Here is a 144179-nt window from a genome sequence, read left to right as displayed (position 1 = left end):
ACAAAGTACGGGTCATGACACCTCCAAAGGAGATTTTGGATGAACGCAGTTATGGGTACTGTTTACCACCACAAGCGTAGATTTTGTGATTATGGCTTGGTTTTTGAGGTGCCCATTAGAGCCGAGACGATATTTCGACCGGACAGGGAAATGTCTACCTAGTCCGCTAAACCTGCCTATATTATTAGGCTTTTTTTAAATTTTTTTTTTTTTTTGCCTAATATATAGTCAGCTCGCGGTACCTCTTAAAAATGTGAAATCGTAGGCCAGATTTGGCCTACGCTACGTCAGCAGCATATTTCTAATATATCGTCCATGCAATGCCGGGAAAACGTACACATACCTTTATATTGGGATCTTATGTACTCCTTTGCCCCCATGTTACATCCCATTTATGAAATTAAACAACTGTGTACAATGAAATACTTCCGAGACCCTTCTATTTCACACATTTGTAATGGCCGCCGTATACACATTTAGTAGAGCAAACGGCAGCCAATCAACTTCACTTCCGGTTTTATTTTTAAATATCCACGTGTAGTTGAAAGATAAACAAAATTCTACCGTGTATATGCTATACATGTATATGCAACGTGAATATCGCGAAAGTTATGCGGTACCAGCAATAGTCGTGTTCAAATTTGAATATTTGACAACATGTCGTGTATGTCGACCATGATTTTACTTTAAAAACTCTAACTGGCTAGCATTTTGTTTATCTTTCAACTACACGTGGTTTTTTAAAAATAAAACCGGAAGCGAAGTTGGATTGGTCTGCCGTATTGCCTCTACTAATGTCTGTATACTTACGTCCGGCCATTACAAAATGTGTGAAATAGAGGGGGCTCGGAAGTATCTTTTTGATTCACACAGTTTTAATTTCATATAATGGGATGTAACATTGGGGGCAAAGGCAGTACACATTCAAGATCCCAATCATATAAGGTATGGTGAACGTTTATATTTATTTCCGGCAATTGCCTGGACCGATATTTGAAGAAATATGCCGCTGACGTTTATGCGTTGGCCCAAATCTGGCCTACGATTTATCTCATTTTAATAGGAGGTCAACCGCGAGATGACTATATATTATGGCAAAAACAAAACAAAAATAAAAGCCTAAATAATATAGGCAGGGTTTAGCGGGGACTAATGTCTACCCTAGCATAAATAATCGTAAAATTTCCCGAATCATCAAGCCATAACTTCGTCAATATTTGGCCAATTTTGTTCATCAAGCACTCCATGGAAAGATAAATTCTTATTCTTTAAGGTAAGATATCCGTCAATGTTGTATAGAACCCATTTATTAAAATAATCACGGTTTTAAAAAATTAGGTCCGTTTTTCTCGACCGCCGAGTTCATACCCTTGATACTATAACATATATATGTGTATACTGTTGGTTAAAATTTTTCGTGCCAGGTCCCTGTGCATCCGGTCACATTATACGGACAACGGGCGAACCAGTCGTCCCATTCCCTGTTTGCTGAGCGCTAAGTGACTTTGTGTGTCTCGGCCAGGGGACAGAACCCAGAGCATTTCTCGCAGGGGCGAACGCTCAATTCAAGGCCAAATGTGAGGTGGTGCCAAGCGGAAGGGCAATTAGGAAACATACAGTCAGTTAGGAAGAAAAGAAACAGATAAGATCACTTAATTTAGTCGCCTTTTTCGGTCATGCATTAGAACTGCAGGTAACAATTCTAACGTCCCTACCTGCAGGGCAGAGGGACATTAAACAATATTTTTAACAGATACCATATATTTAGAACAATGAAATTTGTAAGAGGTCTATGTTTCTAGACAGGGATGGTGAACGGTTTGTAACTAGGCATATGCAATGAAGCCTTTTTTCGTGATAGAATATTTTTCCCCCCCCCCCCTCCCCCCCCACCCCCCAGTGACTCAGTTAGTTTAAAAGACGGTAATTGAAGTGCAATTATTACCACACTGTGGTATGGAAACGGATCGTTGTATAGTATAATCGATTAGTTGCTTTTTGTATCCTCACTTTGTATCGACGTGGGATTGAATATAAAACAGGCATGGTGAACCAGATCGCTAAAAACAGGCTAATCGTTACAAACCGGCTACGCTAATTACGTTCGCGGAAACGCTTCTTTTACATAGCAAAAGGTCGTCTGGGGGAGCGTATGTGATAAATATTTGCTCCGTGTTCGACTCACGGCCAATAATCCAAATATATGTCTAATTAACACAAAAATAATATACAATAATTTATTTTGCCTTTGGTGAATGCACAATTGTACTTCATTCATATAGGATATAGTGCCACGGGATTTTGTCGGGATGCAATTAATTATTTTTCATAATTTTAACTTGAAGTAAAATTAGAAGCTCAAACTCAATGGTGGTAATGGTGTAAAGTAAGTAACTTTTGTAACTGAAGAAAAATACTAAATTGTCTGCTCCTGTCTCACATTTCATATGTTGGTTCTCCTAGGGCCTTAGTTGTGCATATTGCGATTAGGGACCAATCGATCAACAAGATGGCTGCCAAGAAGCCAACTTGGATTTTGATATGTAGTATGTTTGAAAAAAAAATTGAAAAGCAGAGAAAAGATCCCTCTTTCCATTGTCAGATTCTCGGATCTTTGATATTGCTTCATTCCTAGCCTCGGGGAATTTTCTAAAATTGTCATTTGATTTTATATTTCTATATTTGTTCGATTATTTCTTTGTCTTCTTTGTTGCTGCTATTCATCCTTGGTGATCCTTGGACTGGATGTGTTTTATATCTAGAACTACTTGGCTCACTGGTATACATTCCTATATTAATGTTGTTAGTATTCCGCCAGGTAATCCAAGGATTCTTACACACTTGTAGTTTCCAGCACGAATTCCCAATGAATTTCACTCAAACTTGCTGATATTACTTTCACACAGTCTCCATTTATAAGTGATTATACTTCCTTGACCTTTGATAAAGGAGCTGTGTGAAACAGCTGTAGATTGAAAGCAATTACTGAATGGCCGACTCTTTCCAAATGGATTGCTGAGCTTGATATCATCCATCATTTCTTTATACCTGGTTATTATTAAGTCCAGAAGTGAGGATTGTTGGTTACGTCTATGTATAGAATATTCTGTTACATACTAGTGTTAGGTATGAATCTTGTAGAGTTTCCAGGAAATTGTAACTGTCACTACTCATTATTTGTCCTTTCGTAGTCATATTTTCCCCCAGGATCATCAAGATTTTCACAAGGCTGACCGCACTGGAGATGACGTCACTTAACTTATAGTTATTTTCTTGAGTGTTTGATGGAATTCCGTATATGCATTTCATGATCAGTGTAACTATTTTTGAACTTCATCGGGGTATGAAAGAAATTTTGTTTGCAAACTGTGTGAATCCTCATAGATGATTCTCACAAAAGTTTGCAAACAAATTTTTTTCATAATCCGATGAAGTTCAAAAATAATAACATTAATGCTTATAATTAATTTTTCATACTACTTGATAATATAAAATAAGCTTAAACTTACGATTCCATTGATTTTCCAATGGATTATATTTTTTCTAAACCAATACTCAACGTGGACGTCTCTATTGTGACGTCATGATAACGTCATTCTCGGATTTTTTCTTCATAGTATATGGAGAAAAAGAATCTGCCAATCAGAAATTCGTATTTAGTATAAAACAAATAAAAAATAACAAATTAATTTTATTAGGGTACACCAGATCCTCTCCTCATAACCGTTGTTAGGGAATTCCTCTATACATATCCCACGAAGAATCTTTTTACGTAAATAAAAAACGCCCCTTCCTTCTGTTAAGTCGATAGGATGAACCCATCAACGCTATGATTCTCATTGTCGTCTAACAACTGTTGAGATGCCAGGGTCTCATCCTGAGAGCTGATGCCAGAGTCCTCAATTTGAGAGCTGATTTCCATCATTATGTGGGAGATTTGGAGTAGTGGTATCTAGATAGAGATGAGTTTACTTGTATTGTCCTTTTAGGTTTCTCCTTATGATGTTCTGGATTTCTGTGTTTTCTCTGTTGACTTCAGAAGCCTTTGGGCGCGACAGTAATTGATTGACGCTTTGTCCCTTTTCTTGTGTCTGATTTAGCCTCATTAGAATAATTTTGTCTGGTAGACGCTTCACTCTGTTATTTACTAACTACGGTTCAACTTAGTTTTTTTTTTAAATTTGTTCTTCCTCTGGTGTCATTATTTCCCCTCCTCTTATCATCACGTCCTCTCCTTGCTTTTATCTAGTCTGTAGCCCATCCCATTGATTCTTTGCTTCCTAGTGTAGTCCCTTCTATTATGAATTTCTAGAGGTAAATATCCTCTACTTATTTGTCCTATCTTTCTTTAATATCTACTTCTCCAACCTGTAGATGTTGGTATATTTATAGGAACTTTGTCACATCTTCATCCTTACTAGTCCGCGAATAATCGCTCTCTGACTCGGGTAAACTGAAGAAAATTAAGATCAGCTCCCATCTTCTTCTATCGTCCGTTTCTCGTCATGTTTTCAATTACAATATCTTTTCGAACATTTGATAATACGTCGTGTTTCATTTCTTCAACTGCTTCCGTGACCTTGACTGGGATTGTTTGATCAACTGCTTCCGTGACCTTGACTGGGATTGTCTGATCAACTGCTTCCATGACCTTGACTGGGATTGTCTGATCAACTGCTTCCGTTACCTTGACTGGGATTGTCTAATCAACTGCTCCCGTGACCTTGACTGGGATTGACTGAACAACTGCTTCCGTGACCTTGACTCGGATTTTCTGATCAACTGAATCCGTGACCTTGACTGGGATTGTCTGATTAACTGATTCCGTGACTTTGACTGGGATTGTCTGGTCAACTGCTTCCGTGACCTTGACTGGGATTGTGACTGATTAACTGATTCCGTGACATTGACTGGATTTTCTGATCAACTGAATCTGTGACCTTGACTGGGATTGTTTGATCAACCTTTACCATTCTGTCCACAAGTTTTTCCAATCTTTGTTGAATTGATTCTCAGTTAATGCCTTATCCATTGAGTTTAATTTTGGAAAATTGCACTCATATGTGTTATATGTCTATTTGAAGTTGTCCATAGGCCCATTCTTGGCCAGTTGGTGGAGGTCTATAGGCATATTTGCACAGGTAAGGCAAAACCAGCATTCACAGACTTCACATTGTATTCCTTTCGCATCATCTCCAAAGCCAGAGGTACATATAGGACAGCAGCATTTCCTAAGTCCCTTACTAGTGACCTAGATTGTTTGGTTAATGAACCTCGCCTTTCTCCTCGCTTGCGACGGCATACTCATTATTCCTATTTCCTTAAAGGTGTCATATACCTTTTGTGCTCTGTTTTGTTACTCGGTTAGTTCCACTAGTAACATATTTCAGTTCCAAGCTATCTACAGAAAAAGACCAAATTGGATGGTCGGGTGGTGTAGTGGTTAATCCCACTCGCCTTTCATCTAGTCGTCAGGGATTCGATCCCCACGCTCGGACGTGATAAAATGTTCCAGTGGTCACCTACCCGATCACGTGGTGTTTCTATCCGGCACTACCACTCATTCCGTGAATCCCTGCACCACTCTAAGACCCCGCCTCGCGCGCTTTCATTCGGGCCATCGAAAGATGATTTGTATAAGTTGCACTAGCTTGTTTCGGAAGCGAGTGTAAACTAAATACAAGTATTATAATATTAAAATTGGGTTAATATTTATTTAATAGGAAATTCTTGCCTAATAACAGTCCTTATATACTTTTCCATTTGGCGCTTGATGAATAGTAAAAACTTGTACATTACACATTAGTATGACTGTTATGTGGATTCCGTCCCTGTACACCTCTGTTGCTAGTTCCTCTTGTACAGCTCTTCCTTTTGATTTACGTGTTTGGTGACATCAATGTGAAAACTTGGTGATTTGAAATCTTCTCCTTATTGTTCTCAGGAGTTAATTTCCTTTGTTTGTTTCCACAGAATACTGTACTCTTTATCTCCAAATCTCCGTATCTCCAAAACTTTGTGTTGATTCCATCCTTAGTGTAGTATGCTGGTATGTACATTAAACATAGGTTTAGACGGGAATAGTTTACAGTCACACTTAGAATTTCCATACATGCGTAACATGGTATCCTTTGTACGGTGGCTGATTTGTGCCATTTCGTCTTTTCGTCTTTTCGCCCCGAAAAGACGAGAATTAAGAAACCTTAATTTTCGTCTTTTCGTCTTTTCGCCCCGAAAAGACGAAATTTAACAAATTTAAATTTCGTCTTTTCGCGGCGAAAAGACGAAAAGACGAAAAGTCAAACACGAAAAGACGAAAGTGATACAAGCTAATTAGCGACTTTGATTCTCGTCTTATCGCCTTCAAAATTCTCGTCGTCTTTTCGTCTTTTCGTCTTTTCGCCCCGAAAAGACGAAATTTAACAAACCTCAATTTTCGTCTTTTCGTCTTTTCGTCTTTTCGCCCCGAAAAGACGAAATTTAACAAACCTTAAATTTCGTCTTTTCGTCTTTTCGCCCCGAAAAGACGAAAATTTAACAAACCTTATTTTTTTCGTCTTTTTAGTCTTTTCGCCTTCCGGTCCGTGTGGAAGTCATTTTGAAATCTTTTTATCTTAAATATTGACTTAATTGTTCAATATGGAAGCATCAAAGAAGTTTATGATAACAATCGATTTATTAATTGATAGTATTACAAGTATCTTCATCTATAACTAAGATTAGAAGTTTTAAAACAGAAGTCTGTCAAAATGTATGTTTATCAGCAGTTACGTAGATTTCTCACACGTGGCATATGCCACGTGCCACTAACAAGATCATCATTCCGCAAATCCTTTTGCATGATTGATACATTTTTTAAAATTCATTAATATCTTATTTTTTGTGTTGTAATCGCCTCTTTAGCAATTACGTTTATCTTAAACATTTTCCGTGGTATATTTAGGATCATAATGAACATAAGATGCTAAACAAGCACTTAGATGAGTTGCCTCCCCTACACAACTTTGTAAAAAAAAAGTAGTCCGGCTCTCGGGTAATATTTGAAAGCGTTTGAACCACGGGAATTAACTTAGTTAACAAAATAATTTATGAAAGACAACTCGTGAAAGACTTTGAGTTTAAAGGAAGGACTATGTACCCAAGAAATTGCTCAAATACAGTTAATTAGAACAGTCAATCAGTAGGTACAATGTACTGTGTATTATTTTGAAAAGACATTTTGACTACATACATAACGACATGGTCTTCATCATAATTGTGCATTAGAAATTACATTATAATCTTCGTCGTAATATGATAGATGACAAAGTATACATCTGTAATTTGTATTTTTTCGGGGCGAAAAGGCGAAAAGACGAAAAGACGAAAATTTAAGGTTGGTTAATTTTCGTCTTTTCGGGGCGAAAAGACGAAAAGACGAAAATTAAGGTTTGTTAATTTTCGTCTTTTCGGGCGAAAAGACGAAAAGACGAAATTAAGGTTTGTTAAGGCTTTTCGAAAAAGACGAAAATTAAAGGCGCTAATTAGCGTGCTTCACTTTCGTCTTTTCGTGTTTGACGCTTTTCGTGCTTTTCGTCTTTTCGCCGCGAAAAGACGAAATTTAAATTTGTTAATTTTCGTCTTTTCGGGGCGAAAAGACGAAAAAAACGAAAATTAAGATATTTAATTTTCGTCTTTTCGGGGCGAAAAGACGAAAATACGAAATGGCATAAATCAGCCACCGTACCTTTGGTATTTTTTTAAAATTTTGCCCGATGAACTATCCTTGTAAGTCCATAAGAAAATGACGAGGGTTTTTGTTTATTTCTTTTTTATTCTTTTTCTGATTTTTTTTTTTTTTTTTATAATGTTTTTCACATTTTTTTCAATTGAGGCTCCAGCTACGCATTCAAAATCATGATTCGGTTTACATTTAGTAATCTCTTTGTAAACGTTTGTGTAGCAATAATCACATGTTATCACTAATGACTATAGGCTTCCAAGCTCAGCATAGAGAGAGTGAGACGACTGGTTCGCCCGTTGTCAGTATAATGTGACCGGGTGGGGTGTTACTTGGTGTCTTTGGCGGCATGCTTCAGTGATAAAGCACTATAAAAGGGCAAGAGTTTCATTATGCAAGAAGACACAAAACGAATATACCGCAGTCTCCCAAAACAGGTATTTTTCTATTTTCCTTATTGACATTTATGTCGATAGTTTATAATAAAATATACAGATCCATACAAGTATAGCCTTTTTACCCTTACACAGTTTTATATGATATAAGCAAGCCCATTAAAAGTTGCAAAAGTTTGAAGACACGACTTAATACGTGAACTGAGATCTACTCAGTCACCAAACGAAATGTGATGTCAGATTTCTTCATGCTCCCACATTTTGAAAACATCGATTGAAGGATGGATGTAGATTTTCTTTACCATTTATACTTATCCAATCGATAATGTTCTTCACAAAGTTAGATTGAAATTGCGACTAGATCTCGTACTCGGACCATGATCGATCATTATTATATTCTCGTAAGTTGAGCAGCATGAAAAACTATCATTAAAACATTATAAATCCATATCTATATCACTGAAGTATGCCGCCAAAGACATCAAGCAATACGTCCCACCTGCTCAGCAAGCTAACCATACCAGTCATCCCACTCTCTTAATGCTGAGCGCTAAGCAAGAGCGGAAACTACCACTTGTATAGACTTTGGTGTGTCTCGGCCAGAGGACAGAACCCAGAGTCTTCATCACAGGGAAAGTGCTCAACCGAAGGCCACAATTGAGGTGGTGTCGAGGAAGACTTAGGAAGAAGAAAGTAAGTTAGGAAGAAAGAAAAGATAATATCCTAAATTTAGTCGCCGTTTACGATCATAATTGTAATAGTGTAAAATAGGTAACTTTTTTTACTGAATAAAATACTAATCCACCTGCTCCTGGTTTTAATTGATTGAATTACCATTTGTCGGCGGTGTAGCAACTAAATCACTTTCAAAACCATAAACATAACGAATCAAGTCAAATAGGCAATCGTCGATCAAATTTTCATGGATTCCTCAACACAACCCACAACTAGCGCCACAAATAATAAAAATGAAATACATGCAATAACACGTGCATATACAGCATGAGTGTTCGGAAAGGTTTGCTGATCGATGATAAGGATGAATAAAAAACCAAACCATACAAAGAGATTGACAAGTCACTTTATCAAATTCTGCCCTCTCTCTCCCCCACTAGTTATAGATCAGATGGTTTTTAGCTATTGAAGTGTTTGAAGGTCGTTTGGAAGATACCATACCTAATGATACAATCATTTGTCTTTCTGTAATGCACGAGCTTTCACGCTCCATTTAGCTCCATATAAGGTACTGGTGTTCTAATTGATTGGAGACAGCCGAGATTGATGGCTCATCTTGAGGGCCAATTTATTTTATATCTAAATTTAGACCCTTGTGCATGAATAGGTATAGTCACACTAATGATCTGTTAACATATTGATCACCACAATGGAATTTGCCACAGTGTCCATCTCGATCTGTAAAATAACCACCCGTTTATTACGATCACTGCTGCTTGTGTACTAAATGGCCGTTTTTTTTTTCAGATTAAACTCTGCGTTATATCTACTGAATCTTCGCTCCGAAAGGACACACAATGAAACTTACCCTCTATGATTCCATTGTGTTCTGTAATAACTTAGAAAATATAGATTTATTTTAGAGTGATGGGGTCAGGTTAATGTTTTATTGAACAGACCTTATACTATTGTATTGGTGTCTGAAGGCCTGTCCAGTATACATTTACTACATTACACTGCGGTATCAAATACCATGATGGTCAGGTTGCCTTTGTAATGAAACACCCTTTTAAACAGAGCTATTTACTATACAGGATTTTTGGATAATCTAGGATATTTATCTGAGCTAAACTACAATCATGATAATGTGTTGGATGTGAGTGGTCTCTCTACACCTCGGTTTAGTATGCCAGGTGATACTAGGATACCATAATTGAGTGATCTATTGAACCCCTGTAAATTTTTTTATGAACTTTAGCTTTTCTATGCTTTTTAATTCAGAAGATTTTTCAAAAGTGCCTTCAAGGGGTAAGGATTTATTAAAGAAAAGTCATATCTCAATATAACAGTACAGCGTTCTTACGTGCCTGGTCGGTACTGCTATAATTACAAACCTCCTAGATGTGTAACAGACAACTGTGTCAATGAGTTGTATAATAAATTAACAAACCTCCTTTGAAGCTGTTATGATTAATATTCAATAAACTTTTATGGTTGTATAAATTATTGATCTCGTCAGAATACCTGTCAGGTGTTTTAAAAGTACTAACTAACTAAAGTCAGAAATGTCATTTGGATCTGTATGTTAAGAGATACTTCCCTTCATTTGAATTCTAGAGTTTTTGTTGAAAGTATACATCAGCTAATGCCTGATTTTAATGCCATATATTGTTTACCGATATATATTTATATGTACCATGGTACAAAATTGTTTCTGGTTTCTTGTCATATTTATATATCATATTTTGCCTGATGCATAGTTTTACGCAAATTTATCTTTGGCTTTCCAATGCAATTATTAGAGTCTATAACTGTAATGCTATGTTTGTTTTCAATTGATTAGTAATTTTACCATCATATACCATTTTAGTGCACATATATATAAAGAATTCATCAAGCCAACTTAATAACCACTTACGGTGTACTTAGAAATCGGGTATAAAACAAAACCAGCTTACTTAATAATAATTTTTTGTCAAGCTTTTGCAAACTACACGTTTACTTTTAGACCATATTTGCAGGTTTACAATTTGTGTAAAACAAGTTTGTGATTTAAGTTCGAGATTAACGACCACCGTATTTGATCAAATAGTACCTAGTAGCTTATGTCACATTCATAATTTGAAGGTTTTTTTGGTTTTTTTTGCCCAATTAGAATAAAATGCATTTCTTAAAAGCGATACTGGTTGCTACTTGGTTCAAATACTGTATTATATGACTTGTTGAATATATCCATTACAAACATTCCTTCACTGTTAATATCTAGTGTAAATGTGATTTTTATTGTTAATGTTTTCATGTTGTATATCATTGTTAGTATACTTTAAAGAGATTTATTTGTATCATTTTAGAATGTCACTCAATCCACTGGTCCCTGTATGTACATTAAGTAAATATCAATTAAGTCAAAAGTTTTTTTTTCTAAGTTGAAGTTTTGTGTAATGTTTAAATGATACGTCAGGAACACAAATACTAGCATTTCAATACCCGTAGACGCAAGGCTTTAGACCAAAAAAATAATATGTCTGTTAAGGGTTACCCGACCTACCCAAATTTTTTTATCCCCCGACCCTATTATTTTTTTCTCCGCTTTTCTTCGAAAAAAAAAGAAAAGTCAGGATTTCAATCTTAGACTCATTTTAGAGTGAAAGACCACTTGAAAAAAAAAATCCTTCCGACCTACAAACCCTATTTTTTTTTTGGCAATGTAACCCTAAACAGACTTTTTTTCTTGCCTTATATATACATTGTATTCTGTCTGTGCACATGGAGAATTATCTACAATTGCGGTTAGGTGTTGATTGTGACATCATGGCCGTTTTCGATTATACGTTTAACAGGTTTGACCTAGTTGTTGGTTTATGAATTTAAGAAGAACCTGGTGATTTTATATTGTTTTCAGATTGTGTCTTGAAAAAACCCTCACAGGTCTGTCCTCACAGGCCTGTATCAAAAACTGCAGGTCCGTCAGGGTTTATACACGAAATAATGACTTTAACCAACGGTAAATATAAACGAAAGCCACTCATGTTTTTGCAATTCTAACATCAGTGTTTCACTTATAAAATAAATGATGTCACAATCAATACCTTAACACAAGGGAAATAACTCTGTTACATGCAAAGACGGAAAATATTATACCCAACAGTTTCTAAGATAAATCTGTCTCTAGAAAGTGACAAAGTTAATTAAAAAGCTGTTGATTTGTGTATGAAAACTTTTTCCTCAAATAATGTTTAGCGTGAATAGTGAAGTAAATGCATATGAATTTTTTTTTCACTTCCTTTGTAAAATCTAGAGCCATTCTTATTTACATTCAAATTACATGTTTTCATTTCAGTATGCACTAAGTATGGGTGGATTCCTTTGACAGCATTGAGTCACAATTCAGTTTATAGTCATTTTCAGTGAGAAAAAGCTTATGTACATAAAATCTATCGTCATTTTCAGTGATTAATAAATAACAAAGTTCAGAAAATTTGAGGTTTTCTCACTATGAGCAATGCGAGACTCTTGAACAGCCTAAAGATGTAGAAACAAAGCTTGTTAATGTTGAAATTTTCGTTTACATATTAAATAGATACGCTAAAGCTTTATTCATTATGGGCAACTTGTGCTTAACTAATCGTGTTGATTTTTGCCAGGGGAGACAACCCTTGGACCAGTCTTAATCAAAATCGTTCTATGAACAATGATATGTTGCAACTGTAACTGCCATATGATATTGTGTTTTGTCTTTAAACTGAATATGTTCCTGTTATTTCAGAAATTGTATATCTTTTGTATGATTCTTGATAAAGATATTAATAAAAAAAATCCACATACACAGTTTCATGGTAGTCAGTGAATTTGATTTTTAGCTCACCTGGCCCGAAGGGCCGGTGTGCTTATGTCATGGCGCAGCGTCCGTCGTCCGTCAACATTTCCTTTAAATCGCTACTTGTCATAGAGTTTCTGCATGGATTGTAACCAAATTTGGCCACAAACATCCTTGGGGGAAGGGGAACAGAACTTGTATAAATTTTGGCTCTGACCCCCCCAGGGGCAGGGAGGGGCGGGGCCCAATAGGGAAAATAAAGGTAAATCCTATAAAACGCTACTTGTCCTAGAGTTCTGCATGGATTGTAACCAAATTTAACCACAAACATCCTTAGCAGTAGGGGAACAGAACTTGTATAAATTTATGCTCTGACCCCCCAGGGGCAGGAGGGCGGGGCCCAATAAGGGAAATAGAGGTAAATCCTATAAAAACGCTACTTGTCCTTGAGTTCTGCATGGATTGTAACCAAATTTTTGCCACAAACATCCTTGGGGGAAGGGGAACATAACTTGAATAAATTTTGGCTCTGACCCCCCAGGGGCAGGAGGGGCGGGGCACAATAGGAGAAATAGAGGTAAATCCTATAAATCGCTACTTGTCCTAGAGTTCTGCATGGATTGTAACCAAATTTGGCCACAAACATCCTTGGGGGAAGGGGAACAGAACTTGTATAAATTTTGGCTCTGACCCCATGGAGGCAAGAGGGGTGGGGCCCAATAGGGGAAATAGAGGTAAATCCTATAAATCGCTACTTGTCCTAGAGTTCTGCATGGATTGTAACCAAATTTGGCCACAAACATCCTTGGCAAAAGGGGAACAGAACTTGTATAAATTTTGGCTCTGATCCCCCGGGGGCAAGAGGGGCGGGGCCCAATAGGGGAATAGAGGTAAATCCTATAAAATAGCTACTTGTCCTAGAGTTCTGCATGGATTGTAACCAAATTTGACCAGAAACATCCTTGGGGGAAGGGGAACAGAACTTGTATGAATTTTGGCTCTGATCCCCCGAGGGCAAGAGGGGTGGGGCCAATAGGGGGAAATAGAGGTAAATCCTTTAAATCGCTACTTGTCCTAGAGTTCTGCATGGATTGTAACCAAATTTAGCCATAACAGAACATAAATTTGTCTGGGCCTCTTGTTACAGTTTCTACACAAAATAGTCCATAATGATGGATCAACATGTTACCATTTTACCACTAGCCTACCACCTGCTTGATCAGGACATTTTCACAAGGGCCCAATGGGCACATTAGAGGCCTCTTTGCCTCTTGGTTATTAAAAAAGAAGTCGCTTAAAGATTTTAGCCTTTTTGACCCCTGTGACCTTGAATCAAGGTCAAGGTCATTTTTTTGAACAAACTTGGTAGCCCTTGATCCCATCATACCATAGGCCCAATATCATGTCCCTAGGACTGTTTGGGTATTAAGAAGAAGTCTTTTAAAGATTTTAGTCTATTTGACCCCTGTGACCTTGAATGGAAGTCAAGGTCATTCATTTGAACAAACTTGGTAGCCCTTTATCCCAGCATGCCACATGCTCAATATCAGGTTCCTAGCCCTCTTGGTTATTAAGGAGAAGTCGTTTAAAGATTTTAGCCTATTTGACCCCTGTGACCTGGAATGAAAGTCAAGGTCATTCATTTGAACAAACTTTGTAGCACTTCATCCCAACATGTCACATGCCCATGTTGTTTAAAGATTTTTACCTATTTGACCCCTGTGACCTTGAATGAAGGTCAAGCTCATTTATCTGAACAAACTTGGTAGTCGTTTATTCCAGCATGCCACATGCCGAATATCAGGTCTCTAGCCCTCTTGGTTATTAAGGAGAAGTCGTTTTAAATATTTTTAGCCTATTTGACTCCTGTGACCTGGAATGAAAGTCAAGGTCATTAATTTGAACAAACTTTGTAGCCCTTCATCCAAACATGTCACATGCCCAATATCGGGTCTCTAGCCTCTTGGTTATTAAAGAAGTCGTTTTTAAAGATTTTTACCTATTTGACTCCTGTGACCTTGAATGAAGGTCAAGTTCATTTATCTGAACAAACTTGGTAGTCGTTTATTCCAGCATGCCACATGCCCAATATCAGGTCTCTAGCCCTCTTGGTTATTAAGGAGAAGTCATTTAAAGTTTTTAGCCTATTTGACCCCTGTGACCTTGAATCAAGGTCAAGGTCATTCATTTGAACAAACTTTGTAGCGCTTCATCCCAGCATGCCACAGGCCCAATATCAGGTACCTAGGCCTCTTGCTTATTAAGAAGAAGTTGTTTAAAGATTTTAGGCTATCTGACCCTTTGACCTTTGAATGAAGGTCAAGGTCATTCATTCGAGCAAACTTGGTAGCCCTTGATCCAGCATGCCATAGGCCCAATATCAGGTCCCCTAGACTGTTTGGTTACTCAGAAGAAGTTGTTTAAAGATTTTAGCCTATTTGACCCCTGTGACCTTGAATGAAGGTTTAGGTCATTCATTTGAACAAACTTGGTAGCCCTCTATCCTAGAATGCCACATTATCAATATCAGGTCTCTAGCCATCTTGGTTATTAAGAGAAGTCGTTTAAAGATTTTAGCCTATTTGACCCCTGTGACCTTGAATGAAGGTCAAGCTCATTTATCTGAACAAACTTGGTAGCCCTTAATCTCAGCATGTCACAGGCCCAATATCAGGTCCCTAGGCCTCTTGGTTATTAAGAAGAAGTCTTTTAAAGATTTTTACCTTTTTGACCCCTGTGACCTTGAATGAAGGTCAAGGTCAGTTATTTGAACAAACTTGGTAGCCCTCTATCCCAGTATGTCACAGGCCTAATATCAGATTCCTAGGCCTCTTGGTTATTAAAATGAAGTCGTTAGATTTTAGCCTATATGACCCCTTTGACCTTGAATGAAAGTCAAAGTCATTCATTTGGACATGCTTGGTAGTCATTCATCCCAGCTTGTTACATGCCAAATATCGGGTCTCTAGGCCTCTTGGTTATGAAGCAGAAGTCTTAACAAGATATTTCAGCCTATTTGACCCCTGTGACCTTGAATGAAGGTCAAGGTCATTCATTTGAACAAACTTGGTAGCCCTTCATCCCAGCATGCTATAAGTCAAAGTTCAGGACTCTAGGTATCCAAGTTTTGGAGAAGAAGTTGTTTAAACGGAAAAGTTGACGCCGGACAGACCGACGGCCAGATGGCCGGACGACGGACAGACGACAGACGCTGCACCATAGCATAAGCTCACTTACCCTTCGGGCAGGTGAGCTAACCACAACGCTTGGTGATGTCAGTGATATATCATAGTTAATTATTTATGAATTATATACTCGGTATACACATGTTTGTTGCAAGAATAGTACTACAGTGCTAATGTTGTATTTTACTCCAATATGCGATGTTTACCTCCTAAACTAGAACACTGACACGTCAGAAAGGGCCCCGCTATGTGTCTGACGTGCTTAAGTGGAAAAGTAGTATTTTGACAACGAATTCTTCCGTGTTAGCTATATGTTGCTAATAAATAATTAATGTCAACATTAATTGGGAAACCGATGATGGTACATTATTATAATTCTTTGGAAAAAGTCTTCCAAGTATTTAACTTGAATCCTGATTCCAAGCTAACATTACATTAAGAGCATACAATTAACTCAAACAAATTTGACCTTGACCTTTGACTTAGTAACCTTGGCCCATGACCTTACCTTTGGACAGTCAACTCCTTGTTTAATTCTGAACAACTTTGCATCATAATGTTATAACAAAATGTTTATCAGTTAAGAGCAACAACATTGTGATTTTTTTAAATGTTAAAATCCAAGATGGCCGATTTTTTAATTTAATTTCAGCCTGAAAAAATTACCAAGCAGATCTAGGATGGATGGGGAATCATCATGTAAAATATGGGGAAAATACTCCACTCCCTTCCATCATTAATGTGCAAAAGAAAAAAAACGGACAGACGGACGGACGGACACAGACGGACAACCTGATTACTATAGGGCACCCGCATCTCGATGCGGGGCCCTAATTAAGATGCCTATTAATGCTTGACAACTGGCCTACCAACGCTTGATCAGGACTTGACACTCTTGTTGAGTACTTGCCTGGTTAGTTGTTTAGTGGTTTTACCCTGATACTCTGGCTTTTCAAACATATCTAACATGGTATATCCTTAAATGACGATGGCTATTAATTGCATGTAACACAAAACAAGAGGCCAAGAGGGCCTGTATCGCTCACCTGGTTTGTAATGCCAAGTAATATTCTGAATATAAGTTCATTGTTTCTTTTCTGAAGGAATTTGGATATTTACTTCCCTATTGGGCCCCACTCTTTCTGCTCCAGGGGGTCAAAGCCAAAATTTATACCAATTCTGTTAACCCCAAGGATGTTTTTGGCCAAATTTGGTTACAATCCATGCAGAACTCTAGGAGAAGTAGCGATTTTATAGGATTTACCTCTATTACCCCCGCCCCTCCTGCCCCCAGGGGGTTAGAGCCAAAATTTATACATGTTCTGTTCCCCTTCCCCCAAGGATGTTTGTGGCCAAATTTGGTTACAATCCATGCAGAACTCTAGGACAAGTAGCAATTTATAGGATTTACCTCTATCACCCCTATTGGGCCCCGCCCCGGGGGGTCAGAGCCAAAATTTATACATGTTCTGTTCCCCTTCCCCCAAGGATGTTTCTGCCCAAATGTGGGTACAATCCATGCAGAACTCTAGGACAAGAAGCGATTTTATATGTTTTACCTCTATTACCCCTATTGGGCCCCGCCCCTCCTGCCCCGGGGGGGTCAGAGCCAAAATTTATACAAGTTTCTGTTCCCCTTCCCCGAAGTAGCGATTTAAAGAAATGTTGACAGGACAGGAACGGACGACGGTGACGATGGACGACGGACGCCGCGCCATGACATAAGCTCACCGGCCCTTCGGCGCCAGGTGATCTAATAAATCAAACCAGGGCTACGAGTAAGTATTCACCCCACTGATAACGGGTTTGGTGAAGGATATTTTTAAAGCAGGAAAAAAGTTCAACATAATGCTTTTACAAATAATTAGAGTAACCTTATTCCGTCTTTGCTCTAGAACAAAGTAGCAAATTTTAGGATTAACCTCTATATCCCCTTATTGTAGGCCCTGCCCTTCCTGCCCCACGTGGGGGTCTGAGCCAAAACTTATACGAATTCTGTTAACCCCAAGGATGTTTATTGGCCAAATTTGATGACAATCCATGCAGAACTCTAGAACAGAGTAGAAATTTATAGGATTTGACTTCTATTTCCACTTATTGGGCACCGCGCTTTCCAGGCCCCCGGTGGGTCTTGAGCCAAACATTTAATACAAGTTTCTGTTCCCCCTTCCCACGATGGATGGTTTCTGGCTAAATTTGGCGTTACAAAACCATGCAGAACTCTAGGAGATAGTAGCGATTTACTAAGGCCTTTTAACTCTTATTACCCGCCCGCCCCAACCTGCCCCACAGGGGGTTAGAAGCCAAAGTTTTATACATGTTTCAGTTCCCCTTCACCCAAGCGAAGTGTTTTGCGTGGGCCAAAATTAGGTTACCATCCATGCTCAGGACCTCTAGGAACAAGTAGCCAATTTTTAGGATTTACCTCTATTTCCCATTATTGAGGATCCTCGCCATTCCTGTGCCCCGGGGGGGAGAGGGGTGGAGGGGTCTGAGACAAAAATTTAAACAAGTTTCACTGTTTCCCCCTTCCCAACATGGATGGTATTCTGGCCAAATTTGGTTACAATCCATGCAGAACTCTAGGAGAAGTAGCGATTTATAGGATTTACCTCTATTACCCCTATTGGGCCCCTCCTGCCCCCAGGGGGTTAGAGCCAAAATTTATACATGTTCTGTTCCCCTTCCCCCAAGGATGTTTGTGGCCAAATTTGGTTACAATCCATGCAGAACTCTAGGACAAGTAGCAATTTATAGGATTTACCTCTATCACCCCTATTGGGCCCCTCCCCACGGGGGGTCAGAGCCAAATTTTATACATGTTCTGTTCCCCTTCCCCCAAGGATGTTTCTGCCCAAATGTGGGTACAATCCATGCAGAACTCTAGGACAAGTAGCGATTTATATGTTTTACCTCTATTACCCCTATTGGGCCCCGCCCCTCCTGCCCCCGGGGGGGTCAGAGCCAAAATTTATACAAGTTCTGTTCCCCTTCCCCGAAGTAGCGATTTAAAGGAAATGTTGACGGACAGACGGACGATGGACGACGGACGCCGCGCCATGACATAAGCTCACCGGCCCTTCGGGCCAGGTGATCTAATAAATCAAACCAGGGCTACGAGTAAGTATTCACCCACTGATAATGGGGTTTGTGAAGGATAATTTTAAAGCAAGAAAAAGTTCAACATAATGCTTTTACAAATAATTAGAGTAACCTTATTCCGTCTTTGCATATTACAGAGTTAGCTCCCTTGCAGGTAGGTATAATTGTTACGTAATGATTTTGTGAATTCACGTCGTTTTCTCCCTAAAAGTATGACGTTACTCTCGCAAACACATGACGTCACAATCGATACCTACCCGCAAGGGCAGATAACTCTGTAATATGCAAGTACAGAATATGTATAATTAGGTGAAATTAACATCAAAACGTATAAAGATACATATCTATTACCACGAGTACAGCACAATTTATTAAATCTTTTCAGTAATTACATGACAAGAGACTTCCAGAAGCTGTGGGTTTTAATGATGTGAATTCTGATAATCAATTGTTAATTGGTCACCAGGAAATCGAAGTCATTCATCAAAGGAAGCTGAGTGGCATTGTCATATCAGTCATGTTATATCACATTTGATTGGCTTAACAGTTTTGTGTCCTCAAGTTTCATTTGTCTCTATCTGCTGCATTCTGAGCACTACTGGTACAGATGTACAGGGAATAAGTCCAAGTTCAGTTTATCACCAAGGAAACAAATTCCTGGGGCATTACATCATACACAAGGTTAAGCAAGGTCAAGGACGTGTGTTTCTCTCCACTGGGTTAGGTATTTTGTCTTGTTGCCGATGGATACCAGATCTTCAGGGTCACCTAGGGAACAAAGGTCTCACAGTAAATATAGTGTTTAATGAAGTTAAAACAAGCAAATTCGTGGAATTTATATCCCCGCTTTCCTTAATCAAAGGCCCATAACTCCACCAAATAGGGTCCAATGAAAATGCTGATTAAAGTTGGCCAAGGCCTTGAGTAATTTAATCATGTTACCAAGTTTTCGAGAAAATCCGTTATAATAACTGCGAGTCATTGAATGGAAGCAGACGAAAAAAGTATTTTTCGCTTATCAAAGGGCCATAACTCAGCCAAATAGAGTCCCAATCAAACTTGGCCAAGGTCCTGAGACATTTAACCATGTCACTAAGTTTCAAGAAAAATGGTAATATTTGTGTGAGAAACTGAAACAGCAAAAAATGGCATTTTTCGTTTTATTCAAATAGGGTCCTCTCACTTTCAGAGTCAATTTTCTTGTAACACTAATTTGTTTTTATCCAGAACAATGTGCTTCCAGAGAATATTTATCTGCATAACTTAAGTATGAAAACATAAAATTGTCAGCAAACTTTGGTTCTCTTAAATGGATAAGGAAAACCTGTTTTTCCATTAAAGCTTGTTGTTTCTGAATATTACAATTATACTTATATTTTAACAAACCTTAACACTTCAACAGTTAAATTATAAGGATGAACAACATGGTGTCTTACCTAGTTCATTAAATACAAATGAGTCGGTCTGTCCTCGCTCACAGAACTTGTACGTCTCACAGCAGACGAGGACGGGGATGTTATAGGACTTAGCGATGAGAGCAATGAGGGAGGAGCCAACTCGGGACATGACACAGCCATTGGCCAGTAATGCATGGGGCGCCTAGAAACACTTTGGTCGCCTAGTAACAGAGAATTACATAAATAATAAGGTATTAACAATTTGTCACTGCATTCATGAGACATGTTGGTAATATTTTCATGATAGACAAGATATTCCGTCTTTTCCATTTTACAGAGTAAGCTCCCTTACGGGTAGATATCGATTGTTACGTCATTATTTTGGGAGCGCAATTCACGTCGTTTTCTCTGAAACGTATGACGTTGCACTCATAAACACATGACGTCACAATCAATACCTACCCGCAAGTGCAGATAACTCTGTAATATGCAAATTCAGAATACAGGCAAGTGATGACACATAAGCTTCATTTAATTAAAGGAGAATAAACTCTAGTATTGTAATCCAACATAGTTTTACAACTGCCTAACTTCGCTTTTTCTTGCATTTTGTCTTACAACTTTTTCACAGCATAATTTTGTGATTTACAGTCATATGATTTTACTGCACATTTTATCAAAACATTTTCACAGTAATAATATTCACGATTTCCAATCGATCATGAAATAGACAAAATTAATCGCAATCAACAATGTGATCGCAAATAATTTGAGTTTACAGTATGCAATAGTTTGTGACAAAAAATATTTGGCCATGAGAAACGAGAGACTTTTCCAATGTGGTTAGTCTTATAATTTACCTCTTGCATCACATAAGAAGCTGCATTCATTAGAACATAAGAACACTTAATTCCTCCCCTCACAAGCTTTCTCAACATCTCACGTCCTACAATAGAAAAAGAACAATACATATGATTTTACATCCATTTACAAATTTGGGCTAAAACCATATCAGAACTTTACCTGATCTGATACAAACATTGCATATTAAATAGATGACTAGTAATAACGCAGTGTACCTTTAGGGTGACTAGTAACCATACACCTATACATATTACAGAGACCAGATTATTAAATCAAATGTGGTTATATCATCAATAATATCACTTGACAATATCATGTTTTAAATATCCATATATTTGATTATCCCTGTATGCCCCATCTCTAATGGCGAGGATAAGAGGCTTCAAAATTCAAGTTTCTTAACTATCCATCAAACACTGCATCTACATTTTACACAGAGCTTAATAAATGTTGGTGATTAAGCAGACATTAATTAATGTTGGTGATTAAGCAGACTGCTTAATTAATGTTGGTGATTAAGAAGACAATTTGAGAAATTTAAGCATTAGATGATTACATCCTGTTTTGATATTAAAGACATTTAACCATTGTCAAATGAAATATGGAGTTAAGCATGATGCACGTATAGATTTAAAAACAGAATTGGACAGGGTGTTTTCAGGATGCTTGGTAACGTGATACTCCCCACTTCCCCCAGGAGCCATAAGAATAAGTTTACCGCGGTATTATTGACTGATCCTTACCTTCCATCTTTGGCTGACCGTCCACAACAATGACCCTGAACTTTATCTTCCTGTTGTGGGCATCACACAAAACTTTCTTCACTAGTGACGAACTAGAAACAAAAACGTGCATATACTGTAAACGTACTGATTTTAACTGTATTTCTAATTTAGCAATAGATTTGTTTTAGCGGTCGATTTATTTTAGCATTTTCTTTGGAACAACGCTAAATTTTGTAAAATAGTATTTTCTGTATTGGGACCGCCAAACCGTGTCGATAAATCAAAATTTTTTTTGCTTTTGCACTTCAATTTGACTGCAAAAAATTTACCAGATATTTATAACATCTTTACAAAGTGAAAACAAGTTTTGAGACCAAATGGAATTCCTACATATATAGTTTATTGATAAATTGACCTTTGTTAAATTTATGGATTAATTTAATTCAACTTCAATCTAATCAACTGTGAAATTAATCATAATTGATGCTCATTTAGTTGATGATTTACTTCCTACATGCTTTAGCAAAATTGAATTATAATTTACATTTAGAATTATAAGAAAGGACACACAGTAAAAATAAGGAGATCTATCCATCAAATAACTTCCATCAAAAAGTCCTTCCACCTTTATTTTTTTGTATAACTTTGATTTATCCTATTTCCGAGGATCTTGGCGCCCATCAAAGAATGATCTACATCTGAGAATGGAAAGAGGGATCTTTTCTCTGCTTTTCAAACTTTGGTTACATACTACAAATGAAATTTGAGATAAATCCCTTCAGTGCTTTCTGAGAAATAGTAGTAACAAACTTGAAATATCAAAATCCAATTGACTGCTTCTGTACTTTCTGAGAAATAGAGGTAACAAGAATTGTGAATGGATGGACGGAAGAACAGACAACAGACCATGGACGAAAGGTGATTTGAATAGATCACCATCGAATGATGGTGGGCTAAAAACTAAATGTTTCTTTACAAGAAGTATTTTAAATACATTAACTCACCTCCCAAATACGACTATAATGTCACCATCAGCGATTTTCTTCTCATCCTTAACATATTTAGATATACCGTCACCGGCTAGTAAGATCTTCTCTCTCACAAAAACTGTCTATACATTCTACTAATGCTTGTTTGGCCTGGATAACAAGAAAAAAATCACATCATCAGCAAATAATAAAGCTTACAAAATGCAGAATGATTCAAGTCTTTATTCTTTTTATCATCAACTAACAAAAATGGCTGATATCATATTATAATACTAACACTCTACCTCTGCCTCACAAACTGACATCCACATGGGGCCATGTTTTGTCCATAACTAATAGGGTCATCATTATCAAGCATATTTCACCATCAAAATCTGACCCCTTTCTATTATCTGTTTCACTTGAGGAGCGTTTCATGTGAAAATCACATGAATATATTTAATAGTAACTTTCTTTAAAGATGCTCCACCGCTGACAAATGATATTTTTTTCACTATCAAAAACAGCAGCAGACGATTTAGTTTTTTTCTTCAGTTACAAAAGTTACTTACTTTACACCATTAATATCGTTGAAAAGTTTGAGCTTCTAATTGTACTTCAAGTTAAAAATATTAAAAATTATAAATTGCATCCAGAAAAAAATTCTGTGGCACTATAACCTGTATGAAATGATTTACTTAATGCGCCTGCACCAAAGGCAAAATAACTTATTTTATATCATTTTAGGTATTTAATGGCGTTCCCCCATACTTACGACACAAACATTTTATTTACCTCTATTTCTGAGCTCTCCGGCGGTATGTGTGATATGTTGTATTTTAGGTATTTAATGGCGTTACCCATACTAACAGACATCAGTCGACACTGATTCAGGAAACTAGAAGACAAATAATAACATAAATCAATCATTTTTTATCTATGAAAGGCAAAAAAAAATTTCAAATCATAATCAAATGACATGGCAACATGGTTGAACAAACCAGTTATTTCTGTGTTGTTGGTTTTTTTTCTTGATATGAAATAATTTTAGCATTTTCTTGCCTTACTTCTTTTACATAGCAATTCAATTAAAGCAACTTAATGTTTTACTTTACCTGTGTTTAAAACGTTTTCATGGTAATATACTTTAGTAATTACTTATCACATGCAAAATACTAATTATAACTAGGCTGGTTTACAATACTGAACCTTAATTGTACAGTTCTCTTACCTGATGTAGGGTTTGATCCTGGCTTCAAGATCTCTGGACAGCTCTTTCTGGGGAGGTGTTGTATAATCTGTTATTACCTGAGAAAATGTCAGGGAAATCACAATTAGATCAAACAACATTACCTCCAGAAAATAGAATAATTGTACTATTTAACCTTGATAACTCGCTGATGATGCTATTGAGTATCTGAGTATTCAAAATAAGCTTACATGTATTTTTTTTTAAACTCAATCTATAGCTATATCGAGAATATTTATAATGATTTCTTAGAAACTTTGGAAAAGCAGCTGTTGAAACTTGATGCATGTAAATATGCCTTCATTTTAAACTGGTCGCCATGGAAGTTGCCAAAGGAAGGTTTATGACCCGTTCTCGTTAGAGTTCGGAAAGACGTCACATAGTTACAGATATTAAAGTGGTGTTCTTGGCAACGACATTACAACGTCGGCTACTTGCTATTCGCTGAAAAAGCTTATAGTAAATACCAACAAAATATTTCAAATTTAAGAGTGTCTTTAAGTTATATGAAGTAACTTAAAAATTTTGCTCTACCTCTTTAAAGGCGGCCAGCATGGCGAGACATCGTGCATTAGATCCGGTGATGATCCCCTCAGCATACTGTACACCCAGCTTGACTACAGCCGGATGGATACTACTGTTGGCTGAAAATCTACACAAAGAAAGTTGTGATGTTAGACAGTAAACCTCCTGTGATGGGAGATAATGATAAGGGCAGTAGCCCATGGGTATCTAATATCCCTATCAAAATGGCCTTTGTTTGTCTGAGGACGGGTATCTAAAATCCCTATCAAAATGGCCTTTGTTTGTCTGAGGACGGGTATATAAAATCACTTTCAAAATGGCCTTTGTTTGTCTGAGGACGGGTATCTAAAATCACTTTCAAAATGGCCTTTGTGTCTGCTGAGGACGGGTATCTAAAATCCCTATCAAAATGGCCTTTGTTTGTCTGAGGACAATGTGGATATTGTTTCAAAGCTTGTATGTCCATCCTCAATCTCTGAGGGTTACTATCACTATTGTTATATCCACCCCTGCTATGTGATGGGATATAATGACAAGGGCAGTAACTCCTGGATATATGTCTCGCTGGCTGTATTAATTGATCATTACAAAGTTAACATATTCATGTTTTAGGAGAAATCATTCAAACTTCTTTTTTAATTGACTAAAATAGAATTTTGATGAAATGAAGATTCTTCAGTTTCATTACTGAGTACCTCAGTTATGAAGAGTTTTTTAATTGACTAAAATAGAATTTTGATGAAATGAAGATTCTTCAGTTTCATTACTGAGTACCTCAGTTATGAAGAGTTATCTCCACTTAAGAACAATTATAGTTTATCATACATAATGTAGTCAAAAAAAGGTATTTACTTTATTTTGTTAATCAACAAATTATAAAACAATCAAGATCAAATAACTCTGACTACATATTTATAGAAGTTGGTAACATCTATGAAAGAAAATATGGTACTGTTTACTCATCTCTGCCACTAATGAGCTTATTGCCAGTGAATTCCGATAAATTATTTTTCCATAATACAATTAATTTATGCAAAATTCATCAGGAATATCATTACATAAAAGGAGTACAAAATTCTGACAGTTGATATCATAACCTTAAAATACAGTATATTCTTATATTTTTACTGGCACAAAATGAAAATTAAAGTTTTTCTTGAAGATAAAACTACTATAATAATCCTTACTTGAGGGAGTTGGTTAACGAGGACTGGCGTTCGTACTGGTGTAGGTGTGATTGAAGATAAAACTACTATAATAATGCTTACTTGAGGGAGTTGGTTAACAAGGACTGGCGTTCTTACTGGTGTAGGTGATTGAAGATAAAACTACTATAATAATCCTTACTTGAGGGAGTTGGTTAACGAGGACTGGCGTTCGTACTGGTGTAGGTGATTGAAGATAAAACTACTATAATAATGCTTACTTGAGGGAGTTGGTTAACAAGGACTGGCGTTCGTACTGGTGTAGGTGATTGAAGATAAAACTACTTTAATAATGCTTACTTGAGGGAGTTGGTTAACGAGGACTGGCGTTCGTACTGGTGTAGGTGATTGAAGATAAAACTACTATAATAATCCTTACTTGAGGGAGTTGGTTAACGAGGACTGGCGTTCGTACTGGTGTAGGTGATTGAAGATAAAACTACTATAATAATGCTTATTTGAGGGAGTTGGTTAACGAGGACTGGCGTTCGTACTGGTGTAGGTGATTGAAGATAAAACTACTATAATAATGCTTACTTGAGGGAGTTGGTTAATGAGGACTGGCGTTCATACTGGTGTAGGTGATTGAAGATAAAACTACTATAATAATGCTTACTTGAGGGAGTTGGTTAATGAGGACTGGCGTTCATACTGGTGTAGGTGATTGAAGATAAAACTACTATAATAATGCTTACTTGAGGGAGTTGGTTAACGAGGACTGGCGTTCGTACTGGTGTAGGTGATTGAAGAGGCGAACTTTCCTCTGCGTGGAAGTTCTCTGTGGGATTTTCTGTTTCTCTAATTTCTTGGCCACTTTTTTCTGAATGTCCGCGTCATCAGCCTTGAGGTGGTCTGGTACTCGTTTTGGTTCCTTTTTGGTGACACCAGATGGCGCTGCAATAGTGAAATGGATACCGATATTATAAGAAAATAATTTTTCAAAAACCTATTAACATATATATTTTTTCTTAACATATTCAAAGCACAGCAAGAAATAGATATTACAAGACTCTTTGATTTGATTTTTTTTTTTTAAGTTTGAAGTTGGTTGGCTTGTACGACAATGTGATAATAAATTATAATAGAAAATAAATATTCATAAGAGTGTCCTCAGTGTGGCTTTTTTCTGACTCTCCTCATCCCCATCATCACTACTCCAGGATTTCAACTTTACTATCACTGTTGTTATATATCCACCCCTGGACTATGTCACAGTAAAAACTGAAGGCTTGTTGTACTAAAGCAGATACAGGTAGTTTGGTCGACTGTTTGGCTTTAAAGATGAGTGTTAATCAATGTAATCTCCAAAGGAAATCTCTCCTAAACTCACTTAGTTTTACTATGACATATAACAGCAGTGATAGTAACCCCTAGAGTAATAAGGATGATCCTCAATCAGTCACTGTTCTAACCACTTAACAAACCCACACCTTGTTCCTAATGATGAGATAGGTATGATAAGACAGGTCTGTTTATGTGTAATGTATATATATATAGATGTGACCTATCTTTTACATATATCTCATCATTAGGAACCTGTTCTCAAACCTTGCCAACAACATCCTGTCCTCACCTGGTCCAGACTGTCCGCCGTCCTTGTTACCTGCAGCTGCTTTAGCTGCCTGTTTGGCTGCCCTCTGTGCTTCCTAACAATGATAAAATTAAGATATTATCAAAACATATTAGTCAAACTGGGATTTTTTTTTTTTAAAGTTCATGAAATGTGCGACCTGTGCAGATCATACAAGTATTTACTTCAGTTTTAAGTTTTTCTTGAGCAAATAGCTTTATATTGATCAATTAAACATTGTTTAAATATATTCAACACATTACTAAATTTTATTACCCAGGTATGATATAACTAACATAGTTTTGAGTATTTCTTAAAGGTTCTGTATCACATTTTGAAGCTATCTAACAATGTGTCATCATCAGATCATAACAATGTTTGCTTAAAGTTGCCAAGACTAAAATAAGCCTAATGAGAGCTTCATAAAGTGCACAGGGATGTACAGTGGGATATAGGGTGTTTTGAACTAACAATTTATTTGCCTAATTACATGGGCTCTAATCATAATGAAACTTATTTCAAAATTAATGATATTACTTTTTTTCTTGAAATTTCTTCTCGTCTATGTAGTTTACCTGTATAGCTCGCCTTTCTGCTTTTAATTCTGCTTTCGACTTCTGTGGCTTTCCATCCCCTGTCTGACCTTGTTCCTTATTTTTCTGGATCTCTTTACCTTTCTCCGCACCAGCTTGTGCTTGACCTTGAACTTTCTCTTTTTGGCCTTGACTTTTGTCAGTTTTATCTTGACTTTTGTCACTGTCACGGGGTGACCCAGGCTTCTTTTCCTTCTTTTTATCCTTCTTTTTTGAACTTCCTTGCTGCGTCACTTGACCTTTGTCTGGAGTTTGACCTTGACCTTTGTCATCTTTAGAAGCAGGATTTAAATCCTTTGTGACTTTTTCTGATTCTGCCATCTACTGAAAATGACATAGAATATATAATTTTACTCTGTCCACGTCATTCCTAAGGCTGTATAACTATACACTGAGGACACGATACGACACATACAGGGGGGACAATTCAATATCAATCAAAATGTTAGGTATCACTACATCACGACTCTGTCAGAAAGAAATTCCAATCAAGAATAATATTTGATTTTAATCAACACATTAATAGAAACCACTCCACAAAGTCAACACAGCCTTGAAGATCGAGCACACTTAAATAAGATCAAAAACTATTTACTAACTGTAAAGTGGGGTTTATATAAATGGCAGGTCAATAAACTGTTCTTTAATTTCATTACCATAACACTCCTTACTTTGGGGTGTTTTTTTAAAGTATACCGCTATTTCTTCATAAAGTCATGGAGTAGTGAAACATCAAACATTTGTAACAGGACGAGAGTAGTACTGTGCCGTTGCTCTACCAACTGAGCTAAAAGACTGAGATCCCTCTAGCCATATGTACAATTAAAATCTGCTACACTTCTTTGACAATATTAATGCATTTGTAAATTCTTCCGAGTTGTTACAGTTCCAAACAGATCTGAATGGACTATTATGCTAAGCGAGATGGAAACATATGTCAAAATAAATAAAAAAAGAGCTAATGCCATTCAGTATCTGTTCTCAGAAAAATGTTACAAATTAAGTTGAAAATATTATCTTAATCAGAAGGTATTTTTTTGGTTCATCAGATATTGCAAGAAAACACGAAATTCAAGAAAAGTCCACAAGATATGATAAACCAGGTAGATCCAATATTTTCCATCTTAGCTAACAAGCAGTGTGTCTATTGATACTGGTCTAAAAGCATACTGTAGGTACAGTACTACATATACTTGAGATTTCATACATGTAGACCACAGGGCCATGTATAGTTTCTATATGAAAAAATATCCAGAAATACATATACAATTTTATATGTATTTCTGGCTATTTTTTCATATAGAAACTATACATGGCCCTGTGTGTAGACGGACTACACCGCACAGAGTGCTGATTGCTGATTGAACTAACCCTTATCTGCTTTGTAGTGCAGGTATCATTACCAAATCGAGAACTTGATGAAGATGAGCAGATTGATAAATATATATATTATAAAAGAAAATTCATAGAATCATTATTACAAAACAGCTGTCGGTCTGTAGTTCTATATCTTCAGTCTCGATTTCGAAAACGTCTGTCATCGACTATGCGGTAAGAACATAATTCAAATCATGTCGTTATTCAACAAATATCACGAACTTACTTATTTGCGTATATATATCTACAGCTCAACTGATGAAATATGGTTGAAACTCAGCGTATAAATTCACATGCAACACTAATTTATCAACTTCCGGGAATTCCCCAATGCGTTTCCGGTATTGGGGATATTTTTCTAAAAATAGATTGGTCTAACCATTGTCACTGGTTCGCCCCAAATCGCACGATGATCCAAATAACTCGGCGACACAAAATTTTATTCTGAAATGATAAAAAAAAAATAAAAAAAAAACACCCATCAATAGTTAAAAAAATAAGTAAATTAAAAGTATTCTGAAAAAAATACATACATTTATTCTAAGCACTGTTCGCACTGTTCGCACTGTTTTTCCAGTCTTGATGATAGCTTCAAGCTAATATGACTGTCCTTAATAAATGTTCATTATTCACTTTCTGGTTTGCGCATGCAAAGAGAGAGTTGTTAAAAACAATAAAATGATAAAAAAAGTCTATCCTTTGTAGTCCGTTCATTTCCTTCCTATTACGTTTATATTTATATGGCATACAAATCCATTCCTTAGAAAACCTCATATTCAGGTCAGATCTTTTCTTTTGTAAGAATTAGCAAGATAACCCTACTAAATCCTCACATCACTATATAATGATATAGTCGTAATTCGTAAATCAAGATTAGCGAGGTAACCCCACTAAATCTCTAGAAGTTCTTTTGTTCTTGTTATAGACTATGTTGATCCAGTTGTAGTTGACTAATAACAATTAGGATGGAATTTCAGCTCCATGTTCTTCCAGTGGTCATTCAAACTGCTTTTGAAACTATTTAAGACTTTTGATTCCACCACTTTGTTAGGTAATGTATTCCAATCATGCACCACTCTATTGGAAAAACAATTTTTTCTACAATTCAAATGGCATCTTTTTTTCCTAAGCTTGTAACTGTTTCCTCTGGTTCCTGTTCGATCTTCCACATAAAACATATCATTTTTATCGACTCTGTCAATGTCCTTTATAATTCGATATGTTTGTACCATATCATTCCTCTTTCGCCGATATTGTAATGTTGGTATTCCTAAACTTCTGAGCCGTTCACTGTAGGTCAAATTTTTCATGGTCTTGACAAGTTTTGTTGCCCTGCGTTGCACGTTTTCAATCCGAATAATATCCTTTTTATATAATGGGTTCCAAACACAGCTCGAATATTCCACATGAGGCCTAATGAGTGATTTGTACAGGATTGTGAACATGTCCTTATCTAAATAATCAAAACTTCTTCTGATGATACCAATCAATCTATTAGCTTTGGATATACTCTCAGATATATGCTTGTTAAATTTAAGGTCCTTATCAAAAATAACTCCTAGGTCTTTTTCTTCCTTTGTTTGTTTGATTTCAGTTATTTGTTCATCTACATTAGTCATATTGTAACTTTGTTGCGTATTGTTGTTGCCAAAATGGATAGATTTACATTTTTCCGTGTTAAAGTTGATTTGCCAAGTTTCTGACCACAATGTTAGTCTATCTAAATCCGTTTGAATATCTCTTTGCCCATCCAGGTTAGCTGGTCCAATTAGCTTGGCATCATCTGCAAATAATTTAACTATCGAATTAACTTGTTCAGGTAAGTCATTGATGAAGATAAGGAATAGAACAGGTCCTAAAACACTCCCTTGAGGAATACCACTTTTTACTTCCTTCCAGCCTGAATAATTTCCATGCACAGTTACTCTTTGTTTTCTTCCTATTAGAAAATGACTAATCCATTTGAGTACTTTTCCTTTTATTCCGTAGCTTTCTAATTTCGACAGCAATCTTTGATGAGGTACTGTATCAAATGCTTTTCTAAAATCGAGGTAAACTATATCCACAGGGTTTCCTTCATCTAATAATTTTGTGACTATTTCTACAACCTCTAGTAACTGCGTCGTAGTTGATTTTCCTTTCCTAAATCCAAATTGATGAGCTGACAGCAAGTCTTGTCCTTCCAGATGTTTTAGAATGTGATCTTTTATGAGTTTTTCCATAATTTTCCCCACAATGGATGTTAAGCTCACTGGTCTATAGTTTTCCACTTTTTTCTTGTTTCCCTTTTTATGAAGGGCTGTAATGTTGGCAATTTTCCATTCTTCAGGGAGTTTTCCTTCGTTTAATGATTTCCTAAATATGATGTGAAGTGGAGTTGTTAAGGATTTTCTCAGTTCATACAGTACTTTTGGATGTAAGTTGTCGGCCCCCGGAGATTTTGATGGATTGATCTGGTCTAGTTTCTTAAGCACCATGTTTTCTTCAATGTGGATATCTGTGAGTTCTGAATTAAAATTCCTTTGATCTACTGTAGGATATGTAGTCATATCCTCACTTGTGAACACACTTGAGAAAAAGTTGTTTAGTAGTTCAGCCTTAAATTTTGGGTCGGATATAAGTTCCTCTTGATCATTTATTAAATCCCCGATTCCAGTATTTACTTTGGTTTTTGATCGAACGTATTTCCAAAAACCTTTACTGTCCTTTTTTATATCACTTGTCACTTTTTTTTCATAATCATGTTTGGCCTCCCGGATTTTAGATGTTGCCTCATTTCTAGCTGTAACGAATTTTCCATAATTTTCACTGGTTTTTACGTTTCTATATTTACTCCAGCACTTCTTTTTCTTTTTTATAGCAAACATAACTTCTTTGGTGATCCAGCCCTCGAATTTATTGTGATTGATGTTTGGTACTACTTGGCTCACTGGTATATGCTCATCCATTAATTGTGTTAAAATTTCTGCCAAGTATTTCCAGGACTCTTGCACACTTTTAGATTCTAGGACTGTTTCCCAATGAATATCATCCAATCTTGCTGCTATTTTGATGTAGTCTCCTTTGTAGTATTTATACTTTTTGGTTTTGGATATCGGAGTAGTCTGGTATAGATGCAAATTTAGAGTTATTATCGAATGGTCACTTTTACCAATAGGTGGACTAATTTTGATGTCATCGATTATTTCTTCATTATTTGTTATTACCAGGTCAAGAAGTGAGGATATTTGGTTGTGCCTATGTCTGGTATCTTCTGTTACACACTGAGTTAGATATGAGTCCTGTAGGGTTTCCAAAAATTTAAAACTCTCGCTCCCTATTGCTCCTCTTGTGATCATATTATCCCAGTCTATTTCTTTATAGTTGAAGTCTCCCATGATCAACAAATGTGTACCCAGGCTTGTTGCATTAGAGATGACATTGTTAAGCTTCCTGTTATTTTCCAATGTACTTGATGGGCTTCTATAGACACATCCCAAAATGAGCGTTTCATTGATTTTTAAATTTATAGAGCACCATATACTCTCCTCAAAACCATTATTAGGGAAATCTTCCAAACGTGTTCCATAGAGACACTTCTTTATATAGATGATGACACCTCTTCCTTTTATGGTGGAGTTTATAAATGTGTCGTAATTCTCCATGTTAAATTCACACTCTTGTATTCCCTTGTTATTTTTTGGTAATACCTCAGTTAGTACTATGATGTCTGGATTTTCTTCCTTAATGACCACTTCTAACTCCTTTCTTTTATTTAAAAGACTGTCTACATTACTATATATAACTCTTAAAGGTCGTTCTTCTGTGTTTTCATCTGTGACGTAGTTTAAAACCGGAATAAAACTGTTCCCCTAATCAACACTATTTTCGTTTGATTCTGTTGATTGTATACCATCCCAGGTATGGTTGGCACTCTCATTTGGTAGTTGTGGTGATGAGAGGGTCTCTTCATTGCTACTATCTAGGTCTAAGTTTTGAGAGATGAATCCAAAAATTCTTTCATTTTGGGCATCGTTTGGAGTACTGGTATAAGATTCCTCATGATGAGTTTTCTCCTCAAACTTCTTGGAATGTTGCCCCTTTTCTGTTGATCTTATTAACCTCTGAACTACTGGGACTTGTTTCTTGTGATCCCCAGCTGGTGGACCTATTTTGGATATATTCACATTTGTTGATGTTCCGGTTACCCCACTCTTTGGTCTTGCACCTTCCACCTGTCTGGAGGAATCATTCGATTGCTCTCTCTGTTTCGTTTGGTTCGGTTGAGGGTTGATTTTACTTTTTCTAACTCTGGTGTCCTTAACTATTTCCCCTCCTCTTATCATAACTTCTTCACCAAGATCTTTCCTCCTCTGTAATTCTTCACGTAAGCCTTGAAATTTATTTCTTTGCTCATTTGTATAGTCTCTTCCTATTATGACTTTTTCGAGACTTTTATCGTCTATTTCTCTTATATTCCGGCAGTTTTCTAAGAGCTTCTTCCTATCTGCTCTTTTCTCCAAGGTCACTTTTGCAGGCCTATGCTTCCCATCTGCTGCCTTTCTCCCTAATCTGATGATTTCCTTGATTTCTATTCCTCCAACTTGCAAATGTCGACAGATTTTCATGATTTTGGCTGAATCCTCATCTTTTCTAATTTGAGAATTATCGCTCTCCGACTCCGGCAAATTGAATATCATGAGGTTCATCTCCCTTCTTCTTCTATCCTCCATTTCTTGTATTCTTTTTTCAATCACCTCATCTATATCTTTTCTCATGTTAGTGACAATATCATCTTTCATTTCTTCAACTGCTTCGGTCACCTTGCCAGGAATTCCCTGTTCAACATTTTCCATCCTGTCTTCAAGTTTATCCAACCTCAGTTTTGTTGTTTCTTTAATCTCTTTCAATGCCTTGTCCATTGAACTGAATTTGGGGAAATTACACTTGCATGTATTGCATGTCCATTTGAAGTTATCAAGAAATCCATTTTTGGCTAACTTATAGAGCTCGGTAGGTATCTTTGCACACGCCAAACAGAACCAGCATTCACACACCTCACATTGTATTCCTTCAGTGTCGTCACCAATCTCTGTCGTACATATGGGACAACAGCATTTATCACTGCTACTTTTCCTTGGTCTCTTGCTAGTGGCTTTACTTGTGCCTTGGGATAGCGATCCCCGCCTACCCCCACGCTTTCCTCCTCTATTACTCATATCTCACGATCGGTATATATAATGTAGTCTAGTACAGGTTGTTGTGGATCCTGTTCTACTACTGAAGTCTATAATCTTGACACAATTGGTGTTTTCCCTATAGTGTGTGAACAGCAAGATAACCCCACTAGTTTCACACTTCAGTCCAGCTATCTATAGGTATAAACCAACTTGTGTTGTTATTTTAATAGCAGTCTCCATACACACGCTCCATTAGGCGCTGGATCCATACCTTCTTTAATGTTGTTATCGGGTGAATTCCATCCCTGTACAACTCTATCGCTAGCTCCTGTTGTGCTGTTTTTCCTTTGGATTTCCTTGTTTTTACAACATCAATATGGAAACAGGGTGATTTAAATTTCTCCTCTTTATTATGTTCATAGATAAAAGAATTTATCTCCTTGATTTGTTTCCAAAGAATTTTATCTTCTTTGTGAAATGTTCCATCAGTATCCTCAAAACCTTTATATTGGTTCCATGCCTCAATAGAATATGCTGGTATGTACATTAAGCATAGGTTTAGGCGAGAATAGTTTGAGAACAGGCCTAATATTTTCATAACCTGGTTGGTATAGTGCTCCTTACCTTCCGTCACATCTTGAAACCGCAGACTTATTTTACCTGATGTGCTGTCCTTAGTTGTAAGGTCACATGTGCCTGTCCATAAGTAAATCACTGTTTTCTGATTCCTTCTTATGTTCCTTTTCCTTATTTTCTTTTCAATAATACTTATACATTTTTCTGTCGATGCTCCTGCTAAACAATCAAACTCAATACTTGGTTTGTCCTCTTTAATTTCTTTGTAGATGTTTTGGAGTACTAATCCTTTGCTGTCTCCAATAACTAAAGGCCTCCATATTCTGTCTTTGTTTGGAAAACTGAGTGGAGTTTTTTGCAGATATTTTTCTAGCTTCCGTATAGGCTTAGACATCGATGTTTATTTTAGCTCAGAGTATCATAGGGCTTAATTGTCATCAACTCCAAAAACCAAGGTCACAGATGAATACGGAGTATCAATGCATAACGTAGAATAACGTAGATTCTGTTATTGTTTTTCTTTCAAATCACCCGCGGTCCGCCATCTTGTTTTGAAGGTACCGATGTCATACCTCACTTTTACCTCATACTGCCGATTTTGGGGGATATTTCGAGAAAAACGACATCACTCCATCTTCTATGTTCCATCCAATGACTTTTTACCCGAATCCTAGACCATAATGGGTCTTACTTGATGATAAATACACAAATTTACACCATAAAATTACAACTGCAGAAAAACACGTCTATACTCTCGCGCATGCGCAAACCTTGTTGTTACTGTACATAGTTAACAATATTTAAATTCATCTCAGTCTCTGTTAGTTTTGTTCATTTTAAAACAAGTACATTATCACTTTGTTTGATTGATTATTTTAATGTCCTATTAACAGCCAGCTAGGGTCATGCAAGGACGGCCTCCCATGCATGCAGTGTGCAGCGTGTGTGAAGTGCGAGGCGCGCGCCTTGGGGGACTGCGGTGTGTTCGTGTTGAGTGGAACCGTTGCCCTTTTTATAGTGCTTTGCATGCCGCCGAAGACACCAAGCGACACACCCCATCCGGTCACATTATACTGACAACGGGCGAACCAGTCGTCCCATTCCCTGTTTGCTGAGCGCTAAGTGACTGTGTGTCTCGGCCAGGGGACAGAACCCAGAGCCTTTCTCGCAGGGGCGAACGCTCAACTCAAGGCCAAATGTGAGGTGGTGCCAAGGGAGGCATTAAGAAACATAAAGTCAGTTAGGAAGAAGAGAAAAGATAAGATCCTAAATTCAGTCACCTTTTACGGTCATGCAATAGGGGCAGCAGGTACAATTCTAACGTCCTACCTGCAGGGCAGAGGACATTAACAATATTTTAACAGATACATATATTAGAAATATGTATAGAGGTCTATGTTTCTGACAGAGGTGGGAACGGTGTTACAGGCATTGCAATGAAGCATTTTTTCGTGATAGACATTTTTCAGTGACTCGTAGTTAAAAGACGGTATTGAGTGCATTATTACACACAGTGTATGAACGGAAGTTTATAGTATAATCGTTAGTTGCTTTTTGTATCCTCACTTGTATCGAAGCGGGATGAATATAAAACAGGCATGGTGTACAGATCGCTAAAACAGGCTTATCGTACAAACCGGGCTACGCTAATTACGTTCGCGGAAACGCTTCTTTTACATAGCAAAAGGTCGTCTGGGGGAGCGTATGTGATAAATATTTGCTCCGTGTTCGACTCACGGCCAATAATCCAAATATATGTCTAATTAACACAAAAATAATATACAATAATTTATTTTGCCTTTGGTGAATGCACAATTGTACTTCATTCATATAGGATATAGTGCCACGGGATTTTGTCGGGATGCAATTAATTATTTTTCATAATTTTAACTTGAAGTAAAATTAGAAGCTCAAACTCAATGGTGGTAATGGTGTAAAGTAAGTAACTTTTGTAACTGAAGAAAAATACTAAATTGTCTGCTCCTGTCTCACATTTCATATGTTGGTTCTCCTAGGGCCTTAGTTGTGCATATTGCGATTAGGGACCAATCGATCAACAAGATGGCTGCCAAGAAGCCAACTTGGATTTTGATATGTAGTATGTTTGAAAAAAATTGAAAAGCAGAGAAAAGATCCCTCTTTCCATTGTCAGATTCTCGGATCTTTGATATTGCTTCATTCCTAGCCTCGGGGAATTTTCTAAAATTGTCATTTGATTTTATATTTCTATATTTGTTCGATTATTTCTTTGTCTTCTTTGTTGCTGCTATTACATCCTTGGTGATCCTTGGACTGGGTGTGTTTTATATCTAGAACTACTTGGCTCACTGGTATACATTCCTCTATTAATGTTGTTAGTATTCCGCCAGGTAATCCAAGGATTCTTACACACTTGTAGTTTCCAGCACGAATTCCCAATGAATTTCACTCAAACTTGCTGATATACTTTCACACAGTCTCCTTTATAAGTGATTATACTTCTTGACCTTTGATAAAGGAGCTGTGTGAAACAGCTGTAGATTGAAAGCAATTACTGAATGGCCACTCTTTCCAAATGGATTGCTGAGCTTGATATCATCCATCATTTCTTTATACCTGGTTATTATTAAGTCCAGAAGTGAGGATTGTTGGTTACGTCTATGTCTGGAATATTCTGTTAATACTGTGTTAGGTATGAATCTTGTAGAGTTTCCAGGGAATTGTAACTGTCACTCATTATTTGTCCTTTCGTAGTCATATTTTCCCCCAGGATCATCAAGTTTTTCACAAGGCTGACCTCACTGGAGGTGACGTCACTTAACTTACAGTTATTTTCTTGAGTGCTTGATGGAATTCTGTATATGCATTCCATGATCAGTGTTTCGTTTTTATTTAAGCATTGATGTAACTATTTTTGAACTTCATCTGGGTATGAAAGAAATTTTGTTTGCAAACTGTGTGAATCCTCATAAATGATTCTCACAAAAGTTTGCAAACAATTTTTTTTTCATAATCCGATGAAGTTCAAAAATAATAACATTAATGCTTATAATTAATTTTTCATACTACTTGATAATATAAGATAAGCTTAAACTTACGATTCCATTGATTTTCCAATGGATTATATTTTTCTAAACCAATACTCAACGTGGACGTCTCTATTGTGACGTCATGATAACGTCATTCTCGGATTTTTTCTTCATAGTATATGGAGAAAAAGAATCTGCCAATCAGAAATTCGTATTTAGTATAAAACAAATAAAAAATAACAATTAAATTTTATTAGTCACCAGATCCTCTCCTCATAACCGTTGTTAGGGAATTCCTCTATACATATCCCACGAAGAATCTTTTTACGTAAATAAAAACGCCCCTTCCTTCTGTTAAGTTGATAGGATGAACCCATCATCGCTATGATTCTCATTGTCGTCTAATAACTGTTGAGATGCTAGGGTCTCATCCTGAGAGCTGATGTCAGAGTCCTCAATTTGAGAGCAGAATTCTATCATTAGAGATTTGGATTAGTGGTATCTAGATAGAGATGAGTTTACCTGTATTGTCCTTTTAGGTTTCTCGTTATGATGTTTTGGATTTCTGTGTTTTCTCTGTTGACTTGAGAAGCTTTGGGCGACAGGAATTGATTGACTCTTTGTCTCTTTTCTTGTGTCTGATTTAGCCTCATTAGAATAATTTTGTCTGGTAGACGCTTCACTCTGTTATTTACTACGGTTCAACTTAGTTTTTTTTTTAAATATTTGTTCTTCCTCTGGTGTCATTATTTCCCCTCCTCTTACCATCACGTCTTCTCCTTGCTTTTATCTAGTCTGTAGCCCATCCCATTGATTCTTTGCTTCCTAGTGTAGTCCCTTCTATTATGAATTTATAGAGGTAAATATCCTCTACTTATTTGTCCTATCTTACTTTAATATCCACTTCTCCAACCTGTACATGTTGGTATATTTATAGGAACTTTGTCACATCTTCATCCTTACTAGTCCGCGAATAATCGCTCTCTGACTCGGGTAAACTGAAGAAAATTAAGTTCAGCTCCCATCTTCTTCTATCGTCCGTTTCTCGTCATGTTTTCAATTACAATATCTTTTCGAACATTTGATAATACGTCGTGTTTCATTTCTTCAACTGCTTCCGTGACCTTGACTGGGATTGTTTGATCAACTGCTTCCGTGACCTTGACTGGGATTGTCTGATCAACTGCTTCCATGACCTTGACTGGGATTGTCTGATCAACTGCTTCCGTTACCTTGACTGGGATTGTCTAATCAACTGCTCCCGTGACCTTGACTGGGATTGACTGAACAACTGCTTCCGTGACCTTGACTCGGATTTTCTGATCAACTGAATCCGTGACCTTGACTGGGATTGTCTGATTAACTGATTCCGTGACTTTGACTGGGATTGTCTGGTCAACTGCTTCCGTGACCTTGACTGGGATTGTCTGATTAACTGATTCCGTGACATTGACTGGATTTTCTGATCAACTGAATCCGTGACCTTGACTGGGATTGTTTGATCAACCTTTACCATTCTGTCCACAAGTTTTTCCAATCTTTGTTGAATTGATTCTCAGTTAATGCCTTATCCATTGAGTTTAATTTTGGAAAATTGCACTCATATGTGTTATATGTCTATTTGAAGTTGTCCATAGGCCCATTCTTGGCCAGTTGGTGGAGGTCTATAGGCATATTTGCACAGGTAAGGCAAAACCAGCATTCACAGACTTCACATTGTATTCCTTTCGCATCATCTCCAAAGCCAGAGGTACATATAGGACAGCAGCATTTCCTAAGTCCCTTACTAGTGACCTAGATTGTTTGGTTAATGAACCTCGCCTTTCTCCTCGCTGCGACGGCTACTCATTATTCCTATTTCCTTAAAGGTGTCATATACCTTTTGTGCTCTTTTTGTTACTCGGTTAGTTCCACTAGTAACATATTTCAGTCCAGCTATCTACAGAAAATGACCAAATTGGATGGTCGGGTAGTGTAGTGGTTAATCCACTCGCCTTTCATCTAGTCGTCGGGATTCGATCCCCGGCACGGACGTGAAAATGTCAGGGGTCACCTACCCGATCACGTGGGTTTCTCCGGGCACTCCGGTTCCCTGCCACTCTAAGACCCCTCGCGCGCTTTCATTCGGGCCATCGAAAGTGATTTGTATAAGTTGCATAGCTTGTTTCGGAAGCGATGTAAAATAAATAAAGTTTATATTTAAATTGGGTTATATTTATTTAATAGGAAATTCTTGCCTAATAACAGTCCTTATATACTTTTCCATTTGGCGCTTGATGAATAGTAAAAACTTGTACATTACACATTAGTATGACTGTTATGTGGATTCCGTCCCTGTACACCTCTGTTGCTAGTTCCTCTTGTACAGCTCTTCCTTTTGATTTACGTGTTTGGTGACATCAATGTGAAAACTTGGTGATTTGAAATCTTCTCCTTATTGTTCTCAGGAGTTAATTTCCTTTGTTTGTTTCCACAGAATACTGTACTCTTTATCTCCAAATCTCCGTATCTCCAAAACCTTTGTGTTGATTCCATCCTTAGTGTAGTATGCTGGTATGTACATTAAACATAGGTTTAGACGGGAATAGTTTACAGTCACACTTAGAATTTCCATACATGCGTAACATGGTATCATTTGTACGGTGGCTGATTTGTGCCATTTCGTCTTTTCGTCTTTTCGCCCCGAAAAGACGAGAATTAAGAAACCTTAATTTTCGTCTTTTCGTCTTTTCGCCCCGAAAAGACGAAATTTAACAAATTTAAATTTCGTCTTTTCGCGGCGAAAAGACGAAAAGACGAAAAGTCAAACACGAAAAGACGAAAGTGATACAAGCTAATTAGCGACTTTGATTCTCGTCTTATCGCCTTCAAAATTCTCGTCTTTTCGTCTTTTCGTCTTTTCGCCCCGAAAAGACGAAATTTAACAAACCTCAATTTTCGTCTTTTCGTCTTTTCGTCTTTTCGCCCCGAAAAGACGAAATTTAACAAACCTTAAATTTCGTCTTTTCGTCTTTTCGCCCCGAAAAGACGAAAATTAACAAACCTTAATTTTCGTCTTTTCGCCTTCCGGTCCGGTGTGGAAGTCATTTTGAAATCTTTTTATCTTAATATTGACTTAATTGTTCAATATGGAAGCATCAAAGAAGTTTATGATAACAATCGATTTATTAAATTGATAGTATTACAAGTATCTTCATCAATAACTAAGATTAGAAGTTTTAAAACAGAAGTCAACATGTATGTTTACAGCAGTTACGTAGATTTCTCATACGTGGCATATGCCACGTGCCACTAACAGATTCATCATTCCGCAAATCCTTTAGCATGATTGATACATTTTTTAAAATTCATTGATATCTTATTTTTTGTGTTGTAATCGCCCTCTTTAGCAATTACGCTTATCATAACATTGCCGTGTATATTTAGGATCATAATGAACTTAAGATGCTAAACAAGCACTTAGAGGAGTTGCCTCCCCTACACAACTTTAAAAAAAAAGTTGTCGGCGGGTAATATTTGAAAGCGTTTGAACCACGGATAAACTTGTTAACAAAATAATTTATGAAAGACAACTCGTGAAGACTTTGAGTTTAAAGGAAGGACTTGTACCAAGAAATTGCTCAAATACAGTTAATTAGAACAGTCAATCAGTAGGTACAATGTACTGTGTATTATTTGAAAAGACATTTTGACTACATACATATGACATGGTCTTCATCATAATTGTACATTAGAAATTACATTATAATCTTCGTCGTATATGATAGATGACAAAGTATATCTGTAATTTGTATTTTTTCGGGGCGAAAAGGCGAAAAGACGAAAAGACGAAAATTAAGGTTGGTTAATTTTCGTCTTTTCGGGGCGAAAAGACGAAAAGACGAAAATTAAGGTTTGTTAATTTTCGTCTTTTCGGGCGAAAAGACGAAAAGACGAAAATTAAGGTTTGTTAGTTTTCGTCTTTTCGGGGCGAAAAGACGAAAAGACGAGATTTTTGAAGGCGAAAAGACGAAAATTAAAGGCGCTAATTAGCGTGCTTCACTTTCGCCGCGAAAAGACGAAATTTAAATTTGTTAATTTTCGTCTTTTCGGGGCGAAAAGACGAAAAAACGAAAATTAAGATATTTAATTTTCGTCTTTTCGGGGCGAAAAGACGAAAATACGAAATGGCATAAATCAGCCACCGTACCTTTGGTATTTTTTTAAAATTTTGCCCGATGAACTATCCTTGTAAGTCCATAAGAAAATGACAGGGTTTTTGTTTATTTCTTTTTTATTCTTTTTCTGATTTTTTTTTTTTTTTTTTATAATGTTTTTCACATTTTTTTCAATTGAGGCTCCAGCTACGCATTCAAAATCATGATTCGGTTTACATTTAGTAATCTCTTTGTAAACGTTGTGTAGCAATAATCACATGTTATCACTAATGACTATAGGCTTCCAAGCTCAGCATAGAGAGAGTGAGACGACTGGTTCGCCCGTTGTCAGTATAATGTGACCGGGTGGGGTGTTACTTGGTGTCTTTGGCGGCATGCTTCAGTGATAAAGCACTATAAAAGGGCAAGAGTTTCATTATGCAAGAAGACACAAAACGAATATACCGCAGTCTCCCAAAACAGGTATTTTTCTATTTTCCTTATTGACATTTATGTCGATAGTTTATAATAAAATATACAGATCCATACAAGTATAGCCTTTTTACCCTTACACAGTTTTATATGATATAAGCAAGCCCATTAAAAGTTGCAAAAGTTTGAAGACACGACTTAATACGTGAACTGAGATCTACTCAGTCACCAAACGAAATGTGATGTCAGATTTCTTCATGCTCCCACATTTTGAAAACATCGATTGAAGGATGGATGTAGATTGTCTTTACCATTTATACTTATCCAATCGATAATGTTCTTCACAAAGTTAGATTGAAATTGCGACTAGATCTCGTACTCGGACCATGATCGATCATTATTATATTTCGTAAGTTGAGCAGCATGAAAACTATCATTAAAACATTATAAATCCATATCTATATCACTGAAGTATGCCGCCAAAGACATCAAGCAATACGTCCCACCTGCTCAGCAAGCTAACCATACCAGTCATCCCACTCTCTTAATGCTGAGCGCTAAGCAAGAGCGGAAACTACCACTTGTATAGACTTTGGTGTGTCTCGGCCAGAGGACAGAACCCAGAGTCTTCATCACAGGGGAAAGTGCTCAACCGAAGGCCACAATTGAGGTGGTGTCGAGGAAGACTTAGGAAGAAGAAAGTAAGTTAGGAAGAAAGAAAAGATAATATCCTAAATTTAGTCGCCGTTTACGATCATAATTGTAATAGTGTAAAATAGGTAACTTTTTTACTGAATAAAATACTAATCCACCTGCTCCTGGTTTTAATTGATTGAATTACCATTTGTCGGCGGTGTAGCAACTAAATCACTTTCAACCATAAACATAACGAATCAAGTCAAATAGGCAATCGTCGATCAAATTTTCATGGATTCCTCAACACAACCCACAACTAGCGCCACAAATAATAAAAATGAAATACATGCAATAACACGTGCATATACAGCATGAGTGTTCGGAAAGGTTTGCTGATCGATGATAAGGATGAATAAAAACCAAACCATACAAAGAGATTGACAAGTCACTTTATCAAATTCTGCCCTCTCCTCCCCCACTAGTTATAGAGCAGATGGTTTTTAGCTATTGAAGTGTTGAAGGTCGTTTGGAAGATACCATACCTAATGATACAATCATTTGTCTTTCTGTAATGCACGAGCTTTCACGCTCCATTTAGCTCCATATAAGGTACTGGTGTTCTAATTGATTGGAGACAGCCGAGATTGATGGCTCATCTTGAGGGCCAATTTATTTTATATCTAAATTTAGACCCTTGTGCATGAATAGGTATAGTCACACAATGATCTGTTAACATATTGATCACCACACTGGAATCTGCCACAGTGTCCATCTCGATCTGTAAAATAACCACCCGTTTATTACGATCACTTGCTGCTTGTGTACTAAATGGCCGAAACCAACACAAAATGACCTGTGGAAGACCACTTGACCGCTGCAATAAAATCTGCCATGTTAACCATCTGTAACTCCTGCCGTTTATTTTATAGGGATATCTCACTCAATCATCATTCCGAAGACACCAAAGAAACATACCCCTTCTTGTCACATTATACTGAAAATGGACAAAAAATGTTGCATTGTTAACATAAAATAACATAGAAAAATAAATGTACTTAATGAACATATAAAAGAAACGCACACGCTGCAGCAATATATGAATTAATAGAGAATATAAACAAAGCATGTGCTAGATCAATACGCTGTAATAGTCTATGTCGTGTTTCTGCTCTATTATTGGTTGGACAAGAAGTTACATTGACCAATGACATCACTTTTGTCACGTGCTTGTCCGATTTATTAAGAAAAAACACGAAAAGTTTTTTTGGAGGTATTTTATTGAACGGAAAAGAACAATCTGATTAAATCTTTATCTCCACGCCGATAGGGTAAACCTACTCCCTGTAACATCAAGGATCTCGATGGTGTGATGGTGTTCAGATTACGGAGAACGTTTTCTTTGTAATGATTTTTGCGGAATTTTTTATAAAACGAATGATTCAAAATAGCTTTCCTGATTAAAATGTTTCATGATATATCCGTCGGCGTGTTTGATAAAAAATAACCATTTCGTTAGATATTAATGATGTTAAAGAATATACTTATGAAGACAATGGCATATAACAGGACATTAAAAGTTTAAACAAAGACCCAGATTACCTCTAAAACGTGACACTTTATGATATCTCTTCCTATAAAATGCGATGATTAAAAGCACAAAAGACGCTTTCCATTTTTAATTTAGAATTGTATTACAATAACACTTATATAAATATATGATATACATTGTACTCTTACTCACGGACAAATTAACATATGTTTTATTTCGTCCTATTTACAGCCAGAGTCATTGAGGACGTTCCATGTTTAGGAAGCGGAGAAAAACAGCCAGAGAACCAAGAGAAGAATCACCGACCTTCGGTCAGTACCTGGTATCTGATCCACAGATAAAATTTAGAATGTAAGATTAGATGGAAATGAGGTGAAATAGAGATAGTGTTGACGATAATTTAGTTACTATGCAAAGTTGATCAATCATGAGGTTGACGAACAATATGAAAATATAATCTATTGAAATGATGGCAATTTATCATGCAAATCTTTGACTTTGACACACAATGAAATAAGTATATCAAATTTCAAAAATATCCGAAGAAAGTTGTGAAAAAATAAATTTGAAAAATAATCAAACACTATTATTGATACATGTTTATTGCTTTATAGTATCCTATTATAACTTACAATTTTTCTTGTAGCGAAAATTTCAATTGGTTTAAATAATTTAATTCATTAACTTTATCAACCAATAAAGGGGGGAAATGGCGTCGCCGTTTGTAACGTCGGTTGTGATTGGCTGAGATAATGGACAAACCAGAAACACCTAACTCAAGTTAATGTGAGGGAGTTTACAGATGTTGTCGATTAATGAGGACATCTAGGGTAATATCAATCATTGTATCCATTACTAGACTGTGTCATCATTATGAAATCAAACTAGAGGCATTGATGAGTGGAAATAAGAAAATCATAGGCCTCGTAGCTGCGATGACGTATCTCTGAACGAGGGACGGAATATTTCTGAAAAATTGTTGCCGGAAACAGAGTTGAGGCAGAATATGTTAATTCGTGCTAAGTAATACAGAGACAGCTTGCGATTAGTATAGAAAGCGACGCTCAACTACATATGTAGCCATAAACTTTACAGTTGTGTGATTCTTACAGGATGCTAGAGCTCCAAACATGGCAAGGCCGGGGCGCGGTCACCTGTTGCGTTACTACGATATATACAGTACCGACACTCGTCGACACAGTCACAAAAGCTAGCGGATTGACTCTGCGGCTGAAACGATCGTCACATTTCCTTTAATTTAGGAACATTGATGAAACTGAGGCCTGGACTTGCATTATGTCCTCGATCAAAGGGAACGTTAACTCTGTGGGAGCGCTTGGTTTTATCTCATCATTCTTTACTTTGAGTCTCATTGAAAACTTATATAACGTTAGGACTATTCGATTATTTATTTGCCCTTCTTTTGGTAGATATTACAGCTAAGATTATAGATTTGAATTATCCGAAACAACTGTTTGAAAAGTAGTCGTGATAATTTTCGCACTTCACAAAAGTGCAAACATTGAAGTTTAATTTGATTGAAGTTTTGCTGTTCAAAGTAAAACGATAAGTCTTCCTACGTTTTAAATAACAATAACATCGCTGTGAAACAGACACTTAACACCCCCTTGATTGCACCCGTTTGGTGCAAGAGATCAAGAGACTATAGTCGTAATGTTGGTAACGACGTAGTTACAAAACCCTCTAGAGATGTGCTCTATTGTAAATAGCTTTCCTCAAGGATCTCAAACATCTAGGTGACACTGATGTTCTGACCTCGACTAGACTTGCCCATATAATCTTACTTTTTATTTCCAGCTAAAGACGCCCATATCTCACATTGTAACAGTAATTACCAGCTTAAGTAAACAGCAATTATACAAAGGATCCTTCTTTCCCTGTGTAAAAGCTACCGGCGTATTGTAGACAAAAAGTGCTATTGTCCAGTGGCGTTGCGCTCGTGCTTGCTTGCATGCTTGAGCATGCAAAATGATATTCTGACTAATATTTTTGTACAATATGAAAAAAACACATCATTTTCATTCACGTAACGCTGCAGAATATTAATGACGTATTAATACGTGCGTCGTCCGTCGTATGGCGATAAACAATTTACTTTTTCGACTTCTTCTCCAAAACTATTGAACCAAATTTGTTGAAATTTTGCAGAAACCTTCCATAGCCAAAAGTCAACTAAAATTGTTAATTATATGCTCCCAGCCCCCCAGGGGCCTGAGGGGTGGGGCCAAAAGAGGTCAAATAGGCGTAAACTTCAAAAATCTTCTTCTGAAATTCCAGAAATGGTAGAATCAAATACTCTTCATATATTAAAAGGTCTTGAGGTCCTTTACAAAAATTGTTAATTGTATGACCCTGGGGTTTCACGTTCCCCCCTAGGGAGGGGATCAAGTTTACTATAGTTTATACAGGGAAAAGACATTTTTGAGCATTATTTGGTCATTTGTAATAGGAAATAAGTAAAATATTGTCAGAATTATCAGTATGAGAAGGCCATTGAATCCTATTAACAATTTTTCCTCGACTGACCCCCCAGGGGCCTGAGAGGTTGGTCCAAAAGGGGTCATATAGACTAAAACTTCAAAAATCTTCTTCTGAAATTCCAGAAATGGCAGAATCAAATACTCTTCATAGATTGAAAGGTCTTGAGGTCCTTTACAAAAATTGTGAATTATAAGACCCTGGGGTCTCACGTTCCCCCCTGGGGAGGGGGTCAAGTTTACTATAGTTTATATAGGGAAAACATATTTTTGAGCATTATTTGGTCATGTGTAATAGGAAATGAGTCAAACTTTGTTAGAATTATTAGCCTGTGATAGCATTTTAACATCATTTCCATATTGGTCCTGGCCAACCTCCAGAGGTAGATGGGCGGGGCCAAAATGGGTCAAAATGACTAAAATCAGAAAAAAAAATCTTCTGAATTCACAGATTTGATGGAACCAGATACTCTCCATAGATTGAAAAGTCAGTTATAAAATCACTGACTGGTTTCAAGGGCCTAGTGGGCCAATAGATAGTGTTTTTGTGTCTTTGTTTCATTCTGTATCCGAACTCAGGTGACCGCTAAGGCCCATGGGCCTCTTGTTTTTTAATGGGGTGTTCGAGGACAAGCCCTTCTTACGCAAATTCCGCCATTTTGACAGTGGTCTTTGACTCGCTGTCTTGACAAACACGTAAACTTAATTTTGATTTTGTTGAAAACATTCGCCATATGGTTGTCCTCAGTTAAAATAACACAAAATTCAACCATTGCTTACTATTTTAATTTTTAAGCCAAAATCTGTGTTATTTGTTCGAGCACTGGCCCCGATTTCCCGAATCAAATTTAAATCAGGTCAGGGGAGTCTAGTATAGGCCTAGTACGATTATATAGTGTAGACAATATAAAATCACCACTGTTCTAATTTTGTGTAGTATTTTTGCGTGGTTATCACCTAAATATTGTGACCTCAATTTAACCATTCGTATATACGTTAATAGTTACGATAGAGGTAAAATAGCAGCTACATTGTAATAATTTCCCGTCAGCTTCTGGGGGGGCTTCGCCCCCCATACCCCATACCGGGGCTTCGCCCCTTGACCCTGAGCAGGGGGCGACAGCCCCCTGCACCCCCAAGCATGCAGGTCTTTCCAAACCTAGCTACGCCGCTGATTGTCAAAGAATTCATTTACTTTATTTAGTGATTTTAATATCAACATCCGATAATATTCAAATAACTTTAAATACATTTATTTTTGCGTTATTCGCGGGGGCTGTCGATGACAAATTCAAATTCCCGCGATTAAAGATATCAATAATTTAACGCATTTAGAGAACCTTCCACAAAATTGTATATCAGCGATTATATTTCTCAAATACGTCGACGGACATATAATCACGATATGACAGTTGCTATTAAAACTGGTCTTTGGCAACCATTTGCTTTTTGAAATAACTAAAGGTAATTACCCGCCTAAATTATCACATACTGTGAAGTCGAAAATATTCCCAATCGATTGCGCAAACGATATAAAAGATCAAAAGCGACTTATAAAACATGATGTAGTTGTTTATTGGTTAGATTAACGTCCTATTAAAACAGCCAATGTCAATTTAGGACGGCCTTCCGTATATGCGGTTTGTTGCTTGCGTGTTTTGGAGACTGCATTACGTAAGTGTTGTGTTTTTTTTCTTCTAAACAGTGAAACTCTTGGTCTATATAATGCTCTCAGCAGAGACACACACCCAATCCGGTCACATTATACTGACAATCGACAAAACCAGTTTTTACACTTCTGTCATGCTGGGCGTTAAGCCGAATAAGAAACTACCACTTGCATAGACTATCCCATAGGCTTTCTTACAGGGGTGAGCGATCAACATATGACCAAAAGCTGAGATGGTTTCAATGGAGACGTTAGCAAGAAGAACTAACCAATCAACCTATGTTCCTTGGACGAGACAGAATATCGTCTACGTAAATGGTCGTTTCTACTCCTGCTAAGCGCTCAACAGAAATGACTATTTGTTTACGGTTGCTAGCATATACAATTGACCGGATAGAGTATGCTGCCTGGTGTATGTAACAGTATGCTTCAAAGAGATAGCACAACACCAAAGGGCATTATCTCTACAATCACAAGGAGACACAGCACTAACATACCACAGTCTCACAAAACGCACAATCACAAGGAAACACAATACTAACATACCACAGTCTCACAAAAAACACTATTACAAGGAAACACAATACTAACATACCACAGTCTAACAAAACTCACCTTCCCAAGGAGACACAACATTTACATACCACAGTACACAAAACACACAATTTCAAGGAGACACAAAAATAGCACCCCACAGTCTCACAAAATACACAATCACAATGAAACACAACACTAACATACCACAGTCTCACAAAACACACTATCACAAGGAGACACATTAATATCATACCAATGTCTCACAAACACACTATCACATGGAGACACACCACTTACATACCTCAGTCTCACAAAACACACAATCACAAGGAAACATAACACTAACATACTACAGTCTCACAAAACACACTATCACAAGGAGACACATTAATAGCATACCAATGTCTCACATACACACTATCACATTGAGACACACCACTTACATACCTCAGTCTCACAAAGCACACAATCACAAGGAAACACAACACTAACATACCACAGTCTCACAAAACACACTATCACAAGGAGACACATTAATAGCATACCAATGTCTCACAAACACACTATCACATGGGGACATACCACTTACATACAAGAGCCTCACAAAATACACAATCACAAGGATACACAACACCAACATACCACAGCCTCCCAAAACATACTATTATAAAACACACTATCAAAAGGTAACACAACACCAACATACCACAGTCTCACAAAACACACAATCATAAGGAAACACAACACTAACCTACCACAGTCTCACAAAACACACAATCACAAGGAGACACAACACCACTATACCACAGTCTCACAAAACACACAATCATAAGGAGACACAACACCAACATACCACAGTCTCACAAAACACACAATCACAAGGAAACACAACACTAACATACCACAGTCTAAAAAAACACGCTATCACAAGGAAACACAATACTAACCTACCACAGCCTCACAAAACACACAATCATAAGGAAACACAACACCAACATACCACAGTCTCACAAAACACACAATCACAAGGAAACACAACACTAACATACCACAGTCTAAAAAAACACGCTATCACAAGGAAACACAATACTAACATACCACAGTCTCACAAAACACACTATCACAAGGAAACACAACACTAACACACCACAGTCTCACAAAACACACAATCACAAGGAAACACAACACTAACACACCACAGTCTCGCAAAACCCACAATCACATGGAAACACAACACTAACATACCACAGTCTCAAAAACACGCCATCACAAGGAAACACAATACTAACATACAAGGAAACACAATACTAACATACCACAGTCTCACCAAACACACAATCTCAAGGAAACACAATACTAACATACCACAGTCTCACCAAACACACAATCACAAGGAGACACAACACTAACCTACCACAGTCTCACAAAACACCCAATCACAAGGAGACACAATACTAACATACCACAGTCTCACCAAACACACAATCTCAAGGAAACACAATACTAACATACCACAGTCTCACCAAACACACAATCTCAAGGAAACACAATACTAACATACCACAGTCTCACAAAACACACTATCACAAGGAAACACAACACTAACACACCACAGTCTCACAAAACACACAATCACAAGGAAACACAACACTAACACACCACAGTCTCGCAAAACCCACAATCACATGGAAACACAACACTAACATACCACAGTCTCAAAAACACGCCATCACAAGGAAACACAATACTAACATACAAGGAAACACAATACTAACATACCACAGTCTCACCAAACACACAATCTCAAGGAAACACAATACTAACATACCACAGTCTCACCAAACACACAATCACAAGGAGACACAACACTAACCTACCACAGTCTCACAAAACACCCAATCACAAGGAGACACAATACTAACATACCACAGTCTCACCAAACACACAATCTCAAGGAAACACAATACTAACATACCACAGTCTCACCAAACACACAATCACAAGGAGACACAACACTACCATACCACCAACACGACTTTGAATACTATTTGATCTATTGTAAAAATATCTCTTTGGATATATATGGCATCCCTTGAAAGTATTTATAATATTTTATATATGATAAACCATACATATAATTTGTTTGGTTTAGACACGAATATGTTATCAGAAATATCTTACATAATACTACGCAGCCAAGCGATTGCTCATACGGATGTCGAGTTTTCTCATAAATATAGAGATACAATTCCATATACAGATCGATACTCATTTGTATTATTCAATCCGGTTGATTCACGAGCTGACATAATACCTAGTTTTTGAGTTTAATATTTTGATAACAGTAAAGTTTTCATTAAACTGCGTTTGTTTCCGGTTATAAACAAGATGGGCGCCTACTGGCAGTCGTGTTTACCGCCCATAAACACCGAATATGGCCTAGAGATGATTGTTTTTACATGTTGTTTTTTCCTTTTCACTTTTCAAAACATCATATCAAGGTTGATAATCGTATTAAAATGATAAAATATGTTTTCTTTTCAACAAGTCATTCAGTCTTTGTTTTTATATTAAATCTGACTTTCTGACTGGATAGTTATCTTGGTTTCATATCATTATGAAAACAAACGATTTGGGAAAAATCCATTAAAAAGAAAACCCAATGGTACAGTTTATTTTTTTTTATTAAAGAAGACAAATTCTTTTTATTTCGATGAATGGTTATGAAACAAGATGTTTGCAAACGTTTGTGAAAATCTGCTAACGCGATTCACACAGTTTGTAAACAAATGTTATGTCTATAGCTAATGAATTTAAAAAATAGTGATATCAATGCTTTATAACTATAGACTTAAGTTTTTGCTCAGTCAAAATGACGTAATTTTATGTAACATTATTTGTGATTGGCTAAGTCTAAACTTAAGTCTGTTTTAGACTTAATATTGAATCATGATCTTTGCGCCAGGTCACCTGATTCTACCTGATGTTTATTCTAACTCCTAACCGCCATCTTTATAACAAATTTTGCGTCTCCGGGAGGAAAACCAGATCGTGTTTTCCGATTGACTTATTTATGTCTCCTAGTTTCGTTTCGTTTAGTAAGAAAAACAGAAAATTGCAGGATATGGTGCAGAATTTTGGAAATTGTAATTTCACCAATGTATGAGGACTGTAATTACTACTCATTTTAAAAGCATGATGATACAGTTTGATAAATTTGCCGTTTTAACACGAGACGAAACTAAAATTAATGATCTACTCTTTCACAGATTCATGACAAATGACATTCTATCCCCTTAACAATAAATTCTGTAATATACACACGTAGGACCCATACTTACAGTCTCACAAAATACAACAGAGTCTCCTAAACCATATCACAGTCTCCTAAACCATACCAGAGTCTCCCAAACCATACCATAATCTCCCAAGCCGTACCATAATCTTCCAAACCATACCAGAGTCTCTCAAACCATACCACAGTCTCCCAAACCATACCAGAGTCTCCCAAACCATACCACAGTCTCCCAAACCATACAACAATCTCTTAAACCGTACCACAGTCTCCAAAACCATATCACAGTCTCCAAAACAATACCACAGTCTCCATAACCATACCAAAGTCTCCCAAACCATACCATAATCACCCAAACCGTACCACAGTCTCGCAAACCATACCGCAATCTCCAAACCCATACCACAGTCTCCATAACCATACAACAATCTCCAAAACCATACCAGAGTCTCCCAAACCATACCAGAGTCTCCCTTACCATACCAGTCTCACAAACCATACCATTATCTTCCAAACCATACCACAGTCTACAAAACTATACCAGAGTCTCACAAACCATACCACAGTCACCTAAACCATACCACAGTCTCCCAAACCATACCATAATCTCCCAAACCGTACCACAGTCTCGCAAACCATACCGCAATCTTCAAAACCATACCACAGTCTCCATAACCATACAACAATTTCCCAAACCATACCAGAGTCTCCCAAACCATACCAGAGTCTCCCTTACCATACCACAGTTTCACAAACCATACCATTATCTTCCAAACCATACCACAGTCACCTAAACTATACCACAGTCTCCAAAACCATACCATAGTCTCCCAAACCAAACCACAGTCTCCATAACCATACCACGGTCTCCCAAACCATACCACAATCTCCCAAACCATACCATAATCTTCCAAACCATACCAGAGTCTCTCAAACCATACCACAGTCTCCCAAACCATACCAGAGTCTCCCAAACCATACCACAGTCTCCCAAACCATACAACAATGTCTGAAACCGTACCACAGTCTCCAAAACCATATCACAGTCTCCAAAACCATACGACAGTCTCCAAAAACCATACCAGTCTCCAAAAACATACCACAGCCCCAAAACCATACCACAGTCTCCCAAACCATACCACAGTCTCCCAAACCATACCACAGTCTCCAAAAACATACCACAGCCCCAAAACCATATCACAGTCTCCCAAACAATACCACAGTCTCCCAAAACATACCACAATTTCCCAAAACATGCCACTTCTCTGAAAACTAGTCCACTAAACCTGCCTATGTTATTAGGCTTTTTTCTCTTCTTTTTTTTGGCCAAATATATAGTCTATATTTTAGGCAAATTTAAAAATAAAAAGTCTTATTATATAGGTAGGTTTAGCGGACTATCCAAAAACATGCAAGGGGGCCGTCATTAAATGACAGTGCATTGATAAATCGCTATTTATTTTAAGGTTCAAAATTAAATTTTATCGAATAGTCACCTAATATAACATAGCATTAAGTGTCCTCACACAGGGGGACATTCATTTGCTGCACAACCATATATACTTTTCAGATTTTAAAATTTCTTGTAACATTGATTTTTAATATAAATGACAATTGTTTACGTATAGATACCTCTCAACTACAGGTGGATTCCAGACCAAGTATAGTGGTATGAATAGGATATTTATCTAACCAATCACATCTTGTACAGTAAAATTGAAGTAATACTTTATGTGTGCTTCCTGGATAATTTGTGGCAGGCCTTACACAACGCCAAATATGTGTTATCTAACGCCTCCAACTCAAAAGTTGCTACAAACGCTACAGAAAGTATTAGATCGGTAGTTACTAGGCGCCGATATTAATATAGTATGTGACCCATACTGATCGGGAGAATATATTCATAAAGGTGTGATATACATTAATCCCCTGCTTACTTCTTATGTTACACTGTTGTACACCATTGAAGTTGGTAGGCAGCTCTAGGTTTGTCACATACCATGCCATGTAAACCAACATTCTCTTGCGTCTTCGCGATTTCAATCTCAAAGAATATTCGCGGAAAGTAGGTTTCGCAGATTTTCCATGGATTTTGAAATTAAATGGAAACATCTTTCAGTTTCATAGTGAAAGATATTAATTCGCGGTGATAAACTTTCGCGAATTTACCGCAAGCGCAAAAATAAATCGCAAGTGATAGAAAATTGGTTTACAGTATATAAAAAATGTGCCAACTCATGCCTGATACTTATTCGTTTGAACTGCAACAGTCAATAAAAAAGAAGATAAGTACACTGTACTGAATAATTAAATTGAAATTCTTTATTAGCATTAAGTTTTATGACTCATTTGAATATATAATTGAATAGCATACAAATGTATTTGACATACACACTTGTGACAAAGCACACTGTATTCATGCAATGGAAAACTTAAATATCTTATTACAGATATACAGTACTTGTCCCTAGAGGACTCGACAATATTTTAGAAGTAAAAAGAAATATTTTGACAAGCACTATAAACAAACGTACGTAGAAAATTTTAGGTTATCACAACGTTTCAAAGAAAACAAATATAAAATATTGATTTAATTCGAAATGATTGACTCTTACCAGAAAGTATTAACCGAGTTTCTAGTCACGTTCCCAACTCACGTGTCCCACGAGAGTTGTATTACCGCTGCCTGATGCTAATGTGAATAGAGTGAATGCTTCAGAGGTGTGAAATAAACAGTCATTGTCTCACAGTCATTTGATAAAGCTCCCATAAGGAAGAAGCAAACAGTTTACGATGTTTTGTCTTTAATGTGTGTGCATGACACGTGACACGAGCTAATTGTTTGAAATAGTAGCACGTGCATTATTGTCTCGTCCTTGACATAACTAGTGTTTTAGTTACTTTAGCAATCCGAGTACTGCAGTTCGGAGAGAGAAAAATACGACGTTATGAAATCAAATATTACCGGCGCAAAATTTCAAAATTGTGATCAATGTTCCTGCATTAATATTCAAAATACTGTAAATTTGGCTATTCGAACAAAAATTAATTTCTCGGATTTTTTTTTAAACAGTCGCATCGTGTTCCATTAACACCATTACGCATTTAAAATTGAGCAGAAACCTTTTTAGAATTAGGGCCAATCGCGTATAACTTTTTTCATTCAGTATCTACCATCAGAGGCTTTGTTTTCAATAGACCATTATTATATATTTTATACTGTAACTGAACCAGTATAGAGTATTACCAAGTTAAAATTGAGCACTCTAGTACAAAAAAATGGAAAGGTGAGCTCATTCAAAATAATAAAAACAGAAACAAAAATGTACGATAACATTTAAGCAAAAGAAAAGCTGATAAAACGATTATCAATAAATGTGTAGTACGGTTTAAGAATTCATATTATTTCAATGTCAATCCAAACACCCTTTTAAAGATGCTCCACCGCTGACAAATGGAAATTTTTCACTATCAAAAACAGGAGCAAACGATTTAGTATTTTTCTTCAGTTACAAAATTTATTTACTTTACACCATTACCACCATTGAAAAGTTTGAGCTTCTAATTTTAATTCAAGTTTAAAATATAAAAAAATAATTAATTACATCCCGAAAAAATTCCCTGGCACTACATCCTATATGGAATGAAGTACTGATTGCGCATGCACCAAAAGCAAAACAAAGTATTTTATATTATTTTTGTGTTAATTAGACATACATATACACGATTAAACATCAGGTATTGTTCAAATGATGAATATCATTTATAAATGCTCTTTCGGCAGTGGATCATCTTTAAGTAAAAAGAAAATTACAACACTAAAATAACTGCTGTTAGAAATATTGTAAAATTTAAATTTTGAATGTTTTAATGATTACTATCGTATACAGGTATGAATATTAACTCAATGTTTATTATATACATTATTATTAACATAATTGTTGTTTAGTTTCATTCCGTGAAACGATATTAACGACGTAAGAAGGTACATATGGATATTTACTTTACAGTGTGTGACCACCATGCTCTTTTAAAAATACTATTCGCCAACGGTAAGTATGTTTTTTTGTCATTGGTGTCACTAATTTTTTAATTTCATTGGAGTATGAAAGAATTTTTTTGTAAACTGTGTGAATCCGCGTAGCGAATAAGTACAAAAGTTGAAAAAAAACCACAAACCACGAAATTAAAACATAGTGACATCAAAGCTTATAATAAATTTTCCAGACTAGTTGATGAAATAAAATACGTTTACACGTACGATTCCATTGCCAGTCAAATAGATTAGTTTTCCAAATCAATACGCAACGCCAATGTTTGTTTCGCGTCATTCTCAGATTTTTGTTATCATAGGGGTTTGTATGAAAAATAGAGTCAGCCAATCAGAAAACCATATTTAGTATGAAAAGAAGAAACATTAATCATTTCCAGATGAATTTGTACCGTGTAAATTCCCCTGTGTTTATTGTTACGTTGGCACTCTTACCTGTTTTATATAACATAAGTTTATCATACATTTTATCCTTACCTAAGTATATATATTGTCGGTTCAAAATAATAAAAGCATTTGAAAACATTTTAGCCTTTATTTTTACACTTCATAGAAAACACATTGCTGACATTTATACGAGTATGAAATGTAGTACATATATGTATGAGCTATAGGCTTGCCATACCCAGAACTAAACAAATGCTGTATTTTTTAACATCAAATATTCGTATTATTATTTTTCGTGGGTTTGAGTTTTGGTATCATTTCCTGAACAGTAATATTTGTATAAAGCCGATGAAGCAATAGTGATTACTGTCCATCTTAAAACCAATCTTATCTTTTTCGTATATTGGGTATATATTCATGACCCGTGTTAGTTTCACTAATGATCAAACTATGGGCGATTTATCAACAAATCTCTGGTTTTGTATGGGTGAAAAATAAACCCCTTTTCTCTCTACTCAATCCCTTCACCTTTCCCTACCAAAACACTGAATAATTAGCACTGAAAAGTTTTAGAAATCAGTACTGTACTATTGCTTATAAGTTATATATATGGAGACGGATTAATATAAAGTACATTGTACTTGTTTCTGTATCCAACCTTTTATGACATGTATATTGTACTGTATCGTTATTGAATTGAATGAAATATTGTTTAAACCAATAGTGACTAAAACAAATTTGATATTCTTATATTTGTGGTTCGATAGCAACACGGAAACAATAGACGTTTTCTACAACATGGCTATTTCATGTTATTTAGTATCAAGAATTTGTATACAGACAATTCAGATAAAATTTTGCGTTACCATGTACATGTATAATGAACGTTTGTGGCGGCAGTTAGTCTGTTTAGCATTAAACATAAATACACTACTTACATGTACCACTAAGTACTGAGCTACAAATTATACGTTTGAATTAGACATTTTCCACTCAGGAAAAGTAGTGGGTCTTTGATGTCTAATTAAAGGAAATGTATATGTAACTTTAAGTTAAATATAAGTTATATTGGTAAATTTTATGACATAAATTTATATCAGAAATATTTTTAAAGATGTCTTCTTTTCTTGACTATTGGTACTGTAGCATTTGATCATTTATTATTCACAAACATTGAAATAGATTGGTCTTGCAAGTTTTCCTTGAAAAGACAATAAACAAGTATGGAATGGAAACCATCAACAATATTTACAAGACCAAAAAAATGTCTGTTTAGGGTTACATTGGCAAAAATAGGGTCAATCGGTCGGGAGCATTTTGTTTAGTGTCTTTCACTCTAAAATGAATGCCGGAACCGGAGTCTGAGATCGAAATCCCCACTTTTTATTTTTATTTTCGTAGAAAAGTGTGAAAAAAATGGGGTTGGGGGTAAAAAATTCGGTCAGATAACCCTAAACAGACATATATTTTTTTGGCCAAATCAACGTAGCGCCTTCTATTCACCTTAATATAATGATACTCAGACATTACAATGGTCGTGTCAAAAAGTGTTAAATCATGAAATGATAAAAAGTATATATGTAAGTTATATATATATACCCGTATAGCTAAATTTCAAAATTTCAAATGTTATTTTTTTCTTTTAAATATTTTCAACTCCGAAAACTAACAACGGATTATTATCATAAATATAATATACGACAGTCCAGACGGTGGCGTTGCTCTTTGGTTTTCTATTTCAATGTGACATGACGCTTCCTGTTCCAACGACCATTTTCTGTCTTACACCACCATCGTGAACTGTTGTCGTTTCTCCTTACAAAATCTTCAGGGAGTTTAACAGCGTTGTGGACTGAAATACTAGAACATATTAAACCTTGTTAAAGTTGTGTAGAGATTGAATCTAAATGTGTCTGAGGCCGTACTAAAGCCATGAATCGCTGACGTTATAGGTTTTTTTCTCGAATCCGGCAAAGTTGTCTAATAACTGGCATTGACTTGTTAAATGTTTTCATATACATACATATGTATAAAGACATCGGCATTTTCTTTCCTTTCAAATGCCACCTCAGGACACATTACTGTCATACATTACCAAGCGTTACAAATTCCCAGGGGCTATTTATGTATTTTTTTACAATAAACCTTTCGCATAAACCGTGTCCTTAAAAGCCATATCTATCATTGGGAGTGACCAAACGGCACACAGTCTGTTGAACCTTTGCAAATTTAATATCCACAGGGATATCATTTACATCCATCGTCATCGTGGTCCCAAGTGCCCACGCGCGGTGATTCTAGCCCGCCCATTTCCAGGAATTGGAGCGCGTGCTTGCCGCGCAACTTTTCTCCCGCGTATATTGGCTGCTGCAGCTGTAGATCTGTCACGTATAAAGGTTGCCTGGAGTATCAGTCATTCACACATCCTACATCGCACACCTGAGGAGGCCTAGGGCGCCGGTGATCAAACACTGCCACAGGTAAGTCATCTCTCTCGTATTACATTAATTATCTACAAACGTGGCAAAGATATCACGATATAATTAGTATTCTAAGATATACGTCTCTATACAAAGTATATATGCGTTCAAAGATTTTTACTTGTGCAAAGTTAAATCTAAATACATTTATTAGAGAAGCTTTCCAAAGTTGTAATGAAAATGTTCCTTTCTTTTTAATGTATTAAATACTACATCGCTATAATCCATAAAAAGTATTGGTGAAAATGTGAAAATTTCGTTATATAAAGCGTTTCATATTTCAGATTGTTTCAACTAGCACATGAAACGCGTAGTAACTCATAAAACGCACAAACTAACACATGTAGCATTTGAAACCAACACCAGTAATTATAACCCTAAACTCCATCGTTTAACAATTTGTCATAGTTGAAAACAACGGAAATGCAGTAATTGCGCAATGATTAATCTACTGGTATATGCACATGGAATTCTATAATAAGGTACAGTATTTTTCGAAGCCTAAATATGTAACAAAAATGTAAAAAAATTAATATGTATCGATTTAAAATAAAATGTCTTAACATCGCGAATGAGAACGTTTTGATCTTTTATATTTCGTATTTGTCATTTCATCAAACTTTTGATCAATGATAATGTCATATCTAATGCACTTGTATGTAAAATAACCGTTAAATATACGTAAGTTTTTTATCTTCTGGTTATAAAAAACGCCTACTAGTATGTTGTTTAAGGAAGGTGTTTCAGTCCAGATATCGTCAGTGATTTTAGGCTACAGATTACATTTCAGTTGATCATTCAAGCGAACACCTCATACACGGACCTCCTAGTTCTTAGATTTAATCCTATTCAGCTACCATAGGATTTGAAAATCGTTTTTATATTTTCATCATCATTATTATTATCATTCATTATTTCAATTACCAAACGTAAGGGGAAAACGTTACAAAATCATAGCGAAGCATCAACGTTACTGTCGACTATAAAATGATTGTATCTATAAAATAAACTTTCAGTCCAGATATCGTCAGTGATTTTAGGCTACAGATTACATTTCAGTTGATCATTCAAGCGAACACCTCATACACGGACCTCCTAGTTCTTAGATTTAATCCTATTCAGCTACCATAGGATTTGAAAATCGTTTTTATATTTTCATCATCATTATTATTATCATTCATTATTTCAATTACCAAACGTAAGGGGAAAACGTTACAAAATCATAGCGAAGCATCAACGTTACTGTCGACTATAAAATGTTTGTATCTATAAAATAAACTGTTTTAAACAATTAAGTTTTCAGGAATGGTCAGTACTAAAAAACAAAACTAATCTAAAACTTTGAATATGATTATTAAACATTAAAGGCTTCTCAATATATTTCAGATCTGCTCACCAAATTCTATATTCATTATCAATTTATCATAATTTAATATCATTACTGACAGTTACACTACTCAACGGTTCTTGTGTATAACCAAGAACACTTACCTTTCTTTGGTTTTTGTTATAAGCGTTACGTAACTTTTTCATTTTCCATTAAAAATAGTATTCAATAATCATTTTACAGACGTTGGGAAACAGTTTTTATATATAGCAACTCGTATGTCTCATATGGTAATTTAACATAACATGTATATGTTTTAAAGGCCACTTCAGATCTATCATTATTTTAATAAAGGAATATGCCCGCCGCACGGATAATGTTTGAACAGAGAGCTTCGCGCCTTTTTATCTATTAGCTATTCTAGTGTTGGGTTTGACTCATTCCTTCAATCGGTAACATTCGCCTCCAATCATGATTATTTTCCGGTGTTTATAATCACTGTTCAGAAAAAAATGCGCGGAATATTTTCAAACAACAACATTCATTCAAAAATGGCCCTGCAAACTTAATGAACTACTATTGTGATCGTTCCTTGCATTCAACCCCTAATAGAACGTAAACATATATAGAACCCATTTTCCTCTTGGCAAATCGCTCTGTATCGAATTAACTTACGCCGATAAATGAAATTTGCATCAGAAGATTAGATAATTATAAAAAGGTAACAGAATATCAACGCCAATGTTGTGTATGGAAATGATCAAAAGAAACATACTTCAATAATTTAAAAAAAACCAAACAAACAAACTTTGATGGCGTTAAAGATGTGCATTTCATTCTTTTGAAAGAAGCTTAAATACCCTCTACATTTTTGAAACTGCTTTTATTTCTTAAAATGGGAATATAAAACGAGATCGATAATTTTGCAGAACCGTTAAAACTATTAGCTTAGCGTTAATACAGCATTAATCATTATCTTCTGAATAATTTAACTGAGATCAATTAAATGTTAATTGTAATAACTCGGGTCGTCTTATGTTTCCCTACGTCGTCCTTAATACCGCGCGTTAGTTAGCTAAAACGTCAGATGGTAAAACAGCGAAATAAAATCTTCACGGTAAACAAAGATTACGCTGGGAATCTTGCATTTGTTTGGTGTTGTAACCTCATCTTAGGCCATCGATATATAATATTATGTTATTAATGTTCAAAAGAAACATTTACGTTTTGCTCCGGAAAGATAGTGTACCTTAAAGTTGAAGCTATATACTTTTCTTGTGACACAAATTATACAAATTTTACAATTACCTTCGATGAGCCGGATGTAAGAGCACATAAATTGTAAAAGTGGGAGGAAATCGTCCGAATATAAACCCCACGTGATCTAGCTAAATTGTAAAAGTAGGAGAAAATCGTAATATCTTAATATAAACCCCACGTGATCTAGCTAAATTGTAAAAGTGGGAGGAAATCGTAATGTCCGAACATAAACCCCACGTGTTCTAGCTTAATTGTATATATAAGGTCTGAATCGTATCCTGAAGCAAATAAATTGAATAGTTTTATAGCATGGTTATGGTATCCACATTTATCCGTAGGAAACTTGTTATCGAAATTGATTCACGAAATAAATGAATACATCAGTGTATAGAAATACTACCATTGGAAAACTTGTCTAACAAAGGAGAAACTAATGACACAGTTAAAAGTAAGGCAGGAGAAGTACTAAAGTCAGCCAAATACATGTATGACAATAGGAATTACTAAAGAATTCATAACCGATCGACCTTGGATTTATAGTGTCGACTAACTGTAAATAAGGTCAATGTGAAATGAATGACTTCTTAAAGCCTTTTAAGAGTCTTCTGTGCCTATTGATGATACAAATATTCATAGATTAGGTTTGTTCTCTAAAGTTGTTTTATACGTGCTACTTGAATATATAGGGAATATCGCAGAAATGTAGAAGCATAAGCGCTTTATAAAATTATGGCCTCGTTTTCGTTTTTCCCCATAAGGCAGTGGACCTATTCGTCCCCATTTCCTTGATAAACTACACAAAGCGTGGATAATTTCACAAACACAGGGACTAGTAACGGAGGTTGTGAAAAAGTTTGCTGTGTATATATACTATATAAAAGACAGCAGACTTTCTCAAAACCTGCGTTACTAGTCCCTGTGGTCATAAATATGTTTTATTCTATTTCTTTGCTTTCGTCTAATACAATAAAGATATCAACGGAAACCATTTCTGCCACTGAGTTCTTTTTATGCAAAGTTATTATATATGTCTAGACATTTATTGCAAAAGCCACATGAATAGACACTTATTGCTCGATTTCATTATAAAATAATTAATGATATAACATGAAATTCTAAATGTTCATTTATATTTCATTTTCTTTTAGCGAGGTTGTAAAAAATATGTCTACATGAAATCTAAATCTCTCATTGTGTCGTTAAACGTTTAAATGAAGTCATAACAACTATTTTGACGATAATCCATAGGCCAAAAAACTATATAATGGCAGAAACCATATTAAAAATTTATAGTCATTTACTCTGATAGACACAACTATTGAGGCCCTGCAGGTAGGGCGACAGAATTTTACCTGCTGCCTCTATTGATGATCGTAAAAGGCGACTAAATTTAGCATCTTATCTTTTCTCTTCTTCCTAACTAACTTTTTTCTTCCTCGCGTCTCCCTTGACACCGCCTTACCTTTGACCTTCTGTTTATCGCTCGCCCCTGTGAGGAAGGTCCTGGGTTCTGTCCCCTGGCCGAAACACAACAAAGTCTATAAAAGTGATAGTTTCTGGGTGAAGTGTGTTGTTTGGTGTCTTCGGTGGCATGCTTCATTGATATGACATTATAAAAAGGGAAACAGCTCCACTTCAAAAGAAGACATAACACGAACATACCGCAGTCTCCCAAAACACTCACTACACACTTTATACACACTACACATATCAATAGGATATCGTCCTTATATGACAATGAATGTTAATAGGACGGTAATGAATCAAACAAACAAACACAACTATTGATGTGTACGAAGACACACACAACACGACAATGAATGTCATGGTATTTCAGAAGAGAGAGCGTCCATGAAGTTGGTTGATAATATCTGCGGTACAAATCTTGGCGAAGTAATTTCTCAAATTGTGCAAGTTAGTAGTTAACTCACAACACTTTCTCTATCTATTTGGAAATGATTTACCGGCATATTACCTGATAGATCATTTTTGTGTCTATTCAGCTAATCATTGATTAATTATCTTTCAGTTTACAAAAATAACACACCGGACGAAACAAAGAAGAAAACAACAGAATACAGTCACACTAGGTTCAGAGCGTCCTAATTAATAAACAAGGTAAGTTGTGGATAAACGCTCACATGCAGATCCTCAAATGTCCATTATTTCAACTTCTTTTGTTTCGGTAAATAATATGGACACATGAAAGTAACAGGTCATAGTTAATTTATATTCAATTCTATCAATTAATATTCTATTCTCACATTTAATACCTACCCGCAAGATAACGCTGTAATATGCAAATTCGGAATAGTGTACTTGGTATTACAATGCCCTTGTGGCTAGGTACTATTGTTACGTTATGTGTATAACATCATTATTCAGACAAAATAAAATTTATGCTAAAAAATGAATGGCGTCACAATCGATATCTAAACGCATGGGCGATAACTCTACAATACGCAAAGACGGAATACAGCTACTCCTGGACCCAGTTTCATGAGTATTCCTTAATGTTAAGGAATTTCTTAACCTAAATTTCCACATTAGAAACCATTCCAAAAGTCTTAAGTTAAGGAGCCTTCCTTTAAATGTAATGTTTTCCTATGGAAACTTTTCAGATAAGTGATTCCTTGGATTTAAGGAATGATTGTGAAACTGGACCCTGCTTTCGTTGTTTAGAAACACTCGAGTTCACTCGAACTACTGTGACCCATACACTAAGGCACATTGTCTAGATAATAGAACCACAATGCATGTAAAAGAAACTCTGAGCATTTCTGATCTTGTAAATGGAAACTAAGTGATTCCTTTGAGATTGTGATGCCGATCGTAAATATTTTGAGTTTGATATGAAAAGAACGACGGAGCTTCCTTTTCCCTATTAAGACAATTATCATGGCACACATCAATACTAGAATAACGCTGACCTGTAACTGGTGTCCCGTGTGGTTTGGGACGGGAAAGTCACTGGATTATTCCTTGTCGCTTTTCCTTGTCAGCTTTTGTCAAAGTTTGCCTGAACCGTAGGTCAAGGTCATTGGGACTTTTAACAAATCACAGATATAAAAAGTTCAAGGTCACGGCGACTTTTAAAATCCACAGTACATGTACTGTTACTTGCATTGAACTAAAGGTTTTGTCTTAGAATTATTATACGTGGTAAAATTAATGCTATACACATGTACATTTCAATATTGCCTTTGGGAGTTTCAGCTCTAATTAAACAGCGGTGAAGTATGCAATAGTCAGCAGATTATTTCCTTCCTGAAACTGAGATTTGCATCTGAAAACAGAATTATGTTTATAATAAACGATACTCATAATTTGAACAATAAGTGGTGTTTGATCGTGTATAGATATGTCTAATTAACACAAAAATAATATAAAATAATTTCGTTTACTTTCAGCGCATGCACAATCAGTACTTCATTCCATATAGGACATAGTGCCACAGAATTTTTTCGGGATGTAAATATTTTTTTTTTAATCTTTATCTTGAAGTTAATTTAGAAGCTCAAACCTTTTATAGTGGTAATGGTGTAAAGTAAATAACTTTAGTAATTGAAGAAAAATACCAATCTGTCTGCTTCTGTTTTTGATAGAGAAAAAATATAATTCATCAGCGGTGGAGCATCTTTAAACAATTATCAAGCTTTCTTTGAGTATTGTAACGCTGTTGGTTTTTGTGTATGGTATGTGTTATAAGTTGTTACTTCCGCATATCTGCTACATATTAACAATGTCCTCAACCTTCCGTTGAATAATGTATGGTATAACGAATCCTGTAGGAAATCATCAAGGCAGAATCAAACCATACACCCAGCCGCTGTGATAATGTCAGGCCGGTTAGCAAAATTTATTGTAAAGCAAAATATCTCGGCTAGATTTCGTAAGATCCTATCATTAACGGTTTTAAGATAAGCATAGAATTATTTACACATTCAGTGCCTGAATCATGTGTCGTGAAGAATAAGCTTAGCACCTGTCTTCTTTTGGAAGATTTCCGTACTAATCTTTTTTGTTGCTTTTTGCCATCATTATTGAGATTTGAGAACCGTTTTATATTATATAGAGCAAATATAGGTATTCTATTTCTTTTGTGTTATTACATAAAACAAAATAATTTGAAATAACATGTTTATATAATTGGGTCGGCATTTATTGAATTTTCTGAGTTCAATTTCTCTAATTCAATATTTCCTTAGTAAAAATTCATGATCCTCTTCCAAAACTATCGAAGATGGAAATTGATGGCAACTGCAAAGAACTCTATTGGATGTTTTTTTTCTGATGCTGAAGCGTTAAATAGTGAACACATTACATGGAAGATATTAAGAGTGATGTACAGATAAGGAATGACACTTTGAATGGCCCTCTCTGTCAACACAAACCTTATCAAAACCAGAGGATAGTCAATCGAGATAATATTCAGTTGGGTATTGCAAACTCGTGTTGTATAGATAAGAACTGTAATTTTTCATTTCACAATATAATTGTCTGGTGATACGACTACAGGCATTGGGCAACAGGTAAAGAATATAAAAAACCTTCCTTGTTGTAAAATATATACAATGCAATGCACATTTTCACACACAAATTAATGATATGATAGTTACATATAAAAACCACAATAAACATTATTTTTTTCAAGTAAATATTCCAGTATCAATAATGAATCTCTGAACGAATTCATGGATGGATTGCATCATTGCAATAACTTAAAAAACCACTTGAATATTCAAGATTATTGAGAGAAGATATAAATTAAAAAGATTATTTTGTTATAAAGAGTTGAGAACCAAATGAACGCAATCTTTTGTTGGAACTATTTACTGTTGTTGTATTGATTTTGCATTCTATATCGTAATTACTGGTACTTGTTTTCTAAGCATATTGTGTAAAAACAGTTCCATCATCGTTTCTTGTCCTTACTGTAGCAGGTGGTAATCTGGTTACCGTGATAACTTTATAACGAATTATTATCGCTGCTTCATTGCCCTTTTTCTAACTTAAAGATGCTCCACCGCCGACAAAGCATAAATAATATTTATCATTTTCGCAATAATTGATGTTTAATCGCGTATAAGCATGTCTAATTAACATCAAAAGCTTTAAATATGTTTTGATTATGTCGGCTGCGCCATCGAGTACCTCATTCCATATAGGGCATAGTGTCATGGATCATTTTCGGGATGCAATTGATTATTTTAAGTAATTTTATATTGAAGTAAAATAAGAAGCCGAATTTTTCAATGATGGTAATAGTGTAAAGTAATAGGCTATAAGTAACCTGTGTTACTGAAGAGAAATGCTCATTCATCTGCTCCTGATTTTATAAAACAATACCATTTGTCGGCTTTTAAAGAGAAAATAATTTACAACGAATTATAATTTCACGATTTGGGCTAATGGATTTCATTTAAATTACAAATAACTGATCATTTTGTGGATTGGAATTTCGCGACCAAAAGTTTGCCCCGCGGAAACTAAAATTACCGACTTTACGGTATGTCTGAAAACTCTTCCTAGGGGTTGTGCTATATGATCCCCCATACACTGTTTGCTGATATTAGGGACGTAATGAATATAACTTATATCGTGATGTAAAACAAAAATATGGGGACGCTACTAATCTGATATGTCGCACTCATGCATATACATGATACACTGTTCACTATTCAGTTATCCATTACCACCAATTACTTATTATACAAACCATCCTACAATTAGGCCCTATATAAACAATATCCTAAACACTAAAACCACAGGCGTTTGACGTAAATCCAGAGCTAATTGTTCCTATGCATGTATATAATACTATATGCAGACCGTGGACCATGTAAAGTCCCTGTGATTCTAAGCGTCAGGAGGCAAATGTCAACCCAATGGGTGTTAAATATTTAAAGTTCCCCAATGGACATTATACATGTACGCTATAAGTCATCTATTAACCCCGCTCTTGTTCATCCATAAAATATCAAACAATTGTCAATAATTTTCTCCTTTCGAGGGATCGTCACGATAGCGTATGAATTACTGATGTATTTAGTGAGATGAACGATCGAAAACTGACATTTCTAAAACGACACCATAATCTCGTGATAAAGAGAATGATTTGCACGTGACATGTGGCAGAGCCATTGGCACGCTCAGTGGGGAGGTCTATGACAGCTTTATATAGATTGCAATCTGTTTGCTTTTAAGAAATGAAATTCAAGATATTTAACTATGGAATCAAATTTCCTGGAACTGAGCGATGCCGCAACACATTCGTCAGCATACAAAAATGCCACAATCAAGTGATACTGGTGACAGATTTCGACAAATAATGGTAAAAAACGAGCAATAAATTTGATGCAAGTTTGTTTGAAAATTGAAATAGTTGATATAATTTAAAATTGCTCCATCGCCGCAAGAGCATAAATGATATTCATCATTTGAACAATTATTGATGTTTAATCATGTGTATATATGTATAATTAATATAGAAAATAATATAAAATAACTTATTTTGCCTTTGGTGCATGCGCAATCAGTACTTCATTCCACTCTAAGGAGAAAGCCAACAAGAAAACCGCATTCCTAGTAATAATGTACTAGTCTAGTTAGCTCCTTACCCAATACATTTTAGTCTTTGATTAAGGGTTATATAGTCGTTTCCTTTGGTGCGCTTACAGAAATCACTCGCTTTATCATTTCGTATCCATGGACCATGCTGCTGACCCAGTAACTAGTAGTCTGTGGCCACTAATGATATATTTCCCATTCAATTATTAGACGAGTGTAAAGTGTTGCCATGTTTACATCAAAGTATGGCTTTAACTGAAGTAAATTGTTAATGTCTTTAAAAGACATTTGGATGTTTTACTTAATTCTAAGATAATGTATTGCATTGACAGTATCAAATGTAGAATTTCAGTGACAGATACATAGCGTCAGATACAAAACATTGACGTTTCCTGAAGCGTCATTCCCACACGAGTCAAATGTTTCCCTGATTACGTCAAAGTTCACGTTTGACATGTGACATCCGGGACCTTGTAAACATGCACCATTAAGCAAATGGCGGTCTGTGCGCGATATGCATGAGAGCTGAACTCTCTGCTAAGTATTGATATCTATATCACGTGATAAACATGACCTTATATGACGATGACAGAGACAGCCGTTATTGTCACTTTAGAAGCTTTTTGTTTAAAAGTGCACAAGGATCGAAACGTCAAAGCATAGTTACCTTGACAACAACGTCAAAAATGTTTATCTATTTAAATGTCGTTTGTATACAAAAACATTAACGCTTCTGTTTTTTGTATTAACATTTAAAAGCAGATATCGCAGATTAGATTAATTGCCTTCCAATTCGGTTTTTAGAATCCTCAATACGCTATGCAGATCTGACAATAGAAAGAACAATCACATTCGATCCCGCAGATACCTCTAAAGATGTTAAAGCTTACAGTACTGTGCGTTCGCTGTGATAGTTTTCTGATGTCTATATGTGAAGGATGGTGAGGGCTCTGTGCGAGACGAGACACCTTTCTGTCAATTTAATGCGTTTTCATTCGAAATCGTCGATAAACCCAATTACACAGGAACTGTGTTGTTCTTTTTTACGCCGAGGGACTTAGATCAATATATATATAGTACTTTCACCCCACCCCCGGGTCTTGTTATAAGGCAAGGGTACGTATCAACGCCAGACACACATATATACGTGAATATGTAACAAAGCAGGGACAGATTTCGTCACTAATTAGATAGATGGCGGTTTAGTTTAAACATATTTTATTGGAACAAAAGGATTGGGCACAAGTTATTTCAACTTATATCAAACCCTCTCCAACAATATTACATATATACATAATCAACATTTGAAGATGGCAGACTTAAAATATTTTTCAGAAACGAAATTTCATCATACTCAAAATCAATATAAACATAGAATTAACGTAGTAGTTTTAAACATACAAAGTACATTTCCATTTTTTCATACAAACTCCATGACGGATAGAGAGAGAGAGAGGGAGAGAGAGAGAGAGAGAGAAAGAATGACAGAGAGATATAAAGAGAGAGAGAGAGAGAGAGAGATTAAAATCTTTTTGTATCAAGAATTTATTTTTGAGTTAGAATCACCGAACAACAAGGTTTGTAGGCTGAGTGGTATATAATTGTTTAAATTTCTGTAAAGCTCTATACGTTGCCGAGCATATAAGTTGCAATTAAAAAAATAATGATATGCGTCTTCACGTTCAAATCCACATGCACAGCTTTGGTCGTCAGAAAGATTTACTTTGAACAGGTCATATTTTAGTATACTTGATTTATTTCTTAGTCTGCAATGCAAGATATTAGTTTTCCGGTCACCAAGGAGAAATAGATAGGATGGACATAAATTATGTTTTTTACGGAGGGTATCTCTAAAAATGCTAAATCTGTTTGTATGTCTAATATTAATATCTAAATTGTTCCAGAGCCTTATAGTTGATGGAAAGAAAGACAAATTAGTTGTTTTCAGACGGTTATTGGGTAAGGTGTAATTTTCGGAATCTCTTAGTCTGAATCTAGTGTTTTCTGAATTTAAAGGAGGGAGTAGAGTAGAAAGATAAGAGGGTGTTAGTCCATATGTACTTTGAAAAATAAGTTAATTTTACGTCTAGATGGCGGTATATATGTTGATATATCAAAAAAGGATTCAAAACTCTCCTGCATGCTTCATGGGTGTATTACTAGTAAAACAAAAACAGACAAAGCATCAGTAATTAAAAATTTATATCAACCTTTTAAAACATCATATTGCCTCTTTGTTGCTGTTGTCATACAATAGATTCACTGTTTCAAGTGAGCACTTTAAATATTGTAACGAACTTTCAATATTTTTTATTCTCCGCGGGCTATTCTCTTTTTCTTTAGATTTGTTTTCCCATGCACAATTTCAATTTAAGCCGTTTTAATACAGATTTGCCAAGCGACGGTATCTAAGGTTTATGTCAAATGTTGTTTTAAAAATGATATCGGCGTTCATCATTTTAAGGAGAAACATAGTTTATGAAAGTGGTAGTTTCTTCTCTTGCTTAGCGCTTAGCATACAGGGAGTAGGACAACAGGTTGTCATTTTAATGTGACCAGGTGGAGTGCGTTGCTTGGTATAGCACTATAAAAAGGGCAAGAGTTCCACTATACAAGAAGACACAACACGAACATACCGCAGTCTCCCAAAACACGCACCTCACACTTCACTCACGCTTAAGGAGGGCATATTCGCGTGTCGTCTTCATGTCATGATCCTTGTAGTTATTAGCTTGTCTTTCTCCAATAAAGACAGACTCTAATGTATTGACTCTTATATAATATTCCTTTTTTGATTTATGAATACCGATAGACAACATGAAACAATGAATTAAAGTTGAGTCCTGTTTATGTGATTGATGTTGATATTAGGAATGAATTTGCGCCAGTGGTGTGGTGAGCAAGAGCCGTCTTGTGTGAGGGGAATTCAGGTTTACACTTTTAAAAGCTTAAACCGAGGCCCCACCCTTGGCCGCCTTCGAATGTGTTATAGTTTTGTGACTATCCTGATGTGTTTGTTTTTAGGGAGGAAATGAGCTCCTCAGGTTTCATTTTTAATTAGATAAATGTCATTATGGAATAAAAACACATTTTATCTTATCACGCCAATAATATGAAATAGTGTTCAAAAGTTTATCGTGCGTCCATTTAATAATTGATGATATCATTGATTTTACACAGTATAAAATTGTTCCATGGATACTGAGTGAACATTTAAATCTTTGATTCCCTAGGTATTTGTTCCTTGGGGGTATACAAGTTTCTTATGGCTTCCTTGCAGCCGATGGTCAATGATTTGACTGTTCACAAAGTACATATGAAACAAATGTTTCATTACTCTGTTTTTTAATGTAAACTTTAAAAAATGAACATTATTATGAAGAAAAATGAAGAAATCTGTATTCATACACTTTATATGGAGACTCTTTTAAGATAATATACCTTTTAAAAAATGAAGAATACCATAGTATAAAAAGAAAGAAATATGTATTTACACGTTTGTAAGGGGGAGACCACTGCGCACATTTCCTGCGCATTACATGTGAAACAAATGTTTCAATACTCTGTTTTTTAATGTAAACCTTTTAAAAAATGAACATTATTATGAAGAAAAATGCAGAAATCTGTATTTATACGCTTTAAAAGGAGACTCTTTAAAAAAGTTAACTTTTTAAAAAATTAAAAATACTATAGTATTAAAATAAAAAAATATGTATTGACACGTTTGAAAGGGGAAGAAAATGAACATTATCATGAAGAAAAACGAAGAAATCTGTATTCATACGCTTTAAATGGAGACTCTTTCAAAAAAAAGTAAACATTAAAAAAAATAAAGAATACTATAGTATAAAAATAAAGAAATATGTGTTTACACGTTTGAAGCGGGGAGACCAATGCGCACAATTCATGCGCATTCAACAGTACTATGCAACAGTCCTACTATTGCAGACCTGGCAGAAAGCCAAAGGTTGACAGCATTCACATATATTTTTATAAAACAGTCAAAATACTAAATATATGCTTGATGGAGAATTAGGTAATAAATATACACATTGATCATTCATCTATGTGCAGTTTCATTCTCATCTCAGTCATTTTGTTACTTTTGCCATTATCGATTTAACTATAGAATTACAGTACATGTATTATTGTTATCTGTATATATACGATACATTACGGACATTAAACGTTAAGACGCCTACCTATTTCCTGTTTGTAAATATGATTGAGTTTATTTCCTCATCGTGCGCAACTAAATAAACATTATGCACATGCATGTTAATTCAAAAACTCTTCCTAATGGCATTGATAATTCATGGATGAGGAGGTGGAGAAAGCCGGAGTGTCCGGGCACAACTACCGACCTTTTTTTTTTTTTTTTTTTTTTTGCAACCTCAATGATCTTATGTTAGCTAGCTTGAAATGCATTGTTAAATAAGACTGAGATTCAAAATGAAGGTTTGACGGAAACTATGTACGATGAATTCACAACCTCAATGATTTTATGTAAATTATTGAATAAGATTGAGATTTTAAATAAAGGTTTGGAGGAAACTAAGTACGATGAATTGATAAGGATTTGATGAGGTACCGTTCACAGAACTTTTGTTTTACTGTCAAAAAATAACTTTTTAATGTGTTTCCTTTGGTTTCTTGTTTGTGGATTTAAAGTGTTTTCAACTAATTAACTTTGCACATTGCGGGAAAGTATCGATTGTGACGTCATTACATTTCTCTGAGCATATGACGTTAATTAAGCTGATAAAAATGTAACATAACAATCAGTGCTTATCGGCAAGGGCAGATAACTCTGTAATATACAAATACAGAATATCTTTGAATCAATTTGCACAATATTTCATTTCATGAACATTTCTGGAGCTGATAAAATATGTGCCTGAACTCACTAGGGCGGAGACTTACAATTTGCAGTGTTTGTCTCCATGACTACGTATTTTACTGAACACGAGACAAAAATATATTCAATATCATATTTCCCACCGCATTCCGAGGCAAGCCCATATACTAGGTTGTACACATCAAGGTACATGATCAGCGACACGTGTTCATTATTAAGTTTGCGTTCAGGCGATGATAAATTAGTCTTCATAAAAACAATGAAAAAGTGTGTCACACCGGTATATATTCCCAGTGGTGGATTCACAGTGGCTCGTGGACATTTTCCATATTTCATTGCTATAACATGCAAGAAACGCATTAATATTATAATGGTATAAAACAGTTTCAGCTTTCAACGTCTGCTGGAAAAACTATAATACTACGTTACGATGCTATGTATCCCTGCATACATGATCCCCACTTGCTTACTCACTATGAGTTTTTGAAATGTCTGTCTGCGTTTGACAGCAGTTTATTTATTGATGACGTGTGGTAAATTTACCCGTTATTTATGGAGTTGTAACTCTAGTGTTGCATTGGAAATAAGAATGGCACGGTCATTCCTTATAGCTATTTGTATTCGTGGTCAACTATATTATTCCTTCGAACTTAAATATCAGCGAATAAAATGAAAAATGTGACAGGTAAGCTAATCTGTTTGACTAACTACTGTTAAATATTTACAAAACGCAAACTTGGATTTGGTATTAACGACAAAATTTCTAGCTATTTCCTGCTAAATTTTACAACTACAAATATACAGTATCAAATTCTCACGGTGAGATCAGATTGGATCTGTAGTTGCTATTGTGACAAATATGATACAATGTATTTAAACCATCAATCTGGAATATTTTATGTTCCTACGGAGTTTTATCTCGTATGAAATTAATGAGTGCTGTATAGTTTCAGCAGATTTTTATTATCATCTTTACTACCTTTTCCAGTCGACATTCATTAAAATCTCAAGAAATAAGCGCAAATTTGATATAATTTTCATCATTACATAGTTAACACATTTGACACTTTTTAACGTCAAAATGCGTTACGCAAATTCCAATCGAAAGCAGCTATTTTGACACATATTCCTCAATTCACGACGTGCTAACCTCTAACCTCATTATTTACGTTAAAGCGTCATAATGTATTATCAATGTACTACCTAGGATGTGCACTTCCAAATATGTCAATTCATACACATTGGAAATTGACTGTCCATATGAAGTATAATTAATTCAATAATTGGTCAGTCATAACAGTTCTGATAGCGATAACAATTGTTATTAAAATGATAAAATATTTGATTGATTGGTTGTGATATATGTGCCATGATTCCCTTACTGCCGATTCAGGAAGAGTTTTTAATGCATTATTTACCACCAAAGGTAAGCAACATTTAAATGTGAGAATTACAATGCAGACAATGGACGGTTGTCTACAATTTCATTTCACATTTTACAGTGTTTATGGTAATTGTAAAATTGAATCTAGTATATTATTCTTTCTTCCAGATGAAGACTTTATGCATTGTGCTGGCCCTTACAGTATTCATGGCTTCCATGACAAGCACATCCGCCAGAAGTTGCTACTTTATGTGTTTGAGAGACTTAATCTTGTGTAAAAGGACAACCGGAACCGGATGTTGTGACAAGTTTCTGGGTTCATGTGCACCCGGATGTGGCGTCAAAAATGCAAGGTAAACATCATCATGGAAACGAGCACTTTAAAGAATCATATTATGCATTTATGGCCACGGTTGCAGTGTGATATGGAGGTTTATTTACCCGAAGGTGTTATATTTCCCGAGGGCTTGCCTGAGAGAAATATTACATCTGAGAGTAAATAAACTTCATATCACACTGCGACCGAGGATATATATTGTTTATTTTAACGAAAATTCGAGATTGGCAACTGTTGGTTAAATATTAATTAAACTTGCAGTTAGTAAAAAGTGGCGTTTTAAGATACGTCCGTCATTGTTGTACAATTGGAAGAGGAGATGACTCCGTGTCACCATTGGGGCACGCGCCCAAGTGAAATACAATGTTTTATTTCCCCTGAGGGAAATACGACGTTTTATTTTCCCTGAGGAAAATACGACGTTTTATTTCCCTGACATGTGACGTGTTTCAACTAATCACAGACACTGTTACTAACGTGAGGTATTATAATATCAGTTATGTGTTTACCGACTTCTCTTAATTTGAAATTTGAAAATGTCAAGCTCATTTATGCTAATTTATTAATGATAAATGATTTAAATAAATTGGCAATGAATGTCGTATAAAATCCTTTCAAAAGTTTAGCATTTAATTGGTTGAATGATGCTGCATAATGATCTATATAACCAGCTCCATCTAAGGTCTTTAACAGAGCCCGATCCTGTTTAAAACATTTTACATGTAACACGTGCTTGTGTTTTTGGAAGACTGCAGTATGTTCACGGTGTGTCTCTTTGCAACAGCAGAAACTTCTTGTCCAATTCATAGCGCGAACTCACTGAAGCATACTGCCGAGAATGTCAAACAACACACTCCATCCAGTCACTTTATGCTGACAATGGGCAAACAAGTCGTCCCTCTCTATATGTCTGGAGCTTAAACTACAACGTGATGCGTTGTATGTCAACCCAAAATTTGTGTATTAGGCGATAATATTTCATTATGAGGTTATGTGGTTTTTATTATCCTCATTACTTGCCTAAATGTTACAATTGTGACGAAATGCTGATTAAAATATCTTTTATCGTGACATAATCAAACCGCACATAGAAAAGAACAAACAAAAAAAGTAAAAACAAAATGTCTTGGTTAACTTATTGCTACGTAATACCATCAAGGAACTTTTTAAAAGTGATATAGCGCTATAAAAAGGACAGGAGTTCCACTGTACTAGGAGACACAACATGAATATACCGCTGTCTCCCAAAACACGCACAACACACTACATAATACACTTCGAACCGCATACATGGGGGGGGCGTCCTTACATGACCCTAGCTGGCAACGTAAATTAATCAAACAAACAAATAAATCAAAACAAAACCTAGTCACAAGCAGAGTCATATAGGCGATAAACCTGTAATTAACTATCTAACGTTAAGATTAGGACTAGTAATGTGATAAGTTGCGATCCAGACGGAGTAGAATGCATTACAATTAGGTCTATATCAAATGGAGACTCTGATTAGCTGTGTTATCTCTTATTATATTGAATATTAGAATCGGAGTCAGAGTCCGTTGCAGTGTGACAATTACAGTGTCGCAATTTGATACATACGTATTACAGTTGAATGTATTGTGGTTCAAAGATATATTGATGTATTATTTAGTCATTGTGGGTAGGTCACCAAAAAACAAAATGCTCAATTGTATATCATAAAACATCAAACGCAAATAATACTTTGTCATAACGGTATCATATGATATTGGGTGGGCCTTTAATATATTGACCAGTAATTAATTACCTGTACTTCACACCTGCTCTAACCTCAGTGCTATCAGGTTATCTATCGTCTCATACAGCCAATGATGACTTTTCATTTTATCCTGTACACCTTATAATCAGTCAGTGATGCTGTATTGTTTTTCACTATAACAACGTCATAAGGTTGCCATTTCGCAAGGTGATCAAAGTGTGGTTCGTCATTTGAAGCTGCTATCCGTTCTTAATTAGACTTCCTGAATACAAGACAGATATCTCGAAAGTTTAAAAATCGTATTTAGTATTATACTGTTGCTTATTCATGTTAAGGTCAAGGTCAAATAGAGAAAATCCAGTACAAATTTTACTTTAATTAAGCATTATATAAAACTAATACGTTGAAAATGGTATACTAGTAGTTGAATGACTGTTTAAATTCTTTACTAAGGTTTATCTTTACCGTAAATCTAATGATATTTTACTTGATTATAAATCATTTCCCTATTTTTGAATTTACAAATGTAATTTACAGCTGACATACGCATCCAAGATAAAAAAGATTCAGTGTGTTTGTTTTGGAAACTTAAATCTGGTCAATAGCAATTCATGATATATATGTTATGTAAATGATGTACGTCTCACTAGCTGTTTTCGACATCACCAGTACAAAATAGCCCTGGACTTTCAATGATTGTCTTATAGTCGGTCCAAATTTCTAGCTTGTGTTCTTTCAAATGGAAATTACGGTAATGGATTGTTTATATTTTCACAGGTGTAAGGGTGAAAAACGAGGGAGCTGGAACAAGCGATTTGAGAATGAAGACTCTCAGCTTGAAGAGTACTACCCCATGATCTGAGTCAATCTAATGCTTATCACTGAATCAGTTAAACGCTTGTCACATACAAATTAAATTTCAACCTCCGTATGAACACTATGATCAATGTTTTCAAAACAACAAAAAAGAGATTGTTCATTATCGATAAGAGACCGTTTGGTGTAATGCTATTTCTTGTAATAATTGATTATTATTTTTTATCTTGAAGATGGACGAGTGTTGACTGTTCATGAATATTAACATGTATTTCAGTAATTCGATTTGTCAATAATGATTCCTTCTTTTCTATCCTACGAAAAGAGGAATAGTTTTCTTGGTTTTTTTTCTCACCGTACCAACTTTTAGCGTTTTCATCTTTAATTGGAGAAATTTTATTGTTATATTTTGATAATAAATTTCAAGAAAAAATATTGCAATTATATGTTTATTGTGTTGTTATTTGTAAATACTTGTAAAATTAGTACACTTACACTTACTGGCTTGCGGTTTATTCCATCTTGGATTTCAGCATTTGGTTCGATGGTTGATATTGTTTAACTGCCAGTGTCGTTTAGGACGGACTTCTCTTAAATGTGTTTTGGGATGCTGCGGTATGATCTTGTAATTGTACGAATCTTGCCTACTTATAGTGCTATCCCACTGAAGCGCCAAATATACCAGACAGCACACCAAACTTGGTGATATTGTACTCACAACGGGCGAACCAGTTGTCCCACTATTTGCATGGTGAGTGTTAAACAGGTATAGAAAATACCATTTTTATATAGACTATGGCATATCTCGACTATGGTATTCACCCCAGAGCTTAGAGCTTTCCTCGCATGGGCGAGCGTTCAGTTTATGGTACACATTTAGGGGTGCAAAGGGAGACGCTGATCATTAAAGAAGGAGGGGAGAACATAAGAGCCGTTATAGATCACCTGGCCCCAATATCATGAAATTGTCTTTAGTCTTAAACAGCCTTAGTTTTAACTCAGCCAATCACAGATGACGTAACAAAAAGCTGAAGTCTAAGACTGTTTCGTGATCCCGAGGCCTGTATTTGCAAATACCCTGCAGGACTTTCATCCAGTCACAGTGACTGGCCTACATAATGAGTCATCAATCGGTCAGTTTGGTCAGAGATTAAATTTGGAACACTAGCTTTAATCCGATATTTCTGTAGTTAAATGGACTGTTATATTCCTACATGTTTCTGATAAGTCTTATCTGTAATTCGGATTCAAATCATATTTTGATATCCACGCCGTTCCGGTAAAAGAATCTTATGAATGGGATTGGATTTGGGATGTGGAGCAGAGGAGGGGGAAAGGGGACTTTTTTTTTTTTAACTTCAAAACACCAATAAATGTTTTGCTTATGTTCAATGGGAAGATGAAATGTTGAAATGCAATAATGATTTTGTTGCAGGCATTTCAAATATGTGTAGTATAATAGACAATTACCTTCTCGGTCTCAATGTGATTCATCGCAGAAAAAAATATTTTAAATACCTCTGAACATAATCTAATCTATAAGTGTTTTAAAGTTTAAAACAATAACTCTCCCTCCCTCTGCTCCAGCACTTCAATCCCATCGACGTTTATGAATATATTGATTAATGCAATTAAAATGGCATTTTGGTATGTAACATATATTCACCAAATCTTGTATCGTGGGCACGGAACAAAACCCAGAGGCTTCCTCAAAGGGGTGAACACGCAAAGCATAGCTAAAATTGATGCTAAGTATATGATCCCAAGATTAATATCCTTACGAACATAAAATATATTTATACATTATACTTTCTAAGCCCACTGGGCAGCTGTTGGGGTCACCTTACAGCTGAAAATATGAAGTATTTAAAGATGCTCCATCGCTGACAAATGACATTTTTTCTCAATCAAAAAGGACAGACGAATTAGTATTTTTCTTCGGTTACAAAAGTTACTTTACACCATTACTAAAAGTTTCAGCCTAAATAATTCCGTGAACACTATGTCCTATATGGAATGAAGTACTGATTATGCATGCACAAAAAAACCCACAAAATAAATTATTCTATATTAATGTTTGTGTTAATCATACATATTATACACTAAACATTTTAAAGATATTGTTCAAATGATGAATATCGTTTATGCTCGGTCGGCGGTGGAGCATCTTTAAATATTAAAGTTTAAGATTTAGTTGCAGTTAAAGAATTTTAATTTTTATAGGAAAATGCTGAAAAAAAAGAACAAAAATATATATTGTAATGAATCATTGACCTCACAAATTTAATGTCTGTTTGAAAAATAGCAACATATATTAGTTTACGCTGCTGGATATATTGTAATAGAAATCAGAACTGTTTATATGAAGCAAACATCTGTCAGATATTGTGAAAGGTGTTTTATCTTCAAAATCATAATAACACATGCTTCTATTCTGCGCAGACATCTAGGTTTAATATGGGTAAATGTTATTGTTTTAAAGAAAACACTAGTTTTGTCAATTTTGTAAACATTCACAGACAACCAATTTGAAAGTTATTGCTTTAGTATGTCGTATGTATAGTGAAAACAGTTAAATTTCGTTACCCTTTACAGAATTTGACTGTTTTAGTTCAAAACTCCAGTACTACAACACAGTGATTACGGTTCTCCATCCCTCCGTCCTAAGTAATCTGTTTGCCAAAGCAAGTCATAGCATAATTGTGGCTTCTTATCATAGAAGATCCTAACAATCTAAAATCAACATGAAGTCAGGTTTATTGTATTCATTGTACTACTATTTTGATACAAAAAGATTTACTTGTCATGTATGTAGCTGTGGCTGGCTGTAGTCATAACATCTACTACTACTACCAACTAACAAAATCAACTGAACGGCGGCAAATCGTACATGAAGAGCCAGCTATGAATGCCAACAGAAAGACGTTCAATGCTTAAATGACCTTTTCATTTCCAATACTTACGATAACTACTTTTTATCATTCTAAACTTACTATTTATGATCATTTCAAACTTGTGATAATAAATTCATATCATTACAAAACTTAAGATAACTATTTATTATCATTTTAAAATTTACGATAACTATTTATTATCATTTCAAAATTTACGATTACTATTTATTATTATTTCAAACTTACTGTTTACTATCAATTCATCACTTCAAACTTACTAAAACTATTTATCATCAAACTTACTATTTATTATCAGTTCAAACTTACGATAACTATTTATTATCAAACTTACTATTTATCATCATTTCAAACTTGTGCTAACCATTTATTATCAAACTCACTATCACTTCAAACTTACTATTCATTTTCATTTCAAACCTACTTATATTATCATTTAAAACTTACGATAACTATTTATTATCATTTCAAACCTACGATAACTATTTATTATCAAACTTACTATTTATTATCATTTCAAACTTACTATTATTATCAAACATAATATTTATTATCATTTCAAACTTACGATAACTATTCATTATAATTTCAAACGTGCGCTTATTTATTATCAAACTTACTATTCATTTTCATTTCAAACTTACGATAACTCTTTATTATCAAACTTACTATTTAATATCATTTTAAACTTACGATAACTGTTTAGATCTTAATTATCATTTCAAACCTACGATAACTATTTATTATCAAACTTACTATTTACTACCATTTCAACCTGCGATAACTATTCATTATAATTTCAAACTTACTATTCATTATCATTTCAAACCTACGATAACTATTTATTATCAAACTTACAATTCATTTCCATTTCAACTTACGATAACTATTCATTATAATTTCAAACTTGAGCTAACTATTTATGATAAAACTTACTATTCGATATCATTTCAAACTAACTATTAATTTTCATTTCTCAAACTTACTATTTATTACCATTTCAAATTTACGATAGCTATTCATTATAATTTCAAACTTGCACTAGATATTTATTATCAAATTTACTATTCGATATCATTTCAAACTTACGATAACGATTTATTATCCTTTCAAACGCTCGCTTACTATTTATTATCAAACTTACTACTCATTTTCATTTTAAATTTATTCATTTTCATTTCAAACCTACGATAACTATTTATTATCAAACTTTCTATTCATTTTCATTTCAAACTTACTATTTATTATCATTTCAAACATACTATTCATTTTCATTTCAAACTTACGATAACTCTTCATTATCAAACTTACTATCTAATATCATTTTAAACTTACGATAACTGTTTAGATGTCAATTATCATTTCAAACCTACGATAACGATTTATTATCAGACTTACTATTTACTATCATTTCAAACTTACTGTTTATTATCATCTCAAACTTACAATAACTTTTCATTATAATTTCAAACGTGCGCTTACTATTCATTGTCAAACTTACTATTTATTTTCATTTCAAACTTACTGTTTATTATCAATTCATCACTTCAAATTTACGATAACTTTTTATTATCAAACTTACTATTTTATTGTCATTTCAAACTTATGATAACTCTTTATTATAAAACTAACTATTTGATATCATTTCAAACCTACGATAACTATTTATTTTCAAACTTACTATTTACTATCATTTCAAACTTACAATAACTATTCATTATCATTTCAAACTTGCGTTAACTATTTATTATCAAACTTACTATTCACTATCATTTCAAACTTACTATTCACTATCATTTCAAACTTACTATTCACTATCATTTCAAACTTACTATTTATTATCATTTCAAACTTACGATAACTATTCATTATAATTCAAACTTACGCTAACTATTTATTATTACCAGAGCATAGGGACGTGGCACGAAATTTTTTAACATACAGTATATATATGGCTTGGAGGGTGATATATGACGACAGTGATAGTAACCCCTGGAGTATCGTGCATTGAGAAACCGCTAAAACATCCAGACAAGAAAATCTGAATTCTTCAGGTGGTAGTCTCACATTCTAAGTTTTTCCCATAGTTCAATATTCTTTATGCTTGTTCTATGAAGTAAATATGTTGTTATGGATCTTTTGTTAAAGTTTCGAAGATCTGTCATTGACATTCAATTTTGTCATTTTTTTAATTTAATACAAGAAAAACCAGCATTGGTCTGAGGTAAATCCGCCCCGTAGATGAAAATCTTCGATGACGTATTTATGATATATGTATTGTTTATATATCAATACTTTTCTTTTTTCAAGAAAAAATGCGTCAGTTCTCATGATTTTTTGGTGATAATTTTGGTGCTAGTGAGGTAAAAACAATTTGCATATAAATTACCTAAAACATTCTCATAAAAATGATATGGTTGCTTTCATTCCTTGAACTGTTATTAAAAATGTATTGTTTAAAGACAGTAGAGTCACGAAGGGGTATCCAGTCGATATGAGTGATGCCATTTAGAATTTTGTAAGTTTGTTTTAACCTCATCGTGATATTGAAGATGACCTCCATTGTTCTAAAATGTAAAACCATGATACAATATACAGAATAAGTAAAATATTTGCCGATCGCCTTTTTTCACAATTGGTAGATCCAGTTTAGAGACTTGATAAGGTCATTGGCCTGTTCTGAAATGCACGTTTTTTAGGAACCTAGAAAACTGGCCTTAACACGTACACGGGCACTAACAAAAACTTAGGAAATTTCAATTTGTCTTTTTAACCATAAATGACATGTCTGCAAACTATCACTTATTGTCTGTACTACATTTCTTACCAATCAGAAACTACCCAGAACGGTTACTTTCTGTCGACATGACGGTGAAACAATACTACAAAATACCAAATACCCCATTAATATGTACAATAGAAATAACAAGATTTATTATCATTATGTTCATATTGACAAAATGTCAAAGTCAGCAGCAAAAACAGGTTATTTTTGGTTTTGCTGTGCGGAGGTGGAAATTATTAATTTAATGGGATTCTTGACATAAGCTGTACACGTAAATGATGTTTGTCACTGTCAAGGCAAAAAAAAGTTTTATGCATTTTCCATTGTCTATTTGAGATCATGAACCCACCAAGTTGCCGTGCTTTACTCATGTTTGCAGTGATGTAAAACTCAAGAATCAACGTGGGTCATGTGTTATATTCAAATTGTGACCATTGATAGAAGTCAAGGTTAGTTTTAAACAAACTGGATTTCCTTTTATTCACAGTCAGAGGCCATCTCAGGTGCCCTCATAAACCCGTGAATAAGAAAATTCTTAAAAAAATCGCTTTAAAAGATAACAAAAACCAATGAATCAGTTTAGATAAAACCTCTGTTTTATTGTGTTATATTGTCATGATACTGGTATAAAATAAGTTTGACCTCCAGAACCCTAATATTGTATTGCATGGTTGTTGGTCAAGTTCAGTTTTCTCACACAAACATTTATATTGCCCTTATATGGGCATCTCCTCTCAATCTCACAGCACATTGCCCTTATATGGGCATATCCTCTCAGTCTCACAGCACACTGCCCTTATATGGGCGTCTCCTCTCTTAAGTCTCACAACATAATCCACACTTCTGTCACACATACAGACACACTAATTAATGCTGTTATACTTAAATATTGCATATATGACTAGTAGCAGAGTATAAATCTATAAATATCCATATCACAACCTAAAGTTCCAATATCCGACGTTTTTCTCGATCTGGGCGACACCGCCTTTTGTCTCTATAAATCTATACTGTATTATAAAAGTATAAATAGTGATATATACAGATATATACACATGTACAGAGTTATATACAGTATGCTACAGGCGATTTACAGTCAGTGCAGGTATGATAATATCAATATTGGCAAATAGTACTAGATCTGTGTTCCGTAGGTCTCGAGGTCAGCTGGGATCAGCAAAGGTCAGCCGACGTGGACAAAGGTCAGTGGGATTGTCCATTTGTTCTTGACCATCTCTGTTGGTCAGCTTTCGAGTCCGGCGAGTCTATTCTATTGTCCGCGGCAGTGTTTCCATGGAATTCTGTAAAATAAAATTAAATGGTTTATTTATGCATAGAAGATCAACGAAGTGAAAGGAAATGATGCATGATTAGTCCTTTTGATTAAATATATGTTTCAATCACAAACATTGTAGTAAAGGTAGGTCTAGTTTCAGAAATACCAATATTGGACATTAAAGTGCAAAATAAACATGGCTTTACAAACAAATCAGTGACTCCATTGTAATCATTGCTTTAAAGATGTATATTTCTTATAGAAATTACAATACATTGTACCTAAAATTTCAGATTTTTGATAGACAGAAGCTATGAGTGATAGAATACGAACCTGAGTTGGGAAGAACCTCGCTCCACTTGTACTGGGTGATATCCATGGGCTGATGAATCCATTTATCGGCCTCCAGATCAGAGATCCTGGCACGCTTCAGTGGTTCCGGGTGGAGAAGCCACATCAGCAGATACATGAGGGCTGGAGGTGGAAAATACATTCATTAGTTTTATCATCACATAAAATACAAGCTTATTAGGGATCAAGTTTTATAATCATATGGTCAAGATCAAATAATTTACTTAATATTTCTTTTATTCACAAGTTATACAAAAGTCTGAAAAGTTTTTTAATTTTTTACTTCAACTAAGCATAAAACAGTATGAAGATTTCAATTTGACATGAAGCATTCTCCTTGTTAACATTGTATTAACACCATTTTATGATTAACAAAAGATGAAAATCAACATTGTTACATTATTTGGGTGGTTCTAATACTTTAATACAATATTGACAAACATGGAAACGGATAAATACTTACAACTAGAAACAGAGAAAGGTGGCTTCAGAATACACTGTATTGTCTCGTCGACATCAAAGAAAGGATTTTCTCCAAACACCAGAGTGTACAGGGTCACCCCTAGTGACCACATCTCTAGTTCTGGTCCTCTGTACCTGTAACAGTTACATATAAGTTAGGAAACATTCTCATAAATCAAATCAACTCTGCTGACATTACTTCAAAAGGTATCATCTTACACATTCTCATTAAATCTATTGTGCTAACCTTACTTCAAAATGTATCATCTTGCATCAGATAAACATTGACTTCATATTTTTAAAACTTTGTTTGATATAATGTAAGAATATTCTAGAAACCTCAATTATCAGCCTAATATGTTTTATGAATCACAAATATAAATAGTAGAGCAAAGAATATTATAATAATTTTAAATTTCTGCACTTACTTGTTGCCCATTAGAACTTCCGGACTACAGTACTCCAGCGTTCCACAGAAAGTGCCGAACAGTTTGTCCTTGGTGAGGTATGCTGCCGCGCCAAAGTCGATCAACTTGATGCCGAAGTGTTCATCCAGAATGATATTCTCGTCCTTTATGTCTCTGTGTAGTATCTGATGACTGTGGAGGTAGGCTACCGCAGACACCATCTGTCTGAAGATGTAACTGGCCAGACTCTCGTCCATCAGCGGACTACGATCTATAAACTCAAACAGGTCCATCCCACTACCGTGCTTCTCCATAACCATCTGTATAAAGTCTTCATTCTCAAACACATCTACCACCTGTAAAATAAACACACCTTATAAACAAAGTCTTCACTTCAGAAAACAGATCTAGGAATTTATTCTTTTTTTCTAATCATCGAGAATTATGTATGTGTTCAACAACCCTGTCAGCAACCGAGACAGAAAAGGATCATTTCACCTATTTAATGAATAAACAGTTTCCTTATCAGAACAGATACAGTCCATATTGTTCTGTGTAGTGCCCATACAAAATTTACAATTTTGGTTGTTGCCATAGAGTTTTGTTCATATTGAGTCTACATTGATGTACCAGGTTTCACACAGAGAAGACCCTTACCTTGACAATGTTTGGGTGGTCAAGTTTGGTCAGTAGACTGACTTCTAGAGGTATACGCCTCCACTTCCTGTCCACCGTCCAGCACTCGGTCAACACCTTCTTTTTCTTGATGAATTTGACCACTGCCTGTGTGTTGTCTAATCGTCGACAGGCTAGTTTGACAAACCCAAACGCTCCCTTGCCTATAGAGGAGAGAGTCTCGTACTTGATGTCATACAGTCCCCGTCCTGACGATAGGTTGTGGTCTGTTTCTTCGTCCTGTTCATCACTAGAGTCCTCCTCTCCCTCCTCTTCTTCTTCCTCTCGTTCCTCGAGTCGTGAATCTGTCAGACACTGAAAATCAAACCAAGAAGTTAGTTACATCATTGAAGACATTTCTACTAAACCAATATCTTCCAAAGCATTCATTTCAAAAGAACAGTTTATTCTTCAGAATACTACATTTTTATCAGAAAACATACAGTCTGTAAAAATCATCATCGAACTTTCTTCCTTCACTAACAAATCTCAAGAACTTACCTCTCCGACAGATTGGTCCATAGTACTGTTAAGACTTGAGGCGAGGGTGAGGTTGGTGAAGGAGTGTAGGGGGTCGGGCTGGTCCCCGGGGTCTCGTGATACCCACAGGCAGTATACATATTCTCCTCCCTCCATCTGTACACGCTTCACCTGGAATATTATACCTACAAACAAAAACGAAAAAAAAATTTGAATATCATATCTACATAATTTCTGACACAATTTAACTCCTCCGAGATATTCATTTTATATTGATATCGCTCTATATCACTCCTTCAAAGGCTAAAATTAAAATTGGCTGAGATATATACAAAATATGTTGAGTCTTTTTTTGTTTGATGCCTTACCTATGTCAGAGCCATCGTGATGTTGGAACACACCAGAATAACTTCCCTCTGGAATTATCATTTTATTATCATTGGGATGTCTCTGTTTCCGTTGTTTGCCAGGTAACCGTTTGACAGGGCTGGAGTCATTTTCCTCTTCCTCGTCATCACCAGAAACACTGTCGTCTTCTGACGATGTGAATGTGTCGTTAGAGAGATTAGAGTCTGTGAGATTCAGAGATGAGTACTCGTTATACTGTCGGAAGCCACTGGAATCCTCAGGATGGAGTTCTGGAGAATAAACTGTTCCTCGAGAATTTTCTAGCACCGGAAATCGAGGCAAGGGTGATAAAATGTCACGAGCGAGTGGTCGTTCTGTCTCGGGCGAGCACTCAGAACTCGCATTATCTCCTGAAACTACTGGCGAACACTTGGGTATATAGTCAGAATCACAACAACTCTTTGATCCAATGTCATTCTCAACACTTAAATTGGCACTTTTGTTTACATAGTCATCATCATTATGATGTTTAGCACTATTAGATTTACACACATTGTCACTAACATCAGCGTTGTTATCAGGACTAGACACATTCAGTTGGTCCGACACAACACTATCTCCGCTGCAATCAGCACTTTGACCTGACAAGTCCATTGCACCAACTCTCGCACTCAGTAACTCAGCAGTACTGCTCAGCTCCACAGAGTTACCACTGCTATAGTCGTACTCATCGGAATAGTTACTCTCATTCCTGAACATCATGTCCTGTCGACCTATATCAAAAATATCCCTGGGTAACCGACTGATCTGTTGTCCAGCATCTCTTCCAGTGGACATCAGATGGTCAGTGGGCATTGTACTGTCCAGCTCCATGTGTCTTGTATTGCGAGTCACTTCCCTTGAATTATGAGTTATCTCCCTTGCATTTGGAGTATTTCCCCTTGTTCTCTCAGCTTCTACAGTTGAACTTGGGCCTACTTCAATCTCTGGTTCCTCATCACTGACATCCGTTAAGTCCAGTTTAGTTACAACCGACGGTAACTCACTACCATTTTGGAGAGGGGAACACTTTCGTAATAAATTTTCTTTTTCCATGGCACGTCTACAATACAAAGAAAACAATTTAACCTCATTCAGACGACTTACATCAAAAAACAACTTCAAAAAGTGTTTGTTGTACACCATATCAAAACATTTTAATTCAGAACAGCAGCAAAACTTCAATCAACAAAGGGCAGTGTTTGCTTTTGAACAGAACCATTTTATAAAAGAAAATTTACCAGTACAATTATGAAAATGGTGGACTGTAATTTCTAAATGCATTGACAGAATCTACCGATTTGGTTTTATATGAAATACTTCACCACAAAAACCTCATGTCCTGTTGTATGGATAGTTTATTGTAAAATTTTATGGTTAAATAAGTTTTGTTAATAGTTGTGAGTGTGCGTACCTGAAGTAAGTATCGTCTGTGATGGGGTTGGTGGGCGACGGTTTGTTTGGTGTAGATGTAACTCCCGGCTGAAGAGTGGACAGTGTGTCCAGATGGAAGTCCAGTTTGGTACCTTGAGCCTGACTCGAGCCAATACTACTACCTATTCCCTGGTCATCACTGCTATCTGTAAGACAAATATTAACACAGTCATATAAAATTGTATACTATCTATGCTGTCTGTAAGACAAACATTAACACAGTCATATAAAATTATATACTATCTATTCTCAGATTTTTCTCACTTCAAATTATGCAAACATGCTGTGCTTTCCACCCATATCTTGAAAAACTCATTTGAAATAATACAGGCAGAAAAATCAAAATTGCTACTGAAAATTTTCCAATACCAATTCTTATAACTGGACTATAATTAGAATATTCAATTGTTTAAAGGAAAAACTTACCATGGGGTTTATCAAAGTTTAGTTCATGAGGAGAGTTGTCCCCTCCTGATGTGATGTCACTGTGATTTGGGATATAGAGGCTGTTCTCTTCCGTCATGATGTCAGCGAAGTTTGGGATCAGGTCTGTGATATCCTTACCAATCAGCTGGGCCTTGGAGTAGCCAAATAACAGCAGTGCAAAGTTGTCGTTGATCGTGTGGATTTTTCCAGATGGTTGGATGGTAATCAGCCCGCTGATTCCAGAAAACACCCAGACAATTCCTAAGTACACACCGTCATCCTCTGTAAGCAAGATAACTCAAATCAATACAAGGGAGATAAATCTAGTTAATACAAAGGAGATAACTCAAATCAATACAAGGGAGATCAATCTAGTAAAATACAAAGGATATAACTCAAACCAATACAAGGGAGATAAATCTAGTTAATACAAAGGATATAACTCAAATCAATACAAGGGAGATAAATCTAGTTAATACAAAGGATAATTACTAGGGGAGTCACAAAGTAGTGCGCATCATTTCTGCGCATGATATGTCTCATGGAGACGGCTACTTCCGTTAAGAGAAAATAACTCATTAACGTCGTTCCTATAACACTCTAAACTCTGTTAGCACGAAATAATTTCAAAACTTAAGATCTCATTTACTTTTGTTTATATATCGTTCAAAAAAATTATTTATTCTTTACTTAAGATCCGTCGCTTCGTGCGTAAAGGGTTTCCCACGCTAAAAAAGTGATGCAGGCGACCGGATATGTAGATTGACAATCAAAAAAATCATCATGGTTACCCGCTACGGTCCTAGTGAGCGGAGCGCAGCCTGGCGGAGAGAAGAGAACTAAGGAAGGGAACCAGTCTATACAAAGGATATAACTCAAATCAATACAAGGGAGATAAATCTAGTTAATACAAAGGATATAACTCAAATCAATACAAATCAATACAAGGGAGATATTAGAAAGGAGATAACTCAAATCAATACAAGGGAGATAAATCTAGTCACTACAAAGGAGAGAACTTCATATTACAAAGGAAATTACTATAGTTTATACAAGGGAGATAACTCTAACTTATACAAAGGAAATAAATCATTCTGAATCTTCTCTCAATGTTGTGCTTAGTATTGGTGAGATTGTTTTTAAAATCTTAAAGTATGTCTTATAATATATACAATTTGGCATCATTTTCTTTTCTTCTCATTTACATACAATTTTATACAAGAATATAAATTAGATATTAACTTACCATAGTCGGGTCGTGACTCAATCTCGTTATCCCTCTCCACCTCGGCACTCAGTTTAACAAACACACTGAGAGGAAATGAGCTGCCCTCTCTGGTACGGCCTGTCGCTTGCTGCTTCCTAACCTCCTGTAAAAACACAACATGCAAAAATGAAATTTAATCATTTTCAAAAACTTATTCTGATTGCCTTAATTATGATAAATTAAATGGGTAAATGTCTATATATGAAAAGTTGCTTAATCTAACATCTTCCATGAATCTTTTGTAGAAACAGGACATTTCGCATTTTGTTGCTGCCATTATTATTTTTAGATGTTAAACTGTTGAACATGGAAGATGACTCTAAACACAGACACACAGATTTTGCCAGGTATTCCACAGACACTAACCTTGGAAAGTGGTTTCCCTGGACACGGGAGTGCAAACGACGGAATAAGTTCTCTGATATCCAGGCCCTCTACATCATCAGGTGACATGTAACCATGGAGATAGGCCAGCTGATCATCACATGACAGGATAGCACCTTCTGAGTTAAAGGTCACCATGGCAACAGTACGATGTACCGGCTCCATGACAACAAGACAGCGAGGCTCCTGGCCAAGTTTTCTCACCCAGACGGAGATTGGAAGGACGATACCGTTACTGTCTACAGCGTCAACCTGGAATTTAAAATAGCAACGTTATCGCACAAAATCGAAACAGACTCAATATGAAAAATAATTGTAACAACATTTAGACTGAACAGATATTGTCTTCATAAACATTCTATCTTCTTTATATACCTGGTAATGATTTTTTTTGGTGTCTTTACTTTTCTATGCTATTTATTTATTTAGCAATAATTCTGCACAACAAAACAAAATGTATTTTTAGAAATTTATGTTTTTTATTATTTTTCCCACATATTTGGGGGTGTAACTAAACAAAGATTGGTCACTTACCACTTTTCCTGACAGACTGACCACTTCACCGGTCACTTCATCGAGATGGGTCTCCATGATGGTGGCCTGTTCTTTAGGTTTAAGTTTAATCATATCCTTCAGCTGTCGACCAATGAAATCTTCCCTCTCATAACCAAACAGCTCACAGGCAATCTCATTGGCTACCAGTATCTGGAAGTTCAAAAATATTTTTGATGACAGAAAGCAGAGAAACAAATTACAATATCAAAAAGAAACTAATAAAAAAATGTATCTAAAATTGTGCCTGTGTTGATATTACTCAAAATATTTTTTTTAATAATGAATAAACTTAATAAAATCATGAATCCTTTTTACTCAAATCAGAAGTTTTTGCTTTCATTTTCCATACTTTGAACCATATTCATCTCTCCAATAAAAGCATATTTTACATACCTCTGACGTTTTAGCATCGATGGTACAGATAGCCTTGTTTGGGTTGCGTACTGTTGAGGGGTAGATAATACCATTGTGACCGTTGTTCACAGAGTTATAAAACTTCCAGTTGTCACTCGTGTTGGACACATTCATGGGGTCTGCACTGAATGACCCCTTGTTGGTCGAACCTGGGCTGAAACTAACATCGCTAATGATGTTGTCTGGAGAAAAAAAAAAAATATTGTTAATAGTTAAGTTGTAATACATTGTACGGATAACAATTGTTGCAAAATAGATATTTGATAAATGCGTTTGTTTCAGTTTATCTTATCCAAAAAAAGCTTCTTTTCATTATTACAACAGGTTGCCACCTGTATCAATATAATTGCACAGCTTTGCATGAGAATCATGAAAATCTTTATGCAGTATAATATTATATGAAGTCATTCTTATAATTCTTACAAATATTACTTAGAAAATTGAATTGTCATTAAAACATTAAAGACATTTAATCTTGACATTTCTATAATTTGAAGGAAATACATTAAATACAATGTACTATCAAATTGTATTTGTAAGTAATAAGAACTGTCTGATATTTACACATACATGACATTGTACATAATTATGTGTAATACAGACATATTTCTACCACTACAGTTGATAGTACAATTTCCTATGATAATTCCCCTCAGATGTATCACAGTGTAAACTTGGTTTTATTCACCACGGAAACTTCTCCAAGTTTACATTATCACACATAGGCAGACTTACTGAAGAACTTGATGCTAGGCTTGAGGTACAATGGGGAGGGTCTGCCCGTGGACTCTGGGGTGAGGCCGGGGGCTAACTTACTGAAGTACTTCATTGGTCTCGACTTCGGCTTGGCTAGGGTATCATCAAGACACAGTCGGCTCTTAGTGGACTTTGGGAAGCTCTGATTCACCTCGAAAGAGGCTTCTCGATCACTGTCTAATCCAAGCTGTCGAGCACGGTCACGCCAGCCTGGTCTGATACGGTCCAGAGGCGAAGGGAAGGAAGGACTACCGAAAGCCGACGGTCTTCCTAGTTTTGTGTTTATGTTGTGGTTACCATGGATATTTGTCAAAGCACTGAATTTTTTCTGAAAAAGAAGTGGAAAGTTGAAAACAGTTTGTTAGAATAAAAGATCATATAGAATTTGTCGACGTCTAACAGAATCGTCATCTTTAACAATAACGCACATCTGTCTCACCAAACAGATAAAGAAAACCCATCGAAGTGTCAATCATAATTTCATATTTTGTAAATCAAAACTTACACTCAATTAATAAAATTATGATTCAACAATAATAAATATTCTCCTTTACAGGACTACAATTTAATTTTTTTTTTTAAGTATTCAGATATCATCAATATATTCTACATATTTAAGTATATACTCACTGCTGGGCGTATATTTGGCGTAGAACTCTGAAGGCGTGGGAAGCAAATATCACCGTGGTCGCCCTTCTCTGTCGGCAAACTCCGTCTCCCGTACCGACCACACGCCACAATCGGTGAGAAGTCACAATTTCCAAACCTAGAACAGGCAATGAAAGTTTCATATACAACAAGGTCGTAGAAGATGGGTGAAGATTCAGTAGGGTTCTCTGTTGTACACAGGTAGAAGATCTACAGGTAGAAATGTACAGGTGCTGGAGAGTTAGCCAGTATATATACTAATGGTTATAGATATCTACTCCTCTAGTCATCCTCCATCTCCATGCTGACATGTTGCTTCAGTGTACACAGTAGGGGGCCACACTACACTGACCCTACGGTGTCACACCTGTATACACGGCCTCACCTGTGTCCCCATGGTGTCACACCTGTATACACATCAGGCGCTCCATCTGTGGTACCTCATTAAAACCAATGGACCATCACAACTAACTCTCATAAGTTCTTGTATAAACATCAGCACCCTCCTCTCACCTAACAGACACCCCACCCTGGGCCTATACAAACATGATTTACTTCTCCTCACCTGGCCTAGCCTCTCCCCTGGGGTCTGTTGTACAAACACACACCTCCACCCCTTATAAAAACATATCCCCACACATGCCTTGTAAAAACATATACCGCCACTACAGCAGGTACTTGTACAAACACTGTAAGTATGGTGGGTGACAAGATCTACTCCCTAATGTCATTAACTCATTATATAGAAAGTCTATTATCCCCTACCTATCAGTCTCATAGAAATCAGAGGTAACAGTGAGGTCAATACAGGAAATCTTAGGTAATGTTATATAACACATAGGGTACTACAATGGCTAATTCATACAGAAATCCTCAGGACTACATTTAAATACCTGGTAAGTCACTAACCATTAAGTGTCCCCTGAATAATATCCACAATTTATCCTGAAATCTATAGTTATTACATCTATGTAATGCCCTTCTTTATGATGTATTATTCAGAATACTTATTGAAATAAATTTATGGTTGATATATATGATGACAATTCATTTTAAATTACTCCATCATAGCATATATATATATATATAGGCCTAACACAGTCTGGTAAATTGAGTTAGCTCATATAATTCCAATTTTCAATTTTAAATTGATCAATCATGATCTTTGATATAATGGTGGAATCAATAAATTTTTTATACATTAGAGTATAACTACCATGTCCCCAAAATAATCATATCACTTGTGTATTGCAGCAGCATGGTTAAAGTATATGGATCAGACTAAAAGTCTACATACTATCACCTCAGCTGTACAAAATCCTAATTAAAAATTCCCTGACGAGCATTAGATAACAGACTCGAGCATGGTATCCTAAGGATCTATAATAGTCCATGGTACTAATCATTTCTAGTGACAGTATAAAGCTATTCGAGTTTTATTGACATTAATCTAGAGTGACTATATACAGGTCTAGATGATAGGTATATGTATGACCAGCTGAGTCAGCGATACACACAGTGTTGACGGTGGGTCTATAAACCGTCAGATCATCCTTTGTGTGCGGGACATTTAAAACTTCACAGATCAATTATTTTGAATTAAGACTTCTATAGCAGTTTAGACTCATTATTGCTATCAATCTTAGGCTTTAGACTTAACACTTCGTCAATCGTACATACTTCTTCGTGAAGTGAACAGTTTTTGTCATAAACAGGAAAATCTAAGTATTAAATACTTCAGTGTTAATTAAATGTGCCCAAATGTGGAATATGATTTTTAACTGTGACTTATCAATCATTAGTACATATCTAGGAGAATTAAGTTTTAAATACTTTTACCTTAAACTTAACACCTTTTCAGAAATAATAAGTTGAAAAAATGTCAAAATTAAGAAGGTTTTGGTTTATTCTATTATTATTTAAACACAACTAGTTTTAGTTAAAATCATATTATTTGATAAAAATTGCTAAACCAAATTAAATTTCAATTTTTCATATTATATATCTGTATAACACAAATTGAATACAATATTTTTGCTGTAAATTTTCGTAAGATATCTGAAATGTACATAATTAACATCTACATAAGAATTTGCTCAATGTACGCCTAAGAAATATTATGACTTACATAATAGACTCCTCCATGTCAGCCCTAAGACAACACAAAGCTTCAATGTTTATACAATATGAGTTTTCCTCACCCTATATATATCCCCCATGTTCTGACCATAGCCTTTATGTGCTTGACCAACTGACCAATCACTGACCAGTGCTGGACATCACACCTAGAGGCTGCAGTGTCCATTCAGGCAGATCTAATGAACAGACTAATGAAGTCTTAATTACCTGAGACCCCTGACCTCAGGTCAAAATCACGATCAGCAGGTGTCAAAATGATGGTAACTCCAATCAACAGGTGATAAAATAGACCAATCAGCAGGTGAAAAATAAGACAATATTACAAGTGTGTAAAAATAATGGTTATTCTTCTCTATAGCTATTTTTCACTTTCCATTTAATTGGTGTAATTGATTAAGAAACAATGCAAAAATCATTTGGTAATTATTTGGTACAATATTTTCAAAGTATGAAATCAATAAATGTTGCCCCTGGCCTAGAACTGTATGGAATTTGAGCCATCACAAATTTACTGAAGTTATTAAAATTCATATGTTTTGAGAAAGAAATATGTATACTAAAAGCAGTTACCTAATTCATAAAGACAAGGATTACTCAATACAAGGGATTTATGACATTAAGCTGCACTGAAAAGTTTTATCTCTGAAATATAATTTTCAATATTTTTGTGCCCTTGATAGCTGTCCTTGAATGTGAACCTTATGACATAACAAAATCTGCATAAATCTGAACACCTGCCATATATTATAAACACCAGCAAGTTCCAAAGTGTTGAATATGCAAAAAAGAAAAGACGTTGCAATTGTTGTAGTCAACATAGGGCATGCCATACTTAGAACCATTTTAAGGCATATCCATTCCCAGTGCATAAAAAATAGTTATGCAAATTCAATTTTCAAGATATAATTCAATTGTAAACATCTATCTCCTTAATTGATCTATGAATCAAAAAACTTACCCAATTGTTAAAGTTTCTCCATAAAAGTGTCACTACACTAGCTGGCCGGTATACAACATGTGTATGTCGGATCATGTCTGACACTTTAACAGACCCTAATACTCACTATGACCTGAGTAACCCTGTATGACCAGGGTCATTTTTAAGTCAGGACACAATAATCCATTATTTAATTCCTTACTTTATACTTCATGTGTACCTTAATCCTCATAATGAGGACTTTTTGAGCTGTCAGTCACTTTTATTATTAAGTAATTCTGTCAGATTATATTTTTTTAACTTGATTTCTTTTTTTCATTCAGTTATATTGAATTTTTAGCACCAAGTCTTAATAACTACAGCATATTGTATTTAAACAAATTTCTAGTCACCACAAAAATTGTTGACAAAATTAGTACTATTAAAAGCTAAAATCCATGGTAGCTAGTATTTCTGGACTTTAATAATTAGTGATTGTCACTGCATGTCATGACTAAAATTGGTTATTCTAACCCTTGTTCTGTGTATAATTAATTTTATAAATTACAATATAGCAAGTCTAGTTTTCCTGGATGACCTTTAATGAATCAGTCCAAACATTCAGTATATATTTATGTAGGCCTAGGTCTGAAATAATAAAATAACTCAAAAATTGTTATATATACTGACTCCCAACACATTATATGTGTTACACATTATATGTTATATTTAACATGTGATATATTCCGAAATCATTATTGTGTGTTCAGGATTTCAAAAAAAGGATCGAAAGAGAAATAATATAATTGAGTTATAACTAAAAATATCCAAGGCTATCTTGGAAAAGGTAACATAAACAATGTTAATTAACAATGCAAAGTTTAATCTGACTGACAATTAATTTCTACTACTAGACTCAGTCATTGTTTACCTAATGATATTGTATGTTACGTAGAACGCCGGATGTCCATATTTGGCTGTTTTTGACTCGGCTTTCCAAGAATAGATTTTTATTGCGTGTATAGGCGATGAAATTAACAGTCAAAATGAAAGTTTCTTCATATTCTTACAAAATTTGATTACTAACAAAAGTACGAATACTATATTTTTTGTAGGGCTGTTACGAGTACCCGAGTACCCGGTTACGGGTCGGGTTGGGGATGTAACCGGGTCAAAAAATGTGTACCCGGGTACCCGTCAAAATAGGACAATTCGTCTGGATGTACGTAAACAAGTCCAGAACTTATATTAAAAGTATTACAAAATCCAACTCATTTGTTTTTGTTTTCACTCACCAAGGATGAAACCTTATCTTTTCAATACATTTTAATTCTCATGACCGTTTTTTGATGCGAGAACAATCTACTTGACGGACATGTGCACTTAAATAGGTCACACTATAGTCATATCGGATAACACAAGAGACCGTCCGAATGTAGTACTTCCTGTTGCGCATGTGCAAAAACATTTCCTCTGGGACTGGTATAGCTACAGACACGCTGGCTAGACTGACACTTTACGGCAGCTCATTAGCAGTTATGAATGTCAAATAGAAATGAAGTAGACACTTAACGACTGAAGCTATCTTTACTGAACCCACATATGATTTCATCGAATCTCCGTCCATCAACCAATCTTTCCAAACAACAAACACAACGTAATCCAATTTGTTACAAAAGCAGTAGATCTGTGTCGAGTACCCGGGTACGGGTCGGGTACTAAAATTCGGGTACCCGGGGACAAAATTTAGTACCCGTATGAATACTATATTTTTTGTGTGAATAGTGTTACAGTTCCTCCCAATTTCAGGTACCATTTTCCCGCAGGGTGTCCATATTTCACCATTTTGGTAAATAAAGACGATTTAAATGTAGATATAAAAATCCTATTTGGTAAATTAATGCCCATGCACTGTCATTTGATTATAAAATAGGCAACTCATTCAACATTGTGTGGAATCAAGACACAAATAAACAACATTTAAACAACATTTTCAATAAAGGCAATCTCTCTGATAACCCACATGAAGTTGTAGCCTTTCTAAGAACTGTTCTGGTAAAAAAGTCTGACTACCGATGTGAAATGAAATTTTATTGTTTGAATATTGCTATGAAGATTATCTTCATTTCTTGCTGATAATATGCTGCTCATCTAATGTCATGATTTAATACCAAATTATCACTTGTTATCATAAAAATTGCGAAAATTGGACCCCGGCAAAATATAGACACCCTCTATATACCATTGCCAAGTCATTTTGTCTCTTATCAATTATGCATTATTGTAGAAGACTGACTGGGGTAACTGGTGGATAGTTGAAACATGTACATGTGTTTGGGATATGTTCTTAAATTAAAAAGTTATTTATACACTATATGATCCGTATTACTATTAAAATTCAAATATAAACGGCCATTTAAACGCTATGCAATGCCAAAATGCAAGCACCTGTCTAACAGAAGGGGCAGGGGGGGTGTTAGTTTGAAAGCAAAAAGCAACCGCCGGAAACGGACTCGTATCTGTATCTAACATTATATGTACAATACAACTGGACAGCTGAAAGGTTAAGTGCTTCAAAAATATTTGTTAAGTCACGGCGGAGTCAACATTTAGGTGATCTGACTTATCCATGTGCCATATCGATTCAAACCGAAGCGGTGTTTGTTTACACAACTGGTCACAAGTGGCGTCAAAAAGATACACATTCGATTTCATTAGTTTGACTCTTGCAGAGTAAATGGTCATTAATTAGAAAACTTGAGTCACCGTACGAGTAAGACAATCTAATATAAACGTTGATGAAGTAAAGGTTATAACGCATAGCCCTGTTTAAATTTATCTCAAATATTCAAATTGACACCGAAACATCTTTGGACATGCCAATCAGACCGACCGAGGCATGAATGTCAAAGGGTAAAAACACTTGTGATTTCAAATTTTTTGCATCATTACACATCAGGTCGCTTCCGTATGGGAAATTTAATATATGCAGATTCAGAAAATATAATTTTTATGTTCAGAGACGCCTTGAACAAGCCGTAACTGATGTCTACAAAATTTGAATATCTTACCTATTCAATTCGTCCGCCATTTTCCGGATCGTCGTTGCGCATGTGTGATAAGGGAGAATCAATTAACCCAGAACGCACTCAACCAACAAGTATTGTTAGTTTAATGACATGCCCAAAGGCATACTCCGACTAGGCTAGATCCGATGTGTTTGACCAGACTAAGCTTTTAGCACCTCAGGTATGATTAATAGATTAAGATAATTAACATTATTTTTCAACGAATTAAAACTGAAGAAGTGCTTTATATTAAATAACATTTAAAGCTGTTCAGAATAGTCGTCATGAGGAAGAAATTTTAAAATCTATCAATAAAGCAATAGGCAATATTTATTTCTTCGTTCTTCAGGTTGTAAATGATATATTACACATTTTTGAATCAGCATTAAAGTCCTGTATTAAATCCGACTATCAATTCACAAATGTGTGCGTACTTTCAAAACGCCAGTTACAAGATCACTACTGACGTCGAATGCTTCTAGAAGCTTTTTATTTGTCCTAAGAAAATGTGTGTAAAGAAAAAAGTGGAAAATCAAACCAAATGGAGAACCAAATGCAACAGAAAATGAGAGCTTCTAGGGGTCTGGGTGCACCCCATGGCCAGATGCCTTCCTTTTTTGTTTCAACAAAAACATATCTTAAAGATGCTCCACCGCCGACAGAGCATAAATGATATTCATCATTTGAACAATAATTGGTGTTTAATCGTGTATATATATGCCTAATTAACACAAAAAATAACATAAAATAATTTATTTCGCCTTTGGTGCATGCGCAATCATTACTTCATTCCATATAAGATATTGTGCCACGGAATTTTTTCGGGATGCAATTAATTATTTTTCATATTTTTAACTTGAAGTAAAATTAGAAGCTCAAACTTTTCAATGGTGGTGATGGTGTAAAGTAAGTAACTTTTTTAACTGAAGAAAAATACAAAATCGTCTGCTCCTGTTTTTGATAGTGTAAATATACCATTTGTCAGCGGTGGAGCATCTTTAACGATAATGTTATAAGATGGGACAAACGACGTTAAAAAATTAATGCACATGACAAAAGGCTCCCTATTAGAAAACAGGATGATAGTAATAATTCCAGGCAGCGTCTGGCCATAGACAGACAACTAGCCTTCTTTTCTTTCATTGTCCAATACACGAATTATGAAGATTGTGTATGTTAGGGCAAATAAATTATCTAATCTGACAAATAATATATAAAAGTAAAAGCTTATATCGTTAAAAAAGTTCACATACGTTTTTATTAGTCCTATAAAAAACCTTCAATAGGTGACCCCTAGCTGCAATATTGTAGCTCAAAAGTATTTTAGACTGAAAATGGTATCGTCTTTAGAGCTACAATTGTTCCCTATCACTGCTAATGGAGCAAAGTAATGATGATGCAAACCATTATAAAAACGTTTCTTTGCATTTCATCGTACTTAATTGATAAAGCTTACCTACTAGGCAATAAAACTGAACCACATAAAATATCAAATTCTCATCGAGGCATTATTTTTTTACACTATACATATAAAGGTCTTTCAGAAGGGAATTTATACGGCAAGTTCACAAAACGTTATTTTGACGTCTTGTGAGCGGTACGGTAGATAGTAAGCATGGTATTTATGTTTGTTTTGGATAAAAATAATATGTAAATGCATTTATATGCATAAAATAATCGGAAATCTTCAAAAACGTATGAAAAACTGTGCCCGAGTGATTTTCGGAGGCAGTGCTCCACTACGATACATAGGGACCAATTCGTACCCGGCCTAAAGGCATAGTAGGCCGGGTACGTATATTAGTTCTAGGCGGCCCCAGACCCCCATTCTTTTCTTTGCTTCGTGCCTTTATAAATATTCAGATTTTAGGTAGTGCAATTCTGTAACTTTATATTCAAAATATGACATTAGACGTCAAAAATAATAAACGAACATGTTTACATGGCTTCAATTATTTTTTGGAAAAAGTGTACATGAAGTCCTCAGAAAGCAGGATTTATTAGCATTTATTCGAGGGCTTCTGTGGGACTAGGCGGCCCCCAGACCCCCACCCTTCTTCGCTTTATGTCCATATAAATATTAAGATTTTGATATTGCAATTCTGTAAGTAAAAAAAAAAATTTAATCAAAACTTCAACTAAAAAATATGACACTTGACACGAAAACCATATATAAACATCCTTAAAATGGCTTCAATTATTTTCTGGAAAATGTGTTCATGAAATCCTCAAAATGTAGGATTTTGCACCATTTATTCTAGAGCTTCTGGGGGCCTAGGCGGCCCCCAGACCCCTCGCCTGATTTGCTTGGTCACACGCCCCCCTCTAACCTCAAAACCTGAATCCGCCCCTGGAATATAGGAAGAAATTCATAATTAAATCGAAAACTATCTGCATAATAGACGACAGAGTGTATAAAAATGAGAACTGTACCTGCTGCCCCTATTGAATAATCGTAAAAGGCGACTAAATTTAGAATCTTACCTTTTCTCTTCTTCCTAACTATCTTTATGTTTCCTAATGCCTCCCTTGGCACCGCCTCACTTTTGGCATAGAGTTGAGCGTTCGCCCCTGTGAGGAAGACTCTGGGTTCTGTCTCCGGGCCGAGATACACCAAAGTCTATAAAAGTGGTAGTTTCTGCTCCTGCTTAGCGCTCAGCAGACAGGGAGTGGGACGATTGGTTCGCCCGTTGTAAGTATTATGTGACCAGGTGGGGTGTGTTGCTTGGTGTCTTCAACGGCATGCTTTATAAAAAGGGCAATAGTTCCACTATACAAGAAGACACAACACGAACATACCGCAGTCTCCCAAAACACGTACCTCGCACTTCACGCAAGCTACACACTGCATACATGGGAGGCCGTCCTTACATGACCCTGACTGTTAATAGGACGTTAAAATAAAACAATCGTCTCATTTAGGTCAAATTTTAGCAGGGGTTCCCCAAGGTTCTATTCTTGGTCCTCATTTATTTTTTTATTTTTATTATTGCAGATAGGTCTAAAATCGAATCAGCTGCTCTGCGTCTCTTTGCAAATGTACCTCACTAATTATAACTTCATCTTCTTAATGTCTTGAAATTGAAACTATTTTAATTACTGTAGAGATCTGGAATATTTGAAATTGTAGTCTAAAACCTAACTACACATGTACATGCTTTTCATCCCAAAAACACTGAGGGTGTTTATCTCGAACTACATTTGTATATTGATATTGACGCAGATTTAGACTTGAATTTTGTGTCAAATCCAATGTTCAATTAAAAAATACTCCATATTTCTCAAGGATTTCATATACGTCTTTTTCATATTAATGTTCTAACTTGTCACCGTGGAGAAGGTAAACTTGTGCAAGTCTAGTACAACTACAAACGATTTCTCCCATTGGGGTCAAATTCGAGGTCACGCACATGCGTGCTGTCGTATTTGGCGCGAAAGGTACCTCGGACGAATGTAAACACCAAGAAGTGAAACGTAATTTTGGACATGTCATCAGTGTGTCGCCATGGTTGGTGGATATTTTAATTATTTTTCTTCATTATCGCAAATTGTTACACAGCTTAGAATGTATATTTTAGCCGAATCTGTGTTTATTTCTGCAGTCGCTCTCTTGTCGACCCTAAAATTTTGACACCCCCCCTTCCTCACTGGAAAATGTGTTGTCGCTGCAAAATACAAAGCTAATGCTTCAATAAAATTGGGTTTCCTATAACTGACATATATATACTTAATGCATCAGCATGTTAATATAGAAACCCATGTTTCCATTTAATACTGAGCAATTACTGTAACCCCATCCCTTTCAAACCATCCGTAAAAGGAAAAGCATGCACTAGCCTACATTAGGTCTGAAACCCAGGCGCTGAGACAGGGTATAACTATTTCCCTGATTATTCTTCATTCACCGTTTGATGGAAATTAATGGAAAGCTATATAGCTGTTACATTTATTTTGATCAGAATAATAATGTTATCATCACTTTGATTTAGAACGTTTTATTGCCAAGAACTGAAAGAGCTATTGCTTGTTTTGAGTAAAGAAAAGAACTTGAGCCAAATTAAGAAGAAGATTGAAATACAAACTTGACTCTGTTATGAAGCTCTTTTATTTAATCAACTCGGCTTCACAAATGAGCCTAAGGAACTGTTACATAGTTAATAGGAGAGGAAAAAATGTAGTGGCCAGACCGGGATTCAAACCCGGGACCCTCCAAACACTAGCCGAGTGTCTACCTGATGAGCTACAGTTGGTAGTAGACTAAAGGTTACACATTGTGCACACGGTGTGAACTACGAGTGGACACGGAGTGCACGAGGTTTAGACTACAGGTAGACACGGAGTGCACGAGGTTTAGACTACAGGTAGACACGGAGTGCACGAGGTTTAGACTACAGGTAGACACGGAGTGCACAAGATTTAGACTACAGGTAGACACGGAGTGCACTACGTGTGAACACGGTGTCCACTACAGGTGGACATCGTGTCCAGGTAAAATGTCCACTACATCAAGACCACAGACAGACTAGATGATGTGCCACAGAGATGTGAGAAAATATGTATTTATTCTGCAGTCTATATGGACTTTGACAGATAGAAATATTTATTGCGATCAGAAACATAATATTTATTGCAACATAAAATTGCCGTTAATTACTGGAAATCATCCGTACTGTAATGTTCATTTGAATAGATACATATAAAGTAAAATGTATCAATATATATTATCATACAATTTAATTTATAAATAAGGACGTTTATTAGAAGTTATAAAAGCAAATTAACTGCGTTGCAAATTAACTGCGTACGGTAAACCACGCACTGGTTATGTCTCATCAATGGATAGTTTCCCAGTAAAAACTATTTTTCTTAGCTAGTGATATGTAGTTTAAAGATGAAATTCTTTTTCGAACGCATAAAGTGATGAACCTTGCAGGGAGTAAGATTTTCAGTGTTAGCAAATCGTCGCCCAAGAGATATTTTGATCGGCAAAATATTTTGATTAAAAAGGATATATTGATGGGCATAATAAAAGTAAGGACATCATGATAAGCATAAACAGATTAAATTCTTCATAAAATGTTAAACTATGTATGTATGTAATAAAGTTTTCTAAACGGCAAGGTGCGCGAAGTAGTTTTAATCCTGCCAAATGTATAATACGTATACATTTGCTACATAGAACCTGGCGCGTTGCAAAAGCATTGGAAATATGTGAAATCGTCCATAGACGTTAAAAATGGGCATTAGAAATTACATTTTATTGTGTCAACCGATTGAGGAACCTGTAAGCACTGGCTTAAGAAAGCAAAAATTTAGTATCGGGCATGTGGCTGCTCGTGAGCATCAACACTGTTCAAAGGACCGATCGCAAAAAATGTAGGTCACATGCCTGATAATAAATTAAACAGACAATCAAAATAAATCCAACTTCTACCCATTTAAACTGTAGATTCGTAGTTGTTGATTAGATTCTGAATTTGTCACAATTATTTTAATTCTAGAAACTCTAATAATTTGACAATATCATATTCTGACCTTCTTTACAATGTGTGATCCATACATGTATACATAGTATATTGTACACTTAAAATATGCCTGCTCGAAAGGTAGACCCCTAGGCTAGGACTGCAGTTGCCATGGTCACTTGGACTTCATACTGTTCCATCAACCACACGGATATGATAATCTAAATTACCTAACATTGGTCAGAGTGGGGCCTGGGGCCTTCTTTGGGCACCCTTCAATATGTTCAGTCAAGTGTATCACAGACTAACAACACCTGTATACATGTAGTACCTTATCCCAACCCCAGGAGGTCCATTTATAGCATGCTGTACTTATATTAGGTGGCAGCCTCTCTACATATACATTGTACTCATCACACAAATACGTACAGTTATACAACAATGGTACTCAATAGGGATATGTATTTTAACTGGTAGTGCACTTTAATTTATTTGATAATGAAGCTTTATATATTAAAATAAAAAATAATCAAAATACCAAGTGTATAATTAACTAAAACATTTATTTCAAGATTATTGGAAAATCATATTTCATCCAATATCTTTTCATTAATTTATTTTTTTACACTGGCTTTTTACATATATCAGAAACCTGATTATCATGACTATGTATATAAAATACCATATTACAATGTTGAATAAGTGAGTGTAGGACGAAAGCCCCCCCTGGACAAAAGCCCCTTAGGATAAAAGCCCCTCCGGACAAAAGCCCCTTCTTTATATAATAATGTATTTTTTCTTATTTCTATTTTTTTAGATATTTATTTGCTATTTGATACATTTGGGTATTATCAGAGAAGAGTGTCAAACATAATAAAAAAGCATAATTATGATGTGATCATTTGAATTCTTTTAATTTTTGAGTTATTGATATCAAAGAAATAATAAAAAAAACATGTATACATAGACATTAGAATGTTATATATACAAGAAACCATTAATGTTTACTTTATCATAACACACCTACCAGGCTAACAGCTTGATGTTTGCATTGATTATATATAGATAATTAGGAAAGTATGTTTAATTACAAAATATTTCTATCATATAGTGTCATAATTAGATTAACATCAATATAATTTTTTACATTTTTCTATAAATTATGAAATCAATTTATAAAATTTTTAGTAAAATCCCAATAATCCAGTAAATTATTACATTGTGTCTTATTTTGAACTACATGTATATTTGAAGAAAAAAAACTGATATAAGAAAATATTTTATATTTTTTTTACTATATATTTGAATTTAATTTTTTTGAAAAATGGAGGGGCTTTTGTCCTCTTTTCCATTAGTATGGAGGGGCTTTTGTCCTAGGGGCTCATGTCCTAATATAAGGGGCTTTTGTCCAAGGGGCTTTTGTCCTAGGGGCTTATGTCCTAAGGGGCTTTTGTCCGGGGGGGGGGGGGGGGGGGCTTTTGTCCGTACCCCTGAATAAGTACCTAATCTAAATTAATTTTGATTTTAATATATACATGTATTATTGGTAAATTCAAGGTTGTGACAGACATGCTTGGATTACGCATTGTACAGCTCCCGTCAGCTCCACTTCACGGCTGCCTGTCATGACAATAATTGAGGTGTATTCAGCATCACTTACTATATGTTTTGCCAGCTAGTTTTTACCTCATCCCAATCTACATCCCCCCCTCCCCGGGAAACAGTGTACATGTTTACCCAGGCTCTACAACAAACATGTACATGTATCTAATAAGAATGGTACTTTTGTGTTTCAAACTCATAAACCTATATGATTTTTAAACGGTAAAGTATATTTGTTTGTCTTAACAAACTTCCATTGAAACAATTCTAAAATCACATATTATATAAAGATACTGCCTCCATTCTCATAAAGCCGTGCAAACACAGAAGGCAACGATTCTGCCCTCTGGCCATCTATCGATGGTCACCTTGAGGTACCTGTATAGCTTGATACTGTGGCTTACCTGTATGTTTGACAAGTTATAATTATTGGACCATGACGCAATATACGGTCAAGATAACTTGCGGGGTTGAGATCATAAACATATTGTGTTCAGTACCGGTAATTAAGAATCAAAACAAGCTGAATTGGTTACTTGTAGGTAGACTATAGCTACGTCATAAAGTTTGAAGTGGATTTATTCTGCATGATCTTTTAAAGACGTTCAGTTTTTAATAAAGAATATGTAATTAAGCTATTTTAACGTACAATACTTTTAGAACTTAAAATAACAAAGAAAAATATTATAAAAGTGTATATTTTATGAAAGACGATCTACAAGGGTGTCGCTAGAAAACCGATTGATAGGCACCAAATCTTTTTATATAAAAGCTATGTATTACCCGGTATATGATTGTATTACTAATAGCTTAAATTATAAAAGAAAAAGTGTCTCAAAAGCACAATAGGACTGGTTTTTGCCGTAGCTGCAATATTGTAGCTCAAAAGACTTTTAGACAGAAAATGGTGTCGTCTTAGTAGGCCGGGTACGTATATCCGTTCTAGTTTTTGCCGCAATTCAAAGTTGTTTTTGACTTGTGAAAATGCTTGTATTTACTATTTCATGTAAATGATATATATATATATATATATATTTAATGCAATTTACCCATAAAACATTGACTTTTGAAAACGTAATATAGACAATTTAAGATATGAAATGGAAACTACTGATATAAAATTAAATAGACATATACTTAATGAATATAAATTAATCTTTATTACTTTTGCAGTGAAAAGGTTTTATTCATGTATACTAAAAAATATCGTATTATATAGTTAAATCAAGGACGTAAATCCATGAGTTAAATATACTGTACATTAAATTGTGAATGTTGTAATTAAAAAAAACACTAAAAAATTATAATTAGAGCACTCTATGTATTATTTCAAATTGAAGAACGTATTCTTCCCCGATCCCTAACTGTAACACATCACCTTGTCTGTCTAGGTCGGAATGTACCTGGACACCATGTCCACCTGTAGTGGACACCGTGTTCACACGTAGTGCACTCCGTGTCTACCTGTAGTCTAAATCTTGTGCACTCCGTGTCTACCTGTAGTCTAAATCTTGTGCACTCCGTGTCTACCTGTAGTCTAAACGTAGTGCACTCCGTGTCTACCTGTAGTCTAAACCTCGTGCACTCCGTGTCTACCTGTAGTCTAAACCTCGTGCACTCCGTGTCTACCTGTAGTCTAAACCTCGTGCACTCCGTGTGCACAAGGGTGTAACCTTTAGTCTACTACCAACTGAGCTACCTGGTCACCGATGATCGACCCAGCCAAATCCAGCTACACATATGCATGATTGATAGATTGTATTTACAAAACGGTACAGGTTAGTTATTGAACCTTTTACCATACTCGCCCTTATTTCTCCAAGTCTTCATCCCCAAAGACACAACACGTATGTATCTCCCCTGTTAAGCGTATTCCCAATGCTTGAAATAGGGATTGGTATAAGCTAGCTTGTCAATTTTGTAACAGATATGGGAGAGGAGAAAATGTGTGGTACAAAGTAGCCAGACTGGGGCTCGAACCCGGAACCTCTGCTAACACTAGCCAAATGCACTACTGACTGAGCTACATATTACATATTATGTACCTGGTCACTGATTGACCCAGCTCAATTCTGCTAACATGTTCACATGTTTTATTTTAAGATCTAGCTTATAATGATCCAGGCATTGGTAGTGTTCTATACAACCATCTCTGTGTAGAATAATGGAATACACGATCAAAGCACAGCGTATGACGTGTTGACAAAGAGACACCAAACAATGGAAGAAGCTATGGGCCTTCTCACCTGGCATCAAACATCCAAAAACACTGTAAAACAATAGAAAAGTAATATCAGGGAGATCTCTGTAACGTAGGATCAAGAAGTACGACGAGCAGGTCAAGGACGCTTCGTTTCAGAAGAACAAATGCAAACTGTGTTTCATTACAAATAATAAGACAGGATCTCAAGCTGCCAAGCATTAATACATGTAGATATATCCTGAGGTGTTTCTTACTACTTTGAGAATAGGGTCCATGGCTTTCAATTTGGGAAAATTTGCATCAAAACCAAGATTTAGAAAATTAACAAAATATCATATAAAGCACAATTAATAAGGTTATTTAGTATCAGTGCTGTTTATGTAAATTCTGAAAGCAAATTAACAAATTTTAACCAACTAAATACAGTGCAGGCTGGTACAATGTAAGTCTGCCCACCTAAGACTTTAGTTGCTGTTTCTGTCATTTTGTTTTAGCGCAAATATAATAAATTGCACATCAATAGAAAAGGTGCAGTTTTATCCTTTGAAAGAACAGAAAAGAAATAAAAAAAAATATCCATTAAAGAATTGGAGTTATAGGCATAAAATGTGCCTACCCCCATTTCTTTTTGGATGTTGACATGTCCAGTAAGTCTGAGAGTGTGTAGAATATAGTTATTTGCAGAGAGATTTCACTTGGTATAGAGACCCATACATGATATAGATAGGTTTAGCCATACATATGCTGATTCCAAAGTATTTTGTTTTGAAAATAGATATATAATAACTGATGAATTAGGGATGAAAATCAAATATCTGTAGTGTAATAACACATTTCAAGACTTGATCTAACTGATTATAACAAAAAAGCATTTCAACACAAACTTTTGACAAAATAATGACAATGTTTTGCCATGATACGAAACTTACAGAATGTCTGCTATATATTCTTGACCGCAGGAAGTGCTTGTCATTTACACATGCACAGGCTAACCGGATGTGCAGAATTACCGGACACAACTGTACTTAAATTTTAACCAACTAAATTTATCCAAATGTTTTGAATAGTTTTCATGTAACTTCAATTTCAGGAAATTTTATAAAGACTTGTATTGGAAAAAATTTCGAGGCTTTGCCAAAGGGAAAAACCTTGATGACCAGACTATACATGTTGAGACTTGCAATAATTTACCAACAATTTCCAGTAGTAGAAAGAGGTAGTATGCAATACATCATAATCTTTCATATGGATAATTTTTGTTTTTTAGGATATTCGTAGCTTTTTCTCGAGTAGCAACGTCAAGAAAACAAACAGTGGAAGCAGTAAAGAGAAACAAGAAACTCCAGCATTAAATGTGAAAGGAAAAAGCTCAAAACGTAGTTGGAAAGATGTGAGTAAGTCAGCAGAAAAGGGTGAAGGTAGCGACAAAAAGGGGAAAGGCTCAGAAACAAAGGGAGGTAATCGGAGCAAAGACAGTAAAGGAAAGGCAAAGAAAGTGATTGTTTTAGACAGTGACGATGAGGATGATGAAAATGGTAATGTGAAGAAAGAAGATAAAAAGGAGGAGGCAAAGCATGGCTCAAAGACAGGAAGGAAACGTCAGGTAATACATGTTATGAATAATGATACTGCTTGTAGAATCTAGTGAAATTGGGATTAAGTAATGGTCTGTATGCATTTCGCAGAGATTCTGCTCTCAAAAGTTGGTGTTAATTGTTCTCTGAGAATTTGTGAATATAATGATTTTTTTTCAGAGAAAATGTAATTTTTGTACGCATAACAATCACTACCTACCCTAAAGAGCAGGTAACTCTGTATAGTATTGAATTATATAGAAAAAATAGAACAATGGTTAGGATTTAAAACGGCACCAATGCTGTAGAATTAGACGAAGCTCCATGAGTTTAGTTATGAAGTCATTGAATTTAAGAAATTTGACTGGTTGTTTATTTGACATTATTTTAATATGACTTTATGGAAACTCCTATCCCCTTTAGTATTGGTTCTGTGGTGGCCAAGCGGTTAAGCTGTCCCAACATATGGCCACAAGTCCTCCACATCAGGGTCACAAGTTCAAATGCCATGTAGGGCAGTTACCAGCACCAACAAACCTGACATGACTTTAAAGATGCTCCACCGCCGACATAGCATAAATGATATTCATTATTTGAATAATAATTGGTGTATTATCGTATATATATATGTCTAATTAACACAAAAAGTATGAAATAATTTATTTTGCCTTTGGTGCATGCACAATCAGTACTTAATTCCATATAGGATATAGTGCCATGGATTTTTTTTTCGGGATGCAATTAATAATTTTTCATATTTTTAACTTGAAGTAAAATGAGAAGCTCAAACTGTTCAATGTTGGTAATGGTGTAAAGTAAGTAACTTTTGTAACTGATGAAAAGTACTAAATCGTCTTCTCCTGTTTTTGATAGTGAAAAAAATACCATTTGTCGGCGGTGGAGCATCTTTAAATGACCCTGGCTGTTTATAATAGGATGTTTAACTAATAAACCCAAGCCTTTTTTAGCTTTGAATATACAGCAGAAACTTTTTAAGTGAGAGTCAGAGTTTGATGACAAAATTGTTGATGTTCTTTGTTATGCTTTCACAGGCAAGTAGTGAGTGGGAGAAGGAAGACAAAGTCTCAGGTCACAGAAAAGGAGGCAAGAAGGCACACATTATAGAATCAGGTTAGTGGGAAATGTACTGATGGAATATTGGGTCACAGAAAAGGAGGCAAGAAGGCACACATTATAGAATCAGGTTAGTGGGAAATGTATTGATGGAATATCAGGTCACAGAAAAGGAGGCAAGAAGGCACACATTATAGAATCAGGTTAGTGGGAAATGTATTGATGGAATATCAGGTCACAGAAAAGGAGGCAAGAAGGCACACATTATAGAATCAGGTTAGTGGGAAATGTATTGATGGAATATCAGGTCACAGAAAAGGAGGCAAGAAGGCGCACATTATAGAATCAGGTTAGTGGGAAATGTATTGATGGAATATCAGGTCACAGAAAAGGAGGCAAGAAGGCGCACATTATAGAATCAGGTTAGTGGGAAATGTATTGATGGAATATCAGGTCACAGAAAAGGAGGCAAGAAGGCGCACATTATAGAATCAGGTTAGTGGGAAATGTATTGATGGAATATTGGGTCACAGAAAAGGAGGCAAGAAGGCGCACATTATAGAATCAGGTTAGTGGGAAATGTATTGATGGAATATCAGGTCACAGAAAAGGAGGCAAGAAGGCACACATTATAGAATCAGGTTAGTGGGAAATGTATTGATGGAATATCAGGTCACAGAAAAGGAGGCAAGAAGGCGCACATTATAGAATCAGGTTAGTGGGAAATGTATTGATGGAATATCAGGTCACAGAAAAGGAGGCAAGAAGGCGCACATTATAGAATCAGGTTAGTGGGAAAATGTATTGATGGAATATCAGGTCACAGAAAAGGAGGCAAGAAGGCACACATTATAGAATCAGGTTAGTGGGAAATGTATTGATGGAATATCAGGTCACAGAAAAGGAGGCAAGAAGGCACACATTATAGAATCAGGTTAGTGGGAAATGTATTGATGGAATATTAGGTCACAGAAAAGGAGGCAAGAAGGCACACATTATAGAATCAGGTTAGTGGGAAATGTATTGATGGAATATCAGGTCACAGAAAAGGAGGCAAGAAGGCACACATTATAGAATCAGGTTAGTGGGAAATGTATTGATGGAATATCAGGTCACAGAAAAGGAGGCAAGAAGGCACACATTATAGAATCAGGTTAGTGGGAAATGTATTGATGGAATATCAGGTCACAGAAAAGGAGGCAAGAAGGCACACATTATAGAATCAGGTTAGTGGGAAATGTACTGATGGAATATCAGGTCACAGAAAAGGAGGCAAGAAGGCGCACATTATAGAATCAGGTTAGTGGGAAATGTATTGATGGAATATCAGGTCACAGAAAAGGAGGCAAGAAGGCACACATTATAGAATCAGGTTAGTGGGAAATGTAATGATGGAATATTAGGTCACAGAAAAGGAGGCAAGAAGGCACACATTATAGAATCAGGTTAGTGGGAAATGTATTGATGGAATATCAGGTCACAGAAAAGGAGGCAAGAAGGCACACATTATAGAATCAGGTTAGTGGGAAATGTATTGATGGAATATCAGGTCACAGAAAAGGAGGCAAGAAGGCACACATTATAGAATCAGGTTAGTGGGAAATGTATTGATGGAATATCAGGTCACAGAAAAGGAGGCAAGAAGGCACACATTATAGAATCAGGTTAGTGGGAAATGTACTGATGGAATATCAGGTCACAGAAAAGGAGGCAAGAAGGCGCACATTATAGAATCAGGTTAGTGGGAAATGTATAGATGGAATATCAGGTCACAGAAAAGGAGGCAAGAAGGCGCACATTATAGAATCAGGTTAGTGGGAAATGTATTGATGGAATATCAGGTCACAGAAAAGGAGGCAAGAAGGCACACATTATAGAATCAGGTTAGTGGGAAATGTATTGATGGAATATCAGGTCACAGAAAAGGAGGCAAGAAGGCGCACATTATAGAATCAGGTTAGTGGGAAATGTATTGATGGAATATTAGGTCACAGAAAAGGAGGCAAGAAGGCACACATTATAGAATCAGGTTAGTGGGAAATGTATTGATGGAATATTGGGTCACAGAAAAGGAGGCAAGAAGGCACACATTATAGAATCAGGTTAGTGGGAAATGTATTGATGGAATATCAGGTCACAGAAAAGGAGGCAAGAAGGCACACATTATAGAATCAGGTTAGTGGGAAATGTATTGATGGAATATCAGGTCACAGAAAAGGAGGCAAGAAGGCACACATTATAGAATCAGGTTAGTGGGAAATGTATTGATGGAATATCAGGTCACAGAAAAGGAGGCAAGAAGGCACACATTATAGAATCAGGTTAGTGGGAAATGTATTGATGGAATATTGGGTCACAGAAAAGGAGGCAAGAAGGCGCACATTATAGAATCAGGTTAGTGGGAAATGTATTGATGGAATATTGGGTCACAGAAAAGGAGGCAAGAAGGCACACATTATAGAATCAGGTTAGTGGGAAATGTATTGATGGAATATCAGGTCACAGAAAAGGAGGCAAGAAGGCGCACATTATAGAATCAGGTTAGTGGGAAATGTATTGATGGAATATTGGGTCACAGAAAAGGAGGCAAGAAGGCGCACATTATAGAATCAGGTTAGTGGGAAATGTATTGATGGAATATTGGGTCACAGAAAAGGAGGCAAGAAGGCGCACATTATAGAATCAGGTTAGTGGGAAATGTATTGATGGAATATCAGGTCACAGAAAAGGAGGCAAGAAGGCGCACATTATAGAATCAGGTTAGTGGGAAATGTATTGATGGAATATCAGGTCACAGAAAAGGAGGCAAGAAGGCGCACATTATAGAATCAGGTTAGTGGGAAATGTATTGATGGAATATTGGGTCACAGAAAAGGAGGCAAGAAGGCACACATTATAGAATCAGGTTAGTGGGAAATGTATTGATGGAATATCAGGTCACAGAAAAGGAGGCAAGAAGGCACACATTATAGAATCAGGTTAGTGGGAAATGTATTGATGGAATATCAGGTCACAGAAAAGGAGGCAAGAAGGCACACATTATAGAATCAGGTTAGTGGGAAATGTATTGATGGAATATCAGGTCACAGAAAAGGAGGCAAGAAGGCACACATTATAGAATCAGGTTAGTGGGAAATGTATTGATGGAATATTGGGTCACAGAAAAGGAGGCAAGAAGGCACACATTATAGAATCAGGTTAGTGGGAAATGTATTGATGGAATATTGGGTCACAGAAAAGGAGGCAAGAAGGCACACATTATAGAATCAGGTTAGTGGGAAATGTATTGATGGAATATCAGGTCACAGAAAAGGAGGCAAGAAGGCGCACATTATAGAATCAGGTTAGTGGGAAATGTATTGATGGAATATCAGGTCACAGAAAAGGAGGCAAGAAGGCGCACATTATAGAATCAGGTTAGTGGGAAATGTATTGATGGAATATTGGGTCACAGAAAAGGAGGCAAGAAGGCACACATTATAGAATCAGGTTAGTGGGAAATGTATTGATGGAATATTGGGTCACAGAAAAGGAGGCAAGAAGGCACACATTATAGAATCAGGTTAGTGGGAAATGTATTGATGGAATATCAGGTCACAGAAAAGGAGGCAAGAAGGCACACATTATAGAATCAGGTTAGTGGGAAATGTATTGATGGAATATCAGGTCACAGAAAAGGAGGCAAGAAGGCGCACATTATAGAATCAGGTTAGTGGGAAATGTATTGATGGAATATTGGGTCACAGAAAAGGAGGCAAGAAGGCACACATTATAGAATCAGGTTAGTGGGAAATGTATTGATGGAATATTGGGTCACAGAAAAGGAGGCAAGAAGGCACACATTATAGAATCAGGTTAGTGGGAAATGTATTGATGGAATATCAGGTCACAGAAAAGGAGGCAAGAAGGCACACATTATAGAATCAGGTTAGTGGGAAATGTAATGATGGAATATCAGGTCACAGAAAAGGAGGCAAGAAGGCGCACATTATAGAATCAGGTTAGTGGGAAATGTATTGATGGAATATCAGGTCACAGAAAAGGAGGCAAGAAGGCGCACATTATAGAATCAGGTTAGTGGGAAATGTATTGATGGAATATCAGGTCACAGAAAAGGAGGCAAGAAGGCGCACATTATAGAATCAGGTTAGTGGGAAATGTATTGATGGAATATCAGGTCACAGAAAAGGAGGCAAGAAGGCGCACACATTATAGAATCAGGTTTAGTGGGAAATGTATTGATGGAATATCAGGTCACAGAAAAGGAGGCAAGAAGGCGCACATTATAGAATCAGGTTAGTGGGAAATGTATTGATGGAATATTGGGTCACAGAAAAGGAGGCAAGAAGGCGCACATTATAGAATCAGGTTAGTGGGAAATGTATTGATGGAATATTGGGTCACAGAAAAGGAGGCAAGAAGGCGCACATTATAGAATCAGGTTAGTGGGAAATGTATTGATGGAATATCAGGTCACAGAAAAGGAGGCAAGAAGGCGCACATTATAGAATCAGGTTAGTGGGAAATGTATTGATGGAATATCAGGTCACAGAAAAGGAGGCAAGAAGGCACACATTATAGAATCAGGTTAGTGGGAAATGTATTGATGGAATATCAGGTCACAGAAAAGGAGGCAAGAAGGCGCACATTATAGAATCAGGTTAGTGGGAAATGTATTGATGGAATATCAGGTCACAGAAAAGGAGGCAAGAAGGCGCACATTATAGAATCAGGTTAGTGGGAAATGTATTGATGGAATATCAGGTCACAGAAAAGGAGGCAAGAAGGCGCACATTATAGAATCAGGTTAGTGGGAAATGTATTGATGGAATATCAGGTCACAGAAAAGGAGGCAAGAAGGCGCACATTATAGAATCAGGTTAGTGGGAAATGTATTGATGGAATATTGGGTCACAGAAAAGGAGGCAAGAAGGCGCACATTATAGAATCAGGTTAGTGGGAAATGTATTGATGGAATATCAGGTCACAGAAAAGGAGGCAAGAAGGCACACATTATAGAATCAGGTTAGTGGGAAATGTATTGATGGAATATCAGGTCACAGAAAAGGAGGCAAGAAGGCACACATTATAGAATCAGGTTAGTGGGAAATGTATTGATGGAATATCAGGTCACAGAAAAGGAGGCAAGAAGGCACACATTATAGAATCAGGTTAGTGGGAAATGTATTGATGGAATATCAGGTCACAGAAAAGGAGGCAAGAAGGCGCACACATTATAGAATCAGGTTAGTGGGAAATGTATTGATGGAATATCAGGTCACAGAAAAGGAGGCAAGAAGGCGCACATTATAGAATCAGGTTAGTGGGAAATGTACTGATGGAATATCAGGTCACAGAAAAGGAGGCAAGAAGGCACACATTATAGAATCAGGTTAGTGGGAAATGTATTGATGGAATATCAGGTCACAGAAAAGGAGGCAAGAAGGCGCACATTATAGAATCAGGTTAGTGGGAAATGTATTGATGGAATATCAGGTCACAGAAAAGGAGGCAAGAAGGCGCACATTATAGAATCAGGTTAGTGGGAAATGTATTGATGGAATATCAGGTCACAGAAAAGGAGGCAAGAAGGCGCACATTATAGAATCAGGTTAGTGGGAAATGTATTGATGGAATATCAGGTCACAGAAAAGGAGGCAAGAAGGCACACATTATAGAATCAGGTTAGTGGGAAATGTATTGATGGAATATTGGGTCACAGAAAAGGAGGCAAGAAGGCGCACATTATAGAATCAGGTTAGTGGGAAATGTATTGATGGAATATTGGGTCACAGAAAAGGAGGCAAGAAGGCACACATTATAGAATCAGGTTAGTGGGAAATGTATTGATGGAATATCAGGTCACAGAAAAGGAGGCAAGAAGGCGCACATTATAGAATCAGGTTAGTGGGAAATGTATTGATGGAATATCGGGTCACAGAAAAGGAGGCAAGAAGGCGCACATTATAGAATCAGGTTAGTGGGAAATGTATTGATGGAATATTGGGTCACAGAAAAGGAGGCAAGAAGGCGCACATTATAGAATCAGGTTAGTGGGAATGTATTGATGGAATATCGGGTCACAGAAAAGGAGGCAAGAAGGCCACATTATAGAATCAGGTTAGTGGGAAATGTATTGATGGAATATAGGTCACAGAAAAGGAGGCAAGAAGGCACACATTATAGAATCAGGTTAGTGGGAAATGTATTGATGGAATATTGGGTCACAGAAAAGGAGGCAAGAAGGCACACATTATAGAATCAGGTTAGTGGGAAATGTATTGATGGAATATCAGGTCACAGAAAAGGAGGCAAGAAGGCACACATTATAGAATCAGGTTAGTGAAATGTATTGATGGAATATCAGGTCACAGAAAAGGAGGCAAGAAGGCACACATTATAGAATCAGGTTAGTGGGAAATGTATTAATGGAATATCAGGTCACAGAAAAGGAGGCAAGAAGGCACACATTATAGAATCAGGTTAGTGGGAAATGTATGATGGAATATCAGGTCACAGAAAAGGAGGCAAGAAGGCACACATTATAGAATCAGGTTAGTGGGAAATGTATTGATGGAATATCAGGTCACAGAAAAGGAGGCAAGAAGGCACACACATTATAGAATCAGGTTAGTGGGAAATGTATTGATGGAATATCAGGTCACAGAAAAGGAGGCAAGAAGGCACACATTATAGAATCAGGTTAGTTGGAAATGTATTGATGGAATATCAGGTCACAGAAAAGGAGGCAAGAAGGCACCACATTATAGAATCAGGTTAGTGGGAAATGTATTGATGGAATATCAGGTCACAGAAAAGGAGGCAAGAAGGCGCACATTATAGAATCAGGTTAGTGGGAATGTATTGATGGAATATTGGGTCACAGTTGTAAAAAATGACATAATTTTTAATCAGGTTGATTATGCTCTCTATCATATTACAGTTGGTACTAGTATTTAGGAGAATATCTGTCAAAAATCTTTTTCATTTATATATTAAGACTAATAAAAATGTACCTTGGCTGGTTTTTTATGGCTTGACTGGTTGGACCTAGCTAGTTGCTCGTTTATGAATTAAAGACGGACCTGTTGCTTTTATAATGCTTTCAGATGAGCCTTGACAAAACCCTAATAGGACTGTATCAAAAACTACAGGTCCGTCAGGATTTATACTTGAAATATTTACTTTAACAAGCCACTGTCAAACCAGTTGTTCTGAATAAACGAAAACAGCCCTGGTTGTTATGCTATTTGCACTGATGAGGCAATATCTCATAGATATCAAAATAAAGTACATTACACCATCCTATGATATTTAAAAATGAAATAACTTCCTAATTATTTGATAATACATTTTTCATGCCTCCTTGGAGTATTTTTGAGTAAACATGAATGTTTATATTTGAATTTAAAGATTCGGATGAAGAACCCATTCCAAAAAAAACATCCAAGAGTCATAATGAGAAAAAGAAAACAGGCATTGTGTTCATGGATGATTCAGGTGAGTATTAGGTGTGGCAACTGGTTATGTAATAAAGGCATGGTGTAATAAAAGAACAAGGAAAAATGCTCCTCATGGAGATTCTGACGCCATCAATTGTTACTAGGGTTCTGCCTCAGATATTTGGTATTCCCATTATACTATAATAACTGTCTGTCTTTCTGTCCATATGTAATACCTGGTGTTGTGAGATACCAAAACAACATGGGAAAAGTACAACTTGCCATTGGTTAGTCCTACCTTCTGGTGATTATGATGTCACAAAATTTATGTTGCAATTATATAATTACTAGAAGGTGAGACTAATCTTTGGTACTTTACCCACGTTGTTATGGCTTCCTGAAACCCCAATATGCTTCTAATGATTTCTTAAAAAAAACCAAGTGGCCTATACATAAAGAAGCTTGAATTTTTCCTCAGAAATCATCAGAGATGGCCTCTGAGACCTCTAACAATCTTTGACTTTTAATCAAAAATGGTATATATGGGTTATTGGAAACAGTTAATATCATGGTCTAGTTTGTTGTTTTGAAAGGGTCACGCCTGTATAGGGACCCTCGTACATTCCCATCCTAATGAAGATTACTTGTTATATCTTACTTCTGATCCTCAATGTTTAACCGATTTGTTTCAGATGATGAGTCTCCTAAGAAATCCACCTTGGATTCTTTTGTGAAGACACCAAGTCCACAAAAAGTTAAACCCAAGGCAGAAACGAAAAAGGCGGAGACAAAGACTCCAGTTAATGTGTCTGACTTCTTTGGCAGCAGTTCCGTTCAGCGCTCTGACAGAAAAACTGTCGTCTTAAAACGGAAACTAGTAAGTGAGATGGAATAGTACTTAGATATGTTATATTTATATACACAAGGTTAATTTTATGGGAAAAAGAAGTAATTCTAACCGTGTGGACAAACAAATTGTCAAATTTTCAAGGTGATCTGCCCCTTTATCAAGACACACAAAACGAATACGATTACATAATATTACACGAACAGTAAAACGGGACAATGAAAGAAGACAAATATTTAACAGTGCAATTAACCCTTCGGCAAGTGGCAGCCGAAGGCCGGATCTACCAAAAACTAAAAGTTGCCATGCAGTACGGCAGAATGCTACAATATGAGCGGTGGCTGGAGAGCATGCCACGTATGAAATGAAATGTGTGATATGAAGTGCTCATTTGTATAGGATGTAAATTTAGTGGCCTATCTCCTCGATGTGTGTGCAGAGGAACAAAGTCCTAAATTTAATCGCCTTTTGCAAAGCAGCACATGCAAAGGACAATAAAAGCGTAGAAAAGAACAGGAAAATGCTGGAAGTAGGTATTAGCAATTGAAAAGTGAGTGATCAATCGATGTCAATTTGCAAAATATATATATTTAACGTTCGTTAATGCCCTTGGATAGCGGGTCTGTAGATAGGTAATCCAGAATCTCTCTCTCGATGGACGCTTGGTTTGTGTCCAGTAGGAACAGTGCTCAATTGCAATCACTCGCATGTCTTTCCAACTATGGATGGGTAAGTTGAAATGTCTGGCAACCAGATAGTCAGGTTTGTTCTGTTTGATAGACCAGCAGTGATTGTTGATTGTGACGTTGAGTGGACCACAGGTTTCCCCAACGTATTGCATTGTGCATTTCCTACACGAGAGGAGGTAGATGACATTGCTGGATTTGAACGTCAGGTTCTGTCGGATGTTGTATGCTTTGTTGTTGATAGCACATTCAAATGTGTCTGTGGATGCTGTGTATGGACGCATCATGCACCGTTTATTGTTGCATGTCTTGAATGAACCCGTTTGTGCAGAAAGAGCAAGAGGAGGAAGTTTGCTACTCACTACAAGGTCTTTTACATTTTTTGGTCTGCAGTAGGCTAGTAGCGGTGGCTCTGTGGAAATACGCCTAAGTTTTGTTGATGACTCAATGATTTTCCAGTGGTACCTAAGGATAGAAGGGAGATGTGGTAAGTTAGGATGGAATGTTACCACACAGGGAACACGTTGAGTGGCAGTTCTGGTATGGTATATGAGAAGATTGGCTCTGTCTAGGGCGCGGACCTTGTCGATTTCTTGGTCGATCAGATGCGATTTGTATCCTCTAGAGAGAATGTGGCATATTTCATCTCTTCGCACTGAAGTTCGAAGGTGGTATTGTTGGACACTATTCGACGGATTTGTAAAGCTTATGAATAGATTAATTTTAGATATAGTAATGATAGTCTTAGATAGGGAACAATAAGGAAACATTTTGCAATCACATTCCTTGTGTCAGGTTGACCAATCAGATCATTTGTTTTATCTGGTAGAAAATTTGGTTTTAGGGATTTATGTAGTCATATCAACTAAATTGTTTACATGTATGGGGAGCTTATAGAGACATATATGTCATGCATACATTGTAGTAGTATTAGGAGGCAGAATGATGATATCATATTTGTCTTGGGACTAATGGTATGGCTCATTCCCTGAACACCAACTCTGGTTAATACAATGGGAGGTGTTTATGTAGGGAACCCTTTGAAGTTTAGTTATAGTCTGTTTCAAACTCTAACACCAACTCGGGTAACTTTTCAACCAGGAATTTTTACACTCGTACCTATAATAAGATATATCATTAGATATACTGCAGTTTTGTTAATTAAGTTCAAGCACTCACTAACATTTTTTATATTATTTATTATAAAATTATAATTACATTTTTTTAATCATCAAATAAAAAAAACAAAAAAACATTGTACAATATTTATTAAAGTGTCACACATATTTTACAATAGTAATTGATAAATTAAAATATCCTAGCACTCATGTAATTCAATGTTTTCCAAAATAATCATATAATAATAAGATATTATCAAAGTGTCGCTTGTATTTTAAAACATAACTTGATTTGTTTAATAAGGAGGAAGATGAAGAGATTCATGACGATGATGATTTTGAGAAAACTCTTGCTCAGTTAGACAATGCACAGAAAAGCAAAAAGGTGAGAGTCTGATCAATATTTATCAACAAAGATAACTTGTCAAAACCAGCCCAGATTCTTGTGTAATCCAGTGTAATTGTAGGGTATTTTCCTTCTTTAATCCAAAACCTGGCCATACCAGCTAAATAGACTGGTCCTGGTGACATTTGGTTTACACAATTTGTACTGTAGATTGATGAGTTTTTTCCCAAATTTTTGAGGATAGGATTTCATACTCACAAGAAGAATAGTTTCACATTAAAGACATATTTTAATTCAAGACAGGTGTCGGTGAATACATTTTCAGAAAATAAAATTGATAGTAGTAGTAAGAATGAACGGTAAAGTAAAGTTTCAAAGAAACCTTTGAAAAACTTAAAGAATATGAAAAAGTATTTTGAAGAATTGGGCAAGCATTTCATCAGGTATTTTGACTCTGCAATCAGAATCTACACAGCGCTATACCTTTGTTACATTTGTCTAACCTGTTATGTATGATATATTCCAGCCACGCCTTTCCAGTGAGACTTCACCAAGCAAGACTACTACATCAGATACTCCAAGTCCATCAGGTTAGTGGCAAATTTACTGTTTTATAAAACAAATCCTTGTACTATAATACAAACAAGGTTTTAAATAAAAAGTTTGATGTAATGTATTATTTTTCGCCACGATGGTGCAGTGCAGTTTTTAGGTCACCTGAGATGAAGACGTCCGTGTGTTCGTAAACAATTTACATTTTCGACTTCTTTTCAAAAACCTTTGAAGCAATTTCAATGAAATTTTGCACAAACCTTCTAAGACACAAGGCTAATCAAAATTGTGAATTATATGACCCCCACCCCCCAGGGGGCTGTGAGAGGGGGTAAAATTGACTAAAATTTCAAAAATCTTCTTCTCCACTTACAGATGTGGTAGAATCAAATACTCTTCATGGATAGAAAGGTCTCAAGGCCCTCTACAAAAATTGTGAATTATATGACCCTGGGGTCTTAGGTTTCCCCCTGGGGAGGGGGTTAAGTTTACTGTATATTATATGGTGAAAACACATCTTGGAGCATTATTCGGTCAGTTATAATAGAAAATTAGTCAAATGTTATCAGAATTATCCCTATGAATTGGCCATTGAATCCTATTAACAAATTTTCAAAGACTGACTCCCAGGGGCCTTAGGGACGGGGCCAAAAGGGGTCAAATAGGCTAAAACTTCAAAAATCTTCTTCTGAATTATATGACCTTGGGTCTCATGTTTCCCCCTAGGGAGGGGTCAAGTTTACTATAGTTAATATAGGAAAAACACATTTATAAATGTTATTTTCTTTTTTTTTCATAGGAAATTAGTCAAACTGGGTAAGAATTATCAGACCGAGAAAGTATATTCATCTATGTCCTGGCGACCGCCAGGGGCCAGAGGGGAGGGGCCAAAAGGGGTCAAATTTGCTAACTTTTCAAAAATCTTCCTTCTGAATTCACAGATTTGATGGAACCAAATACTCTTCATATATTGAAAGGTCTTAAGGCCCTTAACACAATGTGGGAATTTCATGGCCCTGGGATCTCAGATTTTCCCCTGGGGAGGGAGTCAAATTTATTATAGTTTATATAGGAAAAACACATTTAATAAACATTATTTGCTTAGTTTTAATGGGAATTGAGACAAACTGGGTTAGAATTATTATCCTGAAATAGAATTTTAACCACATATCCATATTGGTCCTGGCTGACCCCCAGGGACCAGAGGGGCGGGACCAAAATGGGTAAAAATTGCTAAAATGGCTAAAATCTTCTGAATTCACAGGTTTGATGAAACCAAATAAACTTCATAGATTAAAAAGTGAAATTTATAAAATCACTGACACTGACTGACTTCTAGTTTGGTTTTATTGTTTAACGTTGGCAAAGCAAATTGGAATTTAGAGCATAAGGTTTGGTAACATAATACACTAACTATCAAAATGAAAAACAGAAAATAAAAATTCTAATTCGAAGGTTCAACTTTAAAGTTTTTTCTTATTCATGAATACTTTTTAGTTTTTACAGATTTAAACTAACTTTGCAATGCTCTTTCTATAGCAGCACTCAGTAGACTGTCAAGGCCTTTTGGGCCTCTTGTTAACAGATAACCTTATATTTTTCATGCTATGTTTGTGGTGATAAACACCATCAAGTGATACAAGATGGGGTAAAAACGGAAAACATACTGTGAAAAACCTACAAAAACAACCATTCAACATAAACTTGAACTTAAGAATGTAAGGGAAATTCTTTCCAAGTTTATTTTGATAGTATCAATCAATTGATGTTAATATGCTTGATTTCAGGGAAACTTTCCAGCAAATTGGCAGCTAAAGCAAAAGAATATTCAAAAGAAACGTTAAAGGTAAAGGAAGAAAAAAAAGTTCTAGTTCCAGAAACTCCAGAGCCGAAACAGGTACAGTATTGTTTAACTTAAGTTTAGCTAGAAATTGTTCATTGGTTCTATATTGATTGAAAAAAACTTTTCAATAAACCAACACAACTTCTGTGGACAAACTTTTTGGACCACATCAATGTTCAGCGAAATTGCAAAAATATACTTGTGAAGATTACCGATTGTATTGTGTCTTCTAAATAGATCTTTTCTGACAACTAAAAAGATTCACATCCATTCCTCGTCAGTCCCATGCAAGTAACAAACATAAAAAAAATACTCCTAAATTAATATTCGCAGGTTGCCAAGAAATCCAGCCCAGTAAAAGTGTCTCCTAAGAAAGCCAGTCCTGTCCAGTTTACACCCAAGAGGACATCACCCCAGAAAGATGCTAGTCCAAAGAAGACATCGCCATTTAAGAGTGAGAAGGCACAAACTCCTAAAGTCTCTCCTGGGAAACCATCAAAAACAAGCCCTTCTACACCTGGAACTTCTAAAACTGTAAGTTCATATACTACAGTGATCCATCAACAAAAATTGTTATCTTTACAAAATACTGTGTTTCAAAAAAGCAGAAAATCAAGAGCAGTCATCAAAGATTTGAATTTTATATACAAATTGGAACCTCCCAAAACCGAACCTTCTCAAAACTGATCACCTCTAGAAACCGAACATGGATGTCATGTACGGAATGAATTCCTCTTTATTAATAGTATATAAAACTTCCCAAAACCGATCCCTCCCAATTCCGAATACCGGACCGATTTTGAGATCGGAATAGTCAAATGTAACTAAAATACACTTCTGAAAACCGGCCTTACCTGAGCGACACCGATAGATTGCATTGAGGTCTGATCAACCGACCGTGAAATACACACATACCTGTACCATAGTTGTTGCATGCCATGTCCTTGGGCATGTATACCGATGGGAAGGCTATAGGTACACAGTGATTATACCCGAGATGGTGGTGTAATTATTTAATAATGCCAATTATTTAGATATCTAACGAAGGTCTACCCTGTGCACGCGGTTTGTTTACTGTAGGAAAACAAGCAGAGCTAGTAATAAAGAGAAAGTTTCGTATTCAAATCACACGTTTTTTTTTTATTTACATATGTAGTTGTCGGATAACGTAAATTATCTGTATGAAGAAGCCGAAGCCATGTATTGTTTTAGAAAATGACTATGTCATATAATGACCGGCATCGACTGATCATCGTGTAATTAGACCATATAATTTGATTCTTGACGTAACCGGAAGCGATCGGTCGTAGGTTGCAGACGAGAACATCCCCAAGAACATTCACGCAACTAACTAACTAAACTACGTTTATAAGCGGTAACAAAGTCAAGTTTGCTGTAATCCATTCCTTTTAAACGCATGATTCTCTCTTTTGTGATAACCATCACATTAACAATCAATATTGGTCGGTTTTTAACGAACACTAGGCACACATGCGGTGCACTTATGTAAAAAACGACTTCCGATCGATTAAATCCGGATCGTGATGATCGGTATTCGGTTCACTTCTCCAAACCGAACCCTCTCTAAACCGGCCGAAATTATATGCACCGACCATGATCGGTTTCGGGAGGTTCCACTGTACAAATTATTATTATAAAACATGGATTCTTTCCTTTGAATTTTCAGTTTGAATTGCACTCTGACAGATATACCAAATAACATGAAATGTAGGTGGATATCTTATCCTATGTATGAATATCAAGGCATATTACTAATAGATATTTTAGATAAGGTCTACAAGTTTGACTTTCAATGTCCCATGCCATGATTGGTACTTAACCTGGCTATAGTCCACCTATTTGATCTAAATGTTGTGATTGTTTCACTAACCATACAAGAGTTAGTTGCTATGGTAACAGTGTACATATCTGACTCCATTGTTTCTATGGTTACAGTCCCCAGACGTGCCAGAGCTGGCCAGTAAGACGTCCTATCGGTCATATCTGACGAGAGAAGGACCAAGGTCTCTTGGAGCTAAGGAGATACCAGAGGTTTGTTTAGATGTATATTTTCATTCGCAAAATGTAGTTATAAAAACAGGATAAAATTCATAAGGTTGTCATGTCAGTTGTTCTAGATACCTTGACCTTTAACCTACATCAAAAAATAAAACTTTTATTTAGATTTAGTGCCTAATTAGCTGGTCACTGGAACGTAATATTTAGAAACCACCTCTATTGGTTTATAACCTGATGAAGGTAAAACAGTATGTTGTTTATGGTGATTAGGTCTCAGCGCTTTAACAATATCTATAAACTTTATTTATTTTACATCGATTGCGAAACAAGTAATATTGCTTATAAAAATCACTTTCGATGGGCCGAATGAAAGCGTGCAAGGCCTCCTAGTGTGGGAGAAAACCATGTGATCGGTTTAGAGACCTCTCACGTCCGTGCCAGGGATCAAACTCAGGCCGGCTAGATGAAAGGTGAGTGGCTAATTACTCCACCACCCGATCACCCACAGGACTATGACCTTTACATTTTGACCTTATAAAAATGTAAATGAAGATAAATATTTTTTATGGGATTGATCTCCTGAACTTGCACAACATCTAGGTGAGTTAATTTGTCATACTCTAAATAAGGTGACTGTGACACTGTGACCTACATTTTCACTTTTAAATTTTGGCCTTTCTAGGGTGGAGAAAACTGTTTGGAAGGCTTGACCTTTGTCTTAACTGGAGTGTCCGAGTCATTTGACCGTGACGACCTGAAGCGAATGGTAGAGAAATATGGTGGCAAGGTTACCTCAACTGTCAGCAAGAAAACAAACTACCTGGTAGCTGGGAGGGACAGTGGGGAGAGTAAACTACAAAAGGTAGGAATCAAAGTTATTTTCTGGATAAATATAAATCGGAGCGGTATGAAAGGCTCATTTTGTTACTATTGTGATACTACATGTAGATCTACTTATTTCTGTGTGCAATTTAATTTTACGAATTTCACGATCACAGTAAATTAAGGTTTATATCCGTGAATGTAAAAAAAACCTTGTTTTAATGTATTAATAGATATCCCCATTTCATTTTAAAATCAGCAAGTCAATCTCCGCAAACATGTTTTCAAAATATAAATTTAATAGCTGCGAAAGAAAGTTTGTTTACTGGTATGTTTTCTACAGAAATCAATATGGTCTATCATGAAGTGCATATTTCAGTAAGAATCGCCATGAATACAGTCTAGTCAAACTGCATTAAACTGAACACATTGTATGATTTAAAGTATTTTTGTAGTAATCCTGTCAAAATTGTTCACGATAAATTTAATTATACTTATTTTGAATAATCCGCTAAATGACAGATGCATCTGGCCTCAAGTAAATAATAGTTGAAAGTTAAGTAATATTTTTATGAGCAAGCTTGAAGCCAGGATTTAAAATCTATATTCTTCATTGCTGTGATTAGGCCCGAGGCTTTGGCACGGTTATACTGGATGAGGATGGTCTTCTGGAGCTTATTAAAACCAAACCTGGGAAGAGATCCAAGTATGAAATAGAAGCCGAGAAGTCAGCCAAAAAGGTACGATCACCTGCTTGTTTGTTATATTTTACCACACTTATACTTTAGGGGCCATGGTGGCCGAGTGGTTAAGATGCCCCGACATATTACCACAAGCCCTCCACCTCTAGGAAGCGGGTTCGAATCCCATGTGGGGCAGTTGCCAGGTACTGACCGTTGGCCGGTGGTTTTTCTCAGGGTACTCCGGCTTTCCTCCACCAACAAACCTGGCACGTCCTTACATGACCCTGGCTGTTAATAGGACGTAAAAATAAACAAACCAATGTTATACTTTACATGTAAGCTACCAAATATTCCTTGTAATATGTTCAGTGTCTGTTAATGTTTAAGGGTAAAAGGTCATACTTGTATTTGATAATATAAAATAAATTTAGAAGCAAATTCTCCAACATTTCCAACATCAATTTGATTTTGCATGTTATACAGCAAAATTTCTGGAGGGAATGGGCCTTAATTTATTCGGCCATAGGTGTACCTAAAAAAAATCACAAATGGGGGATTAATCTTTCAAAACTTTATGACCTTAAGAACATTTGTCATACTATTAGTTATATAGTCAGTTACTGACCCCCTATAAAGGCATAGAGGGTTAGTAAGATTTATAGGGGGTGAGGGTGTAGCCTCCTATAAATCTTACTGACCCTCTATGCCTTTATAGGGGGTCAGTAACTGACTATATAACGAATTTATCGCATCAAGGACCATTTATTTGTTTCCCATTTGTTTGGTAAAAAATCTGAAATCAAACTTGAACAATGCTGGCGAATGATAACAATTAACAAACAATCGTCGCCTTTAAAAAATGGCCTAGGCTACATATTTGTTTATGTATTTCTTTCCGTAATCTGCAAATATACTGTATAAGGAACCAGCAGAATAATACTGAATAATTCATAAATCAACAATAATTTTGGCATTCCTATGTGCAGAGTAGGCCTACAAAAATATATGTAACCTCTATACAACACCAATTTAATTTGAAGTACTCGTATTTAAAAAAAATGCATTTAATTTAATTTGAAGTATTAAAACGATTTTAGTTAATTTTACGAAATTAGCAAGTTATATATATTTTCACGGTAATAAAATGGCATAATAAGTTGAAGAGAATGTGTTTAAATTTTGAAGCTAGGGGAGAGCCGCCATATTGCACCATAACAAAATTAACTGACCCCCTATAAAGTGTTAGGGGGTCACCACGTGACGGCTCTCTGCCAATCATTTGAGGACATTTCTGTCCGAGGTGCGATAAAAGATGTTAGCATGTAATTATATACATCTGTACAATGTTTGTGTATACTTGTTCTTTGTGACCTTCAGAACATTTGTCATACAAGATGTTAGCATGTAATTACATACAATGTTTGTGTATACTTGTTTCTTCAGGAAAAGTCCAAACCACAGACTCCTAAGGCTGGGTCTGTCAGTAAGCTGGCAGAGTTTGAGAGGCGAACATCCGTGTCAACTCCATCGTCCAGCTCCACCTCCGCCTCTCCTGTGAAGAAGACAGAGGAAGGGAAGGACGAGCCGGTGTTGATGTGGGTCGATAAGTACAAGCCAGTCGGTCTGAAGCAGTTGATTGGACAACAAGGTGATAAGAGCAATGCAAAGAAGCTTCTCCATTGGCTGACAAACTGGCACAAAAACGACGCCGCAGGGGTTAAACCACAAGGTATGTTAATGATGAGCGGCGGGAATATTTTTTATTTTTTATTTCTCTGAAAACCAATGCGGCAGATAACATTTTATTTTTTTCTCACTTGAAGGACATGAAAAATCAATGAAAACACGTAGAAAATGTAAATTCTTACTCAGTCTTTAAGAAGAACAGCTTTTAAATATCTCAATCGTCATTATATCCAAAGAAAACCAGTTGAAAATACACATAATCCTGGGAGGAAACATTCCGTTTTGAGCAAATGCTGACATCGGCAGCCATTTTTTTACCGGAAATGAAAGATGCATACTAAAATTGGAGCCAATTTCCGGGTGCGTTTTCGAATGGAAATTTCGGGCGAGTTCGAATGGAAATTTGGGGTGCATTCGATGCGACGGTCTCGATTTTAATTTTTAGTTATGGCGCATAAAAAACGTTGGTGCGGGGGGTAAATGTCGATGGGCGGGGCCTGAAAAACTTAAGAATTAATTTTGTTTGGCCGAAAGGAAATTAGTATGTCACATGTTAGAATACTGATCATAACCTCAGCAGAAGATCGGGCACTATCCCGTTACAAGACAATACTATGAGGGCCATAATGGATTATAAGTTTTTCTGAAGGAATTAAAATGGATCTAATGATTAAGGTACGTTAAAGTTGACGTCTGTGAAGTAAAAGAATTTTAGTGTTACCCTAGTTCTTTGATGGCAGCCAACAACTAAAAAGTGAATTATCTTGCACCAGAGAGTAACAAAATAAACAAAATACATTGATTTAACATTTGAAATGCATAAACCAGAAGTTTGAAGCCCATATTAAATGGAGAATTAACTTTTGTGATTATATGAGGCCTATGTTATGACTTTACAGGGAGGTTCTTTGGGAAGGACGATGGTGCTGGGTTGAAGGCGGCCCTACTGCCGGCCCTACTGTCTGGTCCTCCTGGTATAGGGAAGACAACTACAGCTACGCTAGTGTGTAAGGTTAGTCCATGTTTGTCTCCAATCATACAAATTGATATCATCCCTTATTTGGTTATTTTTTACCATGTGTATTTCATTTTGCTTCTTACAAAACTTTAAAAGACTGTTCAGCGGGCCATGGTAGCAGATTGGTTAAGATGTTCCAACATATACATTACCACAAGCTCTCTACCTCTGGGTCCAGTTGTAATCCCAAATGGGTCAGTTGCCAGGTACTGACTTCTGTTTAGTGGTCTTTCTCTGAGTGTTCTGGCTGTATTCCACCCATAAACCTAGCATGTCTGTAAATGACCCTGGACATTACTACAGGACATTCATCAAATCAAACCTATCAAAGCGTCTGTTTAAGTTATGCATACAACGTGATAATGCTAAATTATTATTAGGATTTGAATAGAATCAAAAAATAAATTCTGAGGTAGTTTGATAAGTAAAACATCCATGAAGAGTTTAGAGATTGCAACCCCTTATACAAAATTTCAAACTGCTTGAACGATATTTACTTCACGCACACTTTTATCACATTAGTCTAAAAGCCCTGAAATGTTTGGTAAATAACATCAAAATAAATGATATAAAAATGCAAACAATTATTATTATGTTTGATTTTAATATTGCAGGAAGCTGGTTTTTCTTTTGTGGAGTTAAATGCATCAGACACTCGCTCAAAGAAAAGTCTACAACACGAGGTAGCTCTGGCTTTGGGCAACGAGACACTTATAGATTACATGGGTATGTCACATCTTGTCTGTTTGGGCAACGAGACACTTATAGATTACATGGGTATGTCACATCTTGTCTGTTTGGGCAACGAGACACTTATAGATTACATGGGTATGTCACATCTTGTCTGTTTGGGCAACGAGACACTTATAGATTACATGGGTATGTCACATCTTCTTGTCTGTTTGGACAACGAGACACTTATATATTACATGGGTATGTCACATCTTCTTGTCTGTTTGGGCAACAAGACACTTATAGATTACATGGGTATGTCACATCTTCTTGTCTGTTTGGGCAACGAGACACTTATATATTACATGGGTATGTCACATCTTCTTGTTTGTTTGGGCAACGAGACACTTTATAGATTACATGGGTATGTCACATCTTCTTGTCTGTTTGGGCAACGAGACACTTATAGATTACATGGGTATGTCACATCTTCTTGTCTGTTTGGGCAACGAGACACTTATAGATTACATGGGTATGTCACACATCTTCTTGTCTGTTTGGGCAACAAGACACTTATAGATTACATGGGTATGTCACATCTTCTTGTCTGTTTGGGCAACAAGACACTTATAGATTACATGGGTATTTCACATCTTCTTGTCTGTTTGGACAACGAGACACTTATAGATTACATGAGTATGTCACATCTTCTTGTTTGTTTGGGCAACGAGACACTTATAGATTACATGGGTATGTCACATCTTCTTGTTTGTTTGGACAACGAGACACTTATAGATTACATGAGTATGTCACATCTTCTTGTTTGTTTGGGCAACGAGACACTTATAGATTACATGGGTATGTCACATCTTCTTGTTTGTTTGGGCAACGAGACATTTATCGATTACATGGGTATGTCACATATTGTCTGTTGGGCAATGAGACACTTATAGATTACATGGGTATGTCACATCTTCTTGTTTGTTTGGGCAACGAGACACTTATAGATTACATGGGTATGTCACATCTTGTCTGTTTGGGCAACGAGACACTTATAGATTACATGGGTATGTCACATCTTGTCTGTTTGGGCAACGAGACACTTATAGATTACATGGGTATGTCACATCTTCTTGTCTGTTTGGGCAACGAGACACTTATACGTAGATTACATGGGTATGTCACATCTTCTTGTCTGTTTGGGCAACGAGACACGTATAGATTACATGGATATGTCACATCTTCTTGTCGGTTTGATTTCACTTCTGATGAGGACTGCCTTTTTTTTGATGGTGCCTTAATATGGGGAGTGAACATGGAAGTATGTGAATAAATGATACAAGCATGCTTTTCATTGAAGTTAGTAAGGATATACTGCAAAGCATTGTATTTTCGTTGAGAGACGCAAATTTTTGTGTAATTTCACATGAGAGCTTGATGGCGAATTAAAATGTTATGCAAGTAATTGTATATAAATGCACTATTGTTAGTGACAGCTCTTGAACCAGTATTTGTGTATTCGCCAATATTTTGTAAGTATTGAAGATGCAAAATAATATATATGTGAAAATGAAGAAGTGAACAGTAGTTAATCAGATTATCATAATATAAGAAAACAACACATATCTACATCGTCTGTTGAAAAACCGATATGTTCTTTAATGAGTATGAAATTTTGTTTATAATTAGGACCTAGCCGACCAAAATCACATGGACAGAAACATTGCTTATTGATGGACGAGGTAGATGGAATGGCTGGGAATGAAGATCGTGGTGGTCTGCAGGTATATGATAAAATGGCTAAACAGGATTCACTAGCTGTTATTTCTATCAAGTACATGTGTCAGTCACTGTACTTCTAGTGAGTCGGTTGCCCTTTCTGGTCATAAGTGGGTGTTTTATCTTGTGAAGCATCTGTGTTTCATAAAATCCCAAAGATGAGGGCAAATCTATCTTCAACTTTCTAGCTTTAAAGATATTAATTGTGGTGACTTGCGAGTCTTAAAATCATTATAACAGTCGTATAAAATCAATATGTTATATTATATGAATGTTACAGACAATTCCACATTTATGGATATTGCTTATTTTGATTTGAGACCTTATTACTGATGTATTTACTGTTTAATAGGAACTTGTGAGCCTTATCAAAGGAACTAAAATCCCCATCATCTGCATGTGTAACGACAGAAACCATCAAAAGATGAGGACGTTGTCCAACTACTGCTTCGACCTGCGATTCCAGAGGCCAAGGGTAGAACAGATCAAGGTAAGTGTTGGTGTAGATATGAAACGTTTAAATCATTGTAACAGTTATAGATATATATAATCATTATGTTATGTCATGTGAATGTCATGGTTGACAGAGATGTCGCATCCAAGCTGAATTTTGCCAGTTTTAACTTGAAAGTTTTGCTTATTCATTGAAACCTGCCTTTACGTCCACCTCTCTATAAAGACCACCTGCTTAGTAAAACCACTTTCTCAGAGTCACAAATGGTCAATATCACCACAATATGATCTGTGTATAGATAGCTTGGTATAATAAACATATTTTCTTGGTCTCTAGAGTGGCCATTTAACACTGTTTTTAATCTGTTGCTATAAATATTGCTTTATGGTAACCATAATCTTAGTGCCCTGACTATGTTATATAAATTTTATTAAGCTTAGATAATTTAAAAATTTTATAAAGTCATCAAACCATAAATAAAAGAATCTTCCTTTTCTAGGCGGCTATGATGTCGATAGCGTTCAAAGAAGGATTGAAGATTCCACCTCCTGCTTTCAATGAAATAATTCTGGCAGCTAACCACGATGTCCGTCAGGTCATACACAACATGTCAATGTGGACAGCCGCAGACAAATCACTGACATACGAGCAGGCTAAGGCAGACTCAAATCGGGCTAGGAAGGACATGAAAATGGTGCGTAGGGAACTTACAGCCAATAGGATTATCAGAAAATGTCATTGAACATTCTTACATTGGAATGTGTAGACCATTGTATCAAACATTTTACGATGTAAACTTTGTATAGTTACCTAGTTATGTGTATAGTTACCTAGTTATGTTGTATAGTTACCTAGTTAGCTGTATAGTTACCTAGTTAGTTGTATAGTTACCTAGTTAGCTGTATAGTTACCTAGTTAGTTGTATAGTTACCTAGTTAGTTGTATAGTTACCTAGTTAGCTGTATAGTTACCTAGTTAGCTGTATAGTTACCTAGTTAGTTGTATAGTTACCTAGTTAGCTGTATAGTTACCTAGTTAGTTGTATAGTTACCTAGTTAGCTGTATAGTTACCTAGTTAGCTGTATAGTTACCTAGTTAGTTGTATAGTTACCTAGTTAGCTGTATAGTTACCTAGTTAGCTGTATAGTTACCTAGTTACTTGTATAGTTACCTATTTATGTGTATAGTTACCTAGTTATGTGTATAGTTTCCTATTTAGTTGTATAGTTACCTAGTTAGCTGTATAGTTACCTAGTTAGCTGTGATAGTTACCTAGTTAACTGTATAGTTACCTAGTTACCGGTATAGTTACCTAGTTAGCTGTATAGTTACTGGTATAGTTACCTAGTTAACTGTATAGTTACCTAGTTAGCTGTATAGTTACCTAGTTACTTGTATAGTTACCTATTTATGTGTATAGTTACCTAGTTATGTGTATAGTTTCCTATTTAGTTGTATAGTTACCTAGTTAGCTGTATAGTTACCTAGTTAGCTGTATAGTTACCTAGTTAACTGTATAGTTACCTAGTTACCGGTATAGTTACCTAGTTAGCTGTATAGTTACTTGTATAATTACCTATCTTAAAATTTATTGCAAAAAATAACATTAATAGTAAAGATTCAAAAATATAAACAAAAGACAATACATAATGCATATTTTTTCCAACATGATGAGTTGATATTGGTGAAGGAAACTGGTGATTAAACTTACTGCCATTAACGTATGTAAATAATATCATATCGTTTAAAAAGTTATATCAAGGGCCATGTCCTTTGACGAAAACTATCGTAAGGAAATTGTATCGTAAATATAAGGCAAAAAATGCTTTGACCTATTCTTCATGAATACAGTTATCGGACTCCAGTCTATTAGTGTTCAAAACTATAAAAATTAATGTATTTGTGGAATATAAGGCTTTACATGCATATCTAAGGTTTGATGTCCTTTGTGGAAAATTATAAAAATTAATGTATAATATAAGGCATTAAATGTTTATCTAAGGTTTGATGTCTTTGTGGAAAATTATAAAAATTAATGTATAATATAAGGCATTAAATGTTTATCTAAGGTTTGATGTCTTTGTGGAAAATTATAAAAATTAATGTATAATATAAGGCATTAAATGTTTATCTAAGGTTTGATGTTCTTTGTGGAAAATTGTAAAAAATTAATGTCTTTTGTGGAAAATATATGAAAATTAATGTATAATATAAGGCTATTAAATGTTTATCTAGGTTTGATGTTCTTTGTGGAAAATTATAAAAAATTAATGATCATAATATAAGGCTTTAAATGCCTTATCTAAGGTTTGATGTCTTTGTGGAAAACCTATGAAAATTAAGTGTATAATATGTTTAAGGCATATGTTAAACCCTGTTAATATAATAGGTTTGTTTATGTCTTTGTGGAAAATTAAAAATTAATGTAAGATTATACGTTTATGTTAGGTTTATGTCTTTAAAAACGATTGTACCCTAAATCTAATGTATATATAAGCATGTAAATTTATGTGGAAAGGTATGTTTAGCAATTAATGTATTAAATAACTTTTGTTATAGGTATGTCTTTGTGCCATAAACCCTACAATTAATGTAATGTTTATCTTAAGTTACTATATTTAAAAGTTTGTGTTATGTTTGCCATTAAACGTTTTATACCTGTACCTTTGTATAAAAATTAATGTATAATATACCCACAATAAATCTGTTTATCTGTTTGACGGCTCACATATCACTGTATGGAAATCTCGTATACAAGGCCATCATACGCGTATTAATCTGGAAAATTTGGCTTGGAAAATCTACTCCCAAAAATTAATGTATGGCATTAAATGTTAATCAAACCAATGAAAATATAAAAATTAATGTATAAATATAAGGCATTAAACGTTATATGTTAGGTTTGATGTCTTTGTGAAAATATGTAAAATTAATTGTATAATATGCGTTTAAATAATTATTATTGTTTATTAATGTCTTTACTATAAAAAAACGTATTACCCTGTAATATTTATCTAATCAATAATATTAAGGCATAAATGTTTATCTATAGGTTTGATGTCAATACCGTGAAACCTATCGGAAAAATTAGTATTTGTTAAGGTATAGGCAAAAATTATTATCTGGTAACTAATAATAACTTATAAGATTTATAACAACATTAAGGTGCCTGGTAAATGTTTATCCTGGATCAAGGTACTGTATAGTTACATTGTTAGCTGTATAGTTTAAATGATCCTTATTGTATTATAGTTTGATTACTTCAATATCTAAAGTATAAAAATTAAATGTATTCTATAGAGCATTACCGTGTTTATTATAGTTGAATAGTTACAATTTAAACCCGGTAAATGTCTGTCTATAAGTATAGCCTTAAATGTTTATCTAAAATTACCTAGTGAGTTTGTAAAAGTTTATTTATAATATAATATATTAAATGTTATACCCTAGAGTTACCTTTAGATCAAACACGTTAAATACTGTAAATATAAGTTTAATGTTCAATACTAGTTGAATCTTACCTAGTAACTGTAACTCTAGTTGTATTTGTTACCAGGCTATATAGTTTCTAGTGTTATTCCTGAGAATTAATGCGTGGCAGCTTTCCTTAATGGTTTTAAATGTTTATCTTTTCCTACGTGGCTTGTGTAAAATACTACAGAACATTAATGTTTAAATGTTTGATTCTTGTGGTACCTATTATGATAGTAATATAAATCAATTAAGTTTAACTTGGTACTAAATACTTTATTAATTGATGAGATTAGGTATACCCTGGTAAAGTAATGATATCTACCTAGTACCGTTAGTGTATATTAAAATTAATGTATAATCTAGTTTGGCATTCCAATGTTTATCTAGTCTATCTCTAGTTTGATGGAGACCAGCGGAATCAAATGATCGGGTTCTGTTAGTGTTTCCTGGTTTAAATGTTTATCTTATGATGCTTGGAACCCTAGTATAACTGTAAATATCTAATATCATTAAACGTTTTACCTTTGTTTATGTTTTTGATAAAAAAATATTACAAAATGGTAACATTATATTTTCATTAAATGTTTTCTGTTTATGCCACACTCGTGGAAAACAAATCAAGTGATTTTCTGGCTTTTTTATCTAATGATGTCAATATGTATTACCCAATTTAAATTTTTTTAATTGATAAAGTAACCATGTTTAAATACCATTTATCTAATGGTTTGATGTTTTGTATGGAATAATGTATAAATGTTTAATCTATCAAAAGACTTAATACATAATGCATTATTTTTTCCAACTTGATGAGTTGATATTGGTGTAGAAAATTGTGATATTTATACTTCCTGCCAGTTAACGTATGTTATAATTTTATTATCGGTTTATAATATGGGTGATTATTTCCAGGGCATTTGATGTGTATCTAAGGTATTGTCTTTGTGGAAAATTAAATGTTTATCTTAGGTATAAAATTATAAAAATTAATGTATAATATAAGGCATTAAATGTTTATCTAAGGTTTGATGTCTTTGTGGAAAATTATAAAAATTAATGTATAATATAAGGCATTAAATGTTTATCTAAGGTTTGATGTCTTTGTGGAAAATTATAAAAATTAATGTATAATATAAGGCATTAAATGTTTATCTTAAGGTTTGATGTCTTTGTGGAAAATTGTAAAAATTAATGTAAAGGTACATATATTTGCAGTTATTCTATTTTAACGCTTTCCAAACCAAACCTTTTGCACTACTATATGGTTGAACTTATCTGTTAGTGCAGGTAGTACTATAAATGCATAAAGTATTGCCATGTTAACATGTTCATAATCAATTTTGAGAATTTGATTGCACCGAATTAAGTACATTTACTGTATCTCCTGAAAGATTGTTTATAAGCTGGCATAACTCGGGTAACACTGGAGCAACAAATCATAGCCAGGCAGGAATTTGAACATGCACCCTCAGAAGTATTAGTATAGCAGTTGATATTGTGAACCAGCTCATATTCACATAATTTTGTATGTTCCTGTCCAACAACTTTTTCCATGCAGTTTAATGTCACGATATACAGTAAAAACACTTGTACTTGTAAGTTGAATTTTTTTTCAAAGCGATTCTGTTTAGCAATTTTTTGTTTTATAGAAAATAACTTTGTGTATAGTAGGTGACTTGCCATAAACCCTACACATGTGTCAGAGTTTGTTGTTACTATTTCATTGTGTTAGATGCCATTGTTTTATCCTGTACCTTTTGTAGAGGGAATACCGCCAGACATCTGTCCCTCCTGGCTCGGACGGCTCACAGTATCACTGATGGAGATCTCGTAGACAAGGCCATCAGGACGCGGCAGGCTTGGAATCTACTCCCAACTCAGGTACGAAATAAAATAACCCAAACCAATGATATATACTCAATTCTACATCAGGACACGGCAGGCTTTGAATCTACTCCCAACTCAGGTATTATATCTTGGCTAAATCTGGCACCATCAAACTGATAAATGTATACCATATCTTAATATTATAGAACTTGGTGGGTATATGGAGTCTCCGACCAACTCGGATAATTTGTATTTGTTTAAGGGCATAAAACTATCAAACTAATAATAACTTATAAGATTTTGCAACAGAAGGTGCAGGTTCCTCCTGGATCAGGTACTATAGGCTTAACTGTACTACAAAGTAAACCTTGGGGAATATAGACTTCGATGTTACATCAATATCTAAAGTATCCAACTTCAAGAGAGAGTTTAAATCCAGTGATAGTTGAAGTCTGTCGATAATGCAAGCACTAAGTCTTGAAATTGGAGAGGTTATTGAAAAGCTTGATTTAATATTAGTTTTGTATAAAGATTAGCTAGAACCATTGAAATACTTTGAAATAAAGAGGTGTTCAGAAGAATACTATGTAACTAACCTCTAGTTGTATTTGTTACCAGGCTATGTATTCTAGTGTTATTCCTGGAGAATTAATGCGTGGCAGCTTTCCTCAAATGGTATCTTTCCCTACGTGGCTGGGACAGAACTCGTCCCGGGGTAAAACGGAAAGAATTCTTCAGGAAACTCGTACTCACATGAGACTTAGGTAGGTAATGGTAGGGAGATATTACTACCAGTGATTATTAAAACCTATAGATCTAGTTTGGCATTCCAGGCATTCCCTAGTCTATTGCTACTGAAGGAGACCAGCGGAATCAGAGTCGGGTTCTGTTAGTGTTTCAGTTTCGAGATTTGAGAACGAGGCTTATCAATAAATTGATAAAACCTTTTTTTTTTCATTTGCCGATAAAAAAATACACACAAAGATGGTGAACATTAAATTTTCAAGAAGCGCTGTTATGCCACACTCGTACAATGCAAGTGATTTTCAGCTTTTTACGTAAGGATGTCAATATGTGGGAAGCCAATTTTTTTGTTTTCATTGATAGAAGTAACCATGTTTGATTACCATAACATGCACCCTCTAATGGTTTTATAGTTTCAAGGTATGGAATAATGTATCAAAACTATTGAATCAAAATTTCCTCTATGGACAACATAGAATTGTTGATAATTGTAGAAAATTGTAGATTAAAATTTCTTTGATCATCATTCCAGTTTCTTTACTTGATTTCTATAGACCAGGTTGATGCTAATACTTCTACTTATTGTACAGGATATCAGGCGACAAACGTAGTCTCAATATGGATTATCTCCCTTACATGCGACACTCTCTGACGCGTCCCCTGGTGACGCGGGAGAGTGAAGGTGTTCCTGAAGTGATCAATCTAATGGAGAATTACGACATCATTAAAGAAGATTTTGATAACATCCTGGAGGTGTCGAAATGGCCGAACAGTGATGACCCCTTAAAACATCTCTCAACAAAGGTATAGTTATAGTGATCTCCCTTTGATGAAAAGTTGTCCCCCTTTTAGTCTTGCCTTTAATGATATAACCCCTTAAAACATCTTTCAACCAAGGGACAGAAATAGTTATCTCCCTTTGATGAGTAGTTTTCTCCCTTTTTGGTCTTCTGTGGATAATTAAGGAATGACTAATATGTTATTCTTCAGGCAGGTTAGTCCACTTTTGACCAAATTAGTTACATTCAATTGATTTCTAACTTGTCAAAATACCCTTTGCATCATGCATTAGTCAGAATACATGGATAAAGACTTCAGCCTAAAAACAAAAACTTAAGGTATTTGTGTAGGGAGTGGGGGCTTTATGTATTTGGATAAGGGGGTATTAAAAATTCAGAATTACTGTGGATTCTGAGATTTTCTAGTAAAGTTAGCTTTTAGCAGATGAGACCTGGGATATTATGTTTTACAGACATTTCTAGTGTAAAAAAAATAAATTTTTCATATTCCTGTTAACAGACCAAATCAGCCTTCACAAGAACATACAACAAGGAAGTACACATGACACCCTACTCAACTGGAGTTGTCACGAAGAAAAAACGTGGCGGCGGGGGTACGTCCGTGGCCGGGCCAGAGGAGGGAGATGAGGAAGGAATGGGAGACATGTCTGAGGAGAGCGATGATGAGAAAGATGATCCACTGAAAGATACAATGATAAAGGTAAACAATTAATTAGGACCGTCCATCAGTCTGCACCAGTCAGTCCCTAATTTATTTCCAGGAAATTCTGCGAAAACCAATAAGTCTTTGTTTTGTAATTGACAGATCCTCAGCTATCAATCAAACTGCACATGATTTTGTATTGTGTACTAAGATTTTTGCTCTGGCATTTTATAGAAACACATGAGTTTGCGAGCATGAGGCATGGCTATGTTATGGTGATCAGTCAATTGCACCTGGTGATCGCCGATACTGTGTTTATCATGGACCTAGTTTTAAAAGGGTCTTGATGTCACTGCTGCATGGGATCACTTCAGTGGATATCTATAGTATAAATTGTTCTATGAATAAGTAAATGACTTCAGTGTAAAAACAATCATTATAAATCTTTTATAAGGATCAATGCCCTATTGCAGTAATGTCTATTGTCTATGTTATTCTGTCCATTTCATGGATAAATTATTTCTTATGTTTAATTGCAGCAAGCAAAAAAGAAACCAGCTGCCAGCAAAGAGAAAGCAAAGGAAACCACAGCCAAGGGCAAGGGGAAAGGGAAGTCTAGCAAGAAAAAGTCCTAGCAGAATGTGTTCTCTATAGGAATCTATATAAATAATCTGATGGGAAAACAATGGTAAAAGGCCTATATCAGAGAAAGTCTTAGTAGAATTTAATTTTGAAATTCTCTGGTGTTCTGTTGGAGATGACCTGTCGAATCTGGATAGCCAAGTGGGATGGAGTGATACTGACAGGTGCTCTGGTTAAAGAGCTATAAGGTATTATTGAGCTGTAACCTCAATAGTAAATACATGTAAACTGAAAGTTAACCTCATAGTATATACATGTAAACTGAAAGTTAACTTCAATAGTAAATACACGTAAACTGAAAGTTAACTTCAATAGTATATACATGTAAACTGAAAGTTAACTTCAATAGTAAATACACGTAAACTGAAAGTTAACTTCAATAGTATATACATGTAAACTGAAAGTTAACTTCAATAGTAAATACATGTAAACTGAAAGTTAACCTCATAATATATACATGTAAACTGAAAGTTAACTTCAATAGTAAATACATGTAAACTGAAAGTTAACTTCAATAGTAAATACATGTAAACTGAAAGTTAACTTCAATAGTAAATACATGTAAACTGAAAGTTAACTTCAATAGTAAATACATGTAAACTGAAAGTTAACTTCAATACCAGTAAAGTACATGAGTTAAAGTCAGTGAGGAGAATTATGGTCACACATACTGATTGTTAGTTGGTAATTAAATGATGCATTGTTTATAGAATTAGGCTGAACAGTGCCCAGGGACTGAATCAGTTAAAAATGCAAGAAAAGTCACCATTGATAATAATTGATAATTACCCCGGAGTAAGTGTAGAGGCAATACATATCAAATTGTGATAATGGATATTCTCCGCCTGTATTGGGATCATGGCAATTATGCTGGTATAATTTTCTGAACTAAGAAATGTTTGTGCAGATCACATGCCCAGCTCTTATCACATTATTATAGATAATTGACAAGGATTAATCTGCCTTGCTGCCTCGAACTGCATCTAAATTTGTGTATACCATGATTGAATGGATTACGTGTTTGAAAAATTGTGGTAGTCTATCATCTTTTCAAAAAAAAAAAATTTTGTATGTTTTGCATGTGTATCAGAATATTGATAGCTAAGGTTAAAGTGAACAGTCGGGCAAGGATGGCTAAAGTCCGTAAAAATGGTGTGAATGTATCCAGTATAATTTCTTATGAAATAGAAAAATAAAATCCCTCGTGAAGATCTGTCTGCGTACAAAGAAATTAGTTTAAAGTATAGGAATTCTAAAACGTCCTCCCAGCTCACTATGTCCGTGGTTACATTTCCACGCAGCCTCGCTTTCAATGCTTTCAACTTTTCTTTATTTCAATGGTCAGAACTGGGAAACATCAGCAGAACTTGACCGTCGTATTAATATGTGAGAACTTTAGGAAGGCCTATGAACGCATTTAGACTGGTTTTCTTTGCCTGACTATTCACTTTAAGTGAATGAATAGGTGTTGAATCTGAAGTATAGATGTATACTTCTCATAGTAGTGCTATATTTGAGAGAGTGACTGCTGTTCCTGTGCAATAGATGAAAATGTATTGAATAATGTAGGTGAAATTCCTTATTTTCAGTTTTTAGAGCATTCATTTACTTCACAATTAAAATCGTCAAAATCTCATTGAATGTCATGGTAAACATGTCTTTATTTTGATATGACTAGTTTAAAAAACATAACATATATTGTCAATTTACATCACAAATAAACTTGATATCATCTGAAAGTATGATAAGAACTTGGCGGAGTAAAATTTTTACAATGAAATGAGTGAAGGTTAAAGGATTTAATGTCAGCAGTATTTTGGTGTGTGTGCCCTATACACACGTGATAACTCCTGTTGTGATTGTAGTGTATCTCTACAAAGCCTTGTTGACTTTAATACAGGCCTCATGGGCCCTTTCAATGTGTGAGTGCTTAGAATGTTTTATAAATCAATAAATTATAGAAAACTGTTAAGACTTGTTGTGTTATTAGCATTCTGTGAAATTTTCAGTATACTTTTCCAATACCGTATTGGCTGTAATTAGCGCCCCTCCTCCTGTAATCTCCCCTTCCTTTTTCTGGAGAAAGGCTGAAGTTGTATAAACGCCCCCATCTCGTGGATTTAACCATGTTTTACAACATATGATGCCTCTAACATCCGCATTGTATTCCACATTACATGAACTTGTGAGGCTTTTACATGGAATCATGACATGTGTCAGAAAGGTTAAAAGGCATATCCAAGTTTACTGTAACAGATTAATGTACCATGAATAAAGAAAAAATTAAAATATGGCTGACTATTTTCGTCCACAACTTACATAAAGCTTCTACCATTTGTAACAGTTATTTAATTA

General features: G+C 35.7%; 2 protein-coding genes, 1 long non-coding RNA gene and 1 pseudogene across 3 annotated transcripts; 2 read left to right on the top strand and 2 right to left on the bottom strand.

Annotated features, from left to right (window-relative positions):
• Positions 1 to 19237: 19237 nt before the first annotated feature.
• LOC138308501 (translation initiation factor eIF2B subunit delta-like) lies at positions 19238 to 29818 on the bottom strand (annotated as a pseudogene).
• Positions 29819 to 59613: 29795 nt separating this feature from the next.
• Positions 59614 to 78455, top strand: LOC138309467 (uncharacterized). Its single transcript, XR_011206280.1, has 4 exons — positions 59614 to 59780; positions 64397 to 64485; positions 75348 to 75532; positions 78032 to 78455. It is a non-coding gene; the product is annotated as an uncharacterized lncRNA (long non-coding RNA).
• A 5886-nt stretch (positions 78456 to 84341) lies between these two features.
• Positions 84342 to 99846, bottom strand: LOC138308981 (PAS domain-containing serine/threonine-protein kinase-like). Its single transcript, XM_069250066.1, has 16 exons — positions 99816 to 99846; positions 93672 to 93807; positions 93102 to 93369; positions 92265 to 92467; positions 91851 to 92021; positions 91299 to 91568; positions 90912 to 91035; positions 89666 to 89947; positions 89220 to 89385; positions 87787 to 88868; positions 87440 to 87603; positions 86921 to 87253; positions 86285 to 86619; positions 85858 to 85991; positions 85377 to 85517; positions 84342 to 85068 (listed from the first exon to the last, which is right to left on the bottom strand). The coding sequence occupies exons 1-16, from the start codon at positions 99833 to 99835 to the stop codon at positions 84971 to 84973; spliced, it is 3927 nt and encodes a 1308-aa protein (XP_069106167.1). The 5' UTR covers positions 99836 to 99846; the 3' UTR covers positions 84342 to 84970.
• Positions 99847 to 103201: 3355 nt separating this feature from the next.
• Positions 103202 to 143796, top strand: LOC138308697 (replication factor C subunit 1-like). The gene is made up of 23 exons (XM_069249727.1): positions 103202 to 103320; positions 110350 to 110685; positions 111709 to 111787; positions 119144 to 119230; positions 119865 to 120049; positions 122128 to 122208; positions 122696 to 122759; positions 124509 to 124618; positions 124898 to 125098; positions 126521 to 126616; positions 127266 to 127445; positions 128032 to 128145; positions 129532 to 129817; positions 130674 to 130786; positions 131407 to 131518; positions 133154 to 133248; positions 133596 to 133733; positions 134197 to 134391; positions 138840 to 139049; positions 139614 to 139759; positions 140330 to 140543; positions 141039 to 141239; positions 141722 to 143796. Exons 1-23 carry the CDS (start codon positions 103318 to 103320, stop codon positions 141815 to 141817), a joined length of 3342 nt encoding a protein of 1113 aa, XP_069105828.1. The 5' UTR covers positions 103202 to 103317; the 3' UTR covers positions 141818 to 143796.
• The last annotated feature ends 383 nt before the right edge of the window (positions 143797 to 144179 follow it).

The sequence above is a fragment of the Argopecten irradians genome, chromosome 15 (genome assembly GCF_041381155.1).
Source record: "Argopecten irradians isolate NY chromosome 15, Ai_NY, whole genome shotgun sequence".
NCBI classification, from domain to species: Eukaryota; Metazoa; Mollusca; class Bivalvia; order Pectinida; family Pectinidae; genus Argopecten; species Argopecten irradians.
This window is presented reverse-complemented; position numbering and strand designations above follow the sequence as displayed.

Bases quoted from the DNA above. Each gene is read 5' to 3' on its own strand.
- LOC138308697 (XM_069249727.1), top strand. The intron at 133,734-134,196 runs GTAAGTGTTGGT...TTCCTTTTCTAG, and splicing joins CAAGGGTAGAACAGATCAAG to GCGGCTATGATGTCGATAGC. The intron at 134,392-138,839 runs GTGCGTAGGGAA...TGTGTATAGTAG, and splicing joins CTAGGAAGGACATGAAAATG to GTGACTTGCCATAAACCCTA.
- LOC138308981 (XM_069250066.1), bottom strand. From the start codon at position 99,835: ATGGCGGACGAATTGAATAG. The intron at 93,370-93,671 runs GTGAGTATATAC...CTTCTTTTTCAG, and splicing joins CGCCAAATATACGCCCAGCA to AAAAAATTCAGTGCTTTGAC. The intron at 88,869-89,219 runs GTACGCACACTC...TTTGTATTGTAG, and splicing joins ACAGACGATACTTACTTCAG to ACGTGCCATGGAAAAAGAAA.